This window comes from Budorcas taxicolor, chromosome 2 (assembly GCF_023091745.1).
Source record: "Budorcas taxicolor isolate Tak-1 chromosome 2, Takin1.1, whole genome shotgun sequence".
NCBI lineage: Eukaryota > Metazoa > Chordata > Mammalia > Artiodactyla > Bovidae > Budorcas > Budorcas taxicolor.
In genome coordinates this window covers 24,597,030-24,716,495 of record NC_068911.1, presented here as the reverse complement: position 1 = coordinate 24,716,495, position 119,466 = coordinate 24,597,030, and the positions used below count along the sequence as shown (strand labels likewise).

The 119,466-nt window shown below is 40.9% G+C and overlaps 1 protein-coding gene and 1 pseudogene across 1 annotated transcript; both read left to right on the top strand.

Moving 5' to 3' along the window:
- Positions 1-3,671: 3,671 nt before the first annotated feature.
- On the top strand, positions 3,672-5,289 carry LOC128043906 (amidophosphoribosyltransferase-like; annotated as a pseudogene).
- Positions 5,290-28,856: 23,567 nt separating this feature from the next.
- Positions 28,857-82,019, top strand: ACSM1 (acyl-CoA synthetase medium chain family member 1). The gene is made up of 13 exons (XM_052663984.1): positions 28,857-29,048; positions 60,504-60,714; positions 63,534-63,741; positions 65,793-65,933; positions 66,676-66,835; positions 68,729-68,808; positions 71,024-71,147; positions 73,529-73,609; positions 74,156-74,257; positions 78,117-78,244; positions 79,172-79,271; positions 80,262-80,381; positions 81,933-82,019. Exons 1-13 carry the CDS (start codon positions 28,857-28,859, stop codon positions 82,017-82,019), a joined length of 1,734 nt encoding a protein of 577 aa, XP_052519944.1.
- The last annotated feature ends 37,447 nt before the right edge of the window (positions 82,020-119,466 follow it).

Below are 119,466 nucleotides of genomic sequence, written 5' to 3'. Positions count from 1 at the left end.
AAGCAAAGGGTCTCTGAGAGTCTATGACTATTCTTAAGAATACTTAGTAATAATAACAACAAGATTAATAATAATAGCAATTATTTATAAAGTACTTGCCAAGTGTCAGGCCCTATGGCAAGATACACATATTAAGCTCACTTTTCAATTCAAGTTCTATTATTTTCCCATTTTACAGTGGAAAAAAAACCTAAGATTTGGAGAGATTCAGTGATATTCTGCAAAGTCACGTAGCTGGTAAATGACAGCATCAGATTCAAACACAGGCCTATCTGCTTACAATGTCTATGCATCCCTTTGCTTCTCTTCTTCTCTAACCCTTACTTCTCTTAAAGTAAGCTTTTAAATATTCCCTAGAGAGAGGGGTTAGCAGTGTAGGAAGATCTTGAGCTCACATCCTCCCAAGGACACACCAAATATATACCTACATATATAACAACTCCTCTTGAAGAATACTTCAGGACTGATTGAATAACTACTGCACATAGGCAGACCACATAGAAACAGATAAGAGAGATGGAGACATGGTATACACGGGAATCTCACTCCTATCACAGCAATCTTCAGTAGGAAGCAATATTGCTGAAGGGTCTGAGTGCAAGCTTATCCTCCCTGGGACATGGTGAAAATAGTTGAAGGGCCTCCTAGACCATACAAGAAGGAAACCCATTTGCTAACCCTAGTGAAAAGTGAAAGTGTTAATATCTCAGTCATGTCTGACTCTTAGTGACTCCATGGAATGTAGCCCACCAGGTTCCTCTGTTCATGGAATTCTCCAGGCAAGGATACTGGAGTGGGTAGCCATTCCCTTTTCCAGGGGATCTTCCTGATCCAGGGATTGAACCTGAGTCTCCTTTTTTGGAGGTGGATTTTTTACCATCTGAGCCACCAGCCAAAATGACAGGAAACAGCCCTCTCCAGAGTCAGAAGTGCTGATAAGCACCACTGCTTCTATGACTCCCTGTGACCCATGCCTGTTCCAGATCCAGCCACTTGCCAAGGCAGCCTTGACCCAGGAACTATACCTAACCATGCTCTGCTGCATCTCTTGTCACCTTACCAAGATGACCTTGGGTTTAGCATTCCCCAGTGACTTTTCTGGCCTAGGTCAAATATAGCTCCAGCTGGCCTGTGAAAGGTGCCAGGTGAAAGTAGTCTACACAAGGGACGTTCCCACACGAGGCCACTCCTTAAAGAACAAGAGAGATATGTCTTTTGTTTATTTCACAGAAACAAAAGTCAAACAAAATGAGGAGACAGAGGAATACGTCCCAGATGAAAGAACAAAATAAAATCCCAGAAAAACTTAGATAAAACAGAAATGAGTTATTTGCCTGATAAAGTGTTCAAAGAAATCATCATGAGGATGCTCACTGAACTTAGGAAAGATTGCAGAACCTCAGTGAGAACAACAACAAAGACTTAAAATATAAGAAAGAATCAATCAGAAACAAAGAATACAATAACTGAAATTTAAAATACACTAGAGGTAATTAATAGCAAAGTAGATGATACAAAAGAATGAGTAAAAAATCAGGAAGATGGAATAGTGGAAATCCCTCAATTAGAACATGAAAAAGGAGAAAGAAAATTTTTAAATGATGAGACTTTAAGGGATCTCTGAGATAGCTTCAGGCATTCTAATATTTGTATTATAGGGGTCCTAGAAGAAGAGAAAGAGAAAGGGACAGAAAACTTATGTGAAGAGATAATGACTGAAAGCTTTCATAACTTGGAGAAGGAAATAGACATCAAGAAATAGGAAGAACAGAGCGTCCCAAACAAAATGAATCCACAGAGATCCATAGCAAGACATTAAAATGGTAAAAATCATACATAAAGAGAGAATCTAAAAGGCAGTAAAAGAAAAACAACTAATCATGTACAAGGAAACCCCATGATTATCAGTGGAGTTTTCAGAAGAAACTTTACAGGCAAGATATATTTAAAGTACTGAAAAGGAAAAACTCAACCTAGCATACTCTATCTGGCAAGGTTGGCACTAAAAATTAAAGGACAGATAAACAGTTTTCCAGAGAAGCAAAAACTAAAGGAGTTTATTACCACTAAACTGGCCTTATAAAAGTGTTAAAAGGTTTTCTATAAACAGAAAAGAAAGATCACAACTAGAAATAAGAAAATATATAAAGGAAAAAATTCACTGGTAAAGGCAAATATATAAGAAAAGCAATGTATCAGCCACTTTAAAATCTAGTACAAAGTATAAAAGACAAAAATGTAGTACAATCAACTGTAGCTATAGTAAGTAATTCAGGGATATACAAAATAAAAAGATATAAAATATGACATCAAAAACATAAAGTATGGGAGGGGAATAAAAATGTAGTGCTTTTAGAATGCTTTTGAATTTAACCAACTGTCAGCTTAAAACAGATGGTTAAATATGCAGGTTGATACAGATGAATCTCATGGTAACCACAAACAAAAAAAACTACAATGGATATACAAAAATAAAGAGAAAGGAATCCAAACAGAAGACTAAAGGAATCCATCAAACCACAAGGAAGAAATCAAGAGAAGGAAATAGGAATTACTAAACAACTGAGAGACAATTAGCAAAATTGCAATAAGTACACATCTATCAATAATTACTTTACATGTAAATAGACTAAATGCTCTAATCAAAAGACATAGGGTAGCTGGAAGGATATTAAAAACAAAACAAAAACAAGAGCCGTGTATATACTGCCTATGAGAACCTCACCTCTCAGATATAAAGATACACATAGACTGAAAGTGAAGGTATGGAAAAATATTCTATGTATATGGAAAATAAAAGGAAACTGGGATAGCAATACTCGGGTTAAATGAAATAGACTTTCAAACAAGACTGTAATAGGAACAAGGAAGGGCATTACATGATGATAAAGAGGTCAGTCCAACAAAAGGATGTAACCTTTATAAATCTTCATGCATCTAACATGGGAACACTGAGACATAATAAACAGACTTTTGGACTCAGTGGGACAAGGAGAGGGTGGGATGATTTGAAAGAATAGCATTGAAGCATGTACACTTCCGTATGTAAAATAGATAGCCAGTGGGAGTTTGACATTTGACACAGGGCACCAGTTTGGGTGCCCTGTGACAACCTAGAGGAATGAGGTGAGGGGGAGATGGGGGAGGGACGTTCAGAAGGGAGGGAATGCATATATGTCTATGGCCAACTCATGTTGATGTATGGCAAAAACCATCACAATATTGTAATTAATAAATAAAAAATATTAATAGCAATAAGAGAGAAATAGACAACAATGCCATAATAGTGAGGATTTTAATATCCAACATACATCAATGGGTAGATCATTCAGACAGAAAATAAGTAAGTAAATACTGATTTTAAATGACACATTAGACCTTGTTAGAGCACAGGTTCAATAGTTGTATAGTTGCATGCAGACTTAGTTGCTCCAGCATGTGGCATCTTCCCAGACCAGGGGTTGAACCTGTGTTTCCTGCGTTGGCAGATGGATTCTTTACCACTGAGCCACCGGTGAAATCCTCTTTGAGAGGTTTTTGTTTTAAGGTAATGTTGGCCTCACAAAATGAGCTTGGAATTATGCCTTCCTCTTCAATTTTTTGTAGTAATATGAGAAAGATAGGCTTTAACCCTTCTTTGGCGGGTCCCACCACGTGCTTTCGGCGGCGACATGGAGCTGGAGGAGTTAGGGATCCGAGAGGAATGTGGCGTGTTCGGGTGCATTGCCTCAGGGGAGTGGCCCACGCAGCTAGATGTGCCACATGTGATCACTCTGGGACTCGTGGGGCTGCAGCACCGGGGTCAGGAGAGTGCTGGTATTGTGACCAGTGATGGAAATTCGATACCCACATTCAAAACACACAAGGGAATGGGTCTTGTAAATCATGTATTTACTGAAGACAATTTGAAGAAATTATATACTTCAAATCTTGGAATTGGACACACAAGGTATGCCACTACAGGAAACTGTGAATTAGAAAATTGCCAGCCCTTTGTTGTTGAAACACTTCATGGAAAAATAGCTGTGGCACATAATGGCGAATTAGTTAATGCTGTGTGCTTAAGGAAAAGGCTTCTGCGTCATGGTATTGGTCTGTCAACAAGTTCTGATAGTGAAATGATCACCCACCTACTGGCTTATACTCCTCCTCAGGAACAAGATGACACCCCAGACTGGGTAGCAAGGATTAAAAATTTAATGAAGGAAGCACCCACAGCATACTCTCTGCTTATAATGCACAAAGATGTGATTTATGCAGTCTGAGATCCCTATGGAAATTGTCCTCTATGCATTGGTCGTCTTATTCCTATTTCTGATATAAATGATAAAAAAAAAAATCAGAAACGGAAGGATGGGTGGTGTCTTCAGAATCTTGTAGCTTTTTATCTATCGGTGCAAGATATTACCGTGAAGTCTTGCCTGGAGAAATTGTGGAAATATCCAGACATAAAGTCCAAACTCTTGATATTATACCAAGGTCTGAAGGAAAGGCAATGGCTTTCTGTATCTTTGAATATGTTTATTTTGCAAGACCAGATAGTATATTTGAAGACCAGATGGTTTACACAGTAAAATATTGTTGTGGTCAGCAGCTGGCCACTGAAGCCCCCGTGGAGCAGATTTGGTCAGCACTGTCCCAGAATCTGCTACACCTGCTGCTCTTGGTTATGCAACAAAATGTGGGCTTCCATACGTGGAGGTGCTATGTAAAAACCAGTGTGTAGGAAGAACATTCATTCAGCTAAACATGAGGTTAAGACAACTTAGTGTTGTGAAAAAATTTGGAGTACTGTCAGACAACTTTAAAGGAAAAAGAATTGTTCTTGTAGATGATTCAATTGTGAGACGCAATACCATCTCACCCATAATCAAGTTACTCAAAGAATCTGGTGAAAAAAAGGTATATATTCACATAGCTTCACCACCAGTTAGGTATCCATGCTTCATGGGAATAAACATACCAACAAAAGAAGAGCTTATTGCCAATAAACCAGAATTTGAGCATATTTCAGATTATCTAGGAGCAAACAGTGTTGTATATCTGTCAGTAGAAGGACTGGTTTCATCTGTACAAGAAGGAATAACACTGAAAAAACAGAGAGTGAAAAAGCAAGACATTATGGTTCAAGAAAATGGGAATGGTCTGGGATGTTTTGAAAACAATGGTCATTGTACAAAGGAAGATATTATGATTCAAGAAAATGAGAATTGTCTGGAATATTTTGAAAAGAATGATCATTGTACAGCTTGTCTGACTGGAAAATACCCTGTGGAACTGGAATGGTAGCTGCCAGGGGCAGACATCATATTTCAGGACACAAAAGTTGGTGAAGAAGTTGTAGTGGTTATACCTTCATTTACTGTCATTCAGTTGGTACAGTGTGAAATGCCACATGCTTGTAAGTTCTGCGATTTTTTTTTCTGAAAAGGATACCAAATTGCTATGATTTATTCAGTAATCCTGGATAAATACTTTGGTATTATGTAGGAACTTGGATGATCCTTTCAGTTTTATTCAATACTGTTATTTTTTAGAGATCATGTACATTTCAGATCATCAGCAGTAATGTAGCAGATAGGTGAATTTCTGTTTTAGAGAGGATTGCCAGGTATTATACTCTCACAGGTTCTTAGGAAATTTTGTGGAATGTTTAAGAGTTACTGAAATTCATTTATGGAATATTTTCATGGAGAAGGAAACGGCAACCCACTCCAGTGTTCTTGCTTGGAGAATCCCAGGGATGGAGGAGCCTGGTGGGCTGCCGTCTATGGGGTCGCACAGAGTCGGACACGACTGAAGTGACTTAGCTTAAAGAGTTTATAAAATGCCCCTTGACATCATCAACACCTGAACTTCTGTTTTTGGATTTTTTAAAAATTACTGATTCAATTTTGTTATTAATAATCAGCCTAATCAGTTTTTCTATTTCATCATGATTTAATCTTGGAAAATTGAATGTTTCTAGGAATTTATCCATTTCTTCTAGACTGTCTAATCTGTTGGCATATGATTATTTTAGCATTCTTTTATGATCCTTTGTATTTCTGTGGTGTCAGTTGTAATCTTTTCTCTTTCATTTCTAATATTATTTATTTGGGCTCTCTTTCTTTTTTTCTTGATAAGTCTGGCTAAAGATTTTTTGAGTTTGTTTATCTTTTCCAAGAATCAACGTGTAGTTTCACTGACCATTTCTATTGTGTTTTTAGTCTCTATTGCATTTATTGCTATTCTAATCTTTCTTAATTCCTTCTTTCTACTGACTTTGGTCTTTGTTTCTTATTTTTCTGTTCCTTCAAATGTATATTTACATTCTTTATTCAGCATTTTTTTTTAAGAAGTCCAGTATCACTATGAACTTCTTTTACTATTTCTATTTTCATTTCTCTCCAGATGTTTTTTGTTCCTTTAGATCTCTTCATTAACACATTGTTTATAAGCATGTCATTTATTGTCTATGTGATTATGTTTTTTCCCCCAGTGTTTTCTGTAGTTGATATCTAGTTTCATACATTTATAGCCAACAAATATACTTGATATGATTTCAATCCTCTTAAAAATAGTGGGATTGTGTGTGTGTGTGTGTGTGTGTGTGTGTGTGGTCTATCATGTCCTTGAGAATGTTCCATGTGCACTTGAATATGTATTTTTCTGGTTCTAGAAGGAATGTTTTATATAAATATATGTGTGTGTGTTTGTGTGTATCAGAAAGATAAAGAAAATTACAGGCCCAAATCCCTGATAAACAGAGACACAAAATCCTCAACAAAATATTAGTGAGTAAAATTCAACAGCCCATTATAAGGATCATATGCCATGATCAAGTGAGATTCATTCCACAATGCACAGGTAGTTTAACATGCATAAGTCCATCCATATGATAAAACATGTTAATGAATTGAGAATAAAGATTATATAATTATCTCAAAAGATGTAAAAAAGGCATCCAACAAAACCCAACATTCATTTATAACAGAAAAAAAAACTTTTCAGAAAGTGGGTATAGAAATCTCAGGTTGGCTTATTTCTCTTCCTCAGTTCTTGTCTCATCACAATAAAAATTTGGAGTGACGGAATAAAGGGTTTAAAACAACAGACAAGATACAGCTCAGCTCAGCTCAACTCAGCTCAAACAGATAGATCTTTTATTAGACTGATACCTCCAAGACATGGGAGCAGGCTGACCCCAAAGAAGTCCTCCCTCTCTCTCTTGCCTTCCACCTTTATATATTTCCAGTCTCCTCCTTTTGGTTATGTCCTGTGCAAAATAGGGCTTGTACCCACCCACCAATCAATGAAAAAGAATGCAAATGTGCATAGGCTCAAGGCTGATTAACAAGTTATATAACAGCAGGCTGTGTTGTTTATGTCTTCCCATAATTCAGTCTGTTATAATCAGATGTAGAATTTATTTGTGAACCCCTAATGGGCTCCCCAGCACACTAAGCACAGGCGGCGGTGGCGGGCCAGCACACTAAGCATGGCTGAGAGCTACCTCACATCCGAGGTCAGGGGTAGCAGCCTAGAGTGCCAGGCTGCGTTGGTGCAGGAATGGTCAGGAGGAGCCACCCCACATCCAAGGTCAGGGGTGAAGGCCAAGAGGAGCCATCCCGTGTCTGAGGCCAGGGGTGGCGCCTGAGGCCAAGGGCGGCAGCAGGAAGAAGCAAACCCATGCCGGAGGCCAGGTCAGTGACCAGGAGCAGCAACCACATGCCCAAGGCTAGAGGCGGCAGCCAGGAGGGGCAACCCCAGGGCCAAGGAGTGGTGGCTGTGTGGACGCAGGGGGGCCTAGAGGAGCCATCCAACGTTGAAGGTCAAGAAGGGCAGCGGGAGGAGATACCCCTCATCCAAGGTAAGGAGCAGTGGCTGTGCTTTGCTGGAGCAGCCATGAAGAGATAGTCCACGCCCAAGGTAAGAGAAACCCAAGTAAGATGGTAGGTGTTGCAAGAGGGCTTCAGAGGGCAGACACACTGAAACCATACTCACAGAAATCAAGTCAATCTAATCACACTAGGACCACAGCCTTGTCTAACGCAATGAAACTAAGCCATGCCCACAGGGCAACCCAAGATGGGCGGGTCATGTTGGAGAGGTCTGACAGAATGTGGTCCACGGGATAAGGCAATGGCAAACCACTTCAGTATTCTTGCCTTGAGAACCCCATGAACAGTATGAAAAGGCAAAATAATAGGATACTGAAAGAGGTACTCCCCAGGTCAGTAGGTGCCCAATATGCTACTGGAGGTCAATGGAGAAATAACTCCAGAAAGAATGAAAGGTTGGAGCCAAAGCAAAAACAATAGCCAGCTGTGGATGTGACCGGTGATAGAAGCAAGATCCGATGCTGTAAAGAGCAATATTGCATAAGAACCTGGAATGTCAGGTTCATGAATCAAGGCAAATTGGAAGTGGTCAAACAAGAGATGGCAAGAGTGAACGTCGACATTCTAGGAATCAGCGAACTAAAATGGACTGGAATGGGTGAATTTAACTCAGATGACCATTATATCTACTACTGCGGGCAGGAATCCCTCAGAAGAAATGGAGTAGCCATCATGGTCAACAAAAGAGTCCGAAACACAGTCCTTGGATGCAGTCTCAAAAACAGCAGAATGATCTCTGTTCATCTCCAAGGCAAACCATTCAATATCACAGTAATCTAAGTCTATGCCCCAACCAGTAATGCTGAAGAAGCTGAAGTTGAATGGTTCTATGAAGACCTACAAGACCTTTTAGAACTAACACCCAAAAAAGATGTCCTTTTCATTATAGGGGACTGGAACGCAAAAGTAGGAAGTCAAGAAACACCTGGAGTAACAGGCAAATTTGGCCTTGGAATATGGAATGAAGCAGAGCAAAGACTAATAGAGTTTTGCCAAGAAAATGCACTGGTCATAGCAAACACCCTCTTCCAACAACACAAGAGAAGACTCTACACATGGACATCACCAGATGGTCAACACCGAAATCAGATTGATTATATTCTCTGCAGCAAAAGATGGAGAAAACTCTATACACTCAACAAAAACAAGACCAGGAGCTGACTGTGGCTCAGATCATGAACTCCTTATTGCCAAATTCAGACTTAAATTGAAGAAAGTAGGGAAAACTGCTATACCATTCAGGTATGACCTAAATCAAATCCCTTATAATTATACAGTGGAAGTGAGAAATAGATTTAAGGGCCTAGATCTGTTAGATAGAGTGCCTGATGAACTATGGAATGAGGTTCATGACATTGTACAGGAGACAGGGATCAAGACCATCCCCATGGAAAAGAAATGCAAAAAAGCAAAATGGCTGTGAAATAAATAGCCTTACAAATAGCTGTGAAAAGAAGAGAAGTGAAAAGCAAAGGAGAAAAGGAAAGATATAAGCATCTGAATGCAGAGTTCCAAAGAATAGCAAGAAGAGATAAGAAAGTCTTCTTCAGAGATCAATGCAAAGAAATAGAGGAAAACAACAGAATGGACAGACTAGAGATTACTTCAAGAAAATTAGAGATACCAAGGAAACATTTCAGGCAAAGATGGGCTCAATAAAGGACAGAAATGGTATGGACCTAACAGAAGCAGAAGATATTAAGAAGAGATGGCAAGAATACACAGAAGAACTGTACAAAAAGGATCTTCACGACCCGGATAATCACGATGGTGTGATCACTCATCTAGAGCCAGACATATTGGAATGTGAAGTCAAGTGGGCCTTAGAAAGCATCACTACGAACAAAGCTAGTGAAGGTGATGGAATTCCAGTAGAGCTATTTCAAGTCCTGAAAGATGATGCTGTGAAAGTGTTGCACTCAATATGCCAGCAAATTTGGAAAACTCAGCAGTGGCCACAGGACTGGAAAAGGTCAGTTTTCATTCCAATCCCAAAGAAAAGCAATGCCAAAGAATGCTCAAACTACCGCACAGTTGCACTCGTCTCACACACTAGTAAAGTAATGCTCAAAATTCTCCAAGCCAGGCTTCAGCAATACGTGAACCGTGAACTTCCTGATGTTCAAGCTGGTTTTAGAAAAGACAGAAGAACCAGAGATCAAATTGCCAACAACCGCTGGATCACAGAAAAAGCAAGAGTTCCAGAAAAACATCTATTTCTGCTTTGTTGACTATGCCAAAGCCTTTGACTGTGTGGATGACAAGAAACTGTGGAAAATTCTGAAAGAGATGGGAATACCAGACCACCTAAGCTGCCTCTTGAGAAATCTGTATGCAGGCCAGGAAGCAACAGTTAGAACTGGACATGGAACAACAGACTGGTTCCAAATAGGAAAAGGAGTACACCAAGGCTGTATACTGTCACCCTGCTTATTTAACTTCTATTCAGAGTACATCATGAGAAACGCTGGACTGGAAGGAACACAAGCTGGAATCAAGATTGCCAGGAGAAATATCAATAACCTCAGATATGCAGATGACACCACCCATATGGCAAAGATTGAAGAGGAACTAAAAAGCCTCTTGATGAAAGTAAAAAAGGAGAGTGAAAAAGTTGACTTAAAACTCAACATTCAGAAAACGAAGATCATGGCATCTGGTCCCATCACTCCATGGGAAGTAGATGGAGAAACAGTGGAAACAGTGTCAAACTTTATTTTCTTGGGCTCCCAAATCACTGCAGATGGTGACTGCAGTCATGAAATTAAAAGACGCTTACTCCTTGGAAGAAAACTTATGACCAACCTAGATAGCATATTCAAAAGCAGGGACATTACTTTGCCGACTAAGGTCCGTCTAGTCAAGGCTATGGTTTTTCCAGTAGTCATGTATGGATGTGAGATTTGGGCTATAAAGAAGGCAGAGCGCCAAAGAATTCATGCTTTTGATCTGTGGTGTTGGAGAAGACTCTTGAGAGTCCCTTGGCCTGCAAGGAGATCCAACCAGTCCATTCTGAAGGATACCAACCCTGGGATTTCTTTGGAAGGAGTGATGCTAAAGCTGAAACTCCAGTAATTTGACTACCTCATGAGAAGAGTTGACTCAGTGGAAAAGACTCTGATGCTGTGAGGGATTGGGGGAAGGAGGAGAAGGGGACAACCAAGGATGAGATGGCTGGATGGCATCACTGACTCGATGGATGTGAGTCTGAGTGAATTCCAGGAGTTGGTGATGGACAGGGAGGCCTGGCCTGCTGCAGTTCATGGGGTCACAAAGAGTCAGACACGACTGAGTGACTGAACTGAACTGAATGGGTTCCTTTGATAATGGTTTTTCAGTCTGTCTGTCCTCTGATGGAGAAGGATAAGAGGCTTATGGAAGCTTCCAGATGGGAGAGACTGACTGAGGGGGAAACTGGGTCCTGTTCTGATGAGCAGGGCTGCGCTCAGTAAATCTCTAATTCAATTTTCTGTAGGTGATAGGTGAAGTGAAGTGAAGTCGCTCAGTCGTGTCTGACTCTTTGCGACCCCATGGACTATGGCCTACCAGGCTCCTGTGTCCATGGGGTTTTCCAGGCAATAGTACTGGAGTGGATTGCCATTTCCTTCTCCAGGGGATCTTCCCGACCCAAGGATCAAACCCAGGTCTCCCACATTGCAGGCAGATGCTTTACCATCTGAGCCACCAGGGAAGTCCTAATCCCTAAGAAAAGCAATGCCAAAGAATGCTCAAACTACCACACAATTGCATACATCTCACAGGCTAGCAAAGTAATGCTCAAAATTCTCCAAGCGAGGCCCCAACAGTATGTGAACCATGAACTTCCAGATGTCTGAGATGGATTTAGAAAAGGCAGAGGAGCCAGAGATCAAATTGCCAATATGTGTTGGATCATCAAAAAAGCAAAAGAGTTTCAGAAAAACATCTACTTTTGCTTTATTGACTATGCCAAAGCCTTTGACTGTGTGGATCACAACAAACTGAAAAATTCTGAAAGAGATGGAAATACCAGAACACCTGACTTGTTTCCTGAGAAATCTGTATGCAGATCAGGAAGCAACAGATAGAACTGGACATGGAACAACAGACTGGTTCCAAATAAGGAAAGGAGGTCATTAAGGCTGTATATTGTCACCCTGCTTATTTAACTTCTATGCAGAGTACATCATGAGAAATGCTGGGCTGGATGAAGCACAAACTGGAATCTAGATTGCCAGGAGAAATTATATCAATAACCTCAGTTATGTAGGTGACACCACCCTTATGGCAGAAAATGAAGAACTAAAAAGCCTCTTGATGAAAGTGAAAGAGGAGAGTGAAAAAGTTAGCTTAAGCTCAACGTTCAGAAAACTAAGATCATGGAATCTGGTCCCATCACTTCATGGCAAATAGATGGGGAAACAGTACAAACAGTGACAGCCTTTATTTTGGGGAGCTCCAAAATCACTGTGAATGGTGAATGCAGCCATGAAATTAAAGGTCCTTGCTCCTTGGGAAAAAGCTATGACCAACTTAGACAGCACCTTAAAAAGCAGAGCCATTACAACAAAGGTCCATCTAATCAAAGCTATGGTTTTTCCAGTAGTCATGTATGGATGTGAGAGTTGGACTGTAAAGAAAGCTGAGTGCTGAAGAATTGATGCCTTTGAACTGTGGTGTTGGAGAAGACTCTTGAGAGTCCCTTGGACAGCAAGGAGAGCCAATCAGTCCATCCTAAAGGAAATCAGTCCTGAATATTCTTTGAAAGGGCTGATGCTGAAGTTGAAACTCCATTACTTTGGCCACCTGATGCGAAGAACTGACTCACTGGTAAAGACCCTGCTGCTGGGAAATATTGAAGGCAGGAGAAGAGGACAACAGAAGATGAGATGGTTGGATGGCATCACCGACTCAATGGACATGAGTTTGAGTAAACCCTGGGAGCTGGTGATGGATAGGGAGGCCTGGCGTGCTGTGTTCCATGAGATCGCAGAGGCGGACACAGCTGAGCGACTCAACTGAAGGGAATTGAAATGGGCTCCTAGATGCCTAAAGTTACTTGAAGAAGGCCCTGTGGTTATTTTGTATCCACTGTGTGCCCAGGGCACATATGCAGGATTTGGAAAAGTCTCTTTGGTTATTTTGTAGCATATCTGTGATCTCTCCCAGGTGTGTCTGAAATGGGTTTTAGAGATCAGTTTGCAATGGCACCCCACTCCAGTACTCTTGCCTGGAAAATCCCATGGACAGAGGAGCCTGGTGGGCTGCAGTCCATGGGGTCGCTGAGAGTTGGACACGACTCAGTAACTTCACTTTCACTTTTCACTTTCATGCATTGGAGAAGGAAATGGCAACCCACTCCAGTGTTCTTTCCTGGAGAATCTTGGGATGGCAGAGCCTGGTGGGCTGCCGTCTCTGGGGTCGCACAGAGTCGGACACAACTGAAGCGACTTAGCAGCAGCAGCAGTTGCATTCTTTTCAGCTAGGGTACCCCTCATTGCTCATGCCTAACTTCCTACCTAACAGAAGGAGCATACCTTAACATAATAAAGGCCATATGTGATTCACAGCTATTTAGGGTGCAATGGTGAAAATCTGAAAGTGTTTCCTTTAAAGGAAAAGCTTAAGGTCAGGAACAAGACAAACAGACATATACCCACCACTAGTATTCAACATAGTATTGGAAGTCCTAGCTGTAACAATTAGGAAAATAAAAGGAATAAAAATATCCAAACTGGAAAGGGAGAAATAAAACTTAACCACTTGTGGATGATGAAACTGAATGTACAAAACCTCAGATGCCATTAAAAAACTATTAGAACTAATAAATGAATTCAGTAAATTTGCAACACACAAACAATACACCAAAATCTCTTGATTTTCTATACATTAATTACAAAGTTTCAGCAAAAAAAAGCAATCTTGCTTATAATTTCATGAATTTATATTATAATACAATATTTATTATATATTTATAAATATAATAAATTCATTGAGTTATATTAAATTTACTTAATAAATTTAATAAAGGAGGTGAAAGACCTGTTTTCTGAAAACTATGATATTTAACAAAGAAATTAAAGATGTCTGAAAAAAATAGAAAAATATGCTGTGCTCATTGATTGAAAGTATCAGTGTTGTTAAAAAGTCTATCCTATCCAGAGCAACCTACAGATTCAAAACAATCCTTATCAAAATACCAATGGCATTTTTCACAGAACTAGAATAAATAATTTAAAATGTTTATGGAAACACAAAAGACTCCAACTAGCCAGAGCAATCTTGAGGAAAAAAAGTTGCTACAGATATTATACTCCAAGACTTGAAATTTTATTGCAAAGCTACAGTAATCAAGATAGTATGATATTGGCACAAAAAGAGAGGTCGATGGAAGAGACATAGAGTCAAGAAATAAAGCCACTCTCATGTGGACAATTAATCTATGACAAAGGAGGCAAGAATATACAATAAAGGAAAAGACAATCTTCAATAAATGACATTGAGAAAGCTGGATAGAACAAAAGAATAAACCCAATAGCTTTCCTACACCATAATAGAAAAATATACTCAAAATATATTGAAGACTCAAATGTAAGATGAGAAACCATAAAACTCTTAGAAGAAAACATAGGCAATAGCCTTTTTGACTTTGGCCTTAGCAATAATTTTAGCACCTCTCTCGTCAGGCAAGTGCAATAGAAGCAAAAACAAACAATTGGGACTACATCAAACTATAAAACTTCTGCACAGGAAAGGAAACCACCAGCAAAATTAGAAAGGCAATTTACTGAATGGGAGAAAATATTTGCAAATGATATATGCAGTAAAGGGTTAACAAACAAAATATATAAAGAATTCATAAAACTCAATATAAAAAAAGTTTAAACCTGATTTTTAAATGGGATGAAGACTTTAATAAATATCTTTTCAAAGAAGACTTAAAAATGTTCAACAGTCACATGAATAGGTACTCAGTATCACTAATCTTCACGGAAATGAAAATCAATTCTCCAATGAAATATCACCAACACCTGTCAGAATGGCTATTTTCAAATAAACAAGAAACAGGCAAAAATGTGGAGAAAAGGGTATGTTCAGGAACTGCTGGTGGGAATGTAAATTGGTAGAGCCACTACAGAAAAGCAACATGGTGGTTCCCCAAAGAGCTAAAAATAGAAAGACCATTGTTGTTGATATTGTTCAGTCGCTCAGTTATGTCTGACTCTTTGGGACCCTGTGGACTGAAGCCTGCTAGGTTTCCCTGTGCTTCACTGTCTCTCAGAGCTCGCTCAAACTCATGTCCATTGAGTTGGTGATGCCGTCCAACCACCTCATCTGCTGTCATCCCCCTTTTCTCCTACTTCAATCTTTTCCAGTTTCAGGGTTTTTTTCTAATGAGTCAGCTCTTTGAATCAGGTGGCCAAAGTACTGGAGCTTCAGCTTCAGCATAAGTCCTTCCAATGAATACTCAGGACTGATTTCCTTTAGGATGGACTGGTAGAATCTCCTTGCAGTCCAAGGGACTCTTAAAGGTCTCCTCCAGCACCGCAGTTTGAAAGCATCAATTCTTTGGCACTCAGCCTTCTTTATGGTCTGACTCTCTCATCCATACCTGACTTCTGGAAAAACCATAGCTTTGACTAGATGGACCTTTGTCAACAAAGTATTGTCTCTGCTTTTTAAGATGCTGTCTAGGTTGATCATAAATTTTTCCCCAAGGAGCAAGGATGTTTAATTTCATGGCTGCACCCACTATTCCCAGTGATTTTGGAGCCCAAGAAAATAAAGTTTATCACTGTTTCCATTGTTTTCCTGTCTATTTGCCAGAAAGTGATGAGACAAGAGGCCATGACCCTCGTTTTTTGAATGTTGAATTTTAAGCCAGCCTTTTAACTCTTCTCTTTCACCCTCATGAAGAGGCTCTTTAGTTCCTGTTCACTTTCTGCCATAAGGGTGGTATCATCTACATATCGGAAGTTATTGAAATTTCTCCTGGCAATCTTGATTCTAGCTTGTGATTCATCCAGCCTGGCATCCAACATTCGTTGGGTCATAGAAAAAGCAGGGGAATTCCAGAAAAAAGTACTTCTGCTTCATTGACTATGCTAAGGCCTTTGACTGTGTGAATCACAAAAAACTGTAGAAAATTCTTAAAGAGATGAGAATACCAGACCACCTTACCTGCTTCTTGAGAAACCTATATGCAGGTCAAGAAGCAACAATTAGAACTGACTGTAGAACAAATGACTTGTTTAAAATTGGGAAAGGAGCACATCAAGGCTGTATATTGTCACCCTACTTATTTAACTTATATGCAGAGTACATCATGCAAAATGCTGGGCTGGGTGAATCACAAGCCAGAATCAAGATTTCCAGGAGAATGACCATACAACCCAACAATTCCACTTCTGGGTATTTATCTGAAGAAAACAACACTGATTCAAGAAGACAGATACAAAAATCCTCAACAAAATTCTAGCAAACAGAATCCAACAACATATTAAAAAGATACATCATGATCAAGTGACCTTTATTCCAGGGATGCAAAGATTCCTCAATATTTGCAAATCAGTCCATGTGATATACCATATTAACAAATTGAAAGATAAAAACCATATGATTATTTCAGTACATGCAGAGAAAGACATTGACAAATTTCAACACCCATTTATGATAAAAATTCCAGAAAGTAGGCATAGAAGGAACATGCCTCAACATAGTAAAAGCCATATACAACAAACCCACACAAACATTATCCACAATGGTGAAAAATTGAAAGCATTTCCTCTAAAATCAAGAACAAGACAAGGATGCCCACTCCCATCACTATTATTCAACATAGTTTTGGAAATCCTAGCCACAGCAATCAGAGAAGAAAAAGAAAAAAAGGAATCCAGATTGGAAAAGAAGATGTAACACTCTCACTGCAATGACATGATCCTCTATATAGAAAACCCTAAAATGCTACCAGAAAATTACTGGGACTAATCAATGAATATTCATCAATCAATAAATATAGTAAAGTTGAAGGATATAAAAATTAATACACAGAAATTCCTTGCATTCCTATACATTAACAATAAAAAATCAGAAAGCAAAATTAAAGAAACAATCCCATTCACCATGGCAATGAAAAGAATAAGATACTTAGGAATAAATTTGCCTAAAGAAACAAAAAAACTGTATACAGAAAACTATAAAACACTGATGAAAGAAATAAAAAATGACACAAATAGATAGAGAAATGATGGAGAACACAAATATGTACTTGGATTGGAAGAATCAATATAGTGAAAATGAGTATACTAACCAAAGCAATCTATAGAGTCAACGCAATCCCTTCCAAACAACAAAAGGTATTTTTCACATAACTAGAACAAATAATTTCACAATTTGTATGAAAACACAAAAGACTCCAAATAGCCAAAGCAATTTTGAGAAAGAAGAATGGAATGGGAGGAATCAAACTTCCTGATTTCTGACTATGCTACAAAGCCACAGTCATCAAGAGTATTGTGCTGGCACAAAGACAGAAATATAGATCAGTGGAACAAAACAGAATGTCTACAGATAAATCCTTGCACCTATGGACACCTTATCTTTGATAAAGGAAGTAAAAATATACAATGGAGAAAAGATAGTGTCTTCAACAAGTGGTGCTGGGAAAACTGGCCAACTACATGTAAAAGAATGAAATCAGAACATTTTCTAACACCATACACAAAAATAAACTCAAAATGGATTAAAGATCTACATGTAAGACCAGAAACTATAAAACTCTTAGAGGAAAATACAGGCAGAAAAATCTCTGACATAAATCACAGCAAGATCCTCTATGACTAAACTCCCAGAGGATTGGAAATAAAAACAAAAAATAAACAAATGAGACCTAATTAAATGTAAAAGCTTTTGCACAATGAAGGAAACTAGAAGCAAGGTGAAAAGACAGCTCTCAGAATAGAAAAAAAAAAAAAGTATAGCAAACGAAACAACTGACAAAGACTTTATCTCCAAAATATACAAGCAGCTCATGCAACTCAGTATCAGAAAACAAACCCAATCAAAAAGTAAGTAAAAGACTTAAACAGATGTTTCTCCAAAGAAGACATACAGATGGCTAATAAACTCATAAAAAGATTCTTAACATCACTCATTACTAGGGAAATGGAAATCAAAACCATGATGAGGTATCATCTCACACCAGTCAGATGGCCAGCATCAAAAAGTCTACAAACAATAAATGCTGGAGAGGTTGTGGAGAAAAGGGAACCCTGTTTTACACTGTTGGTTGGAAAGCAAACTTGTACAGCCACTATGGAGAACAATGTGGTGATTCCTTAAGAAACTGGGAATAGAACTGCCATATGACCCAGCAACTCCAATGTTGGGCATACACCCAGAAGAAACCAGAACTGAAAGACACAGGTACCCCAGTATTCATTGCAGCACTATTTACAACAGCTAAGACATGGAAGCAACCTAGATGTCCACCAGCAGATGAATAGACAAGGATGTTGACACAATAGACTATTACTCAGCTATAAAAAGGAATGCATTTGAGTCAGTTCTAATGAGGTGGATGAATCTGGAGCCTCTTATACAGACTGAAGTAAGTCAGAAAGAGAAAGACAAATACTGTATATTAACTCCATATATATGGAATTTAGAAAGATGGTACTGATGATACTACATACAGGGCAGCAAAGGAGACACAGATGTAAAGAACAGACTTTGGGACTCATCAGGAGAATGCAAGGGTGGGATAATCTGAGAGAATAGCATTGAAACATGTGCATTACCACATATAAAATAGATGACCAGTGCAAGTTCAATGCATGAATCAGAGCACCCAAAGCCCATGCTTTGGGACAACCCAGAGGGATAGGGTCTGGAGGGAAGTGGAAAGGGAGTTCAGGATGTGAGGGACACATGTATACCTGTGACTAACTCATGTTGATGTATGGCAAAAACCATCACAATATTGTTAAATATACCCCAGTCTTCCACATTGTAGTCAGACACTTTAAGGGAAGTCTGTATCTTCCAATTAAAGTACATTAATTAAAGATATATGTATTCCCTATGTTCTTTGAAGCATTATCTACAATAGCCAAGATATGGAAGCAACCTAAATATCCACTGATAGATGAATAGATAAAGTGGATGTGGTGTATATATGTATATATATATACACACACACACACACAATGGAATTTTTTTTTTACAATGGAATATTACTCACCATAAAAAGCACAAAAGCATGCCATTTGTGGCAACATGGATGGATCTAGAGGGTATTATGCTAAGTGAAATAAATTAGAGAAAAAACAGACTCCACATGATCTCACTTATATGTGGAATCTAGAAAACAAAACAAATGAACAAACAAAGCAAGGCAGAAACAGATTCATACATACAGAGAAGAAACTGATGGTTGCCAGAGTGGATGGAGATTGGTGGGGGATGAACAAAACAGGTGAAGAGAATTATAGGTACAAACTTCCAGGTATAAAATAAATAAGTCACAAGGATGTAATGTACATATAGGAAACAAAGTCAATATATTGTAACAGTGTGGTATTGTTGATGATGTTAACTAGTCTTATTCTGTTGATCATATAATGTATAAAAATATCAATTCACTACTGTACACCTGAAACTAATATAATATTATATTTTAATTACAACTCTATAATAAAATATTCACCAGAATGTGAATATACTTTGACTTACTCCTTTCCTAGAGTGCCCTAAAATTCACCAGTTTTATGTTTGCCCTAGTAGAGTAACACAACCTGCTAATCAAAGAGCAAAAGGAACATCATTTAGCTTCCAAAAATTTTAAATCCAGTAGATTGATCATTCCAACACTTTTGCTGTTCTTTATCCTATTGTGAGAATGATTTTGATCGTATCTCCTTACTCAGTGCATGTCCCATGCTTCTCCAGGCTCTGGAATAAGTGATGTTGAGATCTCATACTTTTAGGGAAAATCTACGACTTATCCAAAGTACAGAATCTGCCTCTCCTCCTTCCACATCATCTCCTTATCCATTTGGCTTGTATATAGAAATCACAATATTAAGCCAGTACTTTCAGATTGGCTCACTGTAACTACAACCATATCTCATTTTATTGTTTCACTTCACTGTGCTTCACAGATATTGTGGTTTTTAAAACTGAGGGGATTGGGCAACTCTGAATTGTCAGACGATGGTTAGCTGTTTTAGCAATAAAGTATTTTTAAATTGGATCTTCCTTGGTGGCACAGTGGTAAAGAATCCACCTGTCAATGGAGGAGACATAAAAGATGCAGGTTTGATCCCTGAGTTGGGATGATCCCCTGGAAGAGGAAATGGTAATCCACTCTAGTACTCTTGCAGAAGAGCCTAGTGGGCAACAGTCCATGGGGTTGCAAACAGCTGGACACAGCTGAGCACAAACACACACACTTTTTTATAAATTATGTACTTTTTTTAGACATATTGCTACTGCACACAATAGCTAACAGTATAGTATAAAGGTAACTTTTATATGGACTGGGAAACCAAGAAAAATTTGTGTGACTCACTCTACCTCAATATTTACTTTATGGCAGTAGTCTGGAACTGAACTTGCAATATCTTCAAGATGTGCCTGCACAAGGACATCACTGTCTCTTGTTTTGTTCAAGATGAGATGAAAATATATTACCTCATCCTTCATGTCTTTGTCTAGTCAAAGTCCTTAAGATGCCCCAGTAACCCTCAGAACCAAGAAGTAATGGCTATCAAGTCCGTGTGACCCAGTACAGATTGTGCATAACTTTCCTGGACAATCATTAGCTTAAGAGAATACACAGAGTATTCTTGCGTTTGTGTTGATGGCATAAGTTGCCCCCAGATTGCAGCAATTATCTGTTCTGTGGATAGAAGGAAGAACTTACCTGAAAAAGGACAGGGTCATATCACTTAAATTCAATATTATTTCAACATCAGGTTCAGGTTGCAAAATATTAGAAGGGATGGTCACTATATCACATGATAAAAAGTTTGGACTTTATCTTGCCAGTAATGAACTCAGTCAGCAATTTATTTCTAAATGATTACCTTGGTAGCTGAATGGTAAATGTATCAAAGGAGAATTTGAGAAATGCTTAGAAGAAAAGTTCCTTCTTCACGGAACTTGGTAACTTAGTGACTAAATAAGGCAGATCAGATTAAGGGTAAGGGAACACAGAAGGATGTCTAAGCTTTTGATTAAGTCAACTGGGGTAGGTGGTTGTAAGGTTTTCTGAGAGGAGTGGTTTGAAGGCGGGGACACAGAATTCAGTTGTGGTCATATTAATTTATCCATGTTATCTATGAAATACTGAGATTAGGACATATTTTAGTAATCAGCTGGATCTGTGCATGAAAGTGAACAGTGAAAGTGAAGTGGCTCAGTCGTGTCTGACTCCAAGCAACCCCATGGACTGCAGCCTACCAGGCTCCTCCTTCCATGGGATTTTCCAAGTAAGAGTACTGGAGTGGGGTGCCATTGCCTTCTCCGAAATTTGAACTAGAGGGAAGTAAATATTTTTAATGTGTTTAGGGAATTATTGAGAGACAGTGAGAGAGAGAGAGAATAAATATAATAAGAAGAGCTATTAGCTGTGGATGAGTCCTTGGAGAACAATAATATATTAAGTGAAGAAAAGAGAGAAAATCCAATGATCAATATTGAGAAAGAAGACTCAGAAAAGGTAGGATGTGATAACAGAAAGGTAGAAAAGAGTAACGCAAGAGCAGATTAGCATTAGTGTTTAATCTTAACTATCTTTAACTAAGTCTTTGGGCTTCCCAGGTGGCTCAGTGGTGAAGAATCAGCCTGCAATGCAGGAGACATGAGTTTGATCTCTGGGTCAGAAAGATGCCCTAGAGAAAATGTCAATGCATTGCAGTATTCTTGCCAGGACAATCCCATGGACAGAGAAGCCTAGTGACCCCATGGGGACACAGATTCAGACACGATTTCACAACTAAACAGCAACTAAATCTTCAGTCCACCAAAAGAACCAGTCTGCCTACAGTTGAAGAGATAGAGGGAAGAAAAGAGCAGAGAAAGGGCATTTGCTCAGAAAAGCAAGACTATTTTCAGAATCTAACATCTAGCTTTTTGATGAAGTCATGATTTTTTTCAGTCATTTCTCTCTACCTCCTCATGAGTACTATTCTATTGTCCATGTCCCTCCAGGGCCCAGGTACTCTGAAAGTAAGAGGGTCCTGAGAGAAGAGAAATAGGCAAGTAAGTAAGAGGGTAAGTGGCAGACCCTGAGGCTGTGAGCTGGATCTAGAGCCTGCCCCACAATTGATTTGGGAGGTCCAGATATCCCAGAAAACGCCCTACAGAAGCTATGAATGTGATATCTGAAACCTGTAATGCAGAAAGAACCTTGCAGAGAAATGGCTGATAGAATTTCTGCCATATTTTGATGCTGTTAATACTATCTCCCACATGGTTCCCAGGACTACTGAGTCAGGAGAAGCTTACAGAGGACTCAAACCACTTCTTAAATGCCCTAGACCAGAAGTGACTTTTGTCACTTCCACTTGGAGTTCATGGTCCTAAAGTGGAATTCAGTTGCCTCACCCTAACTACAGAAGAAACTTGAGAAGGAGAAATGTGCACATGGAACCTTTTGAGAATTCTACTGTCTCTGCCACTCACCCATTGTTAGGATGAGAAAACTGAGGTACAACGGGATTAATAAACCCACTCAGTGTCCCAGAGCTGGTAACTAGTAAAAGCTAGACTCAAACTGAGACTACCTGGCCCCAGCACCTGTCTTTTTGACCACAACACTAGTGTTATAGTTCCACATGGGAGATATACTGAGATCCAGAGATTGCCTTGTGCACTGATCCTCCTGTCCCCATTCTATCCTCAAAAGTGACTGCCTCTTCTGCTTGAGTAATAGGGTATTTTTTACTTCATAATATTTAGCTTACTATGGCCAGTCTTATTTCCTCCTCTCCATAAAATAAGAGTTAATCCTGAGCAAGGATTCATCATCAGTGCATCTGCCAGGAAGAGCAAGACCCACCTCACAGAAGCCAGGCTTTCCCCTCCAGCCTATCAGAGTGTTCTAGCTGTCTCTGGCAGTCTTGGCAGTGGCTTAGAGCAGAGGTATTTTTCCCCCTGGTTCAATGGATGTTGGGAGGGGAAAAGTGCTGGGAAATTTGGGCCAGGATACTAGACATTCCTTGTTCCCTAATGACCCCGCAAAATGGCTCTAGAGGAAAACTAACAGAACAAGACACTACCTGTGACAATCGTGCTTATCCAGTACAACACCAGTATCAAACCAGAGTCTACATCCCTGGACCAGGCACTCTACACACTTTACATTGTGCAAAACTTTCAAAGATTTCGTGGGATAAATCTTACTGACAACCACTGACTCCTCTATCTTTGAGATGTTAGAAGAGATAAATTGCTGCCACGGACCATCTTATAAGTGGCTGTGCCAGGATTTAAGCTCAAGACTTTGAGGTTCCAAAGACCTTACATCTTGCTAGCACACTAAGCTATTTCTCTCAGAATCCTAAGTTAATAAAAGCAGCCAACATTGATTATGCCAAGCACTGTGCAATGTATATTTCATGAATTATTTCATCTAATACTAACACTGACAACCACAAAGAGAAATCATAGGAGAGAGGTGTCACCATTAGCACTCCCATTTCACAGATAAGGAAACTGAAGTATAGGAAAAGGATGTCCAAAAAGGTCAGAGAAAGGATAAGAGGCAGGCCTGACCCTTAAGCCCAAATCTCTCTGCCTCCAAGCACAGGCTTTCTTAAAATGTATTTGCCTTTTCAGTTCAGTTCAGTCACTCAGTCATGTCCGACTGTTTGCGACCCCATGAATCGCAGCACACCAGGCCTCCCTGTCCATCACCAACTCCCAGAGTTCACTCAGACTCATGTCCATCGAGTCAGTGATGCCATCCAGCCATCTCATCCTCTGTGGTGCCCTTCTCCTCCTGCCCCCAATCCCTCCCAGCATCAGAGTCTTTTCCAATGAGTCAACTCTTCACATGAGGTGGCCAAAGTACTGAAGTTTCAGCATTAACATCATTCCTTCCAAAGAAATCCCAGGGCTGATCTCCTTCAGAATGGACTGGTTGGATCTCCTTGCAGTTTTATTGGAGGATAATTACCTTACAATGTTGCGGTGGTTTCTGCCATACTTCAACGTGAATCAGTCACAATTATATCATATATATATATATATATATATATATATATATATATATATATATATATCCCTTCCATCTTGAGCCTTACTTCCCCTGCCCCTAACCAAGCACAGGTTTGACTACTAGGTGATGCTGCCACCTGGCTCTCACTTAAATGAGATCACTGGGGACATAAGACCGGGAAAGGGGAGCCTGTTATCTACAGAGAACTTGTGAAAGTGCTCCATTTGGCTTTATTTGTTCATTCAAACCACAAGGCAGGCCCATAATAATTGGAAATAACGTAATATACTTTGTTTTTCTAGCTGGCTTTCTCTCTATGAGGGCTTATGATTGCTTTCTGCCCTGTTACACGTGAGAATCTCCTCCCCCTTTTGAATTATTCCATTCCTGCCAAGTTCTCCACCCCAGCTGTAGTCAGTAACCAAGTTCTGTTGTATAAACACAGAGAGAACTGAACTTTTAATCAGAAAATAACTGAACTTGCAAAGTCCCCATCCAAGACATAACCCAAGCGTTTCCTAGACAGTACCAGGTAAGGGACTGCTTCTTTGTGTGTCTGTGTGTGTTTGTCTGCCACGAGGCAGTAAAGTATATATAGAGCCCTGAACATGAAATCTAAAGCCCCAGTTTCAAATTCTAGCAATGCCACTTACAGACCTGGGACAAGTTTCTTCTCTGACAGTTCATTTCCTCTGTTGCAAAGTGAGGATGCTAAAACTGAGAGAAGGGGATCAGAGGGAATACATGGTATGCCCAGCACCATGACTGGTATACAGATGATTGATATAATGTTAGATATTTGAATGTGGTAGGCTGTGGAAGAAGGGTGCTGACAGGTGTAAAAAGGACCTAGAAGTTAAAACATTGAGAAAAAAGCTCCATTATGTGAAATTTTGTTCAAATCACTTAAGGTGAATGCCTTTTATTAACAGCATATTTTTTCAATATTTAACTTGGTAGGGATTGGCTTCAGTATTTTCTGGGAGTTAGAAGACACCTCAACACTTATTAAGCCCTTATTCTGTATCAGACATAGCACTGGGAAATTGACTATATTGATTATCTCACTAATCCTTATGAAAGCATAGTGAGTATTTTTACTCAGTGTACATAGTGAGTATTATTACTATGCCCTCCAAGTCTGGAGACATAAATGATGGCCAAGATCATTTACCTGGTACCAAGTGGAGCCAAACCTGGCTCTGTAATGCTGGGATCCTCTATAATGCACTAAAAATGTTGCCTCATAAAATGAATAGCTTTTTCAGTCCAAATGCTTGTGAAATCAAAGTGCTGGTGTAAGAACTCATCAAGGCACTCTGAACAAGTCATATGAGGTTAAGTTTCATTTTAGCTGAATTACCTTTTTAAAGACCTCATTTTAACTGAATTACCTCTTTTAAGATTCTGTCTTAAATATAGTCACATGCTGAGGCACTGAGTGTTAGGACTTGAACACATAAATTTTGAGGGGGCACCATTCAGCCCATATTAAAGGGTTAATTTCCTCATTATTTCTCTTTCTGTTGTCTTGGTTTTAGCCACTTATTAAGGGGTTGTATGGATTGTCCTTGAGTATTTTAAGGACAATCCTGTGGCCATGTAAACACCTATGTATAAAATTAGCAACTGAGTCTGGTGTTCTTGCTCCAGTGGGTTCATGCGTGTGAAAAGAGGTATGTGTTGGAAAAAATGGAAGGAAGAGCAGGATTTTAGAACTATCTCTGCCACTAAATTTGCCTTGCAACTTTGCGGAAATCCCTATCCGTCTTGGAATCTGTCCCTATGGCAAAGATTTTAAGCTCAGTTCAGTTCAGTTCAGTCGCTCAGTCGTGTCCGACTCTTTGTGACACCATGGACCCATGGAACTCTCCAGGCCAGAATACTGGAATGGGTAACCTTTCCCTTCTCCAGGGGATTGTCCCAATCCAGGGATCGAACCCAGGTCTCCTGCATTGCAGGCAGATTCACAGGCAGATTTGGGCTTTCCTCCTATCTCAGTTTGTAAAGAATCTGCCTGCAATGCAGGAGACCTCGGTTAGATTCCTGGGTTGGGAAGATCCCTTGGAGAATGAATTGGCAACCCACTCCAGTATTCTGGCCTGGAGAATCACATGGACAGAGGAGTCTGCTGGGCTACAGCCCATGGGGTCGCAAGAGGCGAACATGACTGAGCGACTAAACCACCACCATTGATTTATATTTTATTGATACAATGAAACTTTAAAATAAATGTAAATGAGATAACAGCTTTGAGGTAAACTCTTTTCTATTTTAGAAAAATCTATTTAAAATAATCTTTCCAGATATTTGGTAACTTAAAATTCTAAAGTTGGGCTAATTTAAGTTAAATGATAAAAGTTTATTGAGTAACTAGATAATTTCATTAATGAGATATTGAGGTATAAATTACTAAAGAGAAAAACTAGAAGTATTTAGGAATATTAATGAAAATGCTTGATGTCACCCCAAGATGTTTTTTATAAGAAAACAAATGCTTTTAGAAATTATCACTGCTGTTTATGCTCACCAATCTATAGAATTCCAATGTATAAAACAGTTCATAATTACTTACTCCTTATCTTTTACTAAAAATTAAGGTTTTAAGAGTTGAAATTTATAATTTACATATGTAGTTAAAGCTATTAGAAATAATACAGGAACATTTTAGTATACAGTAGGAAATAAAATGTGTGTTTTCAGTAAAGAAGGTATGAGGAATAAAATTGCATTTTATTGAGAAAAAAGAAGGAATGAGCTTGTTGATTTTATTTGTATAAAAAAATGAGACTAGATACAGAAAGTGATGAGAGACTGTGAAAAGGAATTCTGAGGAGGAAAAAGTTTTATGCATAGTCAAGGTTCACTAAATTTAGATTGAAGTTAAATAAATGGATTTGGCTAAGTAAGCTAATAAGAAACTGGAATTTGATTTCTCTTTTACTTTGGTTAAGTAAATAAGCATTGTTTCAGTGACCTATGATCCTGTTGTGTTTTAAATATTTGTTGACATTTCTAACAAACATCTCAAATATCAAAATCTAACTAAAGCTCTTTAGCCTCCTGCTGACTCTGGGATGCTTTGAAGAAAAACGTCTGAGACATCTCAGAGAGGAATGTTAAACTAAGTTTATTTGGCATTCAGAAGATTTGGCAAGTGATTGAAAGTGAACTTTACCTTGCTTCCTTTAATTAACAACAATCTTCTGATGTTCAGTCTATCTATCCTTTGTTGCAAAACTTTAACCTGTTTCCTCCTCTCATTTCCTTGGAGCAGTTCTCTCAGAGTCACTTGAGATGCTGTCTCCTGGGACTGAAGTCCTAAAAATTCCCACTGAATAAAACATAACTCTCAACTTTTAGTTTGTGACTATTTTTTAAGTCAATACTCTTCTCTGCAGACAGTAGCAGGGTTCTGAGGGCAGCACCAAAATTAATTGGGGCTAGGTTATTACAAGTGGAATATGGAATCATGTTTTATTGGTTTCTTTCATGGATCTATCATCAAACAGTATTATCTTGTTGCTGTAACTGAGGGGGAGAGGGCTTAATTATTTGCAGGGATAAACTGCTTAAACCTCAAAGCTATTTGTGAAGTGGCCTTCTGCTCATAGTCAGAAGTTCTTGCTTAAGCCAATTTCCACCATCAAACTTCAAAAAGCATCCTAGTAAATGAGCATTCTATCCCCATGTCAGAAGCATTTGTTGGAACTGGAGTGGCAAAAAATTTTTATTTCATAGGTCAAATGATGGATTGGTAATAAGTACCTGAATGCTGTCCTGGGGAAGACCTTGAGGCCAGATCCCTGTTTAGTAAGGAGAATGCTGTGATATTAGCCTCCTCTGTCTGAGTATGGTGGTGCATATTTGTCAATATTCTTATAATATCAAGTGACAGAAACACAGTCTCAGACAGGAAAAATTGTTGGTCCATAGAATTCAGCACAGGATATTAACAAGAGAAGGGTAGAGATGCAGACATGCCTCAGGAGCAATAGTTATAAACCAGAGACTTGCATGCCTCTAAGAGTCTCTCTACCCCTTATTTTCATATCCCTGAAAAATTTCAAGTTTTCTTCTCCTATGCAGAGCAGTTATCTCCACATTACAGGAATTATAGCCACTGATAATTTCCAAAGTGTGTATTTTCATGGCTTCCACTAAGGCTTTGGTAACACACACACACACATAATTTTGAAGAGGGATTATGATTAGCCCAGTTTGTATTTAAAAAAATATATATCATAGGAAATGATCGACCAATCAAATTTGGATGTGGTGGGATCATCTAAAACTATGACAGTTTTCATGAGAACCACATATTTGGGCTCAGTAGAAAGAGATTTTCCCTAGGAAGGATAGCATGACATACGGAACTTTGAAAATACTGTTTCTACCAAAAAAGGGTGGCCACATGGCCTCCATTCCTGGGGTTTAAAAGAGAAGGAGAAGACCCTCAGGAATATGTGCCTATCTCATCTAGTAGCTATAACCCCTCCTCATAATGTTTGCCTTGTTATTCTTCATTCGGGAAGAGAAATTCCCAGCTAAGTCAGTTTAGCTATGCCTTCAAATTTCAGTGAGCTGTTAGTTGTGCCTTCCAAATTCCAGTGAACTGAAACAAAGCTATTACTCTAGTAATTAGCCAGCAACGTGCCTTCATTTTGTGGAATGAATTTCTGCTCCAATGACCAACATATTAGCCATCTCTTCTCAAGGCAGGTAGTGACCTGAGAAGTCTGTGTCTGTTTCCTGAGGACTGCTCCACTATGCAAAGGCTGATTAAGTTTCGAGTCCTGTGGGGCATCCACATGTCCTGCCCTGGCTTCCACCATGCCCCTCAGCACCTGCGCTGCCAACCTTTATCAGGAGCTGGAACCCTAAGATGGAATGAATATGACAGACCTGAGGAATTTAACTTTGCAAGTGATGTACTGGACCACTGGACTCAAATGGAGAAGGTAAGGAGGCCTCTGTGTTGGGTGCGAGAAAAGGATTCACCTCCTTCTCCTAATAGGAACAGGGGCACAGAACTAAAAGGGCTTCTGAATAAGTTTACAGTTTTCATGGGAAAAGCTTATGTTTGGGGTTTCAGTTCTCAGCCTGGACACTTCCTCTATTCTCTAAGCCCCAGTGGCTTTATCTGTGAAATGAGGATAATCTCATTTAAGAAACAAGATAGCAGGTGAAAGTATCTGGTACTCAGTCAGGTAATCATGACCAAATGTCAAGTTCTAATCACAAGTCAGCAAGTTGATGTTGGTCTGAATTCTCATCTTCAACTAATGAGACTGTGCGTCTAAGTAGAATTCATCTCATAAAGCATGGGCTTGACTTTAGGTTACACCCAGAGGGAGGGTGTAACCTTGATTGTGCACATGACCATCTGACACATGTAACTAAATCATGTTGTCTATCTTCCTATGAGGATGGCAGGTATAGCTGGAGTCCTCCCTATCAGCTACCTATTTGAACGTGGCTTTAGGGTATATCCAGAGAAATCCATCCCAGTGGTCTCTGCAAAAAAATGCACATTCTTGGTTTCTCTTTTCCCAAGAGAGCCACAGTGGTGACACTAGGACTTGGGTAGACAATCGGGGGTGTTTCAGCTACAAAGTTCCAGCTGGCATTTTCCACATTGTGAAAGCCCACTCAACACTGTATTTGTTCAGAAGAATTCACAGGATATGGAGTTAAAGAGTTGATGTATTTTTAATTTACTGTGAGCATACATTCATACTGAAAGGTTAAGGCTGCAAAGGTTAAGGCTACTGTGAGTGATGCTGGGACTTGTGATCTCTGGAGGAGAGGATTTCGATCCAGGGCTGGAGATGAGGCTTGATCACTCAGAACTTTCTGTGCAGCAAAGTTTTATTAAAGTGTAAAAGAGATAAAGAAAGCTTCTGGCGTCGATATCAGAAGGGGTCAGAAAAGATAACCCCTTGCTAGTTTTTACAAGGCATTATATACCTGTTAGCAAGCTGCTAACCTAATAAAAGAAATGCCTCAAGACTGAGAGTTATGGTTACTGAGAGACTTACTGAGAGAGATAAGGCCCCTCTCCCACAACATGCATTTTGAGATAGAATGGCAAAAGGGGAGTCATCTCCAGCCATAAAACAATTGACATGAATCTTGAAGAAAGGCAGATTTCCAAGCAAATACATAGTTTCATTAATGTAGCTTAAGAAACCCATTTCCATAAGAAAAATGCATTGGTTTGCTGAGCCATTAGCAGCTCAAGGTTACCTTCAGACAGAGCCAAGTGTGCTCATGACAACACAGGATTAGAAGAGAAGAAAAGCCTGCAACTTGCAGTTTATTTCCTCCTGTTGCTTGGGGAGCTCTGGCCTTTCTACCTGACTGTTAAACCTCTCCATATTTTAGTATTCAGAACTTTTATGCCTTTTATGGGGACTTTTATCCTACCTCCATCTTTTTCCTTTTTCTGAATTTCCAAAAAACTCCAAGGAAAATAGAGCCCTCACTTTTGGAGAGCCCTTTTGTTTATGTGCTATGCCAAGCACTTTGTGCTTATTATTCTGATAAAATGGACACTTTAATCATCCCCATTTTTGAGATGAGGAAACTGAGGTTGCAATTGTTCAAAAACCTACAGAATTTGCTGATCTAATAAGTGGAGGATCAGGATTTGAGTTCAGACTGTCTGAATCTATAAGCCACTCTTTAACCTGGTCTCATGAGATGATGATGTCAAAACATCTCTGCTTTCAGACTACTAACACTTTCATCACTGCCCAGATCAAAAATCTGGTTAAGATCTTTTGAATCACAAGATGGGCTGGAAATGTCATAGTTTTTATTCTGCATTTATCTTCATAAATTCCTTGTTAGTTCACACATCAACCCATGGAGATTATCACCATGTAAATATTTGCCCAGAGAATGCCCCACCTTTGTTGGGTTTTATATTGTCAACTCGGAGGAGGCAATGGCACCCCACTCCAGTACTCTTGCCTGGAAAATCCCATGGATGGAGGAGCCTGGTAGGCTGCAGTCCATGGGGTCGCGAAGAGTAGGACACGACTGAGCGACTTCGCTTTCACTTTTCACTTTCCTGCATTGGAGAAGGAAATAGCAACCCACTCCAGTGTTCTTGCCTGGAGAATCCCAGGTATGGGGGAACCTGGTGGGCTGCCGTTTATGGGGTCGCACAGAGTCGGACACGACTGAAGCGATTTAGCAGCAGCAGCAGCATATTGTCAACTAAAAAAATACACACAACCTAGAAGTTGGGAGTTAGGTTTTATTTGCTGGGACTGTTAGGACTCAAGCCCAGGAGACAGTATCTCAGGTGACCCTGAAAGAGCTGGCTTCAAGGAGGCAGGGGAGGAGCCAGGCTATATACAAGTTTGCGTATGTCTGAATAAATTTGCATGAGTTTGAATATGAAAAACACTGTTAATTAAGAAAAAACTAAATCTCTCACATGAAGAGATTTAGCAATCTTCTATGTGTCCAGGCTTGCTGGAATCATTTCTTTTATATGCATCTAGCTGTCTGGGGCCAATCCTATTTTCTTTATTGTTAACATACAAATTTCTTGTTTACCACAAGAGATGGTGAACGTGACAGATGGCTGTCTCTCACATCCCCCAGCTCCTCGGCGCTTACCAGGAAGGAAGTATCTGAAGGCTTCCAAATAGATGGCTTTGTTTCACTGGGGCTCCTAAATTTGCATTTGAAAAAGGCTTGTTTACTAGAAGACCACAGAGAAGAAACTAATTCATTTTACAGTCCCTCCCTGTGGTCAGAAGTTAAACCTTATTCGGAGACATTTCATGACCATTGTTTCTTGTTGTCCCATGGTGCTTGGAGGCTCATCTCAGATCAGATGAAAGTTCTTTATCGATATGTCACTCCAGGTGTTAATTTCCAGACTAGGCCCATTGATGGATAATAAATGGATCTGGATCGTCTATCTTCTAACCTAATAGAATCCAGGAGATATTTCCCTTGTTGCTTCTTCTTATACCTAGACTCATACTATTACAATTATTTTAAGTTATAAATGTGGCCTATTTCTTTAAGATATTTATCTGTCTTTAATTTGGCCAGGGGCCTGGTTATACATCGTGTAACACAAGAGACAACAACCTTATAAAATAAACAAATTACAAGCAATACAGCTAATACTGTTAGTTACCTGTAGAGAGTTAAACCATAAGCTTCCAGAACTGAAATGTTGCTGTTAAGCCATAAAAGACACCGGGATTCTTGGCCTCCAAAGGAGAGGAATTCAATCCAGGGCCAGTGATGAGGCTTGATCACTCAGAGCTTTTGTGTAATAAAATGTTATTAATGTATAAAAGAGATAGAGAAAGCTTCCGACATAGACATCAGAATGGGGCAGAAAGGGTGCCCCCCTGCTAGTCTTTAGCCGGATGTTATATAGCTACTAGAAGTCTGCTAATTAGAGAAAGGAAATGTCTCAGAACTCAAAGACTGGCACCAGGCCCCTCACCCACAACATGCTTTTTGACCTAACATTGGCACAAGGTGAGTTGTCCCAGGCCATAAAACAATTGACATGAATCTTGAAGAAAGGCAGATTTCTAAGCAAAGACATAGTCTCATTAACGTAGTTTAAGAGATTATTTGCATGAGTAAAACATACACATTTGTTTGAGTCTTAGGTGGAACCAACTTGAAGAAAGACAGAGTCTAGGGTACACACATAGTTCATTAACATAGCTTAAGAAAAACTTATCCATAAGAAAAATGCATTGGTTAGCTACAGGTTTGAGAAACCTTAGGTTAACTTTGAGAAAAGTTAAGTTCAGGTGGAACCAGGTGTCATGGCAACACAGAATTTTAAAAGAAACTGCCTTCTAAATTTGTAGAGAGAAGGGAAAAGAATCTGACATTTGTAGTTTGTTTCTTCCTGTCGCTTAAGAGAGAGATTAAAAAATATCTGACACTTGCAGCCTATTTCTTCCATTTGGGGCCTCTAGACTTCCTGCCTGTTACCCTTTCAGAACCAAATTATCTTCCTAAAAGATCACAAATCTAGGAAGTGGATCATCTAAGGCAGCAATCTGATTTTTCATATGAGTTATTAAATGCGTAACATTAGAGGACTGTGGTATATAAACACAACAGTTAGTTTGAATTATAGCACAGTTGCCCCCTTGAGATGCTGTAAGGATATCAAGGGCCATATGTTATTGCAATTCAGCTTTTCATATCATAAAGACCTCAGAATTAGCCTGGTTGCTATCATTTAAGGCCTTTTGAGTGAATTTTGTCAAGGCTTTAATGTGAGAAATAATATTTTCCAACCTTATTGAAGGCCCAAAAGTAGCTGCTAAGTTATCATATCAGTGAAGTACATATCTCTTGGTCCTTCAGGCTCATATTGATGGTAAATTTGCTGGAGTCACATCTAAGTTTGTTTGTACAAAACTAGCCTTGAGCCATAGAGAATCCTAAAGTTCACCTTCCTAGCCATCTCAGCAGAAGCCAAGGCCATAGACTGGACCCACAAAGCCACTGAGTCCCATTAAGAGCCAGCCAGTATATTTCTGGTCTCTGACCCAATCTGTTCCATACTAAGTTAAATTTCAGAAACAAGTTTAGAATGTCTTGTCAATACTTTGATTAAACACTTGCAATAATATGTCTCCTTTAAGTAATACAGGATCATATAGTCCTTTATCCAGTCTCATTGGTCTCCATGTAAGGGAGACAATGATGTTTGCCAAAAGAAGTGGATCTGATGCTGAGAAGAACCAATGGAAGAACCTTAGGCCAAGAAAGAAGCATCTGTTATTTTAGCCAATTGAGTTTTAATTGTTTCATTTGTTTTTTCCACTAACCCAGAAGACTAGGGGTGATAAGCACAATGGAATTCTGCATAATCAGCCAAATTTCCTTAACAATTTGTCCAGTAAAACTGGTCCTTCTGCCACTATGCAGTTTAAAAGGTATTATCCAGAAGAGAATCACTCATTCTAAAATCACTGTTTCTAAATTTCGCTACTGATTGTGCCATGGCCCTTCTGCATGGTTAAAGATTTGAGTACAGCATAATTAGGAAACTTCAGTTCAGTGCAGTCGCTCAGTCGTGTCTGACTCTTTGCTACCCCATGAATCGCAGCACGCCAGACCTCCCTGTCCATCACCAACTCCTGGAGTTCACTCAGACTCACGTCCATCGAGTCAGTGATACCATCCAGCCATCTCATCCTCTGTCGTCCCCTTCTCCTCCTGCCCCCAATCCCTCCCAGCATCAGAGTCTTTTCCAATGAGTCAACTCTTCGCATGAGGTGGCCAAAGTACTGGAGTTTCAGCTTTAGCATCAGTCCTTCCAAAGAGATCCCAGGGCTGATCTCCTTCAGAATGGACTGGTTGGATCTCCCTGCAGTCCAAGGGACTCTCAAGAGTCTTCTCCAACACCACTGGGTATTTCTGTAACATATAACATTTTAGTATAATCACTAGAATTATGACTGATAACATTATATCAGGACGTATCAGATGTAAGGGAGTCCATAAAATTTTTGGAATATCCATATTAGTGACATTTATCTATACACTGTAGCCTAAAGTTCATTTTTAATCACTTGACAATGTTTTTCAATCAAAAATACCAAAGAAGCTAGCTTAACATTCATCTCTGAGGTTTCTCAGAGAAATTTCTTTGAAGAATCCATCCCAGAGTCAGCTAGAGGCTAAAGAACGTAGTTATATTTTGATTTGGGGAAATTTGTTAGAAATATAAAAAATATTTTAAAACACAGGATCACAGATCACTGAAACAATACCTATTCATTTAACGAAGGTCACAAAGAAAATAAATATAGAACATTTAAGGGCACAGAAACTCACACAACCTGTTATCAAAAGCAACATTTATAACAGGGATAAAATTTCCAGTCTTACATTAGCTCACTTAACAAGACAATTTACTTTTGTCAGGGGAATGGGTAATTTCCTCAGTTCTGTCTTGTCACAACAAAAATTTGAAATGACAGACGTTATATCCCTCGGCGCATCACAGCTCTCGGATAGTCCTTGTGACAGCTCTCGGCTCTCAGACAGACCATATTATACCTCTTGGTTCTCAGACAGACACTATTATAGCTCTCGGACAGATCAGTGTTACAGCTCCATGTAACAGCTCAGTTTTATTAAAAAATAAAAGGAAAATACATCCTCGAGGCGTGAGGGCATGCTGACCCAAAAGACGTGAAGAGGAGAGAGAGAGAGAGGGAGGAAAGGAGGGAGGGAGGAAAAGAGATAGAGAGCCCGCATGAGCGAGGGAGAAAGACCTCCGGCTCTTTGGCTCCTCTTTTTATATGTTTTTTCCTCCCCCTTGGCCTGACCTATGTAAACTGCGCTAGCAGAAGTGCTATTTGTTCTACCTGAGGTCCTCACTCTGGTCCTTAGACCTTCCTTTGTTCTATTTTCGCGGGCTTTTCCCTTCCTTGTCCTTTAGCCACCACCATTCTGGACTCCTTTTTCCTATTCTAACTACCTAACATTCCCCCCTCAAGAGATGGGAGGCCCAATTCTTTGGGAATAGGGGCTTTGAGGTCTTTCTGGCTACTTCTTACTGAAATGGGACAGCGAGGGGCATTGGGCCTCCCCCTCTTGCTAGTCTCAGGCTGCAGAATCCTTATAGTGGTGTCCATCTACAGATGAGTGTTATTTTCTATGGTCACTTGTAGTTTTATATATCCTTGCTTGAACTGGCACTGCATGTTGTAGTTTGTTGACCTGGGCAGAGACAAAACGGGTTAGACAATTGATAATATATGGAGCAATCATAAGCAGCATCAATATGGCATAACAAGGACTAGTAGGGGCATTAGCCAACTCCAAATTCCCTTTGCCAGGATGGCTGAAGTCCCTCCTTGTTCAGGGATCAGAAGATCTATCTTCTGTCTGTTTTGGAGTACAACCCCTGCCAAGCTGTGTTGGCTCTTTAGAGTTATCCTGAGATATATTCACAGAAACTAGATTTTGGGGGTGTTCATTGGAATGGCACTCATTTGTTGTTCTGAATAGGTATCTGAGATCTCCCAGGGCTCACAGGTATATTGAGTGTCTTCCTCTGTTTTCTTCCACAGCTTGACTTATGAGTAGTGAATCCAGGGGTCATGTCCTGGTACCTTAACTGGTGTGAGGGTAGAAAGTATTAACAGGGTAGGGGCCCTCCCACATGGGCTGGAGTTGAGCCTTTGGGGACCCATCTTTCCAGACTTTAATTAGGGCTTGAGTCCCTGGAGCATATAGTGGTGACCCCTTAGAATCTTTTGGGTACTGGTTCACACCCCACAAGCGTATATCCTGTTGGAATTGCCCAATGGCCATGTATGAAACTGGAGGGTCTGAGCCTCTGGATCTAGGAAGAGGTCATTGACATAAACAAAAGGTCTCCCATATAGCATCTCATAAGGACTAAGGCCAACCTGTTCTTTAGGGGCAATACAGGTGCAGAGGAGAGCTATTGGTAAAGCCTCCTTCCATCCCAGGGAGGTCTCCTGGGTTATCTGTTTTATCCCTGATTTTAAGAATTGGGTGGCTCTTTCTACTTTTCCTGAAGACTGAGGCCTCCAGGCAGAATGGAGATAATAAGTAATATCCAATGCTTTAGAGATCCCTAACGTGCTTTTGAACTGTGGTGTTGGAGAAGACTCTTGAGAGTCCCTTGGACTGCAAGGAGATCCAACCAGTCCATTCTAAAGGAGATCAATCCTGGGTGTTCATTGGAAGGACTGATGCTGAAGCTGAAACTCCAATACTTTGCCCACCTCATGCAAAGAGCCGACTCATTGGAAAAGACCCTGATGTTGGGAGGGATTAGGGGCAGGAGGAAAAGGGGATGACGGAGGATGAGATGGCTGGATGGCATCACCGACTCTATGGACATGAGTTTGAGTGAACTCCAGGAGTTGGGGATGGACAGAGAGGCCTGGCGTGCTGTGATTCATGGGGTCACAGAGTCAGACAAGACTGAGCGACTGAACTGAACTGAACTGAACTGAATTGGGTGACCTTAGAAGTAAATGATGTCCCATTGTCACTTTGTAATGACCTGAGTAGACCAAATCTCAGAATGATTTCATGGAGCAGTTTTTTTTGTTTTTGTTTTTGTTTTAACCACCTCCTCAGCCTTCTTGGTCTGGGTGGGGAAGACTTCAATCCATCCTGTGAATGTATCTGTCATGACTAATAGGTATTTATACCCTTGAGAAACTGGCATCTGGGTGAAGTCCATCTGCCAGTCCTTTCCTGGGTAAGTCCCACATCATTGGACAGGCTGGGCCAGCTGGGGTCTTTGAGCTCCTTGGGGGTTGTTTAAACGGCAAGTGGGGCAAGAGGTGACCACTTGCCTTATAGTCGTTTGGAAGTCTGTTCCTCTGAAGGACCTCTATAGTAATCTCTGGAGGGACTTTTCCCCTAAATCAGTGGTGGCATGTAAGAAGTTAACCAACTTCCACTGGAGGTTCACAGGCAGAAAAAGGAGTCCCTCCTTTTGGAACCACTCCATATGATCTTCTTGAAAGCCCTCATTCTTAGCTTTAAGAGTCTCACCTTCAGTATATGAAGGAGTTTCTGGCAAATTAGTCTGTAGAACTAAGGTGGCAATCCCTATTAGGTCATTGTTCTGTAATGCTGCTCTCTCAGCTTGCCTGATCAGCTGCTTGGTTCCCTCGTGCCACTTCTGTGCTCCCTTTTTGGTGTCCTTAGCAGTGGGAGACTGAAACCTCAGCAGGCAGATGGACTGCCTCCAAGAGTCTAAGGATTTGATCACCATATTTCACTGGGGATCCTTGGGTGGTCAAGTGGCCCCTTTCTTTCCAAATAGCAGCATGTGCATGTAGCACCGGAAAGGCAGACTTGGAGTCAGTGTAAATGTACTCTCTTTCCTTTTCCCAGCTCTAAAGCTTGAGTCAGGGCTATGAGCTCAGCTAATTGGGCTGAAGTACCTGGGGGCAAAGGCTTAGCCTCTGTGGTCTCAAAATTGGAGACTACTGCATATTCAGCTCTTCTTTTTCCATCCAAGACAAAGCTGCTTCCATCAGTGTACCAGATTTCTTCAGGATTGGTCAGAGGATCTTCCAATAATCCTTCTCGGGTTTTTTTCCAGTGGTCCAAGGTATCTAGGCAAGAATGAAAGGGGAGAGAGCCCTCAAGGGTAGGCAGGAGGGTGGCTGGGTTAAGAACCTCACAAGGGGGTATAGTGAGGCCTGGATTTTTCCATCAGCACTACTTGATACTTGAGGATTCTTTGATCAGACATCCATAAATGGCCTCTCCCATTTAGGAATTGTTTCACTTGGTGGCTGGTAAAAAATTAGTTTGAACCCAAAAGAGAGTTTTAAAGCATCTTCTATCAGGATTCTAATAGCTGCAAGATTTCGAGGGCAGGGAGGCCAGCCTCGGGTGTTTGGGCTGAGTCTCTTGGATAAGTGAGCTACAGCCTGGGGCTCAGATCCCAACCTTTGAGTTAACCCTCCCAAGGCTATTCCCTCTCTTTCATGGACAGAAAGTTGGAATGCTCTTTCAGGCTCTGGCAATATCAAGGCGGGTGCTTGATAGCTGTGAAAAGAAGAGAAGTAAACAGCAAAGGAGAAAAGGAAAGATATAAGCGTCTGAATGCAGAGTTCCAAAGGAGAGCAAGAAGAGACAAGAAAGCCTTCTTCAGCTATCAATGCAAAGAAATCGAGGAAAACAACAGAATGGGAAAGACTAGAGATCTCTTCAAGAAAATTAGAGATACTAAGGGAACATTTCATGCAAAGATGGGCTCGATAAAGGACAGAAATGGTAGGGACCTAACAGAAGCAGAAGATATTAAGAAGAGGTGGCAAGAATACACGGAAAAACTGTACAAAAAAGATCTTCATGACCCGGATAATCACGATGGTGTGATCACTCATCTAGAGCCAGACATGCTGGAATGTGAAGTCAAGTGGGCCTTAGAAAGCATCACTACAAACAAATCTAGTGGAGGTGATGGAATTCCAGTTGAGCTATTTCAAATCCTGAAAGATAATGGTGTGAAAGTGCTGCACTCAATATGCCAGCAAGTTTGGAAAACTCAGCAGTGGCCACAGGACTGGAAAGGTCAGTTTTCATTCCAATCCCAAAGAAAGGCAATGCCAAAGAATGCTCAAACTACCTCACAATTGCACTCATCTCACATGCTAGTAAAGTAATGCTCAAAATTCTCCAAGCCAGGCTTCAGCAATACGTGAACCGTGAACTTCCTGATGTTCAAGCTGGTTTTAGAAAAGGCAGAGGAACCAGAGATCAAATTGCCAACATCCTCTGGATCATGGAAAAAGCAAGAGAGTTCCAGAAAAACATCTATTTCTGCTTTGTTGACTATGCCAAAGCCTTTGACTGTGTGGATCACAACGAACTGTGGAAAATTCTGAGAGAGATGGGAATACCAGACCACCTGACATGCCTCTTGAGAAATCTGTATGCAGGTCAGGAAGCAACGGTTAGAACTGGACATGGAACAACAGACTGTTTCCAAATAGGAAAAGGAGTACATCAAGGCTGTATACTGTCACCCTGCTTATTTAACTTCTATGCAGAGTACATCACGAGAAACGCTGGACTGGAAGAAACACAAGCTGGAATCAAGATTGCCGGGAGAAATATCAATAACCTCAGATATGCAGATGACACCACCCTTATGGCAGAAAGTGAAGAGGAACTAAAGAGCCTCTTGATGAATGTGAAAGAGAAGCGTGAAAAAGTTGGCTTAAAGCTCAACATTCAGAAAACGAAGATCATGGCATCCGGTTCCATCACTTCATGGGAAATTGATGGGGAAACAGTGGAAACAGTGGCTGACTTTATTTTGGGGGGGCTCCAAAATCACTGCACATGGTGACTGCAGCCATGAAATTAAAAGTCGCTTACTCCTTGGAAGAAAACTTATGAGCAACCTAGATAGCATATTTAAAAGCAGAAACATCACTTTGCCGACTAAGGTCCGCCTAGTCAAGGCTATGGTTTTTCCAGTAGTCATATATGGATGTGAAAGTTGGACTGTGAAGAAGGTTGAGTGCCGAAGAATTGATGCTTTTGAATTGTGGTGTTGGAGAAGACTCTTGAGAGTCCCTTGGACTGCAAGGAGATCCAACCAGTCCATTCTGAAGGAGATCAGCCCTGGGATTTCTTTGGAAGGAGTGATGCTAAAGCTGAAACTCCAGTACTTTGGTCACCTCATGCGAAGAATTGACTCATTGGAAAAGAATTTGATGCTGGGAGGGATTGGGGGCAGGAGGAGAAGGGGACGACAGAGGATGAGATAGCTGGATGGCATCACTGACTCGATGGACATGAGTCTGAGTGAACTCCAGGAGTTGGTGATGGACAGGGAGGCCTGGCGTGCTGTGATTCATGGGGTGGCAAAGAGTGGGACACGACTGAGTGTCTGAACTGAACTGGACTTAGTGTAACCTCTGCCTTCTTTTGGGTTCCCCACATGAGTGGGATTGAATCATCCTGTCGCTTTAAGCTTTCATATAAGAGCTGGGCAATTAGACCATACATTGGGTGTCCAGATTCTACAATACCCAGTTAGCCCCAGGAAAGCTCCCAATTGTTTTCGAATCGTGTGGGAGGGCAACTGGAGGATTCCTTGTACCGGATCAGAGAACAGCCCCCTGGACCCATGTGTAATCTGAACTCCCAGGTAAGTGACCTTTGTCTCGACTATCTGTGCCTTAGCACGGGAGACTTTATATCACCTCTCTGCCAAAAAGCTTAGCACCTGAATTGCACGTTGTTGGGCATTTTTCTCATCTGGAGAGCAGATTAGTAGGTCATCTATATATTGAGAAGGGAACGACAGAGGATGAGCTGGTTAGATGGCATCACCGACTCAGTGGACATGGGTTTGGGTAGACTCTGGCAGTTGGTGATGGACAGGGAGGCCTGGCGTGCTGGGGTCACAAACAGTTGGACATGACTGACCAACTGAACTGAACTGAACTGAACTGAACTACATGTTGTACTATTTTCCCATTAGATCCCATGTCCAGATCTAGGAGATCCCGGCTAAGGGCCTGTCCAAACAGGTGGGGGCTATCTCTGAACCCCTGAGGTAATACTGTCCAAGTTATCTGTTGCTTTCTTTCTTCTGGGGCCTCCCACTCAAAGACAAAAAGATATTGAGATCCTTTAGCCAGTGGTATGCAAAAGAATGCATTTTTGAAATCCAAGACTGTAAACCACTTGGCACTGGGTGGGCTTTTCCCCCAAGATTACATAGGTATTGGGTACTGTGGGATGGAGGGGGACTACAGCTTCACTTATGATCCAGAGATCATGAACCATTCACCAGATTCCATCCTTTTTCTTTACTGAGAGGATTGGAGCGTTACACAGTAAATTGGTGGGGACCGATAGCTCACAAGCAAGGAATGTATTTATTAAAGGCTGTAGTCCCTCCCAACCCTCTCTTCTGAGGGGATATTGTTTCTGGTTAGGAAACCAAGTGGGATCTTGGAGGACAATGATGACCGGTTCAGCTTGGTGGGCTTGTCCAGGAGTCCCCTGGTCCCACACCTTGGGGTTAATTTTGTCCTCCCAGAGTTTTTAGTCCATCTCTATTGGAGAAGGTGTAATGGGTTCTTCAGTAGTAACCAGAAGCTGTAGGGCTCTAGGAGCTGAAAAGCTTCCCATCACAAGGGTGGTCCCCAATTTAGTGAGTATCTCTCTTCCCAATAAGGGAGTAGGACACTTGGGGACCACCAGAAAACTGGTGGGGAAATAGTTGTCTGTCTCAGCAACAAAGAAGCTCTCGGGTGGATCTTTTAGTTGTTGCTTTACCTGTAGCACCCAAAATGGTACAGGTTTGGGAGGAGAAGGCTCCAGAGTAGGTGATCAAGACAGAGTAGGTAGCCCCCGTGTCAACCAAGAAATTCTCGGACCTACCTGCCACATCCAGTTGCACCCTTGGCTCCAGCCCCATGATGGTTATCTGTGACAGGTGGGCTGGCTGGAGCGGGCCACTTGAGTCCTCTTGAACCATCGTGAGGGTAGGCTTGGCGCTTGACCTTGAGCCTCTTGGATCCCGAGGGCAGAGTGCTGCCTGATGTCCCAGTTGATGGCAATTATAGTAAGCTGTTTCAGGAGACTTGTCACAGTTTGGACAATCTTTGGCCCAATGTCCCGCCTGTCTACAGATTAGGCATTTGCTCGTGCCTTGCCCTTCAAGGACTCGGGGTTTGCCATACGGCTTCCCTGGAAGATGGCCAGCATCTGGGCATGCTTTGTCTCTTTCCTTTTCTCCCTCTCCTGGGCCTTGGCCTCCTTCTCCTGTTCTCTGTTATAAAAGGTATTAGGAATTGTCTGGACCATCTCATCTAAAGAGGAAGTAGGGTCCTGCTGCTGTAGTTGTAACTTTATTCTGATATCTGATGCACATTGGAACATGAAATTGTCCTTTAAAACCACCTGTCCCTCCTAAGAGTCTAAGTCCAGATTGGTAAAATTTCGGAGGGCCTATTTTAGCCTTTCCAGAAAGGCAATGGGGTTCTCATTGGGCTCTTGAGTTACTGCTGAGAAGGGGCACAGTCCCACAAGTAATAGGTTTCCTTCTATTTCCATGTGGACTTCCTTAGGGGTGAGTCTTTCTGAAGCTTATCCTACCCAGTACTGTTGCAACCTGAGAATCAGGCGTCCCCAGGTCAGGGTGCAGATCCCCAGGCAGGCTGAGGCGTGACAGCCTCCTGGAGATCGAATCTCCGGGCAGGTTGAGGTAGGTCAGCCCAATTCCCGAGAATTGGGTCCCTGGGCAGGTCGAGGTGTGATGACCTTCTGGGACCCCTGGCCTGGCCGGATCCCTGAGCAGGTTGAGGCATGAAAAACTTTCAAGGACCAGATCCCTAGGCAGGTCAAGGGAGGTCAAGGTAGTCCATGACTGGAGTTGGGCATCCCCAAGGTCTCCTGCGTGACCAGTGGTGGATAGGATTCAGTTCAGTTCAGTTCAGTTCAGTTGCTCAGTCGTGTCCAACTCTGCAACCCCATGAATTGCAGCACGCTAGGCCTCCCTGTCCATCACCAACTCCCGGAGTTCACTCAGACTCACGTCCATCGAGTCAGTGGTGCCATTAAGGGGTTGTAATTTTAACTCATTGCCAGTTTGTTCACCGCAGATGGGAACAGATATCATGATGTAAAGCAATCCAAGCCTGTGCCCTGAGACTGGGAACCTGGTAAAGCGGTCATAAGCCTTATCCTTTTACTGCTCTAAGGGATTGTAAGTCACTGATTTCCTCCCCTAGTTCTCCATAAGATCAGGTTAGGGTGACTCCAATGGTAAACATTTCATTGTCATAGGCCCACTTTAGGTAATAACAGAAGCAATGACAAAGGAGTGGGTTATCGGGCCCTATTAGGGGCATTGAAGTGTTTTAATAACAGGCTGGATGGAGCAATGTTGCCTACAAGGGGGCAGGGTCCTGGTTGTAGGAGTTAGTAAGTGTCTCAAGAACAAATTGGTAAGAGACAACAGATTAGATGTTTTATAAAAGTGGAGTGGAGATTTGATCCCAGGATCTAAGGGTTCTAAGGGTTTTGGCCCAAGCGGCCTGCAAGGCCAACTCCCAAAGTGCCAAATATTATCCCCAGAAACCAATTGCCTTTGAAGGGATGCCAACTGATAGACTTCTGGCAGACACTGTGTGCCTGTCGTCTGCCCTAGTGGGTTCACTGAGAGATGCTGATGTTGCACATGTTGTAGGAAACATGGAAGATGAAGGCCTGAATATCTAAAGGGATTGGCTATTCCACGGTATTTGCCTCCCAAGGGCCAGCTATTTTCTGATTGTCCCCCCAGAAGACTGTAGAGGTGCACTGGGGGCCTGGACGGGGCTCAGGAAGAGAGTGTGAAACAGGAGGGAAGGGGGCAGAGCACAACTTTTGAAAGAATAACACAGCAAAAAGGCATGCTGTTGCTGTTGCTGTTAAGTCGCTTCAGTCGTGTCCGACTCTGTGCAATCCCATCGACGGAAGCCCACCAGGCTCCCCCATCCCTGGGATTCTCCAGGCAAGAACAATGGAGTGGGTTGCCATTTCCTTCTCCAACACATGAAAGTGGAAAGTGAAAGGGAAGTCACTCAGTTGTGTCCAACTCTTTGTGACCCCACAGACTGCAGCCTATCTGGCTCCTCTGTCCACAGGATTTTCTAGGCAAGAGTACTGGAGTGGGGTGCCATTGCCTTCTCTGGCACAAAGGCATAACATAAACCAATTAAAATCAGTTGGGTCCAAGATGATAAGTTTGATTCCAGGAAACCCTAATCTCTGATCTGTAAGCTAAATGATACACCCAGATATGACAGGACTGCTCCAAGGCACTGTCAAAGAGACAGAGTAGGTGGTTCCCCAATGGTTGAAATGATCCTCCCACTCCTTAGCATATGAATTCACCACCCCACTCACAAAACCTAGCCAAACCACATTCCATGACACCCTGCAGAATGTGCTTCTCTCTGAATCCTAGCAAATCCACTCTTACCTATCACTGTGTCTCGCACTTAATTCTTGCAATGAGACATCAGAGCCTGAGCTTCACTAGGTCCTGAAGCCAGGCATCATGGATTTTGGCTGGGCTCAAGTCCCAGGAGAGAGGAGCTGAAGGACAGGAGGAAAAAGCAGTGGGCAAAATGTGCCAAGGAATCCTCTTCATAGCCTGCCAGAAAATCTGCTAAATACCTGACCTGTGCTCAGAGTTTTCATTGGCCTGGCCCTTGGCACAAAGATTAAGGACAGAAGAACCCCCACCAGTTTGGGCAACAGCTACTGGGTCTCAGCAGATAGTGCCTTTGGGACATACCGAGAAGTAACCTCTCCAGAGTCCCTCAGTTTTGCCCATGGCCATGCTCCTGTTTGCCAGGCGTTCAAGGAAACAAGAAATGAGAGATTGTAAAGGAATTAAAATTTCATTAGGCATATGTCCCTCCACCCATAAGAGCGAGGACCTCCTAACTAAACTGGAGGTCTTCTCAAAGCTGAGACTGAGCCGCGTGAGCTTTCTGCTGAGTTAGTTTTTCACTGCCCCAGTTTCCAGCACAATGGGCTTCTTGTCACTTTCCCTGTGCTGGGTTCCACCGTGGGAGCTTTTGCTGAGTCGGGCTCCGGCTGTGCTTGGCCTCCTCCTTGCCGGGCCGTGCAGAGGTTGTTTCAGCCAGGTTAAATCAGAGTCAAGGCAACATAAATGTGTGGGGAGCATGTAATTTCCTCAGTTCTGTCTCATCACAACAAAAATTTGAAGTGATGGATGTTAAAGCCCTCGGCACATCACAGTTCTCGGACACTTCACGTTACAGCTCTCAGCTCTTGGACAGACCCTATTATAGCTCCCGGACAGATCCGTGTTACAGCTCCGTGTAACAGCTCAGTTTTATTTACAAAATAAAATGAAAATACATCTTCAAGGTGTGAGGGCATGCCGAACCGAAAGACGTGAAGAGAAGAGAGAGAGAGGGAGAAAGAGAGACAGAGAGGGCGTGTGCACGCAGGAGAGAGACCCCCTGCCTTTTGACTCCTCTTTTTATGTTTTTTCCTCCCCCTCGGGTCTGCCCTATGTAAATTGGGCTAGCCAGGACTGCTTTTTGTTCTACCTGAGGTCCTCACTCTGGTCCTTGGACCTTCCTTTGTTCCATTTTCTTGGGCTTTTCCCTTCCTTGTCTTTTAGCTGCCACCATTCTGGACTCATTTTTGCTATTCTAACTACCTAACACTTAGTTAACATCAATCTAAATTTCATTAATTCTTGACTATGTGTAAAGCTTTTTTCTCAGGGCTCTCTTCATAATCTCTCATCCCTTTTTGTATCCAGCTTATCTCTCCTTTTTCATCCAAGTAAAATTAACCAGCTCAATTTTCCTTTTTCCTCACTAAATTGTAATTCCACTTTTCATATCTTCTTTATTGAAAACTTATCTTTCCTACTGTATTCTGAAAAGTTACAGTATTATTTCTAATAGCCTTAATTTCAAATTTAAATTAGAATGCTCAACTCTTGAAACCTTAATTTTAATAAAACTAAGAAGTAAGCAATTATGCACTGTCTTTACATTGGCATTTTATAAGTTGGTGAGCTTAAACATCAATAATAATTTTTAAAACATTTCTTTTTATAGAAAACATCTTAGGTAATACCATTTTCATTCATATTTTCAAATACCTTTAATTTTTCTATCTAGTAACTAATGTCTCAGTATTTTTTAAATAAAATTTCATCACGTGGCTTAAATCAGCACAGATTTAGAATCTTGTTACCAAACAACTGGAAAGATCATTTTAAGTAAACATTTCTAAAATATGATTACTTTAAAACTTTTATCCCAAAGTTTTTAATCTCATTTACATTTACCTTGAATCTTCATCACGTCCAGTTATTTTCTGGCAAGAGATTAGTGAGGTCTTTATTAAACCTAGGTAACATAGAGTATTATATTTAATTTTGATGACTCCTGGTGATTTAGTCACTAAGTCTTGTCCAACTCTTGTGACCCCATGGACTGTAGCCTGCCAGGCTCCTCTGTCCATGGAATTCTCCAGGCAAGAACATTGGAATGGGTTGCAGATTCTTTACTGACTGAGCTATAAGGGAAGGCCATGACATCTATATTAATTTAGATCCACAAACTTAAACATTAATATCAGGTATCAGCTTAACAGTGAGTATTTTCCAGTTCACCTGAACCTGAAAGTCATCTTGGCCAGTTTTCTTTAAATGTAGTGATTTTTATTAATATTAAGTAGAGTTCTTTATAAATTCAATTCTATTGATACTTTTTAGAAGTAGAGATATCTCATATGTATAATGTGTATACAAACATAAGCAAATTGGAGATCTCATGGCTTTGTTGCAGGAAGGGGGACACCTTCCAGGGCCTGAAACTGGGCTCTTGTCTAACACTCGAAAATGAATTGTCCAAGGAGACACATGTGCTGACAAAGCAAGAGATTTTATTGGGAAAGGGCACCTGGGTGGAGAGCAGTAAGGTAAGGGAACCCAGGAGAACAGCTCTGTCACATGGCTTGCAGTCTTGGGTTTTATGGTGATGGGATTAGTTTCTGGGTAATATTTAGCCAATCATTCTGACTCAGAGTCATTCCCAGAGGTGCACGCGTTGTTCAGTCAAGATGGATGCCAGAGAGAAGGATTCTGGGAGGTGGTCAGACAAGTGGTGTCTCCTTTTGACCTTTTCCAAACTCTTCTGGTTGGTGGAGGCTTATTAGTTCTGTGTTCCTTACTAGGACCTCCTGTCATAAAACAACTCATGCAAATGGTTACTATAGTGCCTGGCTAGGATGGGTGATTTTAATCAGTGTGCTTCCCCTAACAGCTTTACTAAAAGCTTAAATATGAACCCAAGAACCCATTTTGATTCCTGGGCCTGCAAGATCTGGTGGAGAAGGGATAGGCTACCCACTGCAGTATTCTTGGGCTTCCCACGTAGCTCAGCTGGTAAGGAGTCCACCTGTAATGCAGGAGTCCTGGGTTCTGTCCTTGGGTTGGCAAGATCCCCTGGAGAAAGGAAGGGCTACACACTCCATTATTCTGGCCTGGAGAATTCCGTGGACTGTGTGATCCATGGGGTTGCAAAGAGTTAGACACGACTGAGCAACTTTCACTCACTAGATATGAACCAGGAAGTACAATATTGATGTAAAGTCGCTAGTTAACAAACAGTTGGAATACCATAAAGTTGCTTGTTCAGATGATTATGGCTTACTGTCTGTAAATTTTGGCTGAGGGAACATTCTCAGCAGTTTTGATTAAAAACTGCCACTTTCCCCCCCCTCTTTTTTAGGTTTCCCAGGTCTTGCCTGTTTAATTGGGCTTAGTCTCAGCTCCTAAAGGCCTGTATTCATATTCTGGTTTAGACATTTGTGAGACAAAGGCAGTTGCTAAGTTTTTCAAAAAACAGTTTTGTCACCTAAAATTACTAAAATCAGTGGCAATTTTTAATCAAACTGAAATTTAATTTACAAAGTTCTATGTTTTGTAACTTTAGAGTTTTAATCTATCATGTTTTCAAAGATTTGTACAAGGCATTTAGCAAAGACCTTTCTGAGTTTATAAATTAAACCAAAGCAAAATCATTATTTTTTAAATTAATCTTTGTATGTTAGTTCCCCGTTTACTTATTTTGTATGACTCAGGTAACTATTGGTTTCCTCAGTACATTTAGTTAATATTTCCTTAGTGGCAATCTAAGCACTTGTTTATCCCACAGTATAATTAAATAAGAATTGTAACCACCTTAAAGAAAACCCATTTAAAAATATCAATTGATATACCTTTATCTAAATTCCCCCAAATTAAACTTTAGTTTTCCTAAGGATCCAATCAACAACTTTTGATCTTATGGGAGAGTTGTAAGGTATAGTTCGGGCTGAGGCAGAAAAGAAGGAGAGATGACATCAACGGAAGTAGGTTACCTTTATTTAGGCAAGGAGGGGCGGCAGTCAGCCTAATGACCAGGCTGAGTGCAAGAGGGATCAGGGAGGCTTCAAATTTAAAGGGAGGTTTATGGAAGCGATAAAGGATAAGTCAGGCGGGATGCTTTGGGTATTCTTTAGCTAAGATGGCATTTGTAGTTGGGCAGGGGGTGATAAGTCCCAGATAGATACAACCGGCCTGGAGCATCAGGGCGGTACCTAGATTTCAGGTTTTGTTTTCTCTGAAGTTAGATGATTCAGCAAGGGCCTTTGAGACTGTTGTTTTCTTTTCTAGGCCCAAAGACTCCTTCAAGAGTTTAGAAAGCTTTTTCTTTTTGTTCCCTGTTTGTTTTACCTACTTTTATACAAAGTGCTCCGAGATCCCCAGATTTGAGTAGAATTGAGGAAGTCAGGGCCTTTGACCTAACAGTCCAAATATAACTGTTGGTCAGATATCCCAGGTTAAATTTTTCTAACCCTTAAATACATAACTTTGAACTTTAAACATAACAGACTCGTTTGGCTTTTAACATTGGGGATCAGTAGGAGGTCACTCTTGGCTCAATTAGGTAGTGTAGTAATATCAAATCTTGTTTAATCACATTAATGTTTATTTTATTTATCCCATTTTAAACAATCATCCAAAGAATTTTTTTTATTCGTTTGAAGTAACTACTTTAAAAAATTTTTTTACCTCATTTAAATAATAGTTAGATATTTTTCAAGTTTTTTGTTGATATTCTTCACTTCAGTTCAGTCACTCAGTCATGCCCAATTCTTTGTGACCCCATGGGCTGCTGCACGATAGGCTTCCGTGTCCATCATCAACATCCAGAACTTGCTCAAACTCATGTCCATCGAGTGGGTGATGCCATCCAACCATCTTATCCTCTGTCATTCCCTTCTCCTGCCTTCAATCTTTCCCAGAATCAGGGTCTTTTCTAAGGAGTCAGTTCTTCGCATCAGGTAACCAAAGTATTGGAGCTTCAGCTTCAGCATCAGTCCTTCCAATGAATATTCAGGACTTACTTCCTTTAGGATTGACTGGTTTGATCTCATTGCAGTCCAAGAGACTCTCAAGAGTCTTCTCCAACACCACAGTTCAAAAGCATCAGTTCTTCAGCACTCAGCTTTCTTTATAGTCCAACTCTTGGATCTATACATGACTACTGGGAAAACTGCAGCTTTGACTAGACAAAACTTTGTTGGCAAAGTAATGTCTCTGCTTTTTAATATGCTATCTAGATTGGTCATAGCTTTTCTTTCAAGGAGCAAGCATCTTTTAATTTCATGGCTGCAGTCGCCATCTGCAGTGATTTTGGAGCCCCAAAAAATAAAGTCTGTCATTGTTTGCATTGTTTCCCCATCTATTTGCCATGAAGTGATGGGACCAGATGCCATGATCTTAATTTTCTGAATGTTGAGCTATAAGCCAATTTTCTCACTCATCTCTTTCACTTTCATCAAGAGGCTCTTTAGTTCTTCACTTTCTGCTATTATGCTTGTGTCATCTGCATATCTGAGGTTATTGACATTTCTCCTGGCAAACTTGTTTCCAGCTTGAGCTTCATCCAGCCCGGCATTTCTCATGACGTACTCTGCATATAAGTTAAATAAGCAAGGTGACAGTATACAGCCTTGATGTACTCCTTTCCCAATTTGGAACCAGTCCATTGTTCCACGTCCAGTTCGAACTGTTGCTTATTGACCTGCATACAGATTTCTCAAGAGGCAGGTCAGTTGGTCTGGTATTCCCATCTCTTTCAGTCTCTTTCATGTCACTACAGTTCACTCTGGCTTCCTGGACCTCCCTTTACAACTTAACAGGCATCACTCAGAATCTGATCCATAGCCTAATCAACAACACAACCCAAACCACAACAAATAGACAGAACTTCAGTTCAGTTCAGTTGCTCATTCATGTCCGACTCAGGCCTCCCTGTCCATCACCAACTCCCGGAGTTTACCCAAACTCATGTCCATTGAGTCAGTGATGCCATACAACCATCTCATCCTCTGTCATCCCCTTCTCCTGCCCTCAATCTTTCCTGGCATCAGGATCTTTTCAAATGAGTCAGCTCTTTGCATCAGGTGGCCAAAGTATTGGAGTTTCAGCTTCAGCATCAGTCCTTCCAATGAACACTCAGGACTGATCTCCTTTAGGATGGACTGGTTGGATTTCCTTGCAGTCCAAGGGACTCTGAAGAGTCTTCTCCAACACCACAGTTCAAAAGCACCGATTCTTCAGCAAAACTTGACTCAATTTTCAATACATTTTATTTATAAAAATGTTGTTTGAAATCCAACATTTTATCGTTAGTATACTGTATTGGTATTTTCTTTATGGGGAGGGATATGGGAGGGGGGTTCAGGATTGGGAACACGTGCACACCCGTGGTGGATTCATGTTGATGTATGGCAAAACCAATACAATATTGTAAAGTAATTAGCCACCAATTAAAATAAATAAATTTAAATTTTAAAAAAATACAACATTTTAATGTAATTTTTTTTAGCCTAAGTCAGGCAACATAGGTCCATTAATGGAATATAGTCACATTCAGACCATTTATAACTCCTGACTATCCTTGGAAATTAAACCTTATATTACTATCTTTCTCTAGGGTCCTAGGATATTACATTCCAGTTGATTGCTGGAGCAGCCTCCCAAGTCTATTCATGAGAGATCACATTCATGTCCAAAATCATGTATTCAGATAGAAAAGTAAACAACATACACCTCTCCATCATTCCTATTTTGATAGTATGACTCTCCATATCATGTCTCAGGAGAGATGAATACAACATCTACAACACTGACTTGTGTTTGTTTGGGCAAAATCATGACAGGAGCAAATTCTTCCTACTAACTCCTGATACAAAGACATGACTGAGCGACTAAGCACATTGCTCAAGAAATATACTCAAATATCTATTAACCACAAAGCTGAAGAAAGCAACAGCTGAATGTTATTGACACATAATGTCTGGCTCTTTGTCCTATAATATCTCCCCAAATAAATTAAGTGTTGAAGAAATTTCTAAATTTCTTAATATACCATGGTCATGTTTGCCTAGTTGTGTTTTTTTTGTTGTTGTTGTTGTTTTTTGTTTTTTGTTTTTTGTTTTGAGCCAATAAGTCTATGTTTTCTGGCTCTTGAATTTAACTCTCTGTGCAAGCCCCCATACAGCAGGGGAAGATAATTCTTTTTAAGAGAGGAAAAGGATTTATAGAGTTATAGCAAGAAAGAGTCCATGGCTTCAGCTGAGTCCTTGTGAAGAAAGAAGATCTGTCTTTTCCCTTTTGGACTCTTATCATTGCAGCTTGTGAGAGCTCCCCTGTCTCGTCTCCTACCTGTGTGTATGCTAAATCACTTCAGTCATGTCCGACTCTTTGTAACCCTGTGGACTGTAGCTCACCAGGCTCCTCTGTCCAGAGATTCTCTAGGCAAGAATACTGGAGTGGGTTGCCATGCCCTCCTGCAGGGGTATCTTCTTGACCCAGGGATGGAACCTGCATCTCACGTCTCCTACATTGGCAGGTGGGTTCTTTACCACTAGTGCCACCTTGGAAGCCCAAAAGAGCTGTTTTCTTAACTCTATTTAATTGAAGTTCTGTTCTTTTTTTTTTTTTTAACAATACAAAGCCTTCATTCCTATATGGCAGCAATCATAGAACTAATGGTTACTGCCTTCTTAGGAGACACATGACTCTCCAGTTTGCCCCAGAGGAATCTGGCAGACTTATCTCATTTATAATTTGTTTAGTTTCTATAGGCTCTGAGTTTACAACTTCTGGGATAAAAACATGGTTGTCTCAGTTTATCTAAATATTACTGGTGTAATACATATTATTTCCAAATTAAATAATGCATAAAGTTTAACTTCCAGAACTTTAATCTTCTTTTATAAATTTGTTTAAAGTCTGTATATCAGTCAATTTGTTAATGCATGTGAAATTGATACTCCATGACTGTGTCTCCAGTTTGACATATCACATCATATATTGATCATCTGATGAGTCTGTAAGGGCCATACTCATTGCATACTTATTGTCAACAACAATTTACAAAAGTATAACATGGCACTTATGATTTTATTTTATTTATTTATTTTTTTTAATTTTAAAATCTTTAATTCTTACATGTGTTCCCAAACATGAACCCCCCTCCCACCTCCCTCCCCATAACATCTCTGTGGGTCATCCCCATGCACCTGCCCCAAGCATGCTGTGATTTTAAATTATACTTAAACCACCTTCTCTGTGTATTAAATTACAATCAATCTGATATGTAACAATATTTAAAATAAAGTTTGCTGTAATCTACCTACAGAAAATTTAATTGCTGTGAAATTTTAAAAAATAAATTATGTTTTATATAAAGAAATAAGTCTAATCTTATATTTAGATATTATATTGAAGTATAGATGACTTACAATACTATATTAGTTTCAGCTGTACAACATTTTAACATTTTAACATTTTCATACATTACAAAATGATCTCCATGATAAGACTAGTTACAACCTGTCACAATACATAGCTATTAAAATGTTACAGACTATATTCTCTATGCGGCACATTTCATCCCTGTGACTCATTTATCTTATAGCTAGAAGTTTGTGCCTCTTAATCCCCTTGAAGTATTTCATTCGTCCCCACCCCTACTGGCAACTATCAGTTCGCTTTCTTCATCAGTGAGTTTTTTTATGTTTGTTATTTTTTTGCCATTTACTTGTTTTTTATTTTTTATTTCACAAGTAAGAGAAACCATATGGTATTTACTTTCTTCAACTACGGTAAGATACCCTAGATATCTATTTATCAAAATGTCAAGATTTCATTATTTTTATCAGTTCAGTTCAGTCGCTCAGTCGTGTCCGACTCTTTGCGACCCCATGAATAGCAGCACGCCAGGCCTCCCTGTCCATCACCATCTCCCGGAGTTCACTCAGACTCATGTCCATCGAGTCCATGATGCTATCCAGCCTCAGTCATCCCTTTCTCCTACTGCCCCCAATCCCTCCCAGCATCAGAGTCTTTTCCAATGAGTCAACTCTTTGGATGAGGTGGCCACAGTACTGAAGCTTCAGCTTTAGCATCATACCCTCCAAAGAAATCCCAGGGTTGATCTTCAGAAAGGACTGGTTGGATCTCCTTGCAGCCCAAGAGACTCTCAAGAGTCTTCTCCAACACCACAGTTCAAAAGCATCAATTCTTCGGCGCTCAGCCATCTTCACAGTCCAACTCTCACATCCATACATGACCACTGGAAAAACCATAGCCTTAACTAGACGGACCTTAGTCGGCAAAGTAATGTCCCTGCTTTTGAATATGCTATCTAGGTTGGTCATAAGTTTTCTTCCAAGGAGTAAGCGTCTTTTAATTTCATGGCTGCAGTCACCATCTGCAGGGATTTTGGAGCCCCCCAAAATAAAGTCTGACACTGTTTCCAATGTTTCCCCATCTATTTCCCATGAAGTGATGGGACTGGATGCCGTGATCTTTGTTTTCTGAATGTTGAGCTTTAAGCCAACTCTTTCACTCTCCACTTTCACTTTCATCAAGAGGCTTTTTAGTTCCTCTTCACTTTCTGCCATAAGGGTGGTGTCATCTGCATATCTGAGGTTATGGATATTTCTCCTGGCAATCTTGAATCCAGCTTGTGCTTCTTCCAGCCCAGCGTTTCTCATGATGTACTCTGCATAGAAGTTAAATAAGCAGGGTGACAATATACAGCCTTGACGTACCCCTTTTCCTATCTGGAACCAGTCTGTTGTTCCATGTCCAGTTCTAACTGTTGCTTCCTGACCTGCATACAGATTTCTCAAGAAGCAGGTGAGGTGGTCTGGTATTCCCATCTCTCTCAGAATTTTCCACAGTTCGCTGTGATCCACACAGTCAAAGGCTTTGGCATAGTCAATAAAGCAGAAATAGATGTTTTTCTGGAATTCTCTTGCTTTTCCATGATCCAGCAGATGTTGGCAATTTGATCTCTGGTTCCTCTGCCTTTTCTAAAACTAGCTTGAACATCAGGAAGTTCACGGTTCACGTATTGCTGAAGCCTGGCTTGGAGAATTTTGAGCATTACTTTACTAGCATGTGAGATGAGTGCAATTGTGTGGTAGTTTGAGCATTCTTTGGTGTTGCCTTTTTTTGGGATTGGAATGAAAACTGACCTTTTCCAGTCCTGTGGCCACTGCTGAGTTTCCAAATTTGTTGGCATATTGAGTGCAACACTTTCACAGCATCATCTTTCAGGATTTGAAAGAGTTCCACTGGAATTCCATCACCTCTACTAGCTTTGTTCGTAGTGATGCTTTCTAAGGCCCACTTGACTTCACATTCCAGGATGTCTGGCTCTAGATTAGTGATCACATCATCATGATTATCTGGGTCATGAAGATCTTTTTTGTACAGTTCTTCTGTGTATTCTTGCCACCTCTTCTTAATATCTTCTGCTTCTGTTAGGTCCATACCATTTCTGTCCTTTATCGAGCCCATCTTTGCATGAAATGTTCCCTTGGTATCTCTAATTTTCTTGAAGAGATCTCTAGTCTTTCCCATTCTGTTGTTTTCCTCGATTTCTTTGCATTGATCGCTGAAGAAGGCTTTCTTATCTCTTCTTGCTATTCTTTGGAACTCTGCAAATATTCCATGTGTGAGTGTGTGTGTGTGTGTATCCCAGAATAACAGGCAAGTTTGGCCTTGTAGTACAAAATGAAGCTAGACAAAGTTTAAGAGAATTTTGTCAAGAAAACATGCTACAATCTAGCAAGCACTGTTTTCAAAACAACCCAAGAGACTATTCTACACGTGGACATCACCAGATGGCCAATACCAAAATCAGAATGATTATATTCTTTGCATCCAAAGATGGAGAAACTCTATACAGTCAGTCAAAACAAGACCTGGAGCTGACTGTGGCACAGACCATGGCTCTTTATTTCAAAATTCAGGCTTAAATTGAAGAAAGTATTGAAAACCATTAGGCCATTTAGGTATGACCTAAGTCAAATCCCTTAGGATTACACAGTGGTGGTGATGAATAGAATCAAGGAATTAGATATGGTAGACAGAGGGCTTGAAGAGCTATGGATGGAGGTTTGCAACATTGTATAGAGGCAGTCACAAAACCATCCCAAAGAAAAAGAAATGCAAGAAAGCAAAGTGGTAGTCCAAGGAAGCCTTACAAGTAGCTGAGAAGTGACAGGCAAAGGAGAAAGGTAAAGATATACCCAGCTGAAAGTAGAGTTCCAGAGAATAACATGGAGAGATAAGAAGGTCTTCTTAGATGAACAATGCCAATAATTAAAGGAAAATAATAGAATGGGAAAGACTGGAGATCTATTTCTTCAAGAAAATTGGAGATATGAAGGAAACGTTTCATGCAAGGATAGACATGATAAAGGAGAGAAACAGTATGGACCTAACAGAAGCATAAAAGATTAAGAAAAGGTGGCAAAAATACACAGAAGAACTATACAAAAAAGATCTTAATGACCTGGATAACCATGATGGTGTGGTCACTCAACTAGAGCCAGATATCCTGGAGTGTAAAGTCAACTACGCTTTAGGAAGCATTACTTTGAACACAGCTAGTGGAGGTGATAGAATTTTAACCTTCTGCCTAGCTTTACAAATGGTTTCTGCTCTCGGTGATCTAATGTAGGAAACTTCCTATGACCTCAGCAGCACACTCCCCTCTGGTCACTAGAGTTATATGTTGTGTGGTTCCCCCCTCTGTGGGCCATGTGGGCTCTTCTGTTAAGGCATGGCAAACTACTGTAGGTATGCTGGTAGGCAAGGTTGGCCCCTAGACTTGTTGGCTGACATTGCCTGTAACATGTAACATTGCCTGTAACATGTGACATTACCTGTTGGCTGACGTTGCCTGTAACATTGCCTGTAACATGTGGCTGACATTGCCAACCACTGGGCAAAGCTGGTTCCTGGTGTTGTTAGCCATGTGACCTAATATGTTTCAGGGCTGATCTTGGCACACTGGTGGGTCAACCTGGACCCTGGGATAGCTCCAGGTGCCCAACAGGGAGTACCTGGAGTTGGTGTTGGCCTACTGTTGACTGTGGTCATCTTTAGATTTAATTTAACCCTGGAATTCCTCATTATTCATTATTTATATTCCAGAATTTTTTTTAATTTATTCATTCAATACATTTGCTTTACACCAGATGCTCTTCTAAGTGCTTTGTAAAGAATTTAACTTATCACTATTTTTTGTTGTTTTATTGAGATAAGATTGAAATATTATAATCACTGTTTTCTTTAAAAAAACAAAAAGCAGCAGTTTTTCAAGTCAAAATCTTAACACACTAATATGCATAGCAAAATATTTTGACATAAAGTCTGGGATTTTCATTGTAAGAAAGCTTTTGGTAATGTATTTAACTTTTAAAATAGATGTGAGATTATAAATATTAATATTAATGTCTTATAAGCATTATAATAATGTACACTTTTTATTCCTAGTTATTTTTAATATTTTTATGGTCTTTTTTTCCTTGACAAGTCTTCCTAAGAATCTACCAATTTTATTAATCTTTTCAAAACCAGGTTTTGTTTTACTGGTATTCTGTATTGTGTATTTCCTTTCCATTTCATTGGTACTTACACTTGTCTTTATTATTTCTTTTCATGTACATTCCCTTGATTTAATTTTCTATTCCTTTTTTTAATTTTTTAGCTTATTGAGTTGGAAGATTATGTCCTTACTTTTCAGCCTTCCTCTTTTCTAATATATACATTAAAAATATAAATTTCCCACTAATCACACTCTTTTGGGGTACATTATACAAATTTTGATATGGCATATTTCATTACCATTACATCAGACTATTTTTATTTGCCTTTTTATTGGCTAGTTTCCTGATAGTTGAGATGAGCTAGCTTAATTCCATTGTGGTCAAACCATATACTCAAACTTTTGAAATTTCTGGTTGTTAGTAAACATTCCAAAGGCAATGGAAGAAAATGTAAACTATATCATTGTTGGGGAAATGTATTATCTATATGAATTAGGATTCAAATTCTATGAAATCTATCACAGTCTATCATTAATTTATAGAAATTCTACTTTTATTTTATTCTAATTAAAACTGAGGCAAGTCTTTTTATAGTCAGTAAACTCATGTGTTTTAACATTCAGAAAGAATCATATCATTCATCAATCACATGAGTAATTGGTCTACTTTTCCAATTTTCTTCTTCAAATTATATTCTAGTTAGAAATTAACAAGGAGTAAGTTTTTATTTATTTAAATCAACTCTTTTAATCTATTATTTGCCTATAATATAATTCAAACATTTTAAATGAGATTTTAATAAGTTTTAGAACATTTCTATCACCACCATTTCCTTTTGTCCCTTTCTAATCAATACCCACCCGCCTCTACCTGGAGCCCCAGGTAGCCACTGATTTGCGATTGCTTGGAGAAGGCAATGGCACCCCACTCCAGTACTCTTGCCTGGAAAATCCCACGGAGAGCCTGGTGGGCTGCAGGCCATGGGGTCGCGAAGAGTTGGACACGACTGAGCGACTTCACTTTCACTTTTCACTTTCATGCATTGGAGAAGGAAATGGCAACCCACTCCAGTGTTCTTGCCTGGAGGACCCCAGGGACGGAGGAGCCTGGTAGGCTGCCGTCTATGGGGTCACACAGAGTCGGGCACGACTGAAGCGACTTAGCAGCAGCAGCAGCAAATATAAATGACTGTGCATTCTCTGTGTAAGGGGAACAGAGTATGTAACATTTCTGTAAGATTTTATAAAATAATAGAAATTCTGGGGTATCAAAGTGAAAACAATAGTTACTTTAGTTCAGACAGAAATTCAGACTAAATTCTAGCAACTTGAAGATCTTGATTAAACAGTTGTGGGGTTTTGCGCTCAGAATTAATGTGATAATATGATATTAAGATTAGCATGTTGTCAAGAAGATAAAACACAGCCTTTAAACTTTATATGAGATTTAAAGCTTTATGCAGTGAGATTTGAAGCCAAGGGAAATTGAGAAATCGATTTTTAAGAAATCTACTAACTCAGCAATAAAAATTAATTAAGAAGAAATACACAAAGCAATATAGATGAATCTGAAAAACACACGGGGTGTGTATATATGTATACACACACATATAAATTTGTATAGGTATGTGTGTATGCATGTATGTATATAAATCTTATATCTAATGAGCCACACTCTATTGTTCCAAGTATATGAGCCAAAGCTGATATGATCAGGTTTGCACTTATGTGGGAAGAATTGCTGGAAGATTATACATCAAGCAGTTTTCAGTGTTGACATTCAGGAACTGAAATTGTGATAAGGAATTTGAAGAAATTTTTCTGTTAGTAAAATTATGTGTTGCCTGAACTTCTACTCCGAACATGTTTTCTTTGAGGAATTTAAAAAAACTTAAAAAATCATTTTACTTAGGTAAAATTTAAGATTTTACTTAAACAAGAAAATGAAAATTATCCATAAACACTTAAAACCATTCATTTACATGTGCAGATGGATGTCTTGTACACCATTGTATCATGTTGGTTTAAGAACAGTGCCCAAGAAACAATGAGAACTTAGCAGATATATAGTAAATGAATGAATGGATGGATCGATACTATTATAGAACTTTAGACTCAATGTAAATATGATTTTACTTCTCTAAATTGATATTGTATTGTATGATTTTTACTGCAGAAACATTCCGAAAGCAATTTGATTGGTTTTATCATATCCCATTACATAGAAATAACAATTTTATCAACAGTATTCAGTTGAATTCTGGTTTTTTATCGAGTTTACCAACCTAGATCTTTTGACTAGGGCACTTCATTCATTACATTTAAAGTAATCATAGATAAAGATGAATTAGTTGATTTTTTGTAGTGATATGTTTTGATTTTCATTTCCTTTTGTGTATATTCTGTAGATAATTTATTTATGGTTACCATAGAGATTGTATATAACATTCTAAGTTAAAAACAATTTATTTTAAACTAATAGCAACTTAACTTCATTCACATCCAAAACCCTACTCTTTTCCAGTTCTCTTACACCTTCCCATATTATGTTACTGATTTCACAAAAGACATCTTTACATATTGTGTACCCATTAACATAATTTATAATTATTGTTTATGCTTTTGTGTTTTATATAGGGTAAAAAAAAAATAAAAAGTGAAGCTATGAACCAAAATTATAACAATACTTCTTTTATATTTGTCTGTATATCTATTTCTATTAAATAATTGTATATTTTTGTACTTAAGTTACTCTCTAAAGTTCTTTCATCTCAACTTAAATTCCTGTTAGCATTTCTTATAGGGAAAGTCTAGGGCTAATGAAGTTTAGGGTTGGTTGGATGGCCTCACCAATTCAATGGACATGAACTTGAGCAAGATAGTGAAGGACGGGGAGGCCTGACACCCTGCAGTCCATGGGGTCACAAAGAGTTGGACATAACTTAGTGATTAAACAACAACAACAAATTTTATTGAGCACATACTATGAGCCAGGCACTTTTCCTTCTAAAATGATTAATTAATAAATAATTAAAATAAATAATTAATTTAAACTTTACTATATTCTGGGTAGTATTATTCTACCCTTTCCACAGAAGAGAAAACTGAAGCACAGAGAGTAACCTACTGTCCATGTGGAACAAAGGCAGACATATGGGAGAATAAAATTTTAAGTCTTCAATAAGTGACATGAAGGTTATTCATGGTTGTGATTTAAGAGGAGAAGGTTACAGTAGACCAGGAGTTGGCTGGATCACACATCCCCCAAACTTCTCCTGGCTCTATAAATGTTTTAACATGGGATCTCAGACCTTGAGCTACACTCACACAGGAATATGACTATGGTAGTGGATTGACCAAATTAGTGTCCCTTTCCTTTGAAGCAGGAACTAACATGTGGTATATGATCTTAACCAGGAGGGCAAGAGAAGTCCAAATCCAGCCCTGTGGTGGGTGAATGATCAAGGGGATGAAGTGAAGTGGAGCTTCAGAGAGATGACAGACTTAACCTGTCGCACAGCCAACGTCTTCACACAGACCTGCGGCCTTCAGACGGGAGACCGTCTAGCCTTGATTTTGCCTCGAGTGCCTGAGTGGTGGCTTGTGTCTGTGGGCTGCATCCGAACAGGTTAGTGACCCAAAGAGACCTTAGGATAGGCCTAGAGCTAATGGGTCCCGAAATATTAGGTGCTTCCTCTTCCCCTAACTTTTTTCTTTTTAATAGTCTTTCCTTCTGTCAAATTCCTTTAAATACTAGTTTAATCCTTCTCATTCACTGTTTCCCTTATACTCACACTTTATCAAGCACAATGTCATAATTCTCCCTTCTTCTCTCTCTCTCTCACACACACACATACACACACACTTTCTTATACACAGTCTCAGACATTCTTACTTCCTTATAAGATTCATCAATTATTAACATTTTGCCTTATTGGATCCCCTCTCTCCCAGGGAGTCATTAAAGAATCAGTTGCAGATACTGTGACACCCACAAACATGACATAAATACTGAAATATGTATCTGCTAAGATTTGAGACATTTCTTTCACATAACCACACAAGAAGTCTCACTCTGATTCAATATAGTTACCTGATGTACATCCAGAGTCAAAATTCCTCCATTATCCCAATAATGTCCTTTATAGGATTATTTTTGTGCTCCAATCAAAAACCCAGGATTTCTCCTGGAAGTCCAATGGTTAAGATCCCATGTTTCCAAGGCAGGGGTCATGGCTTCAAGGAACCAAGATCCCATGTGCCACACTGCACAACCAACTGTTTTTGTTTTTTTTTTTAAACAACTGTATAAAATCCAACTGAGGGTCATGTGTTGCATTTAGTTGTTGTCTCTCCGCAGCCTTCTTTAATATAGAATGTTTCTCTACATACTGTATTGTCTATGTGACAATGCAATGACAGTTTGAAGTGCCTAAGCCAGATTGTTGCAGAATATCCCTCAGATTTTGTATTTCTGTTTCCTTCTTTATGATTATGTTCAGGATGAACATTCTTAGCACAAGTACTAGAAGGACTTGTGTCTTTCTTGGTGCACCACACTGGGGATAGGTACAGTTGGTTTGTCCTAACATCAATGACATTGTTTTATCACTTTAGAAAGGTAGCATCCACCTTTGTAAAGGTGCATTTTCCCTTTGTAGTTAGTAAGTAATCTGTCATGTAATATTATGGGACTATGTGAATATCCTTTCCCCAACTGTCTTTCAGTTTATGCTTTGAAAATTCATTGATGAGTTTTGACTGAATTAAATATTTTAATGGTGGTTTTATATTAGGTATTTCTGTTTACATCATACCCTTTACACTTATTAGCCAGCACTCTTCTGTAGAGATTTTCCTTTCCCTTTAATGCTTGTCTATGCATTGACCTATATAATTAGTATGAGACTCATGGATTCTTTTTTGAATCAACTTCAGTTCTGTCATGCATGCTCACACAGTATGTCCTGCTCTTGTTCAAATATTCTCTCTCGTATTTCCTCACAAATAGTTGTTTAATCCATCAAGATCAAGAATTAACAGCAATGGCTGAGTGAGTCTGGAGATGCCATGCCATCTGTATCATTAAGAGATGTTCCACGATTTATATCTGATCCTGTTCATACTGTCCACACTGTTCCATGAACCTAGGGTAGGCAAGGCACGAGCTGAGGCTGGAAGGAGACTCGAGGAGCCATAGGAACTGCAGACACATTTATTCTTTCCTGGCTGACGCAGCAGCCATAGCATAACCTAACACAACACAACCTCTCTCCTGCCTGGCACAGCAGCTGTAGCAGCAGACATGTATTTTCTCTCCTCTCATGGCTGACCCAGCTGGACACAGCTGTGATCCAGCAGTAATGCTACTGCTTTTTAGGTGGAACTCCTATCTGCATACAGCACTGAACCCCTGACCAAGAGGGTACCTCGTGACGCACATGCACCATGCTATAAATGATCTCAGCTGCTGCACAGTCATTATTTACAAAACGTGGGGCGAGAGAGCCTGAACACATCGTCTTGGCTAATTTGTTCTCTCCCCGCACATGAGAAATCCAAGACATGAGTTGAGACCTCTGGGATAAAAAGAATTAAAGAAGATTAGAAGTAAAGGGTGAAAGTTCTAAGAGGCATAGTACATGAAAATACTGAAGAGTCAGGAGTAGCCTAGATGAAGAATGGTCCTTTTGAAATAGAGAATAGAGTTGTGTGAGAGAAAGATGAAGAGTGAGCAGTGCTCACTCCAATGTCAGGATGACGAGAAAAGGGTCTTCCTGGAGAGAGGGCACAGGTGTTAGCAAAGAGAAGAACTGTGAAGGAGAAAAAGTCAGTGCTCTGTGGAACATAAACAGGCTAGTAATATGGAAGGTGAGTAGTAGGAAGACTCAGAAAAGGGACCCTGGTGGAAAAATTAGAATCCAATAGAAGCACACAAAACTTGAGCTAATTGTTGGTGATGGGAGAAGGAAGGTAGGGAAGTTCAAAGGACAGTGCAGTTAACTTAGGGTATGAGGAATGAAGGAAACAGAAGAAATTCAAGATGACACAAGAGATGGACAGAGAAGGAAAGGAAAGGAGAAGAAAATGGGGGCAGAGATGCAGCACCAGGGACACCATCCACTTGTATCTTCCATAGATCCCACGGATCGTTGTGTAAAGGACTCTACTGGCTAGATCCATCTACAGTAGAAAAGTTTAGGATAGGCTTTTCAAATTTTTAATGTGCATAGAAACCACTTGGAGATGTTGTTAAAATGCAGATTCTGAGTTAGTAAGTTTGGGGTGGGGTGTCAGATTCTGTGTCCTAGGTGGTACTGATGCTCTGGACCACACTTTGCATAACAGAGGCTAGCGGATTTCTATGCAGATAAACCAGGCCTGAACTCCATGGTTGTGAAGCTGTGAAAGCAGAACAAAAACAAGCAGTTTCCTTCTCATACCTAGGGATCATCTTCATGCCAGGGACCACCCAGATGAAGGCCAAGGACATTCTCTACCGACTACAAGTGTCTGGAGCCAAAGCCATTGTGACCACAGATACCCTTGCCCCAGAGGTGGAGTCTGTGGCACCTGAGTGTCCTTCTCTGAAAACCAAGCTCCTGGTGTCTGACCACAGCCGTGAAGGGTGGCTGGACTTCCGATCACTGATTAAGTAAGTTTCTGTTCTGACAAATGTACTTTCTGAAGAATGGCAGAAGGCCACTCACTCCCAAGTGCTGGTAGAGAATCAGCCAGTGGGAGGAAACTCACCAGGTCTGAGCTTCTCTCCCCAGCTATGTCACTGATTTGCTAAGCAGCGCTCAGTTAGTTCATTTGCCTCTCTTAGCTGCAAGTGTTTTTATCAATAAATAAGGGAAATTGAGTTTCTATGCCTCTCTCACCAATATATATATACTAATAATATATACCCTTGTGCAAAAGAAATACATAGAGTCAGAGGGTTATTGTGTTTCATTTTCCTTATAGGTGGAGAATCTGAAACATTATTTTTATATAAAAATTAACATTTACAGGAGTTGAATGAAAAGTTAAGATGAATTTTTAAGATGAAACTTGAGACAGTGAAGAATGAGGCTGTGGTTGACAGGCAGCTTTGGGAGCAAACACTTTCCATCTCTTAGGGTAGGTGCCAATAGGGACATCTTGAGGGAGAAGTTAGGGAAGTGTTGGAGGTAACAAAGACTCCCTCAAAACTGATTCTGCAAGCCTTCAGGCATTTTTCATATCACACACAAATCATGCTGGATTTATTTTCTTAAAGTAACTCCACAGTTTTTAAAGCTCTTTACTTCAACCACACAAGGCAAATATACTAGTGAAATCACATCTTATGCTACATTATAAAGAAAATTAGATGAAAATAGCTTAAACAAAGAATATTCATTTGAACTCCCCTAAATTGCCCAAAGCCAGTATGGTATCATTTCTCCACAAGAGCCAGTGCTTCCCCCAGCGCTGGGATTACTTGCAGTCTCTCTGGTTGAATGCTTGCAAGGAAACTATCATTTACCATCATAATAGGCTCAAGAAAGAGACTCAGTCTAGGAGAAGCTCCCACATATCAAAGCAGTGATACGTGGGATATGAAGGAACCTGGTAGCTCAGCTGGTAAAGAATCACCTGCAATGCAGGAGACCCCAGTTTGATTCCTGGGTCAGAAAGATTCCCTGGAGGAGAACATGGCAACCCACTCCAGTATTCTTGCCTGGAGAATCCCCATGGACAGAGGAGCCTGGCAGACTACAGTCCATAAGATTGTAAAGAGTCGGACATTACTGGGCAACTAAGCACACAGCACAGATTCTGCCTACCCTAAACCTAGCCCTAACCCCAACCACCTCAAACTCATGCCAGGTCATATATATATATATATATATATATATATATATATATATATATCACTTCCATTCTCCCTAGCTTTTTCTTCCCCACCCCTCAACACCAAGTTTATGAGGTTAAATTCCTATAAAGGTAGTCTGTGGGGCTTTTCAGGTGGCTCAGTGGTAAAGAAATCACCTGCAAAGTAGGAGATGCAGGAGATGTGGGTTAGATTCCTAGGTCAGGAAGATCCCTTGGAGAAGGAAATGGCAACTGACTTCAATATTCTTGCCTGGGAAATCCCATGGACAGAGAAGCCTGGTGGACTGTAGTCCATGGGGTCACAAAGAGTTAGACACGACTGAGCACACATGGGACTTAGCGACTAAACAGTAACAAAGCTAGTCTGTGTAAAAAACAAGGTTAGCAATGCGACTGAAAGCACAGTGTATGGATCAGACTGAGTGAACCCTGGCTCTGCAACTTGCTGGCTATATGTCTTTAGGTAAGTTACCTAATCATTCTGAGCCTCCATTTCCTCATCTGCAAAAGGTGCATCAAAGCATTACTTACCTCTTACGGTTGCTCTGAATAGTGAATGAATTCTTACTTGTAAATCATATAGAGCCTTGTCCAGAATCATAGGCAATACTATTTCAATGTTTGTTAAGTTAAGAAATAATCCATCATATTTTCCCCATTTTTTTAAATGAAGAAATGTCAGGTCACCTATCTGAGCCTCCCATAAACTGTTTGATGCCTAATACTGGGAGTTACAAACCCCATTTTTCTAACTCAAAGCCTCATATTGTTTCTTTTGCTTCCCCAGAGAATGAAAAAGTAAGAAACATGACTTCTGTCCTTTTGTATTGAATTCCTTTGCAGATCAGCCTCCCCAGATCACGTCTGTATTAAGTCAAAGACCCTGGACCCAATGGTCATCTTCTTCACTAGTGGGACCACGGGCTTCCCCAAGATGGCAAAGCACAACCATGGATTCGCTTTAAGATCCTATTTCCCTGCATGGTAGGAAACAGGGCACCAACTTACAAGCTGGGCCACAGATATGGGGCGGAGTGTGCATGTGTATGTACTGGGAAAGGAACTCTAGGTGAATTCTTTTTGCTGTCTTTGGTTCAGACCCCTGAGGGTGTGAGTATAGGCTAGGTATGAGTGTTTGCTGACAGAGACCTCTGAATGTCAAAAGAGGAACCTTTGGGTCCTACCTAAGCACCTTCAGAGGAGATGTAAAGGAGTGAGTGGAAACAGAAAGCATTCTGAAAACCACACAAATGACAAGTCTCTGTGTCCCTGTCAGTGGCTCCAGGGTTTGGTGGGAAAGATAAAATGCTCCAGCAGTGTGACCTTATGGGACAGACCCTTTCCCTCCTCAGCTGTGGACAAACTGGGCATGGAGCCCAATCTTGAGCTCTTAGGGAAAATAATAGCTGAAACTAAGCCGCACTAAGCCACTTTCCTACTGTGGAACAAACACAGAGCTCAAGCTGGGATAACTATTTAATCAATGTTAAACCAAACTCTTCTCCCTCTTCTCCCCCTCCTCCAACTAATAATATTCAAACCAAACCATGTTCTATATATTTTCTAACCTTTCAACCAAACCAGGGGAAGAGAAGGCTCTTTGGAGACAGTTGATATCTGTACTAATGATAAAAACAGAGTAGCAAAACCCTGAGAAACGAGGGTGGAAAGAAGGGGAGGATAGTAGTCACAATAGTATCTGAGGCCAACTGTATTTTGGAGATAGCAGGAAATTGTTGCAGCTGAAGGCATCTGATGTCTTCTGGTGCCTGTCAGACACAGGCTGGATTCTGGCTACCTTGGGGTCCCTGCTTGAACCATGGACAGCGGGGTCTACAGTCTTTGCTCATCATCTGCCTCAGTTTGACTCAAAGGTCATTATAGAGGTAAGAAAAGTAACCTTTCAACATCAACAGACTCCCAGAAGAAAGTCATTTCAAGCTCAAAAGTTGGACCCAATTGAGAAATATTTTATTTAGCAAAGAAGTCTCTTAACACAACCCTGGCTCTGGGTTTCTTAAAGTGTGAAGCACTAAATCAATCATTGTATCAGAATTACATCAAGATGTAACTTTGAAGAAAACACACATTCCAAACCTTTCCCTAGACCTATGGATCAGACTTTGTGGACTTGAGAACCAGAATATAATTTCTGAGAAATGAAAGCAAGCTCAGGTTTCATAGACCCTGGCTCTACCAGGGCCAGATAGCTGGAGTGTGACTGTATGTGTGTGCATGTGTGCGTGTGCGTGTGTGTGTGTGTATATACTCAATTTAATGACGTGTTTAGAAACAGAGGTCTTGGAATGTGGCAGATACAGTTACTTATCCCATGTTTGACATTTATTAGTGGCACTCTGAGCTTCAGTTTCCTTATCTGTAAAATGGGAGTTTTAGTGGTTGCTATCTCCAAAATTGTTGGGAATATTGAGATTATGTGTGCTTAGCCCTGAAAGTAGCACATAGAAAATACTCAATAAATGGTAGCAGTTGCTGTTCAGTATACATTATGACAGTAATCAAGGTCACCTGCATGAACACCTTCACTGTATTTCTCTTCACCTGAAAATTGGGTCTCCACTCACTCCCCTGGTTTATATCTCAGAGGCAGACATGCCTCTTCACCTCTCAAAGTCCAGCTCCTGCTTGACACCTGCTGCCGGTCTTGTTCTTTTCCCTGCCCTCTATTTGGAGCCCCTCTCTATTAATCTTAAACTCACTAAACCTTTTATCCTGTATTTTCAATCTTTTGCTTTTCATTGACGCTACTCCCTCAGTCAATAAACATATTCAAAGTGCCTCATCCTAAAAATATCTTCCCTTTACCTTGGTACACATTGGACCAACCCTGTCTTTCCTTCCTTAATGTCAAATTGTTCCATGGAACATTCTCCACTTGCGACAGCCACAGCCTCTTTACCCAGCTTACTCCTGAACATTGCACTCTTCCAAGACTCTGCCCTCAGCTTTCCCTCCCTTCCAAGTAATTTCCTTCACTTCAGTTTCTCCAGCAGGCGCATCTACTCAGGTGGCTCTCGAAATTACCCCATCTTTTCTCTCCCAGGGAGTTTCGCCACATCTTTCTGCTGGTTGGTTAGGTCTATCTGATCATCCCTTCAGCACCTGAAACGGCACCTTGCATTTCTCCTTCCCTGATCCTATATCAGTATCTGCCTTTCCCTCATTATTTTCTGCCTTCATTCTACTAGTCTCTGAGGCATAAATCTCCACAAACGACCTGAATCTATTATCTTTCCTCTTCCCCCACCAGGTCCAATTCTCCTTTCCCTACAAGGAGTGTCCCTAAAGTCTCAGTGTATTTTAGACTTGAATTATTTCAAAGTATTAATTCTACAAATTTACTCCAAACTGCATTTGAAAGTTTGTTTACTATATTTTATACTTGTTACTTTCATGAATATTTAACAACAAGCTTTTGAATTGACTTATTAATAGTTTCAATCTCTCTTATTGAAGATGGGAGATCGTGACTAAAATGAAAGATATGAAATTTAAAAATTACTATTCAAATTCACAAAACAGAACTTTCCCTCCATCAATTCTCTCACCAGCACTTCAACTTAGGCTTTCTTGTGTTCCCCCAGTAGTACCTGATATGTGCCATGTATGAAATTCATGCTCAATTTATATATTGAAAGAATTAACAAATGAATAAATGGGCTCCCCTAGAGGAAAGATCAGAATTAAAATGCTAATAACATATTTGTATTTTAAATCTTAATTGTGAAAATAAAGTTTCTTCTCTCCTCACTTTCTAGACATTTTTCAAATATCCAATTACCCAATGCCTTGCTGCACCCTCTGTATATCGAATGATTTTGCAGCAGAAATTCACCAGGTAAGGTAGAAGTGGCTGTGGCTGGTGACAAGAATATTTGGGTACCATTTTAAGTAATCTGATACACTGAAGTCTCTGTGTGTGTGTGCGTGTGTGTGTGTGTTTGTATGGTAAGTGTTGGTAGTGATAATTAGCAGCCAATCTACTTAGTTCTTTACACAGGACTCAGAGAACCAAATGAAACATTCAGTGAACCTTCATCATTTTGTTTCTTTTTCTTTTTTAAGCATTTTTGTTGTGAAATAAACATACAGAAAAATACATAAGATACACATTTACAGATTAATGAGTTGTTGAAAATAAAACATCTATGTAACTACTCACTGAAGTCACAAAAAGAGAACATTGCCAGCACCCCAAAGCCTTCTCATGCCTCTCTGTCTCCCCTAAAGGAATCTACAATCTTGGCTTTTATGGCGTTCATTTCCTTATTTTTCCCTTAGGTTTACTTCCTAAGGAAATATCCCCAGAAAAATTGTTCTATTTTACCTGCTTTTGAACTTCATGTAATTATACATTATTCTACAGTATCTGGCCTAGTTTTTCACAGTTATGTTTCTAAGATGTGTCTGCATTGTTACCTGATAGTGGAGTCAATTTTCATTACTGTAAAATATCACATTTTATAAAAGTACCACATTTTAAATGAATTCTATTAATGGACATTTGGATATGTTTCCTTTGGGGGCTATTGATTAATGCTACATCAAATTCTTGCACATGTATAGTGATGCATAAACACACATTTCTGTAGAACTTCTCTGGGAAAGGAATTGTTAGGTCACACTGACATCGCACGCTACTACTATGTTTTGCAAAGTATTGAACCAATGTATGCTCCCACTGGGAGGGTAGGAGAAGTCCCATTGTTTCATATCTTCGGTAGTATTAGTTATTGTCAAAGTTTTAAATTTTGACAACCTAATGTGTTTGTGTTCTCTGGTTTTGTTTTTGCATTTCCACATGTTTGTGGATTATTTTTTAACTAACTTGAAATCTGTTCTTTGAACCTTATGGTCACTTATATAACTTTTATATAACTTACATAACTCTGAAAGTGAAATGGCTACTTCAAAATCAGAGCTAATATGTTTTAGACATAAGAGTTAAAATATTAAGGAGTTCAGTTTATTAAGTTAACTGAAATACAGCTTGATTTTATTCACAAACCCTCAATCTGGTTGAAATACGTTTCCAACTTTATTTCAAATCTTATATTATAGTCTCTTCTTGTGACAACCCTGAGAAGGTGACCAAACCTAGTTAAAATTCAACCAGGGCTTAACTATTGACTCCACTGGACACTCTGCCCATTTATGTATTTCAGATAAAGCTCAGTAAGAATGAGAAACATACTGTCAATGAAACCAGTCATCCTGTCCATTACTACTGGCTATGTTTGTAACAAGAGAGAGTGATAAGGGAGTCTGCCACCTCCCTCATCCCTAGAAGCTGTCCCAGCTCAGCACCATGCCAACTGGTACTAAGACCTCAATCACATTTACCCACTTCCTTCAGGGAATCCATCATTTTGGGATAGTTTCTGTTATTTATGGACATTTTCATGGAGAAATGGATGAGAGGATTTTCACACACAACGTACCTGGCAAACTACTGCAAATGTTCACAGCAGACATTCTGTTCAGTCCAGAATTCCTTCAGGGCTGCTACCTGTGATCCTTTTCTTTTCTTACAGAAAGCTCAATCTTCCTGATGTCCTGAGAAATTCATTTCCAACCCCTAATTCATGTTCTTCAGCCAGAGAATAAACAAAAACTCTTCAGTTCACATAAGTCCACTGAAGGCAGTATAGTTTTATTATCATCCTAGCATAACCTTGGGGTCTTATTCCTCAGTCCTTATAGTTTATAAAATATCCCTTTTAGCTATACAGAATGCTTAGAATGAGTCCTAAGCACACTCCCCACCCCTATTAGATCAACATCCAAATTCAATCCTGATCTCTGTGATTTAACCCATTAGACTCATGACTATCACCACTTACCTTCTTCTAGAGGAGTTAACAGGGACCAAAAGAAAATGAGTGCCTTCCACTTGGATTTGACCATTAGTAAAATGCCCAGAAGGCAAGCAAGAAAGTGAAGAAGTAGAAGGATGAATGATCCAGATGACAGTGCTCTCTTAACATCCTGGGCCTAAAGTAGAGCATCCAAACCTAATCTGAGCCTCTGTTGACACTTTGCCTTCCCCTCAGTCTTAGGTTCCCCACTCTGGAACACTGCTGTACTGGTGGGGAAGCCCTGCTGCCCGAGGAGCAAGAACAGTGGAAAAGACACACAGGTATTCTGCTCTACCAGGCCTATGGACAGTCAGAAACGGTAGGTGAAATGTCCCTTCTGGATACAAGACGTGCTTATCCACTGAGCTCAGGAGATAAGCTGAATCATGCTGAGAATGTGCAGAGGCACCAATGTGTACACAGCATTGCTCAAAGCCACTGGGAGGGTCCAGAGCTCTTGGCTAATTTATCCCAAACAAATTGACAGAACAGACAATTTGCAGCTCATCCATTTGTCAAAAGACCAACATGCTAAAAACTACTGGACGGAAACTCAGGAAAGAGTCTAAGGACATGGTACCACTGTACCTGTGATAATTGGTTTAAGGGAGCCCCGGAGGGGCAGCTGGATAGATGGCATTCTCCAGAAACATGCAGGCCACCACCACAGCTCCTGTCCACTTCACCATCCCTTCCTAGGCAGCAACTAGAGGAGCAGGCAGCAACTGGTACTAGAAGTTCACTAGTTCATTTCTGCCTGTTTACAGAACATAAAGCTTGGATTGTGAGACACTAGCATGGGGAGAAAATTCTATGTACACCCCCATATACACACAATGTAATCCCCAAAAGGATCACTGACCAGTCAGGTGGGCAGGGTATTCATAGTATCATGTATGTCTTAACCTCAAGGACTTTATCCGTGATAGTGTGAGCAAGTACCTCTCTTCCAACACTTTCTCAATCCATTTCCCATGCTGGACCAAGCAATTTTCCCCTACCTCCCTATTGAGGGATGCCTGTCATCTCAGGACCTGTAGCAAAATAGATGTTCTAGACCCAATTCACTTCTCTGACATTATTTTTCCAAACAAAAATTAAATAATCAATTTTGGGGTCTGCTTCCAGGTCCGAGAAATGTTAAGACTCTAGGTATGTCCTTGCTGGTTTACACTTTATATTCGGACAAGGAGAATGAGGTTAGAACTACACACTACACTCATGACACTTGACCCTTTTTCTCAATGACTCATAACAGAATACTCTCCAATACCTAGATGGTGCTTTATTTCACCAAACATTTTCACACCTGTCCACACATCTGTGCGGCATTTTCTACACGCCTATAGTATGAGCAGTGACAGCAGAGGAGAAATACTTCTTCTTCCAGGAGCTCAGACCTCTGTCCAGATCTCAGCCTTCCAGGTATAGGTTTCAAGACTGTAGGCAAATTACCGAGTCTTGCAGAGTTGAACTTTCCCATCTCTAAAATGGAAATGCAATGTCAATCTTGCCAGGTTGTGATAAGGTAAATGAAAGAAACTATACACATCTCTGGGCACAGTGCCCAACTCTTACTGCATTTATGGTTTTCATTGTTGGCTTTTAGGTAGTTATTGTATTCAGATGCTGGGGGTGCAAAGATGGGTGGGCCATCTCTATTCTCTGAATGCTCATTATCTACTGAGGGAAACAGACTAACAAAACAATATATAATGCCCTATTGGTAACAATGGAAGTGTAGGTGAAAATACTATAGAAAGAGAATCTTCCAACTTACTTTTCTTGGGACCTGAACGATAGTTAGAAGTAGTTGTTTATTGAATACTTGCTATATGCCTGGCACACACTCAAAAGCACTCAAAGTGATAAGTGTTATAATTATCCTCTTTTGACAGAGAGGACATCAAGGGGGATTAATTGGTACATGGCTAGTGAAGGGTGGAGTCAAAATCCAACCTGTGGTCTATCTGGATATAAAGCTCTTAACTGTAGGAAGAACGATATTTTGAAAGTGAAAGTGAAGTCGCTCAGTCTTGTCCACCTCTTTGCAACCCCGTGGACTGTAGCCCACCAGGCTCCTCCATCCATGGGATTCTCCAGGCAAGAATACTGGAGTGGGTTGCCATTTCCTTCTCCAGGGGATCTTCCTGACCCAGGGGTTAAACCCAGATCTCCCGCATTACAGGCAGACACTTTAACCTCTGAGCCACCAGGGAAGCCCGAATGATATTTTAGAGAACTGTTAAGAAGGAAAAAGCTTCATCAGGAAGACTGAAGCAGTGGGACAGTGCAAAGGGAACCACATGAACAATGTGAATAATTTCAACACAACTCTGAAAAAGTTGAGGCAGCTCCAAGTAAATGTTTGTTAAATGGATTCATGGCCTTCCCCTGGCACACTGACACATGTTCAGCCTGCAGTGTGAACTCCACACCCTACATTACATGCCCCCAGCCTGGAGCTTACTCTCCTGCTTCTTCTTGACCTCTCCCACTGGAATCAGACTCAGCATCAGGCTCAGTCCCAGTTCATGTCAGATGCAGTGAATACCTGCTGACTAGAGTTGGGTCAATGCTTTCCAGCTTCCCCACAAGCATTAAATGACATTTGTGAGCATGGATGCTGTGTTTGATTCTTGTGGCTTTGTGATCAGCCTAGACTCTTGGCCAACCCCAGTTATCTGCTTTTGTTAACAGGGAATAACTTGTGGCACTCTCCGAGGGATGAAGATCAAGCCAGGTTCCATGGGGAAGGCCATCCCACCCTTTGACATTCAGGTTTGATGGGGAAGATATTGGCAGAGAGAAGTTAGTGTTTGGCTAAGATTAGACCATTGTGTGGCATAAGATGACAGAACCAGCCATGCATCCCAGTTGTCCTTTCTAATCTCTGCCTACATTTCCTCTAATTTCCTGGGGAGGTTTCTGTTGAGAACTGCAATGTTCTGGGCATGAGTGCAGCTTGCCAGAACGGCCAGAAGCCTCACTCACCCAGCCTGCAGAAAGAGTAGATATCCTGGCACTGGAGGCTCTCTCCACTACTGGTGCTTTTAGCCTTTCCTGATCCATATTTTCTAGCTTGAAGACACATTTGGAATGTGTATATATCTATGAAATAAATAGATTCACCCATGACTTGGATTTCACCATTTGCTGGCTTCAATGACTTCTGACAGTTTTATTATTTTCTGAGAGGGCTTCTCTATCACAACCCCTTTCCCCAGTTACCCCTACTGTGTCACATGAATAAGCCAGGCAACGTTTGCGTGGGGCAGGAATGTTGGGGATCCTTGCAAGGTGGGATTCACAGATCTCTTGCTCCAGATCATTGATGACAAGGGCAATATCCAGCCTCCCAACACGGAAGGAAACATTGGCATCAGGATCAAGCCCACCAGGCCCATAGGCCTCTTCATGTACTATGAGGTAAGAGCACACCATCTGCTTCCAAACAGGCTCCCAGAATCCTCACAGGGAGTTGTGTAGGTGACTACAGACTGGACTCAACTCTGCATCCCGAAACATCTTCCATCTTCCTTTATTCACGCCAGGTCAATGAAATCTGTTCTAATTAATCTCAAAGCTCTTAATCTCACATCTCTTCCTATCATAACCCATCTGACACTTACAGGATGACTAATGGAGTAGAAAACAGCTTAACTTCAGAACCAACAGACTTGAAGTCCAGTTATCTCTTATGGTTAAGAATGTTGGCTTTGAATGGGTTCAATTTATACCAGCCTACTACCAATAGGATGCAGACAAATCTATTAAATCTTGCTGAACCTCCAGGGGTGTCTTTATCCCCTATTTCAGAGGAAGAAACTGCAGACTGAAAGCTTGACATGTCTTCCCCAATACAAAATAAATGGCAGGATTAGGGTTCAAGGTGATGTGTTTTAGGCCCCAAACTCTAAATGAGAAATTCAGAGATTAGAGAAATCTACAGTAAAGGAATCTACAATAAATATAAGGAAACCTGCTATAACTCTTCATCAGACAAACTCTGGCTAGCAGTGGCCACTGAGAGGAAATTCTCAGCTTCCAAGATTGACTGTGGAAGTGTAGACAAGCCCTGAAACTGATCTCAGACTCCAACTCTTTGGGACCCCATGGACTATAGCCCACCAGGCTCCTCTGTCCATGGAATTCTTCAGGCAAGAATATTGGAGTTGGTTGCCATTTCCTTCTCCAGAGAATCTTCCCAACCCAGGGATCGAACCTGGGTCTCCTGCATTGCAAGCAGATTCATTACCATCTGAACCACTGGGGAAGCCCATATTATTTCTTATGCTGTGCTTAGTCATTTCAGCTCAGTTCAGTTCAGGCACTCAGTCGTGTCCAACTTTTTGTGACCCCATAAATCGCAGCACACCAGGCCTCCCTGTCCATCACCAACTCCCGGAGTTCACCCAAACTCATGTGCATCGAGTTGGTGATGCCATCCAGCCATCTCATCCTCTGTCATCTCCTTCTCCTCCTGCTCCCAATCCCTCCCAGCATCAGCGTCTTTTCCAATGAGTCAACTCTTCGCATGAGGTGGCCAAAGTATTGGAGTTTCAGCCTGAGCCTCAGACTGATGCTGAGGCTGAAACCAGGACTGGTCTCCTTTAGGATGGACTGGTTGGATCTCCTTGCAGTCCAAGGGACTCTCAAGAGTCTTCTCCAGCACTGCAGTTCAAAAGCATCAATTCTTTGGTGCTCAGCCTTATTCACAGTCCAACTCTCACATCCATACATGACCACAGGAAAAACCATAGCCTTGACTAGACAGACTTCTGTTGGCAAAGTAATGTCTCTGCTTTTTAATATGCTATCTAGGTTGGTCATAACTTTCCTTTCAAGGAGTAAGTATCTTTTAATTTCATGGCTGCAATCAACATTTGCAGTGATTTTGGAGCCTCAAAAATAAAGTCTGACACTGTTTCCACTGTTTCCCCATCTATTTCCCATGAAGTGGTGGGACCAGGTGCCATGATCTTCATTTTCTGAATGTTGAGCTTTAAGCCAACTTTTTCACTCTCCTCTTTCACTTTCATCAAGAGGCTTTTGAGTTCCTCGTCACTTTCTGCCATAAGGGTGGTGTCATCGGCATATCTGAGGTTATTGATATTTCTCCCAGCAATGTTGATTCCAGCTTGTGCTTCTTCCAGCCCAGCCTTTCTCATGATGTACTCTGCATATAAGTTAAACAAGCAGGGTGACAATATACAGCCTTAACATCCTCCTTTTCCTATTTGGAACCAGTCTGTTGCTCCATGTCCAGTTCTACCTGTTGCTTCTTGACCTGCATATAGGTTTCTCAAGAGGCAGGTCAGATGGTCTGGTATTCCCATCTCTTTCAGAATTTTCCACAGTTTATTGTGATCCACACAGTCAAAGCCATGCCATGTGGGGCCACCCAAGATGACTGGGTCATGGTGGAGAGGTTTGACAGAATGTGGTCCACTGGAGAAGGGAATGGCAAACCACTTCAGTATTCTTGCCTTGAGAACCCCATGAACAGTATGAAAAGGCAAGATAATAGGACACTGAAAGAGTAACTCCCCAGGTCGGTAGGTGCCCAATATGCTACAGGAGATCAGTGGAGAAATAACTCCAGAAAGAATGAAAGGATGGAGCCAAAGCAAAAACAATACCCAGTTGTGGATGTGACTAGTAATAGAAGCAAGGTCTGAATCTGTAAACACCAATATTCCATAGGAACCTGGAATGTTAGGTCCATTAATCAAGGCAAATTGGAAGTGGTGAAACAAGGGATGGCAAGAGTAAACGTCAACATTCTAGGAATCAGCAAACTAAAATGGACTGGAATGGGTGAATTTACTCAGATGACCATTATGTCTACTACTTGGGCAGGAATCCCTCAGAAGAAATGGAGTAGCCATCATGGTCAACAGAAGAGTCCGAAATGCAGTACTTGGATGCAATCTCAAAAATGACAGAATGATCTCTGTTCATTTCCAAGGCAATCCATTCAATATCACGGTGATCCAAGCCTATGCCCCAACCAGTAATGCTGAAGAAGCTAAAGTTGAACAGTTTTAGGAAGACCTACAAGACCTTTTAGAACTAACACCCAAAAAGATGTCCTTTTCATTATAGGGGACTGGAATGCAAAAGTAGGAAGTCAAGAAACACCTGGAGTAACAGGCAAATTTGGCCTTGGAGTACAAAATGAAGCAGGGCAAAGGCTAATAGAGTTTTGCCAAGAGAATGCACTGGTCATAGAAAACACCCTCTTCCAACAACACAAGAGAAGACTCTACACATGGACATCACCAGATGGTCAACACCAAAATCAGACTGATTATATTCTTTGCAGCCAAAGATGGAGAAGCTCTGTACAGTCAGCAAAAACAAGGCCGGGAGCTGACTGTGGCTCAGATCATGAACTCCTTATTGCCAAATTCAGACTTAGACTGAAGAAAGTAGGGAAAACCACTAGACCATTCAGGTATGACCTAAATCAAATCCATTATGACTATACAGTGGAAGTGAGAAATAGATTTAAGGGACTAGATCTGATAGACAGAGTACCTAATGAACTATGGACGGAGGTTTGTGACATTGTACAGGAGACAGGGATCAAGACCATCCCCATGGAAAAGAAATGCAAAAAGGAAAAGTTGTGTCCAACTCTTTGTGACCCCATGGACTGTAAGCCACCAGGCTCCTCTGCCCATGGGGATTCTCCAGGCAAGAATACTGGAGTTGGTTGCCATTTCCTCCTCCAGGGGATATTCCCAACCCAGGGATTGAACCCACCTTTCTTACTTCACAGGTGGATTCTTTACCATCTGAGCAACCAGAGAAGCCCAATTACTTCTCATAACTGCATGCAAATATACAATTATCTTAAAAGCTTAATTAAAATACAATTTTCATAGTCTTTGTGTGAGGCTCAAATAGGTAATCTTCTGAGAAGAAAATTCATTCAGCAGACATTTATTGACACCTCCCATCTGTCCAGGCACTGTGTGAATGCTGAGCTTATAAGAGTGAATAAAATAAATGGAATTATACTCTACTAGAAATTTTATTCTACTGGAGTACCACACAAAACTGAGTTGTTATTTTTTTAATGCTCTTAAAATTTGCTTAGTATTGTTCACTATTTTACCAGTAGCATGCATTGAGTGCTTGCATTCAATGAAAATAGAGAGATATAAAAACGGCCCAAGTCAGGTAGAGAAGGATTTGAAGCCAGTATCTGAACCCTGTGTTGAGGCTCATCATCTCTAAACTCACTGCTTTCAACAAAGGAGTGCTGTTCTCTTCGCAGAATAACCCAGAGAAAACAGCTGAAGTGGAATGTGGGGACTTTTATAACACTGGGGACAGAGCAACTATTGATGAAGAGGGCTACTTCTGGTTCCTTGGAAGGAGTGATGATGTCATCAATGCATCTGGGTAGGTGTAGCTGACCCTGAGCCAGAAGGTATCACTCATATGCCTCGAGGGATCTAGCTTGCCCAGACATTCCTTCGTGCATTGGTGGTGGACTCTCAGACTAGTTCTGAACCATGGTAAGACATCATGTAATTTAAAGGGACTGGGAAGGAAAACTTTACTTTGGTCCCTCTTTGTTGAGGGAGCTTATTCTGTGTGCTCCTCTGATGAAGCACACACCACAGAAAAACATAACAACAACAATAATAAAATTCACCTTTATGGAAAATGTATTATGTGACAGTGCTCTGTGCAGTGTTTTCTACAATCCACTTCTCAGTGCTAGAAGGTAGATGTGACTATGCCCATTCTTTTTTTGTTTTTTTGTTTTTTTTTTTAATTTTAGGGGAGGAGGCCCACACTGTGCAGCATGAGGGATCTTATTTTCCTGAGTGGGGGTTGAACGCGTGCCCTCAGCAGTGGAAGCACAGAGTCCTAACCACTGAACCACCAGGGAATTCTCTTGATTATGCTCATTTTACATGAGGAAACTGAGTCAGTGACCAGTGGAAAAAAAACTTGCCTGAAGTTTCAAAGACAGTAGAGGGTGCAACCCAGATTTAAACAAAAACGGCCTGACTCCAATTCTGTTGTTCCTAAGTCTTAAATAATTTATAAAGGAAATACAATGACACATTACATAGTTTAGGAACAGGATGTAAAATTTCAACAAATGTTGACGATAAAGAGTTTTCATGCCAGAGGAAGCTGCCTGACTTCAGGAATCCACATTTCAGTCCTCTTACACGGCCTTTGCACAGGCCTCTGGCTCCCTGCGACACTTTCCCTCTGTGCCAGGGGAAGATGTGTCTCTCCAAAAGGTGAGACCTGAGGGCCTGTGTCACCCTAGCCCTGGAATTTGCTCAGAAGGAACCATTGGTCCTACAGGTACCGCATTGGGCCAGCAGAAGTAGAGAATGCCCTGGCAGAGCACCCAGCGGTGGCTGAGTCCGCTGTGGTGAGCAGCCCGGACCCGGTTCGAGGGGAGGTGAGGAGGAGGACATGGGGTCATCGTGGCTGGGTGTGGGACTGGGAAGACACGTCCATGTATGCTCCAGGCCCATACCTACCCAGCCTTGCGTGGAGGGAGGGCAGTTAGTGTACATGTGCACTTACACTACATGGGCAGCAGGGGGCACTGTGGCCTCATCTGTGACTGAAATGATGCTCATTGGGAATGCCGCTGCTGATGCCATCTAGGAGTTAATGAACCCTTTCTATACACCAGTTTATTTATCCCTCACAGAGCACAATGAATTAAGGACTCTTTTTATACCTTTTTACACAGAAGGAAACAGAGGCATGAAGAGGTTAAATAACATGTCTGGATTACGCAGCTAATGAGTGGTAGAGTCAAAAGGGAAATTGAGGACTCTGGGTCCAGAGGATACATTCATGGATTCAACAAGTGTGCACTGAACACCTTCTGCGTACAATCCCTGTGAAATTAAATGAAGACCTAAGTAATAATATGAAACTAGTAGATTACCAACATTTATTAAGTGCCAAGTTTTAACAATTATTAGCTGTCCATAGAACTCTACCTACCTAGTGAAAATGGTGATGATAACAATGATAGAAATACAGATAAATTTAAACTAGCTTCAAGTTTTATATGCATTGTCTCATGGAATCTTTACATAAACCTGATGAAGAATGAACCTCTTCTCTCCCCATTTCACAGGAAAGGAAATTGAGATTAAGAGAAGTTAAATGATTTTTCCGGGTAAAAAGTAGAAATCAGAAGTATTCAGATTTCTAAAAGCTCAACTGTCCATTTGTTTTTCCATTAATTTAATGAGAATTTACCCTTTGTTTTATTTTTGGCCACCCAGTGCAGTATGGTATGTGGGATCTCAGTTCCCTGACCAGGGATGGAATAGTGCCCTCTGCTGCAGAGGAGAGTCTTAACCACAGGAAGTGCCAAGCATTTAGTTTTTGAACTCGCCTGAGTCTCCACACTGGTTCTTTACTGCAGGTAGTGAAGGCATTTGTTGTCCTGAACCCAGGATTCTCGTGCCATGACCAAGACAAGCTCACCAAGGAGCTGCAGCAGCATGTGAAGTCAGTGACAGCCCCATACAAGTACCCAAGGAAGGTGAGTGAGAGCAGATGAGTGGGGTCCGGTCCCTTTGAGTGCTTCTGGGGATTCCGCTGCCTCAAGCCTCATAGGATGTAGTGTAGCTGGGGTGAAGCATAAGTACCCAAGAGAACTAAAAGTTTTGTCTACAGAGGAAGTTTTTCAGCTTATGGGTGTGAGGGAGCCCACTGAATTGGATAGAACCTCTATCCTGTGTCAGAAATTCATCCATTGCTGGCATGTCAACCTAAAGAAAAAATATTAGACAATTGTCCAAAGATATCCATGTAAATTATTTATAATCTTTCAAAATTTGAAAAAGACATCCAAATCAGCAACTTCAAAACTTTCGAAAAACATTATTTGTACTGAGATATACATTTTATATTGCAGTCCAGTATACATATACATACATAACAAACAAAAATTAGCAAAACGATATTTATCCTAACAACATGTAATACATTCTGATACTTTTTATTCAACTTCATTTGTTTCAAACACCATGAACAAAATACAAAAAATGTTAAACAAAATACAAAAAATGTTCAACAATAGAGAAAGGATTAAAATTATTCAAGAAATTTAATATTATTCTGTAACTTAAAATGTGATTTTTATTTTTAACATAAAAATATCATGACAATATATTATTGAGATAAAAACACAGGCTATGAAAGAATATACATAATACTATACTATTTGTTTAAAAACAAAAAGTTACTATTTCCTTCTTTTGTAATAATAATTTGCTGCATTGTCTGAATGCTTACAATCCATACATATTATAAATCTATATATCTAACATTTATTGAGCATTTACTATGTATACCAGACCCTGGACTGAATGCTTTACACACATTATTATTTTATTTAATCCTCTCCATAACCTGAGATAGTCTTCCCAGTCTACACAGAGGAAACTGAGGCTCAGACACTCAAAGAAAATTGCCTGAGATTAGAATAAATAAAAGGTGGAATTTAAGATCATGTGTACCTGACAACAGAGTTCATGCTGTTAAGATTAGGATCTGATGCTTTTTCAAGAGCAGAATATAGGATGTACAGCGGTTAAGAAGGGTTAGATGTTACTGTGGGTAACAAAAGGTCCCAAATTTGTAGTGGGTTGTAACAAGGAAGATGTCTTTCTTGCTCATGCCACTTGTCCACTATAGCTTTCCTGGGGCCTTTGTTCCACATCTCCTCATCTTGGGACCAGGATAAAGGAGCAACTGCCTTGTAGGTACCCACCAGAGTACTAGAAGAGATGGACAGAGAAGGTGGCCTGTCTCCATGATTCGCAACTTTTTTATTAGAGGTGGCATACTTCACTCCTACTCATATTTCATTGGTCAAAGTACATCAAAGGGCTGCATCCAACTTCAGAGGGTAGGAGAAGAATTTGACAAAAATGGTGGACCCCAAAAATGGTGGCACCAGACTGTCCCATGGTGTCCACCTCTCTGGGGGTCTGTGAAGGGGCAAAGGAGGAGAGCGGCTGGGAGTTGATAGAAAATGATGGGGGTCAGGGGATCTCAATTGGAATGGGTTTGCTTTATCTTTATCCAGGTGGAGTTTGTCTCAGAGCTGCCCAAAACCATCACTGGCAAGATAAAAAGAAGTGAGCTTCGGAAGAAGGAGTTTGGTCAAAAGTAGTTGGCAATAAACTCAGGAGTCATCCTGTGATCTTGCCCAAATTCCTAACTGCCTCAGTTTCCTCATGATGGTGAGGATGAGGAGAGGAATGTTGAGAGAGGTGACTTGAAAGAGAACCAGGAAGGCCAACATTCCAGCATTTTGGTACTTTTAAATTAATATCAGTCACTATCCTTTCTTCAAGTTCCCTATTCCTCTAAGATTGCCCAGGTGAGCACTCAGAATGGGGCTAAAGGAAATAAAATATTTGAGTTAACATCAACAGTGACTCTGTTGTGTGTTTATTTTGAGAGATCTGGTGCTAAATGCTCAGTTCAGTTCAGTCGCTCAGTCATATCCCACTCTATGCAACCCATGGACTGCAGCATGCCCGGCTCCCCTGTCCAACACCAACTCCCTGAGCTTGCTCAAACTCATGTCTATCAAGTCAGTGATGCCATCCAACCATCTCATCCTCTGTCATCCCCTTCTTCTCCTGCCTTCAATCTTTCCCAACATCAGGGTCTTTTTCAATGAGTCAGTTCTTTGATTCAGGTGGCTTCAGCCTCAGCATCAGTCCTTCCAATGAATATTCAGGACTGATTTCCTTTAGGATTGACTGGTTTGATCTCCTTGCAGTCCAAGGGACTCACAAGAGTCTTCTCTAACACCATAGCTAAGTGCTGGCCCTCTGTAATTCCCAGAATCCCCATCAAAGATTGCCCCAGGGCCTGATTCTTCCTCCTGACTCCAGAGACTCTGGGTGGCTGCTCACACTCATTCAGTGACCAGGCGCTGGAGGTCTAGGAGGACAATCTGTGGGGCCCCAGGGGTCTGGCTTGCCTCTGCCCAACTAGACAGTGAGGCAGGAGGCAAGGCATTTGTGGTATCTAAGGAATGGAGTAGAGGGAGGGCAGCCCAGCTTGGTGACTACGCTTCTCATCTGCCACCATCCAGTGGATCCACTGCCTCTCTCCCGACTAATAACGCTGATGTTGGTGCTTGCAGATTGAGCTGGGGTCAGCACAGGTGAGTGAAAGTCCTACCCTCTGGGGACCCAGGAGTCCTGCAGGACTCCACCAGCTCTGCCAAGGGACCCAGGAGCTTTGTTCCCCAGCCTCTTCCCAGGGGCCCAGAATCCTCCCCAGACACCCCTCCTTATTGTGCAATCCAGGGCCCACAGGGCCTTGGCCTGTGATTCTGGGAACTAATCCTTCACTGCATTCATCCATGCAGACTGAGATGGAGCCGCCAGAGACTGGAAGGAGTGGAGGCAGTTCAGTTCAGTCGCTCAGTAATGTCCAACTCTTTGCGACCCCATGGACTGCAGCACGCTAGGCTTCCCCATCCATCACCAACCCCCGGAGCTTGCTCAAACTCATGTCCATCAAGTCAGTGATGTCACCCAACCATCTCATTCTCTGTCATCCCCTTCTCCTCCCGCCTTCAATCTTTCCCAGCATCAGGGTCTTTTCTAATGAGTCAGTTCTTCGCATCAGATGGCCAAACATTTGGAGTTTCAGCTTCAGGACTGATTTCCTTTAGGGTTGACAGGTTTGGTCTCCTTGCAGTCCAAAGGACTCTCAAGAGTTCTCCAACACCACAGTTCAAAAGCATCAATTTGTCACACACAGCTTTCTTTATAGTCCAACTCTCATATCCATACATGACTCCTGGAAAAACGATAGCTTTGACAAGACAGACCTTTGTCAGCAAAGTGATGTCTCTGCTTTTTATAGCTTTTCTTTCAAGGAGCAAGGGGGAGGCACAAGGAGTGGTGGCAGAAGAGGTTGAATCTGGGAGTGAGAGAAGCACACACTGTCACCCTTCTCACCCATTCCTGGGGGTCGCCAATAGGCAGATCCCCTCTGCAGCTGCCCTCTTTCAAGGTGCACAGATATACAGACTCACAAGGAAATACACAGACACCACAGACATGGAGACACTCAGGCGCGGAATCCCCCCAGCCTCCCCTGAGGACTCAGGTGCTGGGCTCATGTATGGCTCACAAGCAGACCAACAAAGCAATGACACTCTGAGGGGAACACACACACACACACAGATGCACACACTCAGGGCCATGGGAAACAATCTCACAGGACAGACCCACACATATTTTATGGAGGCACAAAACAAACATGAAGGCAGAGACACACGCAAATACAGAACAGAGACACATGCAAATAGGTACAAAGAAGAAGACAGACAGATACAAAAAGGAACATCCAAAGGAACAGCAACTTCACATACAACACACTTGCATACATATAAAATACAAACACAGCTCCAAGGACACATATGCCCTGAGACACATACACACATATCTAGTATGTAAGGCCTGAGTCACAGACACACACAGATTTACACAACCAATATACACTCAATCCGTGACAAAAATGCAACCACACAAGTGCATAGAGAGAAAAACAGAGAGACACTCAATAATAGCCGTGCAGTGGAAAATTCACATTCACAATCGATATACTCACAGACACAGAAACTCAGACATACAGGTCCATCCAGGCAGATTTGTATAACCACAGCCACATTCATGCTGGAATCCAAGGGTGTGTGGGCACATTGGGGAGAACCCTGAGTCAGGCCAAATATGGGCAAAAAGCACAACAAAGCAAGATGACTGGCTAGAGAAAACTTGGAAAACTGCCCCCATGTAGGCAATTTAAGCCACCTCAGAAACGTGACTCTAGCTTTCCACATGTACTTTTCTTCTAACAAGCTGTACCTGCTTCACTACCTTCTGTAGTTGCCTAATTTTTTCTACAAAGAAGACAAAGGCTGAACTCCTTTTTCAAGCCCAATAGCCCTTGTGGTCTAGTGGGTAGGTATCAGTGCTTTCACTGCCACCACCTGGGTTTCATTCTTGGTCAAGAAACTAAGATCCCACTTCAAGCCACTGCACTCAGGAGATCAGCATGAACTGCACAATCCAAACTGTCATGGAAGGGAGAGGTTGAGGCTATGAGCCGTGAACAGTGCTAGGATTCTTGGCCTCCAGAGGCGAGGAATTCGATCCAGGGTCAGTGACGAGGCTTGATCGTTCAGAGCTTTTGTGTAATAAAGTTTTATTAAAGCATGAAAGAGATAGAGAAAGCTTCTGACATAGACTTGCGAAGGGGGCAGAAAGAGTGCCCCCTTGCTAGTTTGTAGCAAGAAGTTATTTTTCTATCAGTGTCCCATCACTTCTTGGGAAATAGATGGGGAAACAGGGGAAACAGTGTCAGACTTTATTTTGGGGGGCTCCAAAATCACTGCAGATGGCGACTGCAGCAATGAAATTATAAGACACTTACTCCTTGGAAGAAAAGTTATGACCAACCTAGATAGCATATTCAAAAGCAGAGACATTATTTTGCCGACTAAGGTCCGTCTAGTCAAGGCTATGGTTTTTCCAGTGGTCATGTATGGATGTGAGAGTTGGACTGTGAAGAAGGCTGAGAGCTGAAGAATTGATGCTTTGGAACTCTGCTGTTGAAGAAGACTCTTGAGAGTCCCTTGGACTGCAAGGAGATCCAACCAGTCCATTCTGAAGGAGATCAGCCCTGGGATTTCTTTGGAAAGAATGATGCTAAGCTGAAACTCCAGTACTTTGGCCACCTCATGCGAAGAGTTGACTCATTGGAAAAGACTCTGATGCTGGGAGGGATTGGGGGCAGGAGGAGAAGGGGATGACAGAGGATGAGATGGCTGGATGGCATCACTGACTCGATGGACGTGAGTCTGAGTGAACTCCGGGTGTTGGTGATAGACAGGGAGGTCTGGCGTGCTGTGATTCATGGGGTCGCAAAGAGTCAGACACGACTGAGCGACTGAACTAAACTGAACTGAAAAGTACAGTTCAGTCGCTCTGTAGTATCCAACTCCTTGTGACCCCATGAACCACAGCATGCCAGGCCTCCCTGTCCATCACCAACTTCCAGTCTACCCAAACCCATGTCCATTGAGTCAATGATACCATCCAACCATCTCATCCTCTGTCATCCCCTTCTCCAATCTTTCCCAGCATCAGGGTCTTTTCAAATGAGTCAGTTCTTCCCATCAGGTAGCCAAAGTATTAGAGTTTCACCTTCAAAGTCAGTCCTTCCAAAGAACACCCAGGACTGATCTCCTTTAGGATGGAATGGTTGGATCTCCTTGCAGTTTATGGGATGCTCAAGAGTCTTCTCCAACACCACAGTTCAAAAACATCAATTCTTCGGCGCTTAGCTTTCTTTATCATCCAACTCTCAAATCCTTACATGACTACTGGAAAAACCATAGCCTCGACTAGATGGACTTTTGTGGACAAAGTAATGTCTCTGCTTTTTAATATGCTGTCTAGGTTGATCATAACTTTCCTTCCAAGGAGTAAGTGTCTTTTAATTTCATGGCTGCAATCACCATCTGCAGTGATTTTGCAGCCCAGAAAAATAAAGTCAGTCACTGTTTCCACTGTTTCCCATTCTATTTGCCATGAAGTGATGGGACCAGATGCCATGATCTTAGTTTTCTGAATGGTGAGCTTTAAGCCAACTTTTTCACTCTCCTCTTTCACTTTCATCAAGAGGCTCTTTAGTTCTTCTTCACTTTCTGCCATAAGGGTGGTGTCATCTGCATATCTAAGGTTATTGATATTTCTCCCGGCAATCTTAATTCCAGTTTGTGTTTTATCCAGCCCAGCATTTCTCATGATGTACTCTGCATACAAGTTCATACAAGTTAAATAAGCAGGGTGACAATATACAGCCTTGACGTCCTCCTTTTCCTATTTGGAACCAGTCTGTTGTTCCATGTCCAGTTCTAACTGTTGCTTCCTGACCTGCATACAGGTTTCTCAAGAGCCAGGTCAGGTGGTCTGGTATTCCCATCTCTTTCAGAATTTTCCACAGTTTATTGATGTTAATTTGAGAAAAGAATTGCTTCAAAACTGAGAAAGTGGCACCAGGCCTGTTACCCACACATGTCTCTTAAGATAGCATTGGTATGACGTGAGTCATCCTGGGCCATAAAACAGTTGACATGAATCTTAAAGAAAGGCAAATTTCCAAACAAATACATAGTTCATTAATATAGTTTAAGAAAAACTTTTCCATAAGAAAAATGCATTGGTTAGCTCAAGTTTGAGAAATGTTAAGTTCAAGTGGAACTGGGTGTCATTATGGCAACACATAATTTTAAAAGAAACCTTTTAATTTCATATAGAGATGGGAAAAAAAAAGTCTGGCACTCGTAATTTGTTTCTCCTGCCACTTAAGAGAGAGATTTTTAAAAAGTCTGACAGTTGCAGTCTATTTCCTCCCCTTGGGGACCCCTAGCCTTCCTGCCTGTTACCCTCTCAGAACTAGGTGTTTTCCTGGCTTCAAACTCTGTGCTAGGCTTCTGTCCCATTGCAAGGTCTTTCATAGGGCTGTGCCTATGTCCTGAGATGCCAAAGAGTGGCCAGCATAGGGTGGCTCTGGAGACAGGACATACTCTAGGGACAATGTGCACTTGAAGTAGGGGTGTTGCATGGAGTTTAGCAGATCCCAAGGTCAAGCGAGGGAAAGAAGGGAGGCTGCCCAGAACCTCTGCTATGTGTCAGAGTAGGCTGTGCTCTTCTACAAAAACACCATAACAGTAAAGACATCATCAAGACTATTGTATAATAATATTACGATCACCACAGCAATGGCTGACCATCAGCTCGAGGTGGAAGAGTCAGGTATGACCATGGCCTCCTGGTTTGCTTCATCTTCAGAGCAGGGCTGATCCTGAGCAAAGTTGGACTACAGGTTAAGCTTTTTTCTGGCCCCTTCTTTCACTGGAGACTCCAGCCTCAGTTTCCTCCTCTCCCAACATTCCCTCCTAGACCTAAGTCCCCTCTGACCCTTTTCTCAGCCTGGGTAAAGCACATCTCCCTGACCACTCTGAATCTGATTTTGTATCCGAGCAATGAGGATACAGATGGTATGGACCATAAAAAGATGCCTGCAAAGTGCAGTGCTTAGCACAGGCTGGTAACAGGAGATGCCTTTAAAGGCTTCATACCTCCTAAGCTGTCACGTTGCCCTTGGGGAGACGATGACACTAACGTGCACGGGTGCTCAGCACATGGCCCCCATTTATCTTCATGACAGTTTTTGGATGCAGGAGCGGACACTCCCATTTTAGGGAAGGAAACCCACCCAGGATTCTGCTGCAGGTAAGCAGCACAGCTGGGTCTCAAGCCCTATGCTGCTGGCCGTCTCTACAGGGGCCAATGAGGGCTCTCCTGGGTGAGAGGCTGAACGGGCTTTGGAGATGCTTCCTCAGCTGCACAGACGGTCTCACAGTTTCCAGGCTCCTTAAGTCTGTTCACTTCTCTCTATGGTCCTTGCTTGAGCTATAACTAGGGTGACTCCCCAGTCCCTTATAGGCCTCCCGTTCACTTCTGGCCTAGTCTGACTTCCACCCCCTTCTGTGCCTAGACTGCCTTTTTATAACTAGATAGCCCAACTGTGGAGCTTAGTTGGCAGGCAAATGCATCTAAAGAAAATTAAACACTATTTTTTGTTATCTCTGTTTTTTGTTTTGCTTTTTAAAAAATCATTTCTTTGTATTTATAGTAAAATGCATTGATTTTCCATTATAACATTAATAGAATGCCTCCCATTTACAATAAATTTCCATAATACTAAAAAGCTATAGATTTAAAGCAACTCTTTTAAAGCTGCCATGGGCCTGAAGGAACTGGGAAAACACTGTGTAGATCATGCAGAAAAGTATCTTTAGGGAGTTTACCTCAGGGCATGGCCCAGAATAGATGATCACCAGGAGCATTTGTCTAACCACCTGGGTCCTTTGGCCCCTGCCCTCCTGCTTGGCTCTCCCCACCCAGCACTCCTGGTATTGCCAAGCTGTTTGGGTGTTGTCCTCAGATCCCCCCAGAAGAGACGTTGATGAACTTAGAGTGGATGTTTTCTCCCTGTTTAGGTTCATAACCTAAAGCCCATGCTAACAGGGCATGTATCTAACCCTGTTTCAGGTATTAAAATGTCTAAATTATTTAGGGATGATTTTGAGACGATACCCTCTTGTCACACAAAGTGGAATTCGCAGGCCAGAAGGAAACAAGATTTTATTACTATGTTATCATGACCATGTAGTTCAATTCAACTGTAACATCTTTCCCTTTAGAATTGCTTTTTACCCATATTTTAGTTGTAAGGGTATTTCTCAACTTCCAAACATGAGAAATACTAGTTAGCTTTCATCCTGACTCTTCTAGAACAATTACATTACCAAAAACAAGCTCTCTGTGATTTTGCTCCTCTGAAATACATTGAAATTTGCTTTGTGACCAAAATAAATAGTGTTAGCTTCTGTAAATATACTCTATGTGCCTAAAAATAATGCTTTCTTTACAGTTGTTATATGATACTGATGGATATATGGGTACAGTTGTAGGATTTAAATGTTTTGTTGCTAAGTCGTATCCAACTCTTTTGCAACCCCTGGACTGTAGCCCACCAGGCTCCTCTGTGCATGGGATTTCCCAGGCAAGATACTGGAGTGGGAATACTGGAGTGGGTTGTTATTTCCTCCTCTAGGAGATCCTCCCAACCCAGGGATGGAACCTATGTCTCCTGCATCAACAGGCAGATTCTTTACCACTGAGCCACCAGGGAAACCATCTTGATTAAAACGATTTACATAATAGAAGATCTTAATAGATCTTCTGCACCTTTCAGATGTCCTGTGTGCACATTGTATGACTTTTTGAAGGAGGGGTGTGAAAACCTCCCACTCTGCTTTTGAATTTGATCGTTCTTGTATTTCTGTCATTAATGGATTTATACAGTTTTTAGCCACTGCCCATGGGAGTTCTCAAAGGAAGCCCAGAAGTGGGGGACAGGGAACCTGGATTCATGAGTTGAGAAATCATAAGGTCGGAACAGGTTCCAGAGGACCAGGGTGAAATGGCGCTTGAGGAGTCAGCAGGTAGGGGAGGGGCATTCTAAAACTTGCAGTCGCGAGGGATGTCACTATGACGAATCAGAGGCTAAGGCAAGTGATTGGCTGAGAGAAAGTAGAAAGCATCCGTGTTGCTAGGGCATCGTCCAAACAGGAGAAGACTTGGAGGAAGACGGAGCCCGTCGTCCCCTTCAACTGCTCCTGCGATTTCACTTTAGCTATTTTTTGTTGCCTCCTGACCTGCTGACCTGCTGGCCTACTGACCTGTGGGAACCCTCCTTACTCCCCTTTAGGACTTGGTTGACCCCTGGTACTTTTTCCGGAGCCCCTTCTACTCCTCCCAGGAGGCCACACCCCCTTCCTGCCACAACCCCTCCCCAACCCCTTCCCCAGTTCCAAATCCAACCACTCGCCACCCCTCCCCACCCTACTTCTCAGCTGACAACCTCAGAGCCCCTGAGAAGACCAGGGTATGGAGGTGAAGAGACTGCTCTTCTGGCTCCTCCTACTCAGGTCTCCACTTTACCCAAAAATACGTGTGAGTAAACACCAAACACCAGTGGTTTCTTCCTTTTCACTGGGCTCTGTCATACTGAACTTAATAACTGAATGTTTCATGGCGTCCTCAATGGGAACTCAGTCCTTCGTGAAGACCAAGGTCCTCAGGGCCGGTTTCTTGACCAGCCTGAACCAGCTCTTGCCGCAGCTGTTCTCACCATTGTCCTGGCCCTGTCGCTGCTGCTTGTATCAAAACATAGCAGGCTTTACAGGATTAAACCTGAAATAGTAACTTTATTTGACCAAAGAAGGAAGTGGAAATGTACTAAAGCTGTTGAGTCGTATGTCAAAAATGAATGAATTGTATGATATATGAATTATGTCTTAATACTGTTATTATTTTTTTTTAAGTAAGGAACTCTTATTTATTAGGAGTCTTGGGCTCAAAATTAGACTGGCTCCTGGAAAATTTGTCAAGATCCTGCTTCAAGCTGCGCAAGTGCAGGGTCTTCCCCTATGGAGTGTGTGTTCCTGTGAGCACACCCTTCGTATCTGTGAAGTTTGGCAGCCCTGTGAACTGTGGTATTTAAGCTCTGGGTTGGTACTGGTATGCTAAAAAGTGAAATGCCATTTGTGCTCTGGGCTTTCTGGTTTATTGACTTTTATCAACTTCTGAGGCATCCCTTTCCTTGTGTTTTTGAATATTGCCTTCAGGGACTCTGTCCAGCCAGATTGATGGGGGCCCTGAGAGCCCAGTGTGGCTGCATCCTGCTGGGATATTTATAACGGGGGAATCCTTAGGAGTGACATAACCTGGAGGTGAATGAGTCATTGTCCTTTCTTTAATGAAGTGTCTGTGTAGAGAGTGCTGATTTACCCAAAACAGAAAGGTCCTTCAAGTCCTTAGAATGGTTCAAATATACAGAAATGCCAGGTTCACCGAACCATGAAAGCTTTCACTCCCATAAAAATGTCCTTCCACACCCAGGAAAGAAAGATAAAAACTGAGAACACCCCAAAGATATAAATGGATTTGTTCCCTTTGGCATGCACCAGATGTTGAGGGATCTGGAAAGGCCCAGTGCCTGGGACAACCTTTGCATTGAGATAGTCATGCCACATGAATACCTCCACCTGTTTCTTTTGAGCCTCCAAAGGAAGAAATGTCTAGATAATCTCTGTTGGAATTTTTTTTCCCTCAAAGGGATTGAGACTGTATTCTCATAGATTAGTTAAGTTCTCTTTCCCCTATCTCATCTTTGGGCACTCAGATCAAGCAACTTGTCTTGCATTTGCCACCTCCACTCTTGCTCATGGCCACTGACTATGAGAACCTCAGTTTATTGACCCCACTGGATCAATTCTAGGTAGGAGTCAGCTACTGGTGGCAGCATTTAGACAGTTGCCATACAGAACAAGAGTGCCCATGCCTGAAGATGTTTTATCAGTTACTGACCAGATGGTGTTTGTCTTTTTTGTGCATTTGATCTGTGTTTCTCACAGTGTTCACTCAAAGACAGTGTATGATTCCCAAGAGCACACATTTTACTGACCTCAGTTGTGAGGGTTGATGATGAAAATGCTGTTGATTTCAGAAGCCACTTTCTAGAGTAGAGGGATTTTATTTTTACAAAACTGAAACTTGGTATGTAGATTAGTATGAATCACATTGAGTTTATTTCCTCCTAAAATACTTACATTGCTAGATTTTGTAAGAAAATATGCTTTCCTCTTGTTTTTATTATTCAGAAACTTTTATTTTTTTATAATTTAATTTTCATGGTTGCTATTAATTGTTTAGGTGCAATGCTATGAAAAATGAAAGTGACTCCTTTTTATTGACTGTTTGGAATTGTATTTTTAGCTAAATTCAATTCTTATCATTTTAATCATAATAGATGGTGCTATTGTACAAATCATTATGTACTTCAGAAGTCTGACATTATGTGCTCTGGTTCAGAATCAAAGTGCACATGAAAACAAACTTCAATGTTTTTAGAAACTTGGGCTAAATGAAAATGTTTAATTAATTTTGGTTGAAAAAATAATCAGTTTTATTATAATAGAAGCTGCCCATCTTTCTCACTTATTTCCATATCTATAAATATTTCTCTATTATTCTCATTTATATCTTTAACATACATTTTTATTGTTATTTTCCCCATCCTTCTATACATTTTGGAGTTATTTTAGGAAACGTTCAGTAGGAGTTTTTCCAGGTACTTCATGAAGATACAGCAGAAGGCATAGGTTTCCCATCCACTCTGTTTGCATTCACTTATTTTTCAATTTTAAGATGTCTTCTACATTCATAAGTTGATTTCTGCTAACTGTTTTTAAAATACTTGCAATGTGTCTATTAGCAAAATAAAATCTCTAACAGTTTGTGTATCAGACTTTTTTCCTATAGCTAAAGTGTGGTATAATTTACCTACGATAGCAAGCACCTCTTTAATGAGTACAGTCTGTTGATATTTGACATGTGTGTGCAGCAATGAAACCATTACTGCATTAAGACTGTGAACACAACACTCCCAAAAATTTCCTCCTGCTCCTTGAGAATCCTTCTGTCCCCTTTCTCCTCCATGAGGATATATAAGAGGGATGTAGGTGCCTCCTGGAGGTTGGTTTATGTTTTCTAAAGTTGATTCTTTGTGATGGATATTCTGCAATTGTCTTCAAGTTTCCTCATCATCTCAAATATTATTTCAGCTGGTCCATATTCTGCCTGACCATTTCCATCTTGGGCCTGATGCTTATGAAATTCTTCGGAAGCTTACCATGATTACTGCCTGCTTGGGAATTTCTGCATTTGTCATTTTCTTCTGGAGGACTGTCCTTGCTGTAAGTATTACTAAAGTACCTTATAGATAAACTTTGAATCATCCATGATGGGAATGTTTATAGTCACAGACATTTTATTTGCGTTCAGTTCTACAAATTTCCCTCCAAGCAGTGCTTTCACTGCATCCCACAAATTTTAATGTATTTATTTTCAGTTAGATTGACATATTTTCAAATTTCTGTTGAGATGTCCTCCTTGACCCATGTTTTCTTTAGAGGTATGTTGTTTAATCTCCACTTTTTGTGTGATTTTCCAGTTATCTTTCTATTATGGATTTCTACTTCAGATCCATTTTGGTCTGAGAATATCCTTTCTATGCCATTACTTTCAATTGGTTAAGTGTTTTATGGCTCTGAATTATGGTCCTAGGGAATGTTCTATATGAGTTTGAGAAGAATGTGTAGTCTGCTGTCACTGGATGAAGTCTTCTGTAGATGTCATTAGACCCAGCTGGTTGATAATGTTGTTCAGTTCAAATGTATTCTTATTGGATTTTTATATTTTGGATCTGTCAATGACTGATAAAATGTTTTGATTTCTGACTATGATAATGAGTTCATCTATTTATTCTAGAAATTCTGTCAATTTTTGACACTATAGTTAATACATACATATGAAGGATCGTTATGTCTTCTTGCAGAATTGACCTCTTTACCATTAACTCTGACAATTTTCTTTATTCCATAGTGTGCTTTGAAGGCTAATTTCAGTGTTTACAGAAGTCTAGGTTGATGATTCTTTCCTTTTAACACTTTTAATATATTTCGTTCCACTTTCTTCTTGATCACATGGTTCCTGAATAGAAGTCTGATGTATTTCTATATTTGTCCTCCCTGGGTAAGGTGTTATTCTTACCCCAATGCCCTCCACACCTGGCTTCTACCTAAGTTTTTCTTTCTCTTATATGTTATATAAATATATAAACAACATATAAATATATATGTATGTATTCATTCCTGCTTGGAAATCTGTGAGCATCCTGTATCTGTGGCTCGGTGATTATCATTATTCATTATTATCATTATTTTAGAATTTCTTGGTCATTATTGTTTCAAATGTTTTTTTTGCTTTTTCTACTGGTATTGCTATTATGTTTAGGTTAGATCCTTTGTAATTGTCCCACTTCCTTGAGTAATTTGTGCTTTATTATTATTTTCTTTGCATCAGTTTAAGTTTCTACTGACATTTCTTTAAGTTCGTTGATTCTTTCTCAGCTATGTTGAGTTTGTTAATAAACCCATCAAACGTGTTTCTGTTATAGTGTTCTTGACTCCTCAGCTTTCCTTTGGATCCTTTTCCTCATCTATTCTTGCATATTGTCCACTTTTTACCATTGGATCCATTACCATGTTAATCACAGTGGTTTTAAATCCCCAGAGATAATGATTTGATTGTCTCTTCCATATTAAATGTGATTCAAATATTTGCACTTTGAGTTCAAACTGTGTGATTTCTTCTTTTAGTATGCCTTGGAAGAATTTGTTGTTAGCTCCATATTGTGCCCTGTGGTGATGGAACTGAGGTATTATATATAGGCCTTTAATGTAAGATTTTATATTTACCAGGCTAGAGGGTAGGCTGAGTTTATCCTTAGATGAGACAGGAAGGAGAGAGAGAGAGAGCATTGGAATTGGGCATTTCCCTTTGTCGATGTCACCTCGTCTTTGGGCCAAACCCCATTTAGGCTCTGATAAAATTGTTTCTCTTGAGGGCTTGGCTTCCTTTACTGAAGCATAGTTGATGTACAATATTATGTAAGTTTCAAGTGTATAGCATAGTGATTCACAATTTTTAAATGGTATACTCCTCCATTTATAAGTATTATTAAAATTATTAGAAAAGATCTTTAGTCAGTGTTTTTTATGTTTCCCCCCTGGCCACAGTGTACATTCTCCCTGATGAAATTACTCTGTGCACGTCACAAGGAGTGGGGAGTTATATTCCACATCTTGGAGGACTGAGCCTCTACATAATCATGCAGATTTCATCCTCTAAGGAAAATAGCTCCATATGGATTTCTTGAAATATATTTTCCTTTTTCTAGAATAATGCTATCCTCTTTCATTTTGTTGCTCAACTAGTTCCAGCTTTGGACACTGGGATCACTTTCAGGTGGTCCCGTGTTCTGTGAGAAATGCCATTGGTATTTTGATAAGCGATTGCATTGATTATATAGATTGCCTTTGGTAGTATGGTCATTTTAACAATATCAATTCTTCCAATCCATGAACACAGTGTACCTTTCTATGTCTTTGATTTCTTTCATCAGTCTCATATATTTCTGAGAACAGGTTTTTTTTAAACTCAACAGTTTCTGAACACGGATTTTTTTTTTAATGCAACTGTAAATGAGATTGTTTCCTTAATTTCTTTTTTTGATAGTTAATTGTTATTATATAGAAAACCAACAGATTTTTGTATATTAATTTTTCATGCTTCACATTAACAAGATTTATTAATGAGCTCAAGTTGTTTTTGTGTGGCATCTTCAGGATTTTCTGTGTACTGTATCATGTTATCTGCAAATAGTGACAGTTTTACTTCTTCCTTTCCAATTTGGATTGCTTTTTCCTTTTCCTTCTCTGATTGCTTTTGCTGATTTCCAAAACTATATTGAATAAAAGTGAAGAGTAGATGACCTTGTCTTGTTCCTGATCTTAGAGGAAATTCTTTCGGTGTTTCACTGTTGAATATGATATTAGCTGTGGGTTTGTCATGGATGGACTTTATTGTGCTGAGGTAGTCATATATATATATACACTGAATTTTTCTCCATCTATTGATATGATCATATGGATTTCATTCTTCAATTTGTGAATATTTTCTATTACACTGATTGATTTGTGGATATTTAACCATCCTTGCATCCCTGAAATCAGTCCCATATCACAATGTATGATCCTTTTAATATATTGTTGGATTTGGTTTGTGAATATGTTGTCAAGGATTGTTGCATGTTTGTTCTTCAGAAATATTGGCCTATAATTTCCTTTTTTGTTTGATATTTTGTCTATTTAAAAATAGAAAAGAATACAGTGTTTATTTTTAAATGACTGTTTCCCCTCTCTCATGTCAACAGCATGTGGAGATTTCCCCCCAATATCTACACATCTTTTAGGATTCCCAAAGATAAAACTGATGAAAGATAGGGTGTCCCCTAACACTGGGCAATCTGGCATTATTAAGTTTCATGCACTTGTCCACACAGAGCCCCCAGGACTTTACCCATTAGATTATAGATTTCTCTCCCATGATGTTCTGTTCTGTAGAGAATTCTAACCTTGGGCCTCTGCTCCAGTAAGTGATGATTGCCTGTATCTGCAAGTCTGTTTCTCTAATTCTCTAGCAAGAGTTCGCCTTGTGACTTCATTTCTCAGAGTGATCTATAAAGAGTTTTGGGTTTTTTCCAGTTTTTTGGCTTTTGTCTTACTTGTGGATGAGTGACAATTTCCAAGTTCCTTGCAAGTTAGACCAGAACCCAGGAGTCCAACTCTCCTCTTTATTTCCTTTAGAGTATAAACTTGAACAGAAATTAGCTTTGAAATGAATATGCCTTGCAAAATACTCTAATCTTTTTATTAAAGAACTCAGTAAGCCAAATGACTATATTCTCAGTGGAAAAATGACAATCTATAAACCATTCTCTTCATGATTGAAAACATAAATATCAGGTATTTTTTACCCCATCCTTCTTTTCACCTGCCCCTGCCTGGGGGATTAGGTGACAAAGGACAGTAAAGCTCACTGTTTTCCTGTGCAGTGTGTAAAGTTAATGATATTCTAATATCTTGGCAAGTCTTGGGACTAGACTCAGAAAGCTTTCAGTCTCAATCTGAATATTGCTTATGGTTTTGAATGAGGAAATGTGTTTTAAGGTGAAGAAAATGTATCTTTGCATAATATTAGAATAAAACTCTGCCTGTATTTAATTGAGCTAAAATTCCTCAGGTTATAACTCATATCCGGGAAGCACATGTCTCCTTCCTTGAAATGTTGTTATCCTTTCTTTTGTTGCTTGTGCTTTTCCTCTAGCCATCTCCCACTTTCTTTCTCATAGATTACCCTCTGTTTTCATTGGTCTGGAAAATTCAAACCATGATATGTTTCAGTGTATATCAATTCATCAAACAGCCAACTCCTCCCTGAAAGATTTCAGAAAAGCTTCTAGTGAGTAAAGAGGCATATCTCAGCAGAAAGATTTTGCCTTTTCCTTTTGGAAGCTTTTAAAATAATCCCAGGTTCTGAACTGCAATGTACATATTGCATCTAAGGAAATAAATGATGATGCTTTAGTATATTTGTAACATTGTGTTTATTAAAACTAAATGGATTGATTATCAAAACAAAATACATTGTGTTATCAAAATTAAATAGATAGGTGCTCATTTAATAGAATGTAAAAGATCTTTTATCCATTCCAATCTTCCCTGGTGGCTCAGAGGTTAAAGCATCTGCCTCCAGTGTGGCAGACCTTGGTTCATTCCCTGGGTCAGGAAGATCCCCTGGAGAAGGAAATGGTAACCCACTCCAGTATTCTTGCCTGGAGAATCCTATGGATGGAGAAGCCTGGTAGGCTACAGTCCACGGGGTCACAAAGAGTTGGACATGACTGAGTGACTTCACTCACTTACTCACTGAAAAGATCTTTTGGTCAAAAATAAGTTATTTACTATTGTGTTCCTTATCAGAAATTGTGTAGGAGGTAGCCTGACTTAAATAGTAAATTCTTTTTTGTTGTTATTTTTAATCATATGAATCATTATCCTGTATCAAAATGATTATTATAATTTTGAGGATTATTATTTTGATGTTTTATCAGGAACTATTGGTTGTTGCTGTTCAGTCACTCAGTCATGTCCAACTGTTTGCGACCCCATGGACTGCAGCACACCAGGCTTCCCTGTTGTTCCCTATCTCCCGGTTCTTGCTCAAACTCACCTCCATTGAGTGAGTTATGCCATCCAACCATCTTGTCCTCTGTCATCCCCTTCTCCTCCTGCCTTCAATCTTTCCCAACATCAGGGTCTTTTCTAATGAGTCGACTCTTTGCATCAAGTGGCCAAATTACTGGGGATATAGATTGTTAAAATAATATGTTTTGATATCAAATTTAATTTTGTTTCTTCCTTCCCTAGGTCAAGCCCCCAGTATATCAAGGTAAGCGTTTAACTTTAAGACTCCTTTGTGATATTTTTTCAGTACTGGTGTTTGATGTTAGTTTTAATTCAGCTAGAAGGAAATACAGTGACTTTTTGTATTTGTCTAATTGACTTCTTTTTTAAGTATAATTTTTATTTGTAGTTTTTAATTAGAGGATAATTACTTTATAATATTGTGATGGTTACTCTTGACAAACTTCCTCCTCCTGGGTTGAAGTCTAATGCTCTTGTAGAGGGAATTGCCATCCATTGAGATAAAATAAATGAGGAAAAGATCACACAAGTGGGGAGTGGGGAGAATAGGATTGATTTAATTTTGCATATAAGTATTTAGAAAGCAAGGGATGATGAGACTGAAGTTTGGAATGAGTACCTGTCATGACCCAGTTCTTGGTGAAAGGTAAAGATGATAAAACAATACTGAAGAAACTTCAGGTTTAAGGAAGAATGCAGATATTGCCAGGCATTGTGTGTCACAGCAAAGGATGAAGCCATGGGTTATGAATCTGAAGTGGAGAAAAACATTCATGCCACTGGAGAATGGGTGGAAATGAACATGATGCAAAATACGGATTATGAATTCTGTATGGGCTTTATAGATAGTGATGATTATGTGGGCTTATCTGCTGAGAGCAGGGTGGCTGCTGGCACTTGGTAGGCCCTCAAATGTTGGTGTTCATCACAATGAATGCAGCAATGGAGGCAGTAATAAAAGTGATCTTAGCATCCGAACTCTCACCTTGGGCAAACAGAAGAGAAGTCTGCACTGTGTGATCAAATGAGGGAATTAAATGTCTGTTGGGAAAGTCTGGAATTGCAGGCTGTGTTCTTGAGCTTGATACATGTGAAAGTCACTCAGTCGTGTCCAACTCTTAGCAACACCATGGACTCTAACACCCCAGTCTCCTCTAGCCATAGGATTTTCCAGGCCAGAATACTGGAGTGGTTTGCCATTCCCTTCTCCAGGAGATCTTCCCAACCCAGGGATAGAACCTGGCTCTCCTGCATTGCAGGCAGATTCTTTACCATCTGAGGCACTGGGGTTTTCATGCATGTGTATACGCCTGTAATTGGGTGATTTATGCATTCTGTCTTCCTGAAAAGTGATGGTAACATTCTCCATCCTGGGATGAAAATGCTATTTTTTAGGGACTATGAGTTATCCTGGTCCTCTAGCACCAAGTTAGTGAAGTGCCAGAGTCCAGCTTCCAGCAGCCAGGGATTCAACCTGAAGGGAGGGATGGTGTCGGCAAGTAACGATGCAGCCTCTCAATTTTCTTGGACTGAGCATTTATTTAAAGTTTGTGAAGAATTGACTCATTGGAAAAGAATTTGATGCGGGGAGGGATTGGGGGCAGGAGGAGAAGGGGACGACAGAGGATGAGATGGCTGGATGGCATCACTGACTCAATGGACGTGAGTTTGAATGAACTCTGGGAGTTGGTGATGGACAGGGAGGCCTGGCGTGCTGCGATTCATAGGGTCACAAAGAGTCGGACACGACTGAGTGACTGAACTGAACTGGAGATTTTCTTTTATACTTTTACAAAAGCATTAGGTCAGAGGTTGGACATTTTCAGTTTCTCCTCACCCAGATTTATTATCTCCATAAATCATTGTTGCCCTTCAAACAGAGTTCCTGCTTCAGCGATTCTCTCAGAATCAGCTTTACCATCTATTACCTACTTCCTCTTATGTGTCCTATAGTTAACTTGTGATTACATTGTAACTCATGCTACATTCCTCAGTTTATTTCTTATCTTTCTAAATCCTGTTTGCCCCTAACATCCTGAGCTCACTATCTCTTAAAAAGGCTTCTAGCTATTAGTATCTCTAAAATTCCTAACCTCTATAAGCTATAGTAAAATATGCTAACATTACAACATTCCTTAAATCTTTAACTTCTAACTTTTAATTATTTCTAAGCCCTAAATTCAGTAAACTCCTTTGCCATAAACATTTTCCTCACAAATAAGCTTCAGATAGCAATCCCTCCCATGGCCTCAAGCTGCGACCTATGTGCTCATCCTGGAACACTCTCTTGTAAAAGTCCTTGAACAAATGTCAATGATGAACTTTATGAATTATTCTCTGAGCACAGCTGCAGAAGGCTTTGTGCCTTCTCATGCTCCTCTCAAGAACAATAAGAACCTTAATATTCCTTTTTAGTCAACTCAGCCAAGGAGAGGAAAAAACAAGTCAGAATCACAAAGCCTAACTCCTTCATCCCAGATCTGTGCCTGTGGGACAATGAGAAGGGGTTGGGGCCAAGCCTCCATTTAGTCAGTAATGCCTAACGCGGCTCCCGACAGTGAAGCCCACATTGTATGCAAGTGTGTTCAATTCCAAAGGGAAAGGCATTCTACAGGGCATCAGGAAGACACTGGAAGCCTTTCAAGAGCCTATCAGTCAACATTTTGAACTTGCCTTCTGTGGAACTGAAAATAGGACCTGGATGTGGTTTGAATCTGGATGGAATAAGGAGTTTCCTTTTCTTATAGCAACATATATATTCACCTTAGTAATTGGAGGCAAGAATTTTAAGTTGACAGGATGTTTGCTTTTCCGACTTCATCTTTGGTGACGACAGAGCTAGCTGAAGTGACTGAATTTTCTGAGAATGATACTTATAGATGGGGGAGAATTTAGAAGTCGATTTAATGTTTTTATTCATCTTTGAAAGCGTTTTACATAGCAATCTCATTGAAATAATGTTTCTTGTGTTTTAAATTCTGCTAGCTAAAATTTGCTTGTTTTAGACATGATAGTAAAGAGAAAAGTTAAATAAAGAGAAAAGAAAATGTCTGCTGCTTACACTGAGGTAATTCAATTTTAACTGAGTTTTTCAACTAAATCTTAGAAATTGTTTTATCTCTCGTTAGTTAATTTGGAGCAAATATCAGAGAAAATCAATCATTTTGTGAAGGAAAACAGACAACTTGCAGAAAATATAGCCAGTATGGAACAGAAGGTATCATTTTGTTATTTTTTAATTTTTGTTATTTTGTTATTTTTCATGATTTTACCTTCAACTTCTTCCACCTCTGAGAGTTCAGTTATTTTTCTGTGTTTTCTTTCATCCTACTGTCCTATTTCTTATGTTCCATAAACAGTCCAGGTTCATAGCAAGCTCCATAGATGTAAAGCACTGTTTTCTGTATTTGTAGAAGGACTCACAATCCAAAGATAGGTTTGGCTGGCACAGTAATCAATATCTGTAATGCTGATTTCCTTTTGCACATATTTGCATAGATCAATGACTCAAAGAAACGTCTTCAAGAAACTAGGAGACAAAATAAGATGTGTTCTCATGAAGCACTAAAATTTAAGGTAAAAATCCTGTCTCTACCTGGTATTACATTCTGAAAACAGAAGTAAAAGTAATGAGTTATTATTATTGATTCAATTTGTTTTGTTAAAGGATAACATCAAAACAATTGAGAGGGCTAATGAATTTCTGAATGACCTCCTTCAAAGTTCTCGTGCTAGGTTGCAATCTGTGAGGGGTCAGAATGTCAAGACACTGAACTTGGTAAGAATTTGGATGCTAATTTCATCACAGTTAGACTTTTGAGGCTGTCTGTGCATTGGGTGAATTGAGGGCTCCATCTCCTCTTACTGTTCACCACCATAGATTGTGGGTGTTTGAGAGCTGAACCTCCTTCTGAACAGTGATCTGGAATATCACATACTCATATCTCCATGACTTTTCCAGTTTCAGAGACTAGGAAATTTTTTTTTATTTTCTGAGTTTTCTCACTATTTGGCACTGCCTTCACATGGACAATCCCAGGAAATATATGAGAGGTGAAGGAAGATATCTAGCCAAGTTGTATGGGCCCTACCCTTCTTTATGCTGAACAAAGAATTTTCAATGTGAATTTGGGAAAGTTTTCTTTATTTTCCATCAAGAACACCCACTGATGAGCTGTTTGAAATGGACAATTTTCCACCCTTGTCATCCACTCATCTCTATTGTTATTCAGTGAGCAAGATATTTTAGAAAGCTATGAAATACTTGTGCCTTAATGGCTTTCTTTGTGTTATGCATTCCTTTATGGGCTTGACATTTTTCCTGGGCCCACTCTGGATCTACTATCACATGAAACTTAGGGATCACCCTGGGATATGCTTGTTTGACATTACCACTTTTCAGCGTATCACTGAGTGTGTCCATTGGAATCTCAGTACCTTTTTTGTTTCTATCTTATGTGCAGATACTGGAAAAAGAAAATTTTGCAGAGAACATGAAAGATGCTAATTTAGCAAACACCTCAGGAATTTCAGAGGTAAACTACCTATATTTGCTGCAGGATTTCCATTGTATATGTTAGCTTTTACAATGAACAAATTTTCATGTCTTAGAAGATTAAAATGATATCTGCTTGGAATTGTTTTTCTTGGGAATTAAGTCACTGATGAGAATGTTTTGCTTCAGTTTGAAAGTGCCTTTAATGAAGCTTGTGTCAATGAAGTGGAAGTGAAACCTGAACAACTGCGTGAACAGAATGTTCAGCTCAATACTGAGAAGAATCAGGTAACAAATTTTACTCCCATAGACTGTTTAATTCAGAAAACTGAAAAGTCTTTTCAATTTTTTAAAAATTCTATATTGGAATTTAGTTGACTTAAAATGTTGTGTTAGTTCCAGATGTACAGCAGAATGATTTGGTTATACATGTACATGTATCCTTTTTTCAGATTTTTTCCCGTATAGGTTATTACAGAATATTGAGTATATTTCCCCATGCTATACAGTAGATCCTTGCTCATTATCTATTTGAAATGAAGCAGTGTGTATATATTTAATCTTAAATTCCTAATTAATCCCCCTACCATTCTTCTTTGGTAACCAAAAGTTTGTTTTCTATGTCTGTGAATCTGTTTCTGGCTTATAAATAAGTTTATATGTATCATTCCTTGAGATTCTACATATAAGTGATACCATATATTTGTCTTTCTCTGTCTGACTTACCTCATTTAGTTTGATAATCTCTAGGTCCATCCATGTTGCTGCAAATGGCATATTTTGCCATAAGTTTTTACTTTCATTTTAAGTTCAATGGATTCAAACAAAATAAACCACTCATTATACACAAATAAAGTTTCAATTTTGTGTAGAAGATTAGTTTACCTAATTTCAATATAGTCATTAAAAGATAATAAATAGAAACAACAGAGAAAAGTAATAGCACATACATCACCAAATTGGACTGACCTACATCCAGACTTGAACGGCATTGGAAAGTCCTTCATTAATATCAATTTGAAGTGTGAGTGTGCATGCTAAGCTGCTTCAGTCATGTCCGACTCTTTGAGATTCCATGGACTGTAGCCTGCCAGGCTCCTCTGTCCAAGGGATTCTCAACCTGGGGATAGAACCCACATGTTTTCATCTTCCTTGTGACTCAGCTGGTAAAGAATCTGCCTACAGTGTGGGAGACCTGGCTGTAAAGGTTTGATCCTTGGATTGGGAAGATCCCCTGGAGAAGGGAAAGGCTACCCACTCCAGCATTCTGGCCTGGAGAATTCCATGGACTGTATAGTCCATGGGGTCACAAACAGTCAGACACGACTGAGCGACTTTCACTCACTTACTATTGGCAGGTGGGTTCTTTACCACTAATGTCATCTGGGAAGCCCCACAATCTGAAGTCCCCACTGGGAAATGATCCTAGGAGGTGCTCCACCCCAAGACTGAGACTTCAAATTGCAGTCTGGGGCTCCAGCTTATAATCCCAGGCAGCAAAACAATAACATCATCTCTTTGTATGCAAAAAGACAGCTCTGGTTTAACTTTTACAGTGCTATTTCTTTCTCCTTGTGAGCTGTAGGATTTCACTAGACCCTGTCAGTTCCATTCAGTTCAGTCGCTCAGTCGTGTCAGATTCTTTGCAACCCCTTGGACTGCAGCATGCCAGGCCTCCCTGTCCATCACCAACTCCCGGAGCTTGCTCAAACTCATATCCATTGAGTCGGTGATGCCATCCAACCATCCCATCCTCTGTTGTCCCCATCTCCTTCCTTCAATCTTTCCCAGCATCAGCATCTCTTCTAATGAGGCAGTTCTTCACAACAGGTAGCCAGAGCATTGGAGCATCAGCTTCAACATCAGTCCTTCCAATGAATATTCAGGACTGATTTCCTTTAGGATTGACTGGTTTGATTTCCTTGCAGTCCAAGGAACTCTCAAGAGTCTTCTCCAACACCACAGTTCAAAAGCATCAATGCTTCGGCGCTGAGCTTTCTTTATCATCCAACTCTCATATCCATACACGACTATGGGAAAAACCACAGCTTTGACTAGATGAACCTTTGTTGGCAAAATAATGTCTCTGCTTTTTAATATGCTGTCTAGGTTTATTGTAGCTTTTCTTCCAAGGAGCAAGCGTCTTTTAATTTCATGACTGCAGTCACCATCTGCAGTGATTCTGGAGACCAAGAAAATAAATTCTGTCACTGTTTCCTTTATTTCCCCACTAGTTGCCAGAAAGTGATGGGATTGGATGCATGATCTTTGATTTTTGAATGCTGAGTTTTAAGCCAGCTTTTTCACTTGCTTCTTTCACTTTCATCAAAAGGCGGTTTAGTTCCTCTTTGCTTTCTCCTCTGGTCTTCAAAAAAAATACCATGGATAATTTGACAAGGATTGCATTGATTCTTGGGTGGTATGGTCATTTTGACAATATTGATTCTTCCAATCTGAAAACATGGTATATCTTTCCATTTGTTTCTGTCATCTTTGATTGCTTTCATCAGCATTTTACAGTTTTTGGAATGCGATTGTTTTGTCTCCTTTAGTTCAGTCAGTTCAGTCACTCAGTCATGTCCAACTTTTGTGACCCCATGAACTTCAGCACGCCAGGCCTCCCTGTCCGTCACCAACTCCAGGGTTCACCCAAACTCATGTCCATCGAGTCAGTGATGCCATCCAACCATCCCATCCTCTGTTGTCCCCTTCTCCTCCTGCCCCTAATCCCTCCCAGCATCAGAGTCTTTTCCAATGAGTCAACTCTTCACATGAGGTTGCCAAAGTATTGGAGTTTCAGCTTTAGCATCAGTCCTTCCAAAGAACACCAGGACTGATCTCCTTTAGAATGGACTGGTTGGATCTTCTTGCAGTCCAAGGGACTCTCAAAGTCTTCTCCAACACCACAGTTCAAAAGCATAAATTCTTCAGCTCTCAGCTTTCTTCACAGTCCAATATTCACATCCATACATGACCACTGGAAAAACCATAGCCTTGTTAGATGGACCTTTGTTGGCAAAGTAATGTCTCTGCTTTTGAATATGCTATCTAGGTTGGTCATAACTTTCCTTCCAAGGAGTAAGCTTTTTTTAATTTCATGGCTGCACTCACCATCTGCAGTGATTTTGGAGCCCAGAAAAATAAAGTCTGACACTGTTTCTACTGTTTCCCCATCTATTTCCCATGAAGTGATGGGACCGGATGCCATGATCTTAGTTTTCTGAATGTTGAGCTTTAAGCCAACTTTTTCACTCTGCCCTTTCACTTTCATCAAGAGGCTTTTTAGTTCCTCTTCACTTTCTGCCATAAGGGTGGTGTCCTCTGCATATCAAAGGTTATTGATATTTCTCCCAACAACCTTGATTCCAGCTTGTGCTTCTTCCAGCCCAGCATTTCTCATGATGTACTCTGCATAGAAGTTAAAAAAGCAGGGTGACAATATACAGCCTTGATGTACTCCTTTTCCTATTTGGAACCAGTCTGTTGTTCCATGTCCAGTTCTAACTTTTGCTTCCTGACCTGCATAAAGGTTTCTCAAGAAGCATGTCAGGTGGTCTGGTATTCCTATCTCTCTCAGAATTTTCCACAGTTTATTGTGATCCACACAGTCAAAGGCTTTGGCGTAGTGAATAAAGGAGAAATAGATGTTTTTCTTGGAGAAGGCAATGGCACCCCACTCCAGTACTCTTACCTGGAAAATCCCATGGACGGAGGAAGCTGGTGGGCTGCCGTCTATGGGGTCGCATAGAGTCAGACATGACTGAAGCGACTTAGCAACAGCAGCAGCAGCAGCAGCAGCAGCAGCAGATGTTTTTCTGGAACTCTCTTGCTTTTCCATGATCCAGCAGATGTTGGCAATTTGACCTCTGGTTCCTCTGCCTTTCTTAAAACCAGTTTGAACCTCTGGAAGTTCACGGTTCACGTATTGCTGAAGCCTGGCTTGGAGGATTTTGAGTGTTACTTTACTAGCATGTGAGATGAGTGCAATTGTGCAGTAGTTTGAACATTCTTTGGCATTGCTGTGTTAAAGCTGGTTTGGTGGTTAGGGCTAAGGTTAGGGTTAGTTAGTTTAATTAATATGTGCCTCTGTTTATTCTTCCTTGAGTTTACCCTCTGTGGTACTCTGTGAATTTCCTGAATGTGGGTGACTGTTTGCTTTGCCATGTTAGGAAAGTTTTCAGCTATTATCTGTTCAAGTATTTTCTCAGGCTCTTTCCCTCTCTGTTCTCTCTCTTCCCCATAATGCAAATGTTGGTGCTTTTAATGTTGCCCCAGATGTCTCTTAGACTGTGTTCATTTCTTTTCTTTTTTGCCCTTTTACTGTGTTTCATGGTAGTAATTTCCGACATTCTGTCTTCTAGCTGCTTACTTGTCCACCCTACTGCATTATTTATTCTGCTATTGATTCTGTCTACTGTATTTTTCATTTCAGTTACTGTATCCTCCCGCACTCTTGTCTGTTCTTTGTTTCTTTTAGCTCTTTGTTAAACATTTCTTGTATCTTCTAGGTCTGTGCTTCCATTATTTTTCTGAGATCTTAGATCATGTTTACTATCATTACTCTGAATTCTTTTTTGGATAGACTGCCTACCTCCACTTCACTTAGTTGTTCATCTGTGGTTTTACCTTATTCCTTTGTCTGGAACATATTCTTCTGCTTCTCGTTTTGTCATCTGACATTTTGTGTTTGTGGTCTTTTTTCCACAGGTTGCAGGGTTGTACTTCCTCTTGCTTCTTCCTGTAGGAATCTGCCTTCTCTTGGGTAAGGCTGGTCTAGAGGCTTATGCAGGCCTCATGGTAGGAGTGCCTTGTGCCTATCCACTCACTGGTAGGTGGAGCTGGGTCCTGTTCCTTTGGCATGCAGTGCCAAGGTAAGGAGTATGTTTAGAGATAGCTCTGGGCTCAGAAAGGTTTTAGGCAGCCTGCCTGTTGATGACTGGGGCTGTGTTCCTACCCTGCTGATTGTTTGGCCTGAGGCATCCCAACACTGGAGCCTACAGTCTCTTGAGTGGGGCCAGGTCTGGGTGACAAAAGGGCAGCCTCCAGGAGAGCTGATGTCAGTGAATATTTCACAGTACTTCCATCACTGGTATCCTTGTCCCTATAGTGAACCACAGCTGCCTCTGCCTTCTGGAGCCCCCTCTAAGACCAGCAGGTAGGTCTGGCCCAGGCTCCTATGAAGTCATTGCTTCTTCCCTGGGTCCTATTGCTCATGAGACCTTGACTGCACCTTCCAAGTGTGGAGTGTCTCTTTCCCCTAGTCCTGTGGCCTTTCTGTGATCAAGCCTCACTGACATTCTAAGCCAAATGCTCCAGGGGTTCCTCATCCCAGTGACAGATCCCCAGGCTGGGGAGACTGACGTGGGTCTCAGAACTGTCACTGCTGTGGGAGAACATCTGTGATATAATTATTTTCCAGATTGAGGGTCACCCACCCCAGTGGCTCAGCTGGTAAAGAATCTGCCTGCCAATGCAGGAGACACAAGAGATGCAGGTTCAATTCCTGGGTCAGGAAGATCCCCTGGAGAAGGAAACAGCAATCCACTCCTGTCTTCTTGTCTGGAAAATTCCATGGACAGAGGGGCTTGGTGGGCTACCACACATGGAGTTGCAAAGAGTCGGACATGACTGAGCATGCATGCAGGCAGGCAGGCATCTGGCGGGTATGGGACTTGATTATTTTGCAGTTACAGCCTTGATGCTGTCTTCTTGTGGCTTCTTCTTTGTCTTTGGATATAGGTTTTTTTGTTTTGTTTTGTTTTGCTAGGTTCCAGTCATTTTTGTCTATGGTTATTCAGCAATTAGTTTTGATTCTGATGTTTTTGTGAGAGGAGGTGACATCAAGGCCCTTCTCTTCTGCCATCTTACTTCCATACCTTCCTTACCAGTTTTTGATTGTGTTGTAATGCACATAAATCAAATGAACCATGTTAACCCTTTTAAGTGCACAACCCTCCTGTGTTAAGTATACTCACATTGTTGTGGATCATTACTTCTTGAGTTTTTTTTTTTTTTCTTTTTTCATGTCTGTTTAAAGTTACAACATGCCAATGCTGAATTTGAGGATTCAGAGCTGAAAGCCTTGAGGAACAAAAACTGTCAACATGTAGGTATGTTGCTTTTTGGGAGGAAGGCCCCACATAATGGAAAGAAGTTTGCTGGGGGAAGGCAGAGAATTCTTCTTGCATTCAGGGTTCTTCCTCACTTTTCTCCCCACCCCAAACAACTTCTCACCCAAAGAAAATGCCTTCCTTACAGAAGGTGAAAAGAACCTGAAAGACACCTGTGATGCACTGAGGTCTGTGAAAGCAGAGAAGGAAGTGGAATTAAAACTGCTGAAGAGGAAGGAAGCCTTCCTTGTTGAATTCTATGAACAAAGAAAAATGGCTGCCGAAGAGTAAGATGTTCATATGTTCCAAATACTGTTGTATAAATGAATGTGTCAACCGATGTAGATAATCATATTTCTTTTAGAATAGGTTCCAGGGTATTTTTGTCAAATTCATCCAACACATTCATCCTACCTTGATTTCCATAATCCACATTTTTCTTTCTGTTCTAAGTGATCATCACACATTCCTTCTTATAGTTTCCTTGGGTAGTAGAGGCATTGTCCCAGTATCAATTAAATTAATACCTGGATTCGTTCTGGTTCTATTTACACTGTCCTTTAAGTTTCAGTCCCAGCACATTGTCTGGTTCTCCCAACCCTCTGTCAAGTCACACTTTATTCTGCACTCAATAGCTTACCATACAACCACTATAGTACAGCCAGTCTAAAGCATTTGCTTAAAGATTACCTGGGAGGCCAGACAGAAATGCAGGTACCATTTTCTCCTTAGTGTTTTTATCCTTGTTTCTAGAATTTTTGAATTTTGCATATGATCCCATAGAAAAGTATCAGATTGAAACCATTTGAACTGGAACCATGAACAAAATCTGATAAAACACAGCACATCATGCTTTGTTAAGCCATTGACCTTTACTGTTCTCAATATCAATGACTTAGTCTTGTGAAAGTAGGTTAATACCCTGGAGCTGTTAGTTTTCCATCTAAAATCTGTCTCCTGGAGGTGACACCCTGACTGTGTGACAGTCCACATCATTTTAACACAGCACTAAGATTTGCTTTTTTTTCTTGGATTTTTTTTTGGATTTTTTTTTTTCCTTAGAAAAAGAGGTAGGGGTTCCACTTGTGAACCATAGAAATTTTGGATAGTTATTGGAGAGTGTTAATGAAGCCATATCATGGAAGACTCTCTTTGGCTGATTGTCTGCATCAATACACAGCCTGGATGAAGAATCAGGGCTCCCCATGGAGGTGTAAAACTAATTATGATCCCCTGCTTCCTTATAATGTGTTTACTTGGGTCAGGCATCATTTTCCACATTGAAGCAAATTGAGTCTTTACCATCTCAAATGCAAGACTGACCCTGAGAGGGCACCAAGTAGGTTTTTATGAGACTTTATGATGAATGAATAGGAGTAAAGAACAGTAAAGAGAAACTTAGATTGCAGAGAGACTTGCTAGCAGGTCAAAATTTGGTTTTTCTTTAATCCTCAATGGGGGACTTCAGTTCATTTGTTGGATTATGTTGTCAATCTACACACAGATGGGGAGGTGGGGAGGAACATTTGAAGCTAGACCTTCAGAATTCTGGGAGATAAGGAAGTCCGAATTTCACACTGGCTACTGGACAATGTATATATCTTTTTCCATCTTAGGAAACTGAGAAAGAAACAATGTGAGTGGATGGAAAGGGAGAATCAGCTGTCAGCTGCAGAGGAAAATTTGAAATTAGTTTCAGCAGAAACACACAATTACAAGTAAGGTTAAATACTAAATACCAGTGGTTCATGAAATTGCTTTTGAGTTTTTGATTTTCACTTGTGTACAATGTTTGGCACCAATTAGCCCAAAAGTTCAGAAGAAATATACATAGAGAATGTATGGGAAAAAGATAAGTATTACAAAGAACAAACAATTTAAGTCACTAAAAATATACTGATCCCCAAAGCTGGCCAGACCGTATGGAGACTTAGTTGAAGTTACTTGAGAATGAACGTTAAGAACTGCATCCACTAATATAGTAGTGTCACTAATAGACCTAGTTTTTGCAACCCTGGAAAGTATGGTAAGAATATAAGTAAAAAGAGAATAAAAGCTTTATGATCAGTCACTCATCACACAATAAATTAGAGAAATTTTGGCAGTGTATGGGAATTATATCAACTCAGAACCCTGTGGGCATTATTTAAAATAATAAATAAGAGAAGGATGTTAACCGTAGGTTTGCTCTTACTGTCACTTCATAATCATGTGAAAAGTGCTTTCTATGTATTCATCAGTTGTATTTGGAGATAGAGATGAGGATAACAGGAACTTGGGAAAGTATTAAAATCATGCTCAGTGTTAAGCTTTATGTGATGAAAGCAATTGTATTAAAACTCACAGGCAACAAACTGAACAAATGCGAGAAGAACTGCAGCAGAAGGAGTTCAGCTTCAGACACCAGGTGACCTGCCTCCACCCGAGTTACTGAGCACCTCAGGCTGCGGAAGAGGGGTCCTTAGAATTCCTAGTCCTGGGGGGTTTATTGATGTGTTGCCTTTTTCAGATTTCTCTTCTTGAGAAGAAGGCTCAGGACAACTGGGTAAGTGTTTTTCTTTCTTTCTCTCCTTCATGTTGTCATTGCCACAACTGAACTTGGGTGTGCTTTTCCTCCCACAGATCAAGGGTCGGATTTTGGAGAGAGAGATGGCAGAGCAGAGCAGGGAAGCCGCCTACTTGAGACACAAGTATGGGATTTCCTGTACAGTTTCTAAGGGTGTCCTTGAGGTATTAGGGCTAAGCCATAGTGTCTAGTCAAGGACTAGTGTTGGAATTCTCAGTGAAGTCCATTCTTTTTCTATATTCAAGATTGGCAATAATTGAAAAACAAGGGCTGCAACAGAAATACGGGATGCCGAAACCGGTGCTGGGAAGACCTGAGACACAGAAACCCCCAGGGAGAGGTAGGGAGCACATTGCGAAGTGCAACAACTTAACTTCTCCTGCAAAACCGCAGCATGGCATTCTTTCTCCTGTGAATGATGATCGTGTTGCCTGGGAACAATAACCAGTGCTTACTGAAGACAAGAAGTTGTCTCAAGGAGTGATAGAAGATGTTTTCCTCAGATTCCTCAGTCAGAATGACTTTCTGAGCCTGTGCCCTGTGATTGGTGGAGCTCAGGACCCACCACTTACTAAGGACCCTCCCCATCCCCTTAGCCCCCAACCTTGGTTCCTCTAACTAAAGAGAGACCTTGGAGGGCAAGTGGGTCCAAGCTTGCTTCCCCACCTTGAAAATATGGGAGAGAATTTATTATTTTTATTAGCAAAATGGGCATTTATTTACTGTTTTTGGAGATTCCTTTATTTGTTTTATTATCTTACAGTGGGTTAGGTATTCCACTCAAAAATTAAAGTTCTATGTAATTTTGCTCCTCTAACATCATCGCCATGACATGACACTTTCACTGATGAATCTCCATAGCTTTCCTTTTCTCATTACTATAAAATTAGTCTATTTCCCTTTATGAATGTTTATATAATACCTGGTCACATATAGAAGACAACTTATACAGAGACAGGAAATTTGAAAATCCCCCTGTGGCCCAAAAAAAGAACTCCTGTTCTTCATGTTGAGGGTTTGTTGATATTCTACCTATCCAAGGATATTCTCATTTCAGTTTCTAATCTAAGATTAAATTGGGATTTCCTCTGCCATATATTGGGAAATGGTTGCTTCACTGTTGATTTCGAGCTAGTTGAGACCTGTCCACAGTTGGTTGATGACTTCATGAATTCTGGCCCTGTGGTCTTCCTCAAAAGTCAGGGTCTTGCTCTGCTCCTGGGGATCACTTGCAGCATGGGAGAAACCCTTGGCCTCTGGTAATGGACCTGAGAGTGGGAAAGAGTATAAGGTGGTGGAAGAAGGCATGTAGGATATTTTTCCAAATTGGAATAAACCTCCAATCACTTCTCCTTTATCAGATACAGGACCTGGCATGGCGCCCATGAGAAACAACAATTCTTTCCCTACTATGGATGTACAAAAAGGCCAGGTAAATGCTGTGGTCATTTATAGTTGTGACTATTTCTGGAAGCTTCTTTTTATACAACACCCTTTCTTGACTTCATCTCTAGATTATATGGTTGATTGTGCTGTATCTACCATGTCATTTTTACTTGGGAAAGCAAACTCCTCCCCAAGAATCTACAGGCTTCTGTTTTTAGCTAGTCACATTCGGTATCACCCCCAGAACCAGCATAAGCATGGGTTGACAGTGGTCTGTCATGAGGTCAGGGGCACTGGCAGCAGCATTCCTAAGAAGCATGGCATGTTGGCATAAGTCCTCCTAGAGGAGGTTGCCATTAGGCTTACCACAGAGACTATAACCCTTCTTTAGAGACTACAGACCATAGGACTGGGCCTCCTCAGGCCAAACTATAGAGAGAGAGAGCACAACCCCACCCATGAGCAGAAAATTAGTTAAAGGTTTACTGAGCATGGCCCTGCCAACCAGAACAAGACTCAGTTTTCCCCACAGACAGTCCTTCCCACCAGGAAGCTTGCACAAGTCTCTTATCCACATCCATCAGAGGGCAGACAGAATGAAAACCACAATCACAGAAAACTAACCAAAATGATCAAATGGATCATAGCCTTGTGTAACTCAGTGAAACTATGAATCATGCTGTGGAGGGCCATCCAAGACAGATGGGTCATGGTGGAGAGTTCTGACAAAACATGGTCCACTGGAGAAGGGAATGGCAAACCACTTCAACACTCTTGCCTTGAGAAACCCATAAATGGTATAAAAAAGGCAAAAATATATGACACTGAAAGATGAACCTCCCAGGTGGGTATTTGCCCAATATGCTACTGGAGAAGAGTGGAGAAATAGCTCCAGAAAGAATGAAGTGGCTGAGCCAAAGCAGAAATAACACCCAGTTGTAGATGTGAAAACTGGATGAAACTCACCCAGTCTGGTGTTAACCAGGCCAAACTAGAGAGAGGGAGCACAACCTCACCCATCAGCAGAAAATTGGATTAAAGATTTACTGAGCATGGCCCAGTGGGCTCTAGAATCACTGCAGATGGTAGCTGCAGCCGTGAAATTAAAATGCCTGCTCCTTGGAAGAAAAGTTAAGACAAATCTAAACAGTGTATTAAAAAGCAGAGACATTACTTTGCCAAGAAAGGTCCATATAGTCAAAGTATTGTTTCTCCAGTAGTCACGTACTGGATGTGAAAGTTGGACATAAAGGAGGCTGATTGCCAAAGAATTGATGCTTTTGAACTGTGGTGCTAGAGAAAACTTTGAGAGTCCCTTGGACAGCAAAGAGATCAAACCAGTCAATCTTAAAGGAACTCAACTCTGAATATTCATTGGAAGGACTGAGGCTGAAGATGAAGCTCCAGTACTTTGGCCACCTGATGAGAAGAGTCAGCTCACTGGAAAAGACCCTGATAGTGGGAAAGATTGATGCTGGGAGGAGAAGGGGGTGACAGAGGATGAGATGGTTGGATGGCAATATTGACTCAATAGACATGAGTTTGAGCAAACTCTGGGGGGTCGTGTAGGACAGGGAAGCATGGTGTGCTGCAGTCCATGGTGTCCCAAGGTGTCAGACACAACTGAGGGACTCAACAACAACAACCAGAACCATAAGTGCTTAGAGGCTGAGGCCTGCCCAACTTTCTGCTGTGTGTTCCTGAGGCCTCCCCACTGTGTGTTCCTGGAAATAATGTAAGGAGGATGACACATAGCTCCATACTTAAGTCTCCTGGCACAGTTGACTCCCTCCTGATCTCCTTTATTTGGGAATGTTACTAGATTACTGAAATGTGAGTATTACTATTGTTATTTTGTACCTTTGTGTGTTTTGTGAAAATTGAATGTACTTCAGTTCAGTTCAGTCACTCAGTCGTGTCCAACTCTTTGTGACCACATGAATCGCAGCACACCAGGCCTCCCTGTCCATCACCAACTCCCAGAGTTTACCCAAACCCATGTCCATCGAGTCGATGATGCCATACAGCCATCTCGTCCTCTGTCATCCCCTTCTCCTCTTGCCCCCAACCTTCTCAGCATTAGGGTCTTTTCCAATGAGTTAACTCTTCACATGAGGTGGCCAAAGTACTGGAGTTTCAGCTTCAACATCAGACCTTCCAATGAACACACAGGACTGATCTCCTTTAGGATGGACTGGTTGGATCTTCTTCCAGTCCAAGGGACTGTCAAGAGTCTTCTCTAACACCACAGTTCAAAAGCATCAATTCTTCAGTGCTCAGCTTTCTTCACCGTCTTGCTCTTACATCCATACATGACTACTGGAAAAACCATAGCCTTGACTAGATGGAACTTTGTTGGCAAAGTAATGTCTCTGCTTTTTAATATGCTATCCAGGTTGGTCATAACTTGCTTGGGTAATATAAATTTCGTAATTCATTGCTATCCCATCTCTGTTGGAAAATGTGCTAAACAAAACCCTTCTAGTGACACCTAGCTTTAAAAATCTCGATTTTCAGAAATATTATATTTTTAGTGGAACATGTACACTAAACAGAGTAGTGAAGAGTAGAAGGTCAATAATAACCTGCTTGGGTGATTTCCAACAAGTCCTTAGATTGTGTTCATGTAAGCCGGTTGTGTTGTGTCATTTAAGCTGTTATCGCTGATACCTCTCTCATCTTACATCACAGGATTTATATACCTGAAATCAAAACACATTTGACTTAGTTCTGTTATTTAGAGTGCTCAACTCTTTTTTTTTCCATAGTACGCATTTAATCTGCATCCCATAGGGTAGTTAAAGTGCGGAATTTCCTGTGTATTAAGATAAATGAAACTGGGCCTGTCTGTTTATAGGTTTAGGATTCCCTGAAATCTTAAAGCAGATGCACGGCTCCCCTGCAGGACTCCAGGAATCCCTATCTCCCTAGACATCTTTGTGCCCATGGACAGTGCCTCCAAGGAGATTGGGTCTCCTTTGTCATTAAGGAAGCACAGAGGATGTGGGCATGATCTTGCAGGCAGAGCTTTTCCCAGGAGTAGCTATGATTCCATGTGCAGAGAATGGGCTTTTCATTTCCTTTCACTCTCTCTGTTCTTAGTGTACAAACATCAAGTTTCTTTGGTGGTAGTGAAGGAGCAGTGGAAGGTTCTTCTGCACATGGAGGCCTTCCTGTCAGGAATATGCTACTTTATCACTTTGGTATTTCCTCTGTTCATCCTCTGAGACAGCACCCTTGACTTTATACATTAACAGATGCAGGCATTAGCATGAGTTGACAGTGTTTTATACCCTTTTAACCCATGCTGTGAGCAGGACCCAGAAAGATGTGTGGAGTTCTCTGGCATTAGGCTGCTCTCTTGGAACCTGGAAGAGGGGAGGGTACCAGGTGCTGGCACCTGCTTCATTGGGTCTTGGCTTTTGTTAATATTGGGGCTTTTGTCTGTCATATAAACATATTTTAAACTTCTGTTCTACAGGTCATTACGGATGCAAGAGGACTCTTTCCTTTCCAGGGACCACCCTGCATGCCCTACCCCATGGGTTGCCCTTTATCACCACTCAAGGGCTGTGGGCCTCTTCCACCTCCTCCACCCTGGCTTCCTCTGGGACCCCAGCCAATGCCTCCACATCTTTCAGGTGGTAAGATGATCTGAAGAGTATGCTAACTTGTGAAGCATGTTCATCTATTTTTCTTTTGAGTTTTTAGAGGCAATGCAGATGTGTATACCGATGGCTTTGTAATACAAAGACAAACCTGACTTGAGGTCATTGTAACATTTATTCCTCAAGTTTCTCAGGACATACATATGATGGGCTGGTCTTCACGTGTACTGATGGGCTGGTCACCCAAACTGAGCTGGGCATCAGGTGTTCCTTGCAGAGAAGAAAAGAGGCTTTGTAGAGAATGAGAGAAATACCAGTTTTGCAGATTCACCTCATACAGAAACCACTTGTTGGGTTTTGTGAAACATAAGACATATCCCTAATTGCAAGAATTAAAATGTTCCCCGAGAGAAACAGAGAGAGAGATAAATGATTATGTGACCCAGAACTAGTGATCATCTTAACAGAAGCACCAGTTCAAGGCCCTAGAGTACAAAAGAGGAATCATGAGTCACACAGGAATACATAGGATGTTTTAGAAGAAAAAGTAAAAAGTGAGGTGGTGTCACTTAGATGGAACTGGAAGGCCATTCCCAGCAAGGCAAGCAGTTTGGGCAGGAACTCTGAAGGCAGTAAGATGTGCACACAGGGCTGCTGTGCCTTGAAATGACACAGTGCTGGCAATGCATTATCCGCTTTAGATGCCATTGTTGCCATAAAGCGCTTAGATAATAATGTCTCATAAGGATTATTGTTTTCAGTGAGTTTCTGAAGTTCTGATTATGGGTGAAAGGAGGTTCTGGATATCAGGGAAACAGGGATGTTTAACTTGGTTCTTTCGAAATATTTCGTGTGGCTGAAGCTGGTTTTTTGTTTTGTCTTGTTTTGGTCCAATGATTTGAAAATGCAGTCAGGATCTAGATGAGCTGAATACCTGCCTTGGCCTTCAGCATAAGGCAAGCTCTTCCCAGGGAATTCAAGGTTGATCCAGGGTTACTCCTGCAGGCCCCTTGTCACCACATCCTTGCATCCTCTAGTCCCCACTCCTGACTGTCAGCTTTGCATCTCCTGCATTTTCCTCACAGTATATTATACATGAGTCTTTGCTCATATACCTGTTGTTCAGTCCCTAATATTCAGTGGGACCTAAACAGAGTGTGAGCTTTTTATCATTAAAACAGATATAATATTGATTTCTGATGTCATCATGAGAAAGATGAGATCAAATACACATAGAATTTTGCAGACTGGCTGAGACATGTTTGTCACTCACTGCTCTTGTAGTTTAAAAGAAAATCTCGACACACGGAATCATCAAAGACACTCTGGAAAATACATTAAATTAACCTAAGGATATAAGCCTTGAAGCCTAGAGCTTAGCAACCTATGCTTTGAAAGACAAGGCAAAGACACTCTTTCCCCTGTAAAAATTCATGTCCTCCTAGTTAAAAAAGAAAATAAGAGAGTGTATACATTCAGAGATCTGACAAGAATGGTTTTCATTACGTATAGAGTCATAGATGTAGCCACACAATAAAGTGTTCATCAGAGATCACAGATGTATTAGAGAAGGCAAAATGCGTGTAGGGAAAAATCAGATTACATTGAAATAAATCAGAATGTCTTTCCCTTACAGGAGTACCAGTTTAAATTTGAAGAGGATCTTGAGCCATGACAAGCAGACTATGATAATATTATATTTAAAGAAGGTGTCAGATCTACATTCTGGCCCGAATGTTTCCCTGCCCCTTCTGCTACTGTCTCTCCCATTGTCAGCCCTAATAAACCTTCCACAGTTCTATCTCTGTGTCAGTGTCTGCTTCCTGGAGGACCAAGAGTCACACCCATTGTGTACACAGGGTATGATTCATTTACACCCAGGTTACAAACAGGCAGGCCCTACAGTGATGGGGCAGAAGCAGGGTCATCCGGTGAGGTTGTGTTGAGTGCAAGGGGGCCCAATAGATCCTTCCAGGGTGCTGGACACATCCTATGTCTAGACCTAGGGATGGTTGTGTTTATTCAGTCTATAAATACTCACTGAGTACATGGATCCTGTCAGTCACGGGTGTCTGGTCATGAGAGAGACAGGTAGCCACGAAGTAGCCATTTCTTATTGTGAGGAATGGAGGAAGTGCTAGGAGTGGTTGAGAGAGTCCAGTGTGGAGGTGCTGCCTTAATCCAAGCTTTGTACTCTTCTTCCCCCACCCTGCCAGCTGTCCCCAAGTCCAGGTGGCTCTGAGTGGGGTGGGTAATGGCAAAAGTTTCCCTACTAAGTCCCATGAGCTCGCTTAATCCTCCCACAATCTCTTTATTGAGAAATGTGCAGTGATGTTTGAGACCCCCATCAGTGTCAAGAAGAAGGTGTTGGGTAGAAATATCTATCTCCCTTCAAGTCCCCCAATCCAACCCATCCTGCCCCAGTAGCCCTTGGAGCCTGCAGGGTCCCCCCTCCTTCTAGGTGGCAGAGGCACCCAGTCCTCCAGCAGCTCTGGGGTCAAGGCTGGGCCACCAACAGGTCCAAAGTGTGACTGGGCTGCCCAGGAATAGCTGTAAGCCCTAGGGCAGCAGATAATATCAATGTGAGCAGTCTCTAAAACAGATTCTCGCCCACTATGAGCAGAGCCTGGGCCAAATCTTGCCAGTGAGGGTAGGAGGACTGGGAGAATTGGTGCCCTGCGGGCTTCGATAGAGATGCACTGGAGCAGCATGCCTGAGGGCCTGCAGAGAGAGACAGAGGAAGGGAGAAGCAGGGAGAAAAACAGTGATTGAGAGAGAGGGGTAAGAGTCAAGTCCCAGAGAGAGACAGAAAGTGACAGAGGGGAACAACTGTAGGGAGAAGCAGAGACGAGAGGAAGCAAAAAGGAAGGAGTGGGCCAGTCCTGTGTATGTGGTGGGGAGTGATGGGCCAGAGTTGGAGCCACTCTGTGAAAAGACCCAGAGTGGAGGAGGCAGAAAAGGCAAGATTCCTAGGCATCACAGTTCCTGGAGTTCTGATGCTGCGTCCTTCCTGAAGCTGAACTTCCTAGGGATCATCGCACTTGGAAAGATTTGTACCTCTCATTTTGTTTGGGATTGCTGTTTCCAAAGGATTAGCTTTCAGGAGTAGAGCTTCCCT

What these genes read in the sequence shown, in the direction of transcription:
- ACSM1 (XM_052663984.1), top strand. Translation starts at nt 28,857, where the DNA reads ATGCAAAGGCTGATTAAGTTTCGAGTCCTGTGGGGCATCCACATGTCC. An exon ending in GACTTCCGATCACTGATTAA is followed by an intron (nt 63,742 to 65,792) that starts GTAAGTTTCTGT and finishes ATTCCTTTGCAG; the next exon opens with ATCAGCCTCCCCAGATCACG. An exon ending in GCCTCTTCATGTACTATGAG is followed by an intron (nt 74,258 to 78,116) that starts GTAAGAGCACAC and finishes TTCTCTTCGCAG; the next exon opens with AATAACCCAGAGAAAACAGC.